Source organism: Colossoma macropomum, unplaced genomic scaffold (assembly GCF_904425465.1).
Source record: "Colossoma macropomum unplaced genomic scaffold, Colossoma_macropomum, whole genome shotgun sequence".
Classification (NCBI taxonomy): domain Eukaryota; kingdom Metazoa; phylum Chordata; class Actinopteri; order Characiformes; family Serrasalmidae; genus Colossoma; species Colossoma macropomum.
Genome location: NW_023494795.1, coordinates 7,658,400 through 7,780,295, shown reverse-complemented (window position 1 = coordinate 7,780,295; position 121,896 = coordinate 7,658,400). Strand labels below are relative to the sequence as shown.

The following is a 121,896-nucleotide window of genomic DNA, read 5'->3' as shown; positions in this document are numbered from 1 at the left end:
AGGAATATTAAGTAAAAATGTGAGAAAATAACTCATTATTTTGCCAGAAGTCAAAAGTTTGTGAAAACTTTCACAGATGATGTTTTTCTGGCAGGAATTAGTTTCCCTGCGGTTCTACTTTTTGTGGGAATTGTGTTTTTTGGCATTTTGTTATTGTCTGCTACTTATGCAGTGACTCTTATTCATAAACCCCGTAGTCTGTGGTAGCTCTTTCTGATTTACTGTTTATTGTATTACATTATTTTGCATTATTTGGATAATTAAGAGGCTGAAAAATATGGGTGTGATAAGTGACAGGACTACTAAGAAAAAGAAAATGGAATGTCATTGCCAGATTGATTGATTGATTGATTGGATGATTGATTGTTTTCTTAGTGCAGAATCTGACAAATTACAAAAACTGACACAGAGATCCAAAACTAGACTGTCCACATGGAGACTGGGCTGTCTGCGTGATCGTAGACTGAACACTTTTGGAAGCAATATTTGAGGGCTGAAAATAAACTAAACACAGACCAGGGAAAACACAAACCTAGTGCTCCCTCTTGAGATGCCACAGCTGATACTGAATCAACCATCACCTATTAAAAAGAGTCATGAATAGCATGCAGTACTGTTTTATTAAACATTTTATTATTGTTTTACTATTTGGTAGCCTTCTGTACATTTGCACAATTAAGGAAAACGTTAGGAAGATATCAAAACAGATCAGGGAAGTGAACTAATCAATGTTTCGGACTACAAAGCACTTGAAGGCACTTGAAGACCTGAAGTAGGAGGTAAACAGACCATCTGATAAGCACTTGAAAGCAGCTTCATGGGTGATATGAGGAACAGCCTGTGGATTATAGAGCGTCCCACTCTGGAGACAGCCTGCTCCTCCTCATGCCTCTACATGCCCAGCTCACGCCCCCACCTGCTCCAGGTGTGTGTGAGAGTGCATTCCGCAGGGGGTGGCCTAGACAGAGAGGGAGGGAGGAAAGAGAAGGAAGGAGAAAAGCTATGAATTATCATCCAGGCTTATAAGGGGTTTTAAAGTTCATGTCTGCGGGAGAACAACAAGGTAGGTGATACTGCACTAAAGGCCGAAAGGTCGGTTTCCAGTGCCTAGATTAAGCTGACACTCTTAAAAAGATGGTCTTCAAAGGTTCTATATAGAATTAGCATGCTTAAAGGGTCCTGTGCATGGTGAAGCTTCTTCAGATTGATAGAGAATGTTTTGTGTGTGGTTCTATATATAACCTTTTGGAAGATGGTTTCATACAGCACCAAAAAAAGGTTCTTCTATTGTTACAATGTCAAGCTTATAATGTCAAGGTGCTATATAGAAGCCTTCTCAAAAAAGTTCTATATAGAGCCATATACAACACTTTCTCAAACAGTCTAAAGAACCTCCACCATGCAAAGAACTTTAAGCATACAAATGGTTATTTGAGTGTTCCTGGTTCTATCTAGAACCCTTTCCTTTACTAAAGAACCATTGAAAAACCATCCTTTAAAGAGTGTATATAGAACCACTGCATGCTTAAATGGCTCTTTGCATGGTTGAAATGGTTCTACAGGTTGATTGAGAACGTGTTGTATTTGGTGCCATATAGAACCTTTATGGTGCTATATAGAACCATATACAAGAAGAAGGATTTAAAGAACAATTTCACTATACAAAGAACTCTTTAGGCATGCAGATGTTTGTTTTTTTTTGAGTGTTTGGTTCTATATAGAACTATAGCCTTTTCTAAAGAAGAAGAACCCTTGAAGAACCACCTTTTTAAAGAGTGTATTTAGAACCATTTCATGCTTATATGGTTCTTTGCATGGTTGAAATGGTTGATGAAAGTGTTGATCTTCAGGTTCATGGAGAATGTGTTGTGCTTGGTTCTATACGGTACCTTTTTAGTACAGTATAGAACCTTTTCCAATGTTCCAAGTAGAACTACTTACAACACATTCTCCAACAATCTGAAGAACTATTGAACTATACAAAAGAACCACTGTTTGTAAGAATGTAGTCTTGTACTAAACTGCATTGCAGGCTAAAAGTCCATCACTTTAAAGTGATTTAGTCTAGTTTTGGGCTCAGTCTGGGAAAGTGGTCTTATTGTCTTGTTCATCTGCACCTTGTTTAGACTGACTAGGCTCAGCTTTCAGCTTTTCAATGTGACAAGTGAAATTACTTGAAAATAAACACACCACATGATTGTACAGGTAATTTAAACTAATACGTCTCAACCTCAAACCCAAAAAATGGAATAATAAAAGAAGAATAAAATAGCCAGTAAAAATTGTATTAATAAATAAGCATGTTTTATTTATCCGCTTGCAAAAGCTTAACATATTAAAGACTAAAAGACTTAAAAACTATTCAGGTTTATTTAGAGAAAAACAATGTCACGTGAATATTTGTGATTTGGAATCACTTGTATATTTAATATACTAGACAATATTAAATATGTATTGATATTATACTAAACAAATACTGATATTATACTGATAAATAATAAATTAATTATTATTGTAAATGAATTCTGGGTGTGGTACAGCTTCCTTAGCTAACTTTTATCCTCCTCAGTCCCACAAAATGTCTAAACTCTTGGAAAATATTACATAAGCCGTGTTACATTGACTTATATATGATATTATACATATTACACATATTACATACATTTTATGGCCCGGTTTTGTAACAGAATTTTGAATGTTTCTGTGTTTCAGGTGTTTTACCAGCTGCCATGTTTGTTTTTTTGTTTACAACAAGATAGAAAAAGAAAACATTTTATTTAATGATCAGTCAATACAAAGAGTCCTGTAGAAACACATAGAAGTGATTGTGATGATGAACCTGCTTCTATTTAGCTACAATACCTGGGAAAAATATGTCCAGTATGCTGGACATTGGGAATGAGGAGGTTAAGGCTCTGTTTTTCCCCCATTTAACATTTCTTTAATTTAATTTGCAGCCTATAATTTGTTGGGGAAATGTGGGAATGTTGCATATTATGATGATATTAGAATCAGTGGTTAATACAACTGTCTGCAACACCATTGGTTTTTGCTGCTGAAAACACTGATTTCAAACTTTTGAATAGCCATTCGAAACAGTAGGAAACAGAAAAGGAAAAGTTTTCTTCACAGTAGTCTTTTGTAGGATGGCCCACAGTTTTTGGAGCTGGCCGATCACCTCTTTCGATTTCATAAGAATGCAATGTGTCTTCAAACTCTTGACTGGCAGTTTATGCACTTACAAGTTCGATTACAGTACCATGAAGTTCCACTAATAAAATACCACCATCTCCAAAAGGTTCATTTACAATAGTGAGCTTTGTAGTAAAATGCAAATCATACCATAAAACAGAAGATTTTTCAACATTTGTGCATAAATCATCGGTTGAGACGTAAACAATGTCATTCAGACTGTCACATATTCGGCTAGTCAGCCTATGAACTACACTTCCCAGAATCCTCCGCCTGCTCACGTGACTCTGGACTTCATGCCATCGAGTCCTTCGTCTACTCACGTGACTCCGGGAAGATCATCAGCGGCCTATCACCGCTCAAGTTCTCCTGAGTACTGATGATGTTCACCTGTATGTTTTTATCACATGACGTGTCTAGATAGTTTTAGCCCGGGCTATAGTCAGGTTCATTGCGAGGTATTGCTTTCCTAGTGAAACTACTGAGCATTATTTCTGGTGTGATCTCCCATGTTTTTTGACCTTGTGTTTTCCCCTGTTTCTCGTTTTTGCTGCTTTTTGGATTTGCCCTTTTGTTCTGTTGCCTGGTATTTCGAATATTTCGGTTTTGGACGCTCTGTATTTTGGAATCTGCTCTGCTTTTCCCTTGATAGTTATGATTGCCCTTTGTCTTTTGTTGTGTTCTTTGGAACTGACCCATGCCTGTTTATTGACAACGATTTATCTGCCTGAACCCCAAAGTAAAGCTTCTTTTATGTTTTATAACCATGAGTGTCTGCTTACTGGTCAAACATTACACAGACCGGTTTGATGTGAAATGTCTCAAGCAATGTCTCTTTCTGTGAAGGAGCTTTAAGAGGCATTAAACTCCTCAGAGCTGTTGAATCTAAAGATCATTTAAATATAACCTGTCGGTCATTGTGAAGCAGGCTAGAAGGTCTCAAAAAGCACCACATGATGCCACATTCTAAAAATGAGATTAAAATATAGATGCGAAATAATGTCCTTGAAATTTACCAGTCTGGAAAGGGTCATAAAGCCATTATTAGAGCTCTGGGACTCACAGTGGGAGTTATAATCCAAAAACAGAAAAAACTTGGAACAGTGGTGAACCTTCCAAGCAGTGACCAGCCAACCAAAATTTCACCAAGAGTACGACGACAACTTATCCAGGAGGTCACGAAAAAATGAAGACGAACATCTAAAGAACTGCAGGCCTCACTTGCCTCAGTTAAGGTCTGTATACGATTCCACAATACGACAGACAGTGGGCAAAAATGACATCCATGGGAGAGTTATGAGGCTCAAACCACTGCTGACCCAAAATAAAACCCACAAATGCTTGTCTTGCATTTGCCAAAAAAAACCCATCTAGATGGCCCCCAAGACTTTTGGGATAAAATTCTGTGGACTGATGAATCAACGGTGGATTTTTTGGAAGAGATGAGTCCTGTGACATCTGGCGTAAAGCTAACACCACATTCCACCATAACATCATACCAACAGTCAAACACGGTGGTGGTAGTGTGATGGTCTGGGGCTACTTTGCTTCTGCAGGACCTAGAGGACTCCTCATGGTCATATATTGTCATAATTGATGGAACCATGAATTCTGCTCTCTATCAGAAAGTCCTGAAAGAGAATGTCCAACCATCAGTTTGTGACCAAAGCTCAACATAGTTGGGTTATGCAGCAGGACAAAGATTTGAACAAGTCCAGCTCTGAATGGCTTGAAAGAAAAAAAAAGGTTTTGGAGTAGCCCAGTCAAAGTTCTGACTTGAATCCCATTGAGATGCTGTGGCAAGACCTTAAATGTGCAGTTCATGCTCAGAAAAACCTTCAATGTAGCCAAACCAAAAAAATTGTGAGTGGACCAAATTCCTCCACAGTGATACACTGAAATGTGACAAATTAGCAAAATTTGAAGAAATTGGGAAGGGAGCAAATACTCTTTCAGAGCGCTGTATATGTCTTCACCTTCAGGACTGAAGTTCTTTAAGATGCACAATGATCCTGCCTTTATTCCCCATTATGACATTAAGATCAAAATCACTCAGTGGTCAAACATAACTAATGGAAAAGGAGAATTCTGATTCTGTTTGTGGAGTTGAAGCCAAATAGAGTGTTCAGTAGCTCCAATAGAATTCTGGAACATCTTCAGTCATAAAGCTCCAGAGGCAAGATTTTTGAGAACACATGCCAGAGGTGTCCAGTTCTGGTCCTGGATGGAGTCCAGCACAGTTTAGAGATTTCCCTGTTGATCTGATTCAACTCATCATTGAAATACCAGATCTGGGAGGTTTGTTGGAAAGGAAAAAAAGCACCAAAATATGCTGGACATCCACCCTCCAGGACCTGAGTTGAGCTCTCCTTGCTGTAAGCTCTTCTCCAACCTGGCCCAATGGTAGCATTGGCTTAGCTAATTGCAGAACTCTTGATTAGATGGAAAAAAACACACTTTGCAACTTAATGTTCCTCAGTTACACCAAGGCTACATGCAAAACTCAGAGAGTAGGTGTGTACTCAGTCTCCCCTTGGGCACCTAGTCTCTGGAACGAACCTGATCTAAACTCATTATTCATGAAAGTTTTTCCAACCTCTCCTAAAAGGATTCCTCCCTCGTTCCAAATCTCCCTTTGGCAGGATGAAACAGGCTAAGCTGTGTGTTCTCTCTTGGCAGCACTCATACATCAGTTTTGACTATGTTGAAGGTCAAATAAAATGCAGGGGGATATGGGGCAAAATTCCCCCTTTCTGAAAAATGTCCATTTACGGTGAAGCTAAACTGTATCTATGTGTGAGTTTAGCATGTATAGAATGATGATGCTTAAACATATGTAAAAATTAGGGAAATAAACTGAAACAGTAGTTGATTTACTATTTTTAGCACAAAAAAAGGGACAATTACCCCAAAAGTAAGATGCCTCTCTTGGGTCAGTAGACAGACCTGGTGAATTTTGCATCAATTTGGCATGTGTTTGGTGTTACTGTGTTGTAAATATGTGAAAAAAAGTGAAAAAATGACAATATTTAAATTAATTTAAGGCCTCTTGCAATCTATGTCTTACTGATTCCACTTCATTTTAAATAAATGATAAGAAAAGACAAATAGCGGTGAAAAAGAAATGTTTGAAATATCAGTTTTGTTCATTTATAACCGCAGAATTATATTATCATATAATGGCATTCTTATCATGTTTCATTATTTTAGTAGCAGCAGTGCTGCATCCATAACTGCAATAACAATTAAAAGATCTTAAAGCAATAGAATTCAAAGCAACTAGCAACTAGTTAATGCTAATTATAGCCAGACACAGCCAGCAAAAGTCAGATTCCTGAAGGAACATCTTGACCGAAAGGCAATCTGAAAAGAAAAATTAGAGAGTTTTCTTCCTAAAACCCACCACGAAACCACAAACTACAACTTAATACAGGTGTCGGAAACATTTGGCTCTGGAGCTGATTGATGGTCACCATAGCAACACAGACAACAGTCTGGCCTAGCTAGTAGCAAACAAAAAGGCAAAGAGAGAAATTTAAGATGAACATCGATAATTTGGAGACGGCTGGACTTATTTGCTTTTATAATCACTCCAGCTGGTTTCCTGATATGTTTAATCTACAGCAAGAAACTGTCAAACACTGAAAAGTTGCAAAGCTGAAGTCAGTTTCTCATTTGTCAGCTTCTTGTTAGAATTTTCCCGTTCCACCTTAAATGGTGCAGCAGTTACATTCTGGTGCCTCGGGCACCATTTAAGGTGGAATGGGAAAATTCGAACAAGATGCCGCAAGTAGAGGATCTGACTTCAACCTTGTAAAAAGTCAAATGTTGAGAGACATTTTACAAGAAACTGAAAAGTTTTCGCTGAAAGTTTCCTGCTGGAGATGTGAGGAAGGTGGCTAGAGCTGAGCCAAAGCTTAAAGCTATACTAGTACACTAGCACATACTGACACATATTTACAGTAAAGATGGTAAAATGAACATGCATGGCCCCATAGTTTTCAGGACAGAAAATAATAAGGTGGTGGGGTGGGGGGTTTGGGGGTGCTTACCCCAGGGGGCTTCTTCCCAAAGCTACTTTTACATTTACATTTAGGACATGTAGCAGACATTCTTATCCAGACATAAAAAAGTGCTTTGTTGTCCACTCAGAGAATGTATTCTAGGTTAAGTTCAAACTCTCTGCTCAGACACAAGACCAGTGCTGATACCTAGAAAGAAGGATACAGAATTAAACATAGCATAAGAGCAATACAATGCATTTCAATAGGTACCTAGATTAGTGCTCACTAAAGTAAGTGCTTCACAAAGAGATGGGTCTTCAGTTTGTGTTTGAAGACTGTAAGAGAGTCTGTTGTTAGGACAGTCGTTCCACCATCTGGGTGCCAGAACAGAGAGGAGTCTTGATGCTTGTCCTCCATGTGTTTTGAAAGATGGTGGGTCAAGCCAAGTTTACTCAAAGCTCGAAGGGCTTGAGGTACAGATTGAATTTTGACTATTACCATAAGGCAGGGAGGGGCTGGTCCGTTTTTGTTTTTGTAGGCATCAGGGTTTTAAATCTGATGCGGGCAGCTACAGGAAGCCAGTGAATAGAATGCAGCGGTGGAATGAACATAAGGAATATTGAAGATAAGCCATGCTACTACATTCTGGATCAGTTCCAAGGGCCCACATAGGAAGATCAGCCAGGGGCGAGTTACAGCAGTCAAGCCTTGAGATGATGACAGACTGAACAAGCACCTGGATGGTTTATGCTGGGTGGCATAATTACCCTATTAATTGGGGTTTTGATTGATTAAACACCATTTACATATGGAAAGAATGACAAAGAGGAACTAAACCCTCCTTCATATGATAACCGATGGATTGACTGTCTGCATTTTCACATGTCTGAAACCCTGAAATACTGAATGCTAATGTTGGTTTTATGGCATGTTATAGACATTAAACCGTTCTGTATTGAAGTAGGCTTCTCAATGTTCAACAGACAGGAAAGAAACAATGGTCGTCTCCAAGAGAGTGTCTTACTGGACAGTGGCAGAAGTTTTTGACTGGGTGAGGGAACAGTACCCTTCTCAATCCAGAGCTCTACAGCAGGCAATAGCCAAACATGCCATCTCAGGTACTACTTAGATTGCATGCTTATGATGCTACATTTCATTTGCTTGTTTCTACAATACTTAAAATGCTAAACTGCAAGTCAAGTAACGTGGTGACACTGAATGGATCTCTCTCCAGGTCGAGTTCTCTTGAGAATGAAGAAGGATCAACTGAGCAGGTTGGGGATGGAGTCGAAGTTCCAGCAGGAGTTTCTAAGGGATGTTCTTCTCCTCAGGATTCAGGAGGAACTGGAGAACCTCAATAACATCTATTACTAGAGTAAACTCCAGATGAGCCCATTTGGATTTACACCTGGGTCCTTATCCATTAAGCTTCTCAGAGTAGAAGTGCTGGTCTAGGTTCATGCCAGTAGGACCATGCTGAATCAGCTCACCATGGTGGTTGATCTTCAGGACCAGGATTGGGCACCCCTGGGGGAAATCACACTAAACTGCTACCCTAAGAAGCTTGAAGAATATGAACCATAGCCTCAGTATCTCTAGGACATATAGAGAACCCAGGAGCATTGACAAAGGTTTTCTTTGGGTTCTCTGTAGGTTCTTCATGTCTTTTCCTAGAGATACTTTGTATATGTAAGGTCTTGTATGTGTTTTCTTCATTGAAGTTCTGAAGTGTCATTTATGAAACATTAGCTTTGTGTATAATTAAATTTCTTCCCCACTCTACCCTTAATTTTAACCATAATCTTCAATCCAAAAGACATTTACATGCATTTATAATCCAATAACTGCACAAAACTGCAGATTTTGTCAGTAATCCGATCAACACTTTTACATGCACTTGAGTAATCAGATAATGTGAAACTCCGGGTTTACGTGAGTCAGGCAGTAATCAGATTTCTGCTTTGCAACCAGCCGATAAACTCACAGAAGAAGACGTAAATGTAACGTAAAACTTAGACCTTCATGCCGCGGCTTTTTTTTAAACACCGTGCAACTTTACCTGAAAATATGAACATGCATCATCTAGAAGATAAAGAATATTTAAATCCTTTATTTCGTGTTTGGTTTCAGCGCTGCTCCAAATTGTTTTATTGCCATCTCGTGGCAACGCTGCTTGCTTATTTCTGGTACCGCTGTCTGTTCTTGCACATGCGCAGACTGAGAAATCTGAAAGAAATCAGAGTAAGAGTTTACATGCACTGAGAAATCTGATTACTGAGCTAAAATCCAGCTCTCTTTATCAGATTTCTAGATCGGAGTATGGTGTTTACATGACCATTTGAATATGATCGGATTATTGAGTGCAATCCTAGTTTTCCGTCCATTTTTGTAACATGAGAATGCGAGAATATTGTGCTAACTATAACTAATTAGGACCTACTAATTTTGCAAACGTCAGAGACCACTGTTTCAGTACTTTCAATGTCAGGAAAAAGGCAGGAAGCATGTATTCAACAGAAAATGATACTTCAACAACTAAATGTAGCATTTTTGTAGTATTTAGTTTGTCCACTCTTTACTTTTAGTACCCCTTCCATTCTTTCGAGGAAACAGCTTTTCAAACAAATCTGCAGGGATGTTTTTTTACGCCTTCAAAGTTCAGTCTTAGAAGCCGGTTGCACTTGCTGCTTCTAGTGATCTAAAAAATCTCAATTACAAATTTAGATGACCTCAGATATCCAGTTCAGGGTTCTTGTGAAAAGTTTCTTCTTTTTTTCAATTTCCTTTTCTTAGTGAGGACTTCTTGTCAGCTACACATCCTTTCAGACCCATAGTGTTGAGTTGTCTTCTCACAGTGGAACATCTGTGGATTTTTCATATATGAAGCAGCTTGATTTTCTCCTCTCTCTCTCAAAGATGAAAGCTTTAAGTGCTGTTTTGGTGTCTACTAGGTCTTGCAGGTGGTTGATAGGAGTCCAGGGAGGAGTCCTGCATCTAATTATTTTTTGAAGTCCAGTTTTGGAAACTCCGACTTTGGAAATCTCTGACTTTTACACAGTACTGTGGATATCGTGTATGTACACAATAGTGCATTTAATCTGACAGTGGTGTTTATTTTAACTGATGCCAAATGGAATAATATGAAAAATATGTCTGGCTGTATGAATGTGGGGTGTAAGGAAAGTGATAGCAGGATAGCAGTGCTAGACTCTGCCCAAGAAAGTATTGTTCACAGCCAGACAGTGAGAGAGACAATAGGGTGGGGTGGTTTGGGGGGAGAGGCAGACAGAGGGTGAGAGAGAATAGAAAAATAAAGAGATTCACGGCAAAATCCTATCATGCCGTGTGCAAACAAACAAGACGCTCCTCCCCAAAAGAGAACTGACACAGCCGGCACAGCGTCTCTCTGACATTTCATCTTACAACACACAAGAAATAAACAAAGCAATTTAAAGCAACCTGACCTAGACATGCTCTCTCTCTCTCTCTCTCTCTCTCTCGCTAAGTCTGAAGTGAAGACGCTCCGGGAGAGGCGAATGAATCACATGCATTAAGTTCAATACTGTTTGTTTTGGCTATTACTCTGCTCCAGGGCCAAATTGCTTTTGTGTGGAACTGAAAGGCGTGTGTCCTGGTGCCTCACGCAGAGTGTTTCTCCAACAGGCCACGGAGGAGCTGCTGCGCCAGTGGAGGGCTGAGAAAACATACACAAATGAGGAAAAATGAAAAAAAGAAACACTTGGCGAAGGAGACGTTGTCCTGGAGAGAGAGTAGATATTGATTCTGGCTCGTTCAAAGTCTCCAGCCAATCAGATGTCTGGCAGCGTTTAGTTGGGTAGACACTTTTAAAAATGTTTTTAACATACATTTCAATGTTTTTCTTTTTAAGAAATTTAAGTCTAGGCCGGTTTATTTGGATGAAAGCAATGATTAATTTACTTATATACTAATTTCTATAACAATATTTGCAACCATAGTACCTTGGGAATAATGCCAATTCTCATTTGTTTTAGAAAAGCAAAGTTATGTATGACTTTGCTGCTGTCACATCTACACTGACTGGCTACTTTGTTTAAAATAACTTACAGCTCCACCTTGCTGGTTAACAGTTAGACCATTTGTTGATGCAAAGTTTGTGTTAGCCATTCTCTAGCCCTTCATCAATTTGCAAGTTGCAAGTGCACATCTACATATAGCACCTATAATGCAGCTGGAGTTCAAAAAGTGAGTGGAAGCACAAAGTTTCTAATAAAGTGGCCAAAGAGTGGAAGCATAAGGTAGGCGTTTCTAAGAAAAGTGGACAGTTAGTTGAAGCACATGGTAGATGTTTCTAATAAAGTGACCAGTGAGTGGGAGCACAAAGTAGGTGTTTCTAATAAAGTGGACAGTGAGTGGAAGCACAAGGTAGATGTTTCTAATACAGTGGCCAGTGAGTGGAAGCATAAGGCATGTGTTTCTAATAAAGTGCCCAGTGAGGAGAAGCACAAGGTAGGTGTTTCCAATAAAGTGGCCAGTTATTGCAAGTAAAAGGTAGGTGTTTCTGATAAAGTGGCCAGTGAGGTACCTTATTTTATTTTGAATTTTAATACTTTATAACTCATTTAATGCTCACTGTTGCTTTAATTGTCTGTAATTATAAGTAGATTACATCTAATAATGCTTTACATCTGTACTACCTTCTGAATGTATTTGTACTGTACCTGTATTTCTGTATGTGTGTTTATGTGTATAAGCATTTGGATCATAACTTTAAAATCCAACATTGCATACTGACCAAATCAGCAAAATATAGAGTTCAGAGAAATTCCAAAGATTTTTTTCTATAGATAAATGAGAAATGAAAACAGCCTATCGGCCAAGCCACCACCAGCTGAGATAAATATGATTTCTTTTTCTTATCCCTCTGGCTTCAAACCGCCCCTCTGGAGGCAGCCGTATTATGGAAACCGCTGTTGCTGATAAGTTGGATTGTATGCTTTATCTGAGGAAGCTCCATTGCTTCAGAATGGCCACTACGGACTGGAATATTTCCTGACCATATTTGCATACGCAACAGTTTCTCAATCCAAACTTCACGTTAGCCGTTCAGATGGAACTAATCATTTGGCTTTAGCATCAGCCATGTTTTAATGCAGCATTTCACTTTTCTATAAACCATCCCATTGTCATGCAGCACTGTCCAGAAAAGCACGAGCTTGGAAAAGTAGTCATATTTTTCTGTCATATTCTTGGAACCTTGTTGTTTCTGTCAGAGGAAGAAGAAATTGTCCAAAGCAATAGAAAAATGATGACAGAACATGACAGAACAAGGCCTGCATGAAATAAAGAAAATGAAGTTGCTTTGTCTCAGATTACTTTAAGGATACATGTTTCATAAAAATACAGATTTAGACCAATTATAAAGAGCCTACAAGTAAAAACAACGATTTAATAGCAACTGCATGTATTTTCTGCAAAATGAGCATATACACAACTTTTACATGTTGCTTTGTGTTTTTTTCCACAGTTAAAGTGACATTTTGGTAAACTTCTTGAGATTAATACTTTTTAGAAGCATTTTATGTTGCTTTTGTCTTGGTGCTGAATAAAAGTGAAATGAAACTACTTTTAAAGCACCAGCGCTGCTCAAAACATTTCCATACAGCCATTTATTTTCTTTTTAAAATACTGCCCACTATTAGGTATTCCACACTAGAGTGTGTGATTAACACCTGTGAAATTTGCTTCATGATGGCAGAGAAAGAGAGTCGCAGAGCTTTCCAAAGGTTAGTAAATGTGCATGGTCACCTTAAGACATTTTTTAACCCCTTAAAATCCCAGGATTATTATATAGTAAAGCTCATTATTTAATAACTACAGGAACTTCAGTGCAAACTGGCTGAGCTATTAGATTATAGGAGAGTGTGATAAAACTTTGGGCCTGCTGGTGGGCCTTGGCCATGTAAGGGGTCAAACAATGCTCTTGGCTTTCTACGACTTGCACAGTACTATATATATTTCACATATAAATAAACAGGTGACAAAAGTAACAATGACTTAATAAGGTGTTGAGCCATCATGAGCCACCAGAAGAGCTTCAGTGCACCTTGGCATATATTCTGCAAATGTCTGGAACTGTTCTGGAGGTAGAGCTCAACTTGAGCTGAGAACTGGTTGCTGTGAAGGCCATAGTACATGATTTACTTCAGTTTTGTACTCATTAAAGCATTCACTGACCCCCCATGCCCTGTGGACTGGGGCATTTCATCCTGGACATCCACAGTTTCCAGCTCTACTTACAGATGTCTCACAGATGTTAATAGATCTAAATGCATGTCACATTAGTTTTCGTAATGTCATCTTGATCCAAAATTGAGGTCAGCCGGGCCTGGTTGGCACTGTTATACATGCAGCATAGCATGGTGGGATGTTAACTGGTTAATTGTATTATATCAACTGCCTTGCAGCATCTGCACTTGTTATGTTTCTCCATTCAGTTATTCAGGTTTTTTTTTATTTTGTTACCTGTCTATATATTAATATAAAACTACAGAATTATTCATAAAACCTAAAAAATGAATGCATTTCTATATTTAAAAAGTAATGAATAGTTTTCTTTTTTTCGTCTAAAAAGTAACTACTATGAATGTACAAGAATAGTAATATGTAAGGATCTGCATCACACACCTACATGCACTTACTGAAAAACTACTTGAAACACCTTTTTTTGCACACGGCCTCTAGAGGGCGCACCAGACCACTAAATATAACTCTGCTGCATCATCTGTGTATAGAATCTGTGAATGCTATACATGAAAAATAGTCTTATATTGCATATTTCTGAAAGTAATCTTTTTCTTGTTTCCGTTACGTATAATTTACATAACTTTATACAACACCTGTAGTGATAATGAGCATGATTATGCTGTACTGCATCCCTCAAGACCTAGAAAATGCAGTAACTGATTTGTGGTCCTGTCATCCTATGACAATGTATAATATACTGAAAATCTATTACAATATGTAGAATTTAAATTTTGGAATATGCTGACATCATATTGCAATATTCTGTTTCCTATGACTTTCTAGAATGCATTATGTGTAATGTATAATCGATGTATAATGCTTTTTACAATGAGTGCTATAATGACTAAGTCAAGGGCAACAGAGGTGAGGAAGAAGCCTTAAGAGGAACCAAGACTTAAGTCCCTAAGAGTAAGAGGAGGAGCCACTTCTTCCTCCTCTGGTGAACACCAGCCAGGCAAATAATAACACAAGACCAATGCGGATAAAGAATGCAGAATTCATAATGAATATGCAATAGCGAATATTGAATAAAGAAAAACATGAGCTTGTCATTGGACAAAATATTTACATTAACCAATTATAACTAGTGGCAGAAGTATTGAGATGAACCAGTGACAACCGATGACAAAAGCATTGAGTTTAAACAATGACAACCAGTGACAAAAGCACTGAGATTAACCAATGACAACCAATGACAAAAGTATCAGGATTAACCAATGACAACCAATGACAAAAGTATCAAGATTAACCAATGACAACCAATGACAAAAGCATTGAGATTAAACAATAGGATAGGCTTTATCTGGTTTGTGTTTCTATATGAGATGCATAGAGTACTAAAATAAAAGACATAGAAAATACAAAGTGACAACATCACAGTGACACAACTTTGTATTGCTATATCTTCGGCTGTGCGTTGAGAAAGAGTGGGAGCTGAACTGATCTTAACCCAGTTCCTCATCTTTGCTGGTGTGCACATCAGGGTGTGGTAGTCATGCTAAGAGAGTTACAGAGTTTCAGGCTGTTAGTTACATGGTAGACTGCAGTTTTGAAGACGGTTTTGCTGAAGTACAGCAGTGTTGTTGTATATGTGTAGCTGTCAGATTGTTCAGTAGGCTGTAGTTTTGAAGAGTGGATATAGGAACGGTTCTGTCTACAGCTGTGCTGCCACTGTATGTAGTCAGGGGGTGCAGGAACAAGAATGCAGGTCTGGTGTTATCTGCTGCTTGTGCTGCGTGTTGCTGAAGGTGAGTGTACCATTATATCTCTTATTATACAACAGTTAGTTACGGCCATGCAAGCTGATTGGTTGAGAAGCGTTCTAACTGTGCTGTCATTTCGCCATAACATTACGTTTTTTTCATTAACCCTGTATCACTCTGCTAAGACGCCATTGCTAAGCAACAACTTTGACAGCTGTAGGAGATGCTCAAGCCATTTGGACGTTTTTACTTCTTACTGATTTGGTCAGTCTCTGAAGATGAGACTACACTAAATTCCCAAACTGTCATCACCACTGAGCAGCTTTTCAGTCGGCAGCTGTGACAGAAGAACAGCTAAACAACCTAAACACCAGAAATAAACCGAATACCATTCGTCAAACAAAATAGGCTGTACGATGCTTTACAGACTGGCTGGAACAAAACAACATTAATATTGGTCTAGCAAAAATTGACAAAACTGAGCTAAACTTGATATTACGGCAGTTTTATGGCTCAGTCCGTACTTCAAAAGGCGAGGCTTACAGCAGACTGAGCAACGAGTGAGCAGAGTTTGTTACTCTGACGTAGCAACAAGCTGCTTGTTAAGAAACTATAATTTGGCAGAAGGAATTGCTAACATTAAAACATATTAACGAACATATTGACACGTTCACGGCCCAGTTAATTTATTTCTTACTTTATTAATTTAACTGTTGTATCAAAGCAATAGAACACTCGAGGTTGTGTGTTATCATAAATAACATGTTGTTATTTCGCGATAACCCACTCCCTCTCATGTGACGCCGGACGCTGCCCACAGGACCCTGTCGGATGGATAATTTTGGTTGGTGGACTATTCTAAGTCCAGCAGTGACACTGACTGAAATTTTATTTTGACTGAGTTTTGACATTTATTGTATAGCCTCACTCTAATAATCACAGTTCTCCACTGCCAAACTGGTTTGTTTCTGCAGGCTGCACCCTGGAAGACCACAGAGAGACAGAACAGATTACTGCATACACAGGAGGATCAGTGCTACTGCCTTGTCACTGCACTGACCTGCACACCACACCTGAGAGATTCATTTGGGAGAAATATAACACAACCAATCACACATGGGAAGAGATATCCAGTGAGAGTGACCGGTCCACAAACAGCAGAATTCAGCTGGTTAATGGTCACTCTCCAGGAAATCTCTCTCTACTCATATCACACCTGACCACAAAGGACGGAGGAATGTACAGGTGTAATCTTGAGATGAAAGAACACAGATTCGTCTTCCTCACTATAACAGGTAAAACACAATTTTGATTCATATCCGTAGTGCCATGATGACCTCATAACTTGGCATTAGGCATACAATACAAATCCATTACCATGATACAGGACAGAAGGCTAAAGGACACTAGAAACTACACTCTTCTGTAAAGAACATATCTGAAGACCAGCCAAGTCAAAGTATTGCTTAGTATACAGAATCAGCTGTTTAATAATATACTGAATTATCAAGCTACTGCAAAGTTATTGGTAGTCTAGCAAGGCTCTTGTAGTGAAAACATATATCTGGGGATACCTTGTTAAACTCTTGGTGCTAGATTCTGCCAAACTCCACCACTAAGAACGGTACACCCCCTACTTAAATGAATGTTTCGGAAAAACCATTGGCGTTTATGCTGAATGCACGAAATCCATTAAACTGCTCTAAATACTTTGTTCGAAGACAGTAACTCAGGTATCTGATTTCTTTGAAAGCTAAAGTCTAGTCTGGTTTAACAGAACTGTTTGTTCTATGAAAGAGACTAATGCGTTTACATGCACTTAATAATCTGATAACTGCAGACAATCAGATTTTGTCTGTAATCCGATCAACGTGTTTACATGCAATTAAGTAATCAGATAATGGGAAAACTCCAGGGTCTACACGAGTCAGGCAATAATTGAATTTCTGCTTTGCAACCAGGCAATAAACTCACAGAAGAAGATGTAAAACTCAAACTTCTTGACGCAGCTTTTTTTTAAAAACATTGCTCCACTTTACCTGACAAAATGAACATACATCATCTAGAAGACGAAGAATATTTAAATCCTTTATTTCATTGAGAACGTGGTTGGTTTCAGCGTCGCTCCACATGTTTTTTGCTGCTTGCTTATTTCTAGTAGAGCAGTCTGTTCTGCACATGCACAGACTGAGAAATCTGAAAGAAATCAGAGTAAGCGTTTACATGCACTGAGAAATCTGATTACTGAGCTAAAATCCAGCTGTCTTTATCAGATTTCTTAGTTGGATTTCTAGATTGGAGTATGGTGTTTACATGACCATTTGAATAATCGGATAGCTGCAGAAATCTGATTATGATTGGATTATTGAGTGCACGTAAACACACTCAATGTTTATTTCTATTATATGTGTTCTCTGTACACTCTGTCAGGAAAAAACTACACAAGTACATTTTGTTGCATCAAGATAAAATGTAAATGTACCATTAAAGATACAACAATTAGCAGCATATGTCACGTGAACAGTAACATTCGGATAGCCTGTTGTACTGTGTACCTTAAATGAGTTTTAGGTACACCACATTTTCTTTACCAAGAGAAAGGTGCATATTTGTTCCTTTTCATAATCTAACAATTTTAAATTAGACCTAGACTTAGTTCCTCCCATTCTATAGGGCAGCTAGCTGTCTCCAATTTGGAGCAAGGTCTTTTGATTCGTCCCAACTGACGCCAAGCATCTGCCTGTCCTGTTGTACTGAACTGTTGTAGAATAGGGTCAATTTGTTCTGTGATTGGATGATTTGCATGCCAGTCAAACAGTTCTTTCAGGTTCTCAAAATCCACTTAGTCTGGCTTATGAGCCTGTTTTGTTAACACTCTCAGGTTGCAGTAGAACTGGTTTTATCTTGTGTATTGTTTCCACACTAATAAAGTGTGTTTAGCAGAAAAACTGATTTCTGTTTTCTCCTCCTGCCTCGTCGCTGCCGTTTCAGGCACTATCCTCAATTGGTCAACAGCTGCCCACAGTGCCATACACACACACACACAACTGTGAAGACTTTTCCAGGCAATTGTGTGTACTGTTAGTTCCTGTGTTCTTGTTGCTGTTGTGAAGGGACGCTAAGTTTGGTCAAGACACTTTATTATTTGACCGCCTACCTTTGACCTCTGCTGCACTTACACCACATCCCATTTCTGCACATATCCTGCTGTGTAACTCAGCCTTAGTGAACCACATGATGCAAAGTTTGCTCTTCCTATAAACTGTGGGGTTGTTGAAAATGCAGTTGTTGATTTTTCTTCTCCTTGCAGCACCTCATGTTACTGAAGGCGAGTCCACTGCTTTTATTCCTCTTCTGTACTGTCCAGTTTGTTGTTAGCGGCTAACTGGTTTTTGTGTTATTATCGTTGCCCTGAGGAAACATGTCCACAATGTCCATGTGTTGATCATGATATTGTACAGCACTGCAGATAGACCAATCAGTGTTTTATAAGGTCAATACCAATTGCCAGTTGCCCTTTCTCATGAGTGGGCGATGCTGATTCCAGCTGGGGGTGGCAAGCAGGATGCTGCGACACTTAACTACCCAGGCAAAGACACCAAACATGGTTAAAATTGGTTTAACAACCAAAAATTTGCAGCAAACTCACATGAAATAGGTGCAGCTTCATGGCCAAATGCTATATGCAATGAAACATTTTCAGTTGTATTTTCAGACAAAATTGCAAATGATCAAACCACTGTTTCCAACCAACTTATAAAAAGGCAATAGTCATACAACAATCTTACAGACTCAAATTATTTTCAGGCAACAAAATTCTAGCAGCAAGGTATGTTATTTTAATGCAGAACAAAGTGCTATTGATACACAGCTGTGCAAATGACTCAGGGTTTTCCATTAATCACTATTTTTATCATAAGAGTACCATTTCATCTTTCTGGCCTGGCTATTTGTTCCTGTTGAAGATATTTGAAGCAGGGCTTAACAACCTTTGGCTGTCCATCCATGTGTGAGGTGCAGAGAGGTCAGCTCAAGTGACATTGGTAATGTAAGCAGAAAGGCCCTTATTGGACTCCCAGTAATTTAGTGATTCTGTGGAATGGATGCCACTGGTAGTTAATCACTTTCCCAATGCTCTGCATTGCTCAAGTATTACAACAAGTATTCAGTGGGCATCTTAACTGAGGAATCCACTCATCATCTGCACAGATTGGTAGATTACCACCAGTGGGCCCTGGCCATTTATGAGGTTAAAGACATATATCAGCCAAATGCCAGTCACCTATTTAGTCCAAAATTTGCCTGATTTCAATATAACAGATTGAAATTTCCATCCCTATACAACACTATATAAATCTTAAAATGAAGGATTCTGGTGTAGAGCTAAAGACATCATGCTGTGTTTGGTTTACCTGGGCCAGCAGGCAGGCACTGTATTTCTGTGCATAAAGTAGGCTTATATACAGTACACTCTTAAAAATAAAGCATTTTTTGGCTTTGGAAGTACAATTCTAGGAACAAAAAAATTAATTGATGTACAACCTTTACATTATGTGATTAGGTTCACTGTATTTCACTAGGTTCTTCAGTAATTCGTTAGAACGTTCATCAACAATTATTTAAACAATAATAAAAAAAAGTCCTTTAAAGAATCATTAATTAGAAATTTTTTATAGGGAACTAAAAGTGTTTCTTACAGAGGGTTAGGAGTCTTCCTCAGGGACATTTGTACTTATAGTACAGCTTGATGTGCTTCTCTGGGCAGAGAATCATCCAGTCTGCTGGGTAAAGGCAAAGGTTTTACCTACTATGCTCAACATGCTATAATCTACAGACCAAAAAGGTGATGTTACCATCACGTTTCATTGAGCACTATGTTTCAAAAAGTATTCAAAAAATGAATCCTTGTCTTCAACAGGGTTTGATTCTCTGCTCAGAAAAGAACTGAGTGAAGTCTGAAGACTGAAGACTCCAAATACTACATCAGTTACCTCTGTAACATGGTTAGACTCTAAGTCGTTGGATGAGAGTGTCTGCCAACTGCTGTAAATGTAATATAGGTTTCCTCTTCTAAAAAAATGTTTTATTGGCGACCTAACATTGGACGGATCAAACAAGTCGGTTATACAAACAATTTTTTCTATTTTACGGTTGTTAAATTTACATGCAAAGATTTTTGCCAATCCGATTGAATACATTCTGATTATAGATTAAGACTGAGGTGTTTATACGCTCACTAAACTCAACAATCTGATGGAAAATCTCAGTTAACATGCTCACTACAAGTAATCTGATCCAGAATTATGTGCATGTGTAGACGACGACTTAGTGTAAATGTTTGCCATGACAATGAGCATCACCTGAGCCCAGTCCTAGTGGCTTGGACCTTTGGACACGCACCTGTAAACCACATTGGATGGTCCAGGCCTGTGCTTACAGAGATTATCATGGCAAATATGATCCTGTGACTCCCCATTAATCATGCTATTAAAAGCTGTATGTGTGAATGATGTAAAGGCCTTGCATTACCAATAAAAGTATTCAAGTATTCAGAGGCAACATTCATTGTTTTTTTATGCATAACAAAAGGGTCAAAAATCATGACAAGAATTATTTCCTCAACAGCAGGAGGTTGCGTTCTGGAAAAGAGAAGTACATTACACAGTGTCACAGCACATACAGGACAGTCAGTACTGTTGCCCTGCTACTGCACTGACCTACACACCAAACCTGAGACATTCGGCTGGAAGAAGTACAACATGGACAGAAACACATGGGAAGAGATATCCAGTGAGAGTGGTCAGTACGGAAGCAGAGTTCAGCTGGTTAATGGTCACTCTCCAGGAAATCTCTCTCTACTCATATCACACCTGACTGAAGAGGATGGAGGACATTATCAGTGTAATGTTAAAGATGGTGGACACACATTCATTAGCCTGTCTCTTAAAGGTAAAAACTTTTTAAATCTTCATTAGTAGTGCAATTCAAAGTAGATAAGTGTATATAACTTGAAAGAGGCAACTAAATGAGGATTTATGCATGCTCCAAGGACAAGGGCATAGAGCTAGGCCTTCAATTTGGGCCATAAATGTCAAAACTCGGTCAAAACATGAGGAAAAAAACCCACCTCAATGCTAATGCTTATGTCCCTATAGGATTCTAGTAGATTGTTAGTGCTAAGCCAATGGTGATTCACATGAACACCTTCTGACGAGGCTGAAGTTAGCTACTTGTTCCCCTTTAACAGTGCAGCAGTTCTGCAGAACAACTAGACCATTTAAGGTTGGATGGAAAATTCAGAAAAGGCAGTTCTAAATTAAATACAGACATCTGAAGCTTCTAATAGCCATTCCATGTTTTACTTGAAGCCTGTGACAGACATATTAGCATATATTTTACCTCGTGGCAGTTTCACAGTGACTCTTTCAGTAATAAGCTCTGGCGTACAGCTGCCACCACTGTTTTCCGTTTCTAAGAACCCACTAATCAGACTGTAATATGTATTCTGTCAGTGACAAATCTAGAACTTCCAGAAAGAGAGGGTTTTTTTTTTCCTCACAAAAACTGCTCTCAGCCATTTGAAATCAAAACATGATTGGTTGAGTCCCCTGCCACTTCATAATTATGCTGATGGTTAATCTAACCAATAGAAGAGCTTGCTTAACTACATCTACCTAGATACCACTGAGAGAAATAATTTCTGATTGGCCAACTTTCAGCTTGGCCTTTCAAGAATTTAACCATTTTGTTTCCGTCCAAAATTTTACAATTAAAAAAAAGTACAATAATGCTTGCAGTGTTTAAATACAAGCCTGATTCTATTGAATAAAAATGTACTAAAAATTACAGAAATGTATTATTATTATTATTATTATTATTATTATTATTATTAGTTTCCAGAAATCATTGGGCCTTCTCTGAAGGCCTAGAAAGGCCTGAAGGCTCCTATCTCGTATACATAAATATTGTATATAATTATTCTGGTATTGTGGTAACTATTCTTTTTTAATTCATTTTTTTATCTGCAGGCTGCATTCTGGAAAACAGCCGAACAACACTGACTATATCAGCACATACAGGAGGCTCAGTACTACTGCCCTGCTACTGCACTGACCTACACACCACACCTGAGACATTCAGCTGGAAGAAACACAACACGACCAGAAACACATGGGAAGAGATATCCAGTGAGAGTGGTCAGTACAGAAACAGAGTTCAGCTGGTTAATGGTCACTCTCCAGGAAACCTCTCTCTACTCATATCACACCTGACTGAAGAGGATGGAGGAGAGTACCAGTGTAACGTTAAAGACAGTGGACACACATATTTTAGGCTCACTGTTACAGGTAAAGACCTTTTGAATCTTTATTATTATTATTTATGCATCTTTGTTGATTCTTTATTTATCTATCCAATGTTATATTCTTTTTCTTGGCTCATATTTTTTTGTCCACTAACTCATCACACAGTTTTTGAGATTCTGACTGTTCTAACTCCAGAAGGTTTGGTCTGATTGGGATTGATGTGCTAGGACACATGGTTTTGTACAATCATCGTTTTTTTCCTTAGGAATGAATGGCTTATATCATTTTTAATACAAGTCCATTTTTAACATGTGGGAATGGGAAGCATCCACCTGGGACACCATGGCAACCACTTATCAACACCTTAACAACCACCTAAAATACCATAGTAACCATTCAGCAACATCCAAGCATATGCTGACCATTTGGCAACACCCTAGCAACCACCTGGGAACTGTTTAAGCAGCACAACTCTGCATTTTCTTCAGGAAATGCACTGTTTTAATTAATATTCAGGCTTTGAATGTTGTCTAATATAACATTTGCAGTTAAGCTAATTGATATGCAGTTTTGCAATTGCAAAACAACTGAGGCCCAAAGTCCAAAACTTGATAGTGAAAGAAATCCTCTCAAAAAGGTATAACATACTTTAATATTTTGAATTACCATTAGCATATTACCATTTAAAGCATACATGAATGATGTACATTTTATTTTCTAACTAAAGAACCTTAAAGAGGTGATGTCAGATCTTAGTTTACTCAAAAGCTTTACAGCACCAAGATAATCTTAATTTTTAATGTTCAAATACCTTGCTCTACTGTCTAATATTGATCTTTGAGCTATGCAACTTTTAAGAAGCTCACCTGTGACCGATGTTGATTTCAGTCTCTCCACAGTCTCTGCCCTTTGTCCCCTTTGCCGTGGTGACTGTGATCTTTCTCCACATTATAGTAGCTGTGGTCTACTGCACCAAAAGAAACAAAGGTACAGACAACACAATCAAGTTGTCATATTCATACTACTTTTCCTGCATATGTATATTTTTATTATTTATTTTTTTAAGTCTCAGTATCAGATTCTGCATGAACTGTAGTTTACTTGTTTATTTTATCCATCTAAACTCCAGATCCTACCATGGTTCGCTACAGTAATGCTGAAGAAGATGGAGCAGTGAGTCTACAGTAGAGAAGAAACAGAAAAAAAAATTTGGTTTGTTTAATCGGGATGGTGTTCAGTACAAGATCTGAATATGTAGCAGCTTAAACTCAAATGTTTTGTTTTCCCTTTAAACCAGAAGCCCCCCAGAAATATGATTATGAGTATGGAAAAAACCTGCTGATAAATAATATTACATTGTACAACACGTAAACATTGTTCCTTATTTTTGTTCTGTTGATGCTAGTGTGACTTCCAAACATGAAAGATATTTTGGTGAAGGTCTATTTTTTCATGTTTTGGCTTTTTTGTTTACCTGATAAATAACACATACATTTAAAATAAAAAAAATTGGATATGATAACACTTAATTGTGTATTTTCTTTTGATTTATATAACACTTTGAGAATAAATCACAAATTAGCTCAAAAGAAAGACAAATGGACACTCTATTCTGAAGTCAAGATTTATAGTTAATGTGTATTTAAGGTGTAAAAGTGTGGTGGATACTTAAACATGGGGTCTGCATGAACTGTGCTTATTAATTTAGCATCTAGTCAATACCTGACCTGTTAAATTGAGTCTAATCAGATAGTCTAGTTGTATGTCTTCATATCAACAAATGATGAATGAAGCAAAAGATTATGATGTATAATACATATAGAAAAGTGCTTATTTAATTGTAGTTACTACTTAATAAAGTAGTAATGAGCAGCCAGTTAATTAGTAGCTACTGATTTGATGAGACTTAATTAGTGTGTTATAGGACATAATAAGTGTTCCCAAAATCATGCAATCTTTTGTTAGGGTTATATTTTTATACTACACATTGAAAACAACACATTGTTAAACAGAAAAAAGTAACACATAGAATATCTTAAAACAGGCAACACAAGCATGTTATTATTTAATACATCACAGTTTACAATGTATTGTTATCACTCAAAAACTCAATGCTAACATCTACATTTCTAAGCATGCTAAAGTTTTGACTGTGACGATCAATTGCCATATTCTGAATTATGCACATTGCAAGTCTGCTAATCCTGTTATTTATTCAGAATACAGTTAGAATTCATGCACCTCAATAAAACAAGGAGCTTTTCAAGATGCTGTTGGACTTCTATACAGTCGTTAAATACATCTGTCAAAGACAAAGTACGGATCATCTGCAAAACAACCAAAGTTGCAAAATTGGTTCATAATCACACTAAACCTCTTAGATATCTTGGAGAACATTCATGAAAGCTTTCTAAGTACATGAACAAACTGCTAGTAGTAAACTGGACCTTCTCAAATTTTTTCTGCCAAATTGACATATATAGCATAAACACCACATTTGTTTGTACACATGTGTGATAACTTCAGTGCTCTGCCTCATTAAACACACCTGATTCAACTCATCTGCTAATTGGCAATTGAATTCAGAGCATTTAATGAAAGCAAATGCTAATCTCTGCAGAGCTGTGGCCTGGAAGGAACCCATTTTGGTTTAATAGAATAACCCCTTAAAATCCCAGTCTTATTACACACTACTTGAACATTTTGTCCTTGGCTGAACTATTTTTGGTTATAGAAGCATGTAATAAAACTGCTAGCCCTGTAATAAAACTGCTAGCCCTGGCTATTTTAGAGGTTAATGAATACCAATTGTTTTCATTTGGGAGCACACATGAATTTAGAACCACTGACCAACTGTTCTTGCACAGGAATTAGACCTCTGCATTTAACCCATATGTGCAGTGACACACCAACATACATGCACACTAGTGAACCCACACACACTGAGCACATATGCCTGGAACGGTGGGCAGCCCTATTCACAGCATCCGGACAGCAGTTGGGGGTTAGGTGCCTTGCTCAAGAACATTTCAGTCATGTCCTGTCGGCTCAGGGGATCGAACTGGCAACCTTCCAGTCACAGGGCTGGTTCCCTAACCTCCAGCCCATGACTGCCCAAAATAGTGCTAATGCAGTCCCCCACAAATTATGCTGTAGAGATTCCAACATTTGGGGAATTCACAGAGGTCAGCACAGCCTAGAGTGCAATGGCCGAACCTCACCCTGGGTGAACCACATTCTTGATCATGGTGTCTCCCCAGTATACCTGTACCCCAGTATACCTGTACACTTCCAAACAATTAGCATATTATTACCATAATCACACCCCTGAATTACAAATGACTGCCACATAAGGAATCCATCAGACTATAGATTTTTGTTTCAGTTTTTCCAACTGTGATTGTTTGCAACTCGTAAACTTTCCCTGCTGGTCAACAAATTAACCCCTGTTGACCAAGAAACCTTTATCCATCACTAAGGAGTTTTCCAAGACTTGCAGCTGAGTCATTTTCCACGGTGTAGTGGCAGAGAGACCTTTCCCTGTATTTGAAAAAAATTCTGGGGCACACAGCTGGGAAGTTTTAACATCAATGCAGCTGAGGATTTTTTCTCGACTCACAGCTAGCAGTTTTCCCTGTAGTGTGACTGAGGAGTTTTCCCATTCTCAAAAACAAGGAATTTTCCCAGGCTTGTGTCTGAGAACTTTTCTTGGACTAGCCAGCAGAGAGATCTTTCTTCAAGGCTGAAGAGTATTCCCAGGCATACTGGCATGGATACCTCTCCCCATGGTATGGGAGATTTCCTGGGCACACTGGCAGAAAGACCTTTCCCCATGGTATGGGAAATTTCCTAGGCACACTGGCAGAAAGACCTTTCTGCTGCTGAGGACTTTTCTTGGATGCACCAGCAGAGGCACCTTTCTCTGTGGCTGTGGAGGTGTCCTGGACTAGCCATGTCAGCATAAATCCCTTTCACCCCTCGGTGGAGTAGGCGAACTGAGATGTTTTACCCCTGCTGTCTGGGAACTGTGGGTATGGTGTATTTTTTGTCTATGGTTGATTTGCACATTCTTATTGCTTTGTAAGTGCTACACAAATTAAACTCATTCTTATTCTTATTACTTGTATGCCTCTGACTACTGCTGTACTTGTGCAACATCTGTCTCTGTACTCTGTCATCACCACCCTTAGTAAACCATGTGATGCAAAGTTTGCTCATCCTATGAACTGTAGTGGTGTGATGTCTTCAGTTTGTTGTGGCTTAATGTGATCTTTAAAGCACAGTAGGGATGTTTAGACAGTGTGGCAGGAAGTTACTGTGCGTAGCTCTTATTAGTGTCTGATTTATGAGTGTATTTAAGTCTTCAGTAAGAATGCAGGTGTTGATTTGTCTTCTCCTTACAGTGCTTCATGTTACTGAAGGTAAGTCCTCTGCTTTCCCCTTTTACACAATGTTCAGGTAGTCATTAGCAGCATACATGTTTTATTGTCATTGAGCTGAGTAAAGATGGACATGTCATGGTACAAACAATGTAAGTGTACCATCAAAGTTACAATGACAGCCTTAAGGTTCAACGTAAATAGCTTTTTTTCCAGGAGAAAAGTTTGTATTTGTACCTTTTCATAACCTAAAGCTTTAAAATAGATCAATAAAATTAAAAAGACTGGAGACAAAAAAAGGTGTATTGAGTCAATACACCTAAAAATCAAGATTTAGGTTTATCTTTTTAGGCAGGTAGACACTATACTTTGGTATTTCTGCACATATTATATAGTAATATAGCAGAAATATGCATAAGTACCTACACTCTTGGAAATAAAAGCTCCTAAATTTTATTGGCTTGGATGTACAGTTCTAAGAAAGCCTTTAAACAGTGCAGAACCTTTATTTAGAAGATGTCTAAACAACTAAAGTTGTTAAGACTCATAAATCTTACTTAGAAAAACGGTTCTCTAATGAACCATCCAATGCTACTTTAGGGTGGTGGTTCTCAGACTGGTCCTCAGAGTCCCAGAGACAGTCCACCTTTTTTGTCTATCCCTATGTTGGGTTGAAGCAAAAATGTGGACTACTGGGGGGGAGGGGGTCCCTGAGAGCCAGTTTGAGAATCATTGTTCTTGGGGATTTAAATGATATCGCTCCAAAGAAAGAGTTGTAGCACTTTAATTTTGTGACAGTATGAATGAATCAGGCACAGTGGCATAAAAATCTATAACTGTAATGGAATATGTTTGCTCAGTTTATGAACAAACATATTCTATGAAGCGTTAACACAAATTGCAAATGGTAACAAATAGGCTACAGTCTTTAGCCACAGCAAGGTGGACCTATAAGGTAGAGGTTTCTAATAAAGTCTCTGATGAGTGTAGATGTGTACAAAAAGAGGGAGTTATTTTCCTGTAAGTGATCATTTGTGACTATATGATGTGGCAAATCCAAACAAGGAAGGAACGAGTGACAACACACAGTCCACTATTGCATCTCCTCTGCGTGTGGGAGAAAGAGTTCACGGTTGATTTAAACATGTTTGTCTTCTGTTTTGTGCACATTCTCGTGTAGTATAGTTGTGTAATGCATTGTGTTATGTCTGCTGTTCAGTGGGCTATACAGTTGAGCAGGTGTAGAAGGGGCTGCACCAGGGCTGGGAAACACTACATTTCCATCGACTTGCAAATTGCAAAATGCTTTAATAATTTTGTTGTTTTTACTGTCCAACAGCTTGTTCCCATTAAACTGACATTTAGCACTAAAATTCTTCAATGTACAAAAATGATTGTGTTTTAATGTAAAAAAAGTATGTAACCTGGTTGCCTTAAAATTTTGAGTTCATTCAACTTAAACAAGTAATTTGACAGACCAATAATCTGTGTAATAAAAAACTATGACAGATAACAGACAGGCCTTTAGGCTTAAAACCTGACATGACAAGGAATGTATAATGGAATTAAATGGAGAAGTTTTTTCCAAGTAATTTTAGACCATTTCTGCCAAGTAATTTTAGACGAATTCCCTTTTTCAAATAATGGCAAAATTAAAGACAGCAAAAATGGAGATACAAGGTTTTGTCCTGACAGCAATGATACATCTCACACTTTATTTTCTGAATCATGGTGGGTACAAATGTTTATTAAAGATAAGTGACCCTTATTAGTCCCACAATGGGGAAGTTTCACCTCCAAAATCTAACCCATCCGTGCAGTGAAACACCACATACACGCTAGTGAAGACACACACTAGGGGGCAGTGAGCACACTTGCCCGGAGTGGTGGGCAGCTATATCCACAATGCCCGAGTAGCAGTTGGGGGTTAGGTATTGTAATATCCGAGCTCCATGTGTTATCTGACTTTGTAGGTTTGGAATGTTTAAGTTAGGGGGCCCCTGGTCCAAAGGTCCAAGGGTCAAGGTCCCCTTCCTCTTTTAGTTCCAGATGAATGAGACTATTTTAAGAAGGACCATATGTTCTGCTCCCTTTGTCGAAAACAACCACCCTATATAAGCAGTAGGCTATACTGTTCTGAAGGGGACACTTCAGAATTGGCACAGATCCCCTCGCAGGTACTTTATGGTACTTGATATGATACTGTTTTACTTTGTAATAAACATCTTATACATGCAAGATGGTGTCAGCGGAGACTTCATCATCATCACATCATCGCTATTTAATAAACAACAGTATCATTCTCAAGGGCACCTCAGTCATGTACTGATGGCTCAGGGGATTGAATCGGCAACCTTCTGGTTGCAAGGCTGGTTCCCTAACCTCCAGCCCACGACTGCCCACAGTCATTGATTAATAACATACAAACAACAGGTGTTATGATTGAGTGAAAGGTGACAGTTTCCTGACATTACCAACTCACCAGGATGTCTGAATACACCATCAGTAGTGGTACTGGGGTATCAGGGGCTCTGAAGCAATATGTGTTACTCTCACAGGCACTGGACTTTTCTTTCATTTTAAGAAGCAAATAACTCAATGTGGTGAGCCGTGAGAATGGTCATCACAGCTGGTGGATGCAGAAGTGACAGACCATGAAGTTGGTGCTCTGGTCCAGGTGAAAGGGCTCATCTGCGACTTCTGTGCTCTATGCATACCAATGATGTCAAAAGTCTTTCAAAGAGAGGTAATTATGCTCATATGTGTTTCTGCAGGCTGCACTCTGGAAAACAGTGGAAGAGCAGTGTATGAGACAGCTTATACAGGAGGGTCAGTACTGCTGCCCTGCTATTGCACTGACCAACAGACCAAACCTGAGATATTCACCTGGAAGAAATACAACACAAGCACATGGGAAGAGATATCCAGTGACAGTGGTCAGTACAGAAACAGAGTTCAGCTGGTTAATGGTCACTCTCCAGGAAATCTCTCGCTACTCATATCACACCTGACTGAAGAGGATGAGGGAGGTTACAAGTGTGATGTTAAAGACATTGGACACACATACATTCACCTCACTGTAGAAGGTAACTGGTATTTCAATCTTTATTATATATGCAATTCAAATTAAATAACAATAGTAACGTATACAATTCTTGCGATTACCCTTTTTTTTTATCAAATAAGAGCACTTGATATTGATTAGCTTCACAAATAAACCACACTGGTCAGTGTTGTTTCACCCTGGGCTTTAAATTTCAGAGCAGCGTAACAACATCAAGAAAGGGAGGGTTTTTACTGATGTGTGTTTCTGCAGGCTGCACTCTGGAAAACAGCGGAAGAACAGTGTATGAGACAGTACATACAGGAGGGTCAGTACTGCTGCCCTGCTACTGCACTAACCTACAGACCAAACCTGAGATATTCACCTGGAAGAAATACAACACAAGCACATGGGAAGAGATATCCAGTGAGAGTGGTCAGTACAGAAACAGAGTTCAGCTGGTTAATGGTCACTCTCCAGGAAATCTCTCGCTACTCATATCACACCTGACTGAAGAGGATGAGGGAGATTACAAGTGTGATGTTAAAGACATTGGACACACATACATTCACCTCACTGTAGAAGGTAAACAGCATTTCAGTCTTTATTATATATGCAATTCAAATTAAATAACAATAGTAATGTACACAATTCTTGCAATTACCCTTTTTTATCAAATAAGAGCACTTGATATTGGTTAGCTTCACAAATAAACCACACTGGTCAGTTTTGTTTCACCCTGGGCTTTAAATTTCAGAGCAGTGTAACAACATCAAGAAAGAGAGGGTCTTTACTGATGTGTGTTTCTGCAGGCTGCACTCTGGAAAACAGCGGAAGAACAGTGTATGAGACAGTACATACAGGAGGGTCAGTACTGCTGCCCTGCTACTGCACTAACCTACAGACCAAACCTGAGATATTCACCTGGAAGAAATACAACACAAGCACATGGGAAGAGATATCCAGTGAGAGTGGTCAGTACAGAAACAGAGTTCAGCTGGTTAATGGTCACTCTCCAGGAAATCTCTCGCTACTCATATCACACCTGACTGAAGAGGATGAGGGAGATTACAAGTGTGATGTTAAAGACATTGGACACACATACATTCACCTCACTGTAGAAGGTAAACAGCATTTCAGTCTTTATTATATATGCAATTCAAATTAAATAACAATAGTAATGTACACAATTCTTGCAATTACCCTTTTTTATCAAATAAGAGCACTTGATATTGGTTAGCTTCACAAATAAACCACACTGGTCAGTTTTGTTTCACCCTGGGCTTTAAATTTCAGAGCAGTGTAACAACATCAAGAAAGAGAGGGTCTTTACTGATGTGTGTTTCTGCAGGCTGCACTCTGGAAAACAGTGAAACTTACCAGAGGATCACAGCTCATACAGGAGGGTCAGTACTGCTGCCCTGCTCCTGCATTAACCTACAGACCAAACCTGAGATATTCACCTGGAAGAAATACAACACAGACAGAAACACATGGGAAGAGATATTCAGTGAGAGTGGTCAGTACCGAAACAGAGTTCAGCTGGTTAATGGTCACTCTCCAGGAAATCTCTCTCTACTCATATCACACCTGACTGAAGAGGATGGAGGAGGTTACAGGTGTGAGCCTACAGGAAATGAGTACAAAAATATCAAACTTTTTGTAGAAGGTAAAGCATTATTTTTATGCTTCTATTCACATTCCCAGTGGTAGCAACAATCCCTTAAATGGCCAGGGTCTGAAAGTGGGCTCAAAGTTTTACTACACAATTCTATAACTTAAGAATAGCTTAAGAATAGCTCCACCCAGGTTTGGGTTAGATATAGAAGTAGGTGTACATTTAGTGCTGAAGTTAAAGTTACGTTTAGGAGTAGGTGTATGTTTAGTGTTGAAGTTATGATAAGGTTTAGGAGTAGGTGCAGGTTTAGTGTTGAAGTTAAGGTTAGTGTTAGGTTTAGGAATAGGTGTAGATTTAGTGTTAAAGTTAAGGATAGGGTTAGGTTTAAGAGTAGGTGTAAGTTTAGTGTTGAGGTTAAGGATAGGGTTAGGTTTAAGAGTAGGTGTAGGTTTAGTGTTGGAGTTAAGGTTAGGGTTAGGTTTAGGAGTAGGAGTAGGTTTAGTGTTGAAGTTAAGGTTTGGGTTAGGTTTAGGAGTAGGTGTAGGTTTAGTGTTGGAGTTAAGGATAGGGTTAGGTTTAAGAGTAGGTGTAGGTTTAGTCTTGAAGTTAAGGATAGGGTTAGGTTTAGGGGTAGGTGTAGGAAGCAGCTACAAAGTATCTTCAATGGACTATCAAAATAAAATGTTACTGTTAATTGTTTTCTATCTTGCAATTTTTTGCCAGGACATGTTGTTGTAGAGCCTCCACGGTCTCTGCCCTTCGTCCCCTTTGCCTTGGTGACTGTGATCTTTCTTCACATTATAGTGGCTGTGGTTTATCACACCAAAAGAAACAAAGGTACAAACTGCACAACTAACTCATTGTACTCTTGCTACTGTTCTTTCATGTGTAAATGTTCATGATTTGCATATAAATTTATAATTTCTTGTTCCTAACTACCTAAGTGCCTGTTGGTACCATGATTTACCACAGCAATGATGGTAATGATGGAGCAGTGAGTCTACAGCAAAGAAGAAATCAAACAGACGTAAACAGACCAACTACTGACAACACGTCCGTTGGTCAGTTACCAGTTGGCTGACCTTCAGAACAGGATTTGAACAAGTATCAAAGTGGAGTGCTGTTTTTCCAAAGACAATTCTGATTGTTCATGGTGGGCAGTTAAATATGGTATGAGACTAATTGTGTGAACCTTTTACATAGTAGATAATGATTGTGGAATAAATGTGTTATGACATAGTAATGTGAACATTTTATAAATATATATGTATACCAAAACCTCATATCTCCAAAATAATAAATTTACTTTCCTTTCAACTTTCAATTTAAGTCAGTGGAACCAGATTTTTTCCAAGTTATTTTGGGCCGTTTCTTTTGGTCCATTCATCAAGACTTTTGCACACAATGTAAAGGGCAACAGCCATTTTTAAAAATAAAGATATAAGGTTTTCTTCCAATAACAGCAATATGATAGTCATATGATGGTGTTCTGTAAATTAATTATTAACAATTTGACTGCTTGACAGATTAATTAATTGTTTATTCATTTAATCAAATTATATGTACAGGAAATAATAATCTGAATTCAAATAAATAACATCATATTGCAACACGTTCATAATATTATGTATGCAATTTTTGGAGTGTAAGTTCTCAGTGTTATTCTGACAAGGACTTTTGTGTATGACATGGCTGTGGCCAAGTACAGCCTTTAATAAAGCACAATGACTTGTCTAGTAAACTTTGCCTTGTAACTAGTGGTGAATATTTCAATATATTTATTTATCAAGCATATTTTTATATGATTGGCAGCTAAAAGTGCTTTACAGATAAGTGATAATACTGAACAATAATAGATGCAAATATGAGTATTAAATTTAAGTTATATAATGACACAGATCAAATTAAAAAGATAAATACAAAAAGAGATTTAGAATTTTAATTAATCCCTTAAATAGCCAGGGCCCATCAGCAGGCCTAAAGTTTTATTACACACCTCTATAGCCTATGTTTTTGTTTTAAAGTAAGATCTGACGTGTCAAGATTTTTCACAAATTTGTATTACAGAAGCAAATCTTATATTTCTTTAGGAATCTTCTCATATGTTATAGCATATTATTTCAAAATAGGAAATCTTAAGCTACTCAGTTGAAAATCGACAATCATCTGTCAAGCCCGTTACCAAGCAATCAACCACATGCACACAGCTGAAACGTAAACACGTATATCCCTGACCCAGGTACTTAAATAACAAGAGACAGCAGCATTACCTCTAGATCCAACTACTTTCAGATGTCTGACAATGGAGTCTCAGATTACTAAAACACAGTCCTGTGTCACTGTCTGAGGCACTGAGGCAGGTGAAACAATTCTAAAACTCCTGAGGGCTTCGAACCAGTTACTGGAGGTGAAATCAGGTGTAGGAAGTGGTGAAAACCTCCTCTTTCCCCAGCCACACTCGTGTTCCCAGGCCCGTTCTGGTGTGGGTGTAAAGTAAGGGAATCCTGTTGTTAGCCATGGAGGTAGCATTGGGTGTGGAAGAGTTGATTTGGCCATCAGACTCGGTGGGCCTCATTGACCTAAAACTGCCATGTACAAGGGCCCCCAGGCTGCGTCCAAGTGCTTCCAAATTTTTAAAGACTAAGAAAGCGAAATGTAACTAAAAGTGAATGAGCAAATACGTAAATGTGCAACCTGTTTCCCCATTTTAGGTTTCCCACTTCACAGCCTGTTCATCATATAAGTTGACTCCTATGTTTTATGGAATAATTTGTTACCTTTTTTTTTTGATGGACGGTGGGCACATGATGACTGAGGAAGCTTTAAAGGATGGCCACAAGTAGGGGTTTCTAATAAAAAGGCTGATTAGTGTAAATAAGTATGGACAAAGAGAGTTATTTTCCAGTAAGTTATCAACCGTGACTATATGATGTAACATACCATGTGCTGAAAGATAAGAAAGGGGAAGGAATGAGTGGCAACATACAGAACACCATTGCGTGTAGGGGAAAGAAAAAAACGCTCAGCACAGTTGATCTGATCACATTTCCTCTGTGCTGTGTGCAGTATTGGGTGTGGTATGGTTGAAAACAACATTCACTTATCAGTTCATATGGTCCATATATGAACATTAATCTAAAAGAATGGCTAGTTTTGAATTCTGTGGACATGTAAACCAAAACATTTACATACATGCACCAATTCAGCCTGAAGAAGTTTGGCTCCACCAATTCATGCTGAGGTTATTTGGAATGTTTCAACCCAGACTACTTTTTGAATGAGGCAGCAAATCAGATTAGAGATCCATCATTCAGAAAACAAATAGGAAAGAACAAGCACACCCCTCCTTCTTTTATAATTATTAAGAGGGTAATTAGCGGTCAGGTATAACTAATTAAATGTGCAAGATGCATATGAAGCTAATCATCAAGGAGTGTGCAAGAGCTTCTGTCAGTTTGGTGTTCTGGGGCATTGGAGCATTCAGGTGTGTGTCTACATCATGACAAGAAGAAAGGACATCAGCCAGGACCTCAGAGAAGTAATTGTTGCTGCTCATTAATCTGGAAACAGTTACAAGCCCATCTCCAAATGTACAAATGTAGAGGCTTTAAGACAGGTGTGCGTTTTCCCTACAGTGGACGTCCCAGGAAATTCAATCTAAGGTCAAACAGACATCAGAGAAAAACCCAAGAGCTACATCACATAACCCAAACATGGATTCTGTAAACATATTAAATGTTTGCATTCATAGAACGAATTAGAAAAAGAGAACAAGTATTGGTTTTCATGGAAGGATAGTTATGAAAAAGCCCCTTCTTCCTAAAAAGAATATGGCAGTATGGTTTAGGTTTGCTTTGATAACACACACAGTGTCATGTTTGGCAAAAACCAAACACAGTGTATCACCACAAACACATAATAGCGATATAGGCTTGTTTTGTACCCACAGGACCCAGAAAACTTTATACCAGATTATTCTTGAGACAATGTGAGGTCATCTGTCCAGCCTTAATCTGGGACCAAATTGAATCATGCAACAGGACAATGATCCTAAGCACACCAGCAAATCAACATCGGAATGTCTACAGATGAAAAAAAAACATCAAGGTGTTGGAATGGCCATGTCCAAGTCCAGACCTCACCCACGTTGAATGCGTGGCAGAATCTTAAGAGCTGTGCATAAACTAATGCTCTCAAATATCAATGAACTGAAGCAATGTTGTAAAGAAGAATGGGCCAAAATTTCTCCAAAACAATGTGAGAGACTGATAAACTCCTATAGAAAATGTTATTGTCACTAAATATGGTTCTACATGTTACTGAATTATATGGCACACTTAATTTTTCCCACCTGGTTTCTGGATGTTTGTTTACTTAATGAAAAAAGGTCTGCATATCAAAATGTGTTGTGTTTTTGTTGTTGCTTGGGTTTTTTGTTCTGCTTTAATCATTCTTTGTAGACTTGTAAACTGGTATTTAGGGTTGTTGTTTTTCTGCAGGACACCAGGTTTGCTTCACAGGTGGATACCCTAACATTCTCCTGTTCAAAGTCTTAATACAATCCAGAGTTCATAGCTCCACCAAATGATGGCAAGCTGTCGTGGACCAAAAGAACCTCAAACCATAATAACTGCCACCACCATGTTTCAAAGTTGGGATGAGGCTCTTATGCTGGAATGCATTGTTTGGTTTTGCTAAACACAACATCTTTAATTTAAGCCATAAAGATCTTTTTTTGCCTTATTCCATCCACACACCATTATTTCAGTAGTGTTTTGACTCATCTCAGTGGCCTTCAGAAAATAGTAAAAAGTAAGAAATGTTCTTCCTGTAGAGCAGTAGATTTTTCCATGCTATCATTCCAAACATACTATTCTTATTCTGTGTTTGCCTGATAGATTAATGAACACTGACACTGGCCCATGTAACGAATGCCTGCAGTTCCTTAGATGTTATCCTGGGATTGTTTGTGCTGTGTCTACACCTTTTAGTCATTTTAGAATCCTTTTTGTTGGATGATAATAACAATGGGAGTGAATTTTCTCCATTTGTACACTGTCTTCTGATAGAGAATCGTTGAAGTCCAAACTCATCAGATATAGTACTGGAACCTCTTCCAGCCTAATAAACACTTGTAAATTATTTTCTGAGGACCTTAGAAATCTCATTTGACTGAGATGTGGTGAGGACTAAAATATGTATGCAATAAAGGCCAGACCTATATAGATATAGATTAGGGTCAGTCACACCTGGTGCCATATTATAGAAAATTCTTAAGTCTGAGATCATATCTTATCTGCTTTGTTGTCATAGTAACTTCAGTTAAGACGGATGTTAGGACAGAAGCCATTACAGAACAACAGTTCTTAAGTCTATAAGTCTGTAAGAAAACAGTATTACAGAAACATCCTAAGTTGCCATATCCTAAATAATTTCTTAACTTTAACATAAACCCCAGAGCATCTTAACTTCTGGTTTAATCATCTGTTTCTATTGTTTTATGCAGTGATAGGCAGCAAAGTTCACTATAAGTAGCATAATGACACTATGTTTATCTACATTGAAGCTTTGACTTGTTAGTTTTCTTTTTTAAACAGCGTTTTTTAAAAACTCAGAAGTTACAGACACTAGCTATCTCCCCCATCCCCTCTTATTGCCTTCAGGTGTTAATGTTTGATACAAACTCGTTAGATACAATATTACAGTGATGGTGGTGAACAATGAAGAGACAGAGCTGAACGTGTGTCTGTTTATTAGGAGGAATAATGTTAGCATACTCAGCTAATGTGTTTGGAAATGAAACTGAAACTGTTGAGTGGTAACGTTCTGGTAAAAACAGCACAAAGCGCTGACACAATATTCTTAACTTTCAGTTTATCATGCTTTAGTTTTATTTGACCTTTTTTACATCAGTAATGGTAGTTGACGTTAGCTGTCTGGCTAACTACTTGATTTCAGCTGTGTGCGTATGGTTGGTTGCTAGGTTACAGACACGACAGTTGATTGTCGACTTCAATTGAGAAAGTTAAGATTTTCTAACTTGAGATAAGACAAGATGCTGTAAGATAAGATTCTTAAATTAATATAGGATTTGCTTTGAAAAATCTTATCTTGACCTGTCAGATCTTAAGTTAAGACAAAAAGATAGGAAGGTTCTGTAATATAGCCCCTGATTGTCATCCAGTTCATTGAACCTCCTGACCCTATTTATCACCTATACAAAACTGATAATTCTGGAGGTTCACATACCTTAGCCAACAAAAACATTTAATAATGGATCTCTTTGTTCAACAAGTGAATTTAAAAAAATACATAAATATTTGTGTCATTTGCTTAATTGAGTTCTCCTTATCTATTGCTATGACCTAAATGAAAATTTGGCCATATTTTAGATCATATTTATATTAAAAATATTTGTGAGAAAAGTGCTATACAAATTAAAGTCATTATTGTTAATCTAACTCATTATTGCTTATTTGCCTCTGACTACTCATGCACTTACGCAACATCCCCTTTCCGCACTTCTCCTGCTGTCTCCAATCAGCCTTAGTGAACCATGTGATGCAAAGGTTGCTCTTCCTGTTGTGGTGAAATGATGTGTGAATCAGCTGTATATGGCATAGTGTGGTCTTTAGAGCACTGCTGTTATATTTAGACACAGTGCAGCAGTAAGACACTGTGTGTAGCTTTAATTAGCTTTTCGATTTATGAGTGGATTCAAGTCAGAATGCAGGTGTTGATTTTTCTTCTCCTTACAGTGTTTACTGAAGGTGAGTCCTCTGCTTTTTCCTTCTCTACCTTAATGTCCAGTTCGTCATTAGCGGCTAATATGCTTTGGGTTATGTTACTGAGCTGGGTAAATATGGTCATGTCAAGGTGAAAACAATGTAAATGTTCCCTCAATGGTACAACAACTGTCTTAAGGTCCAATGGTGTACCTTAAATAAGTTTTTCCCCATGGAAAATTACATATTTGTACCTGTTCATAAGCTTCAGCTTTAAAACAGAGCAATAAAATAAAGAATCCTGGCATCAAGATAATGTGTACTGGGCCAACGCAACTTAAGAATTATAATTGTAACAGAATATGTTCACTAACTCTAAAGGTACTGAAGACATACCCTTGAGGGTACCACCTCAGTGACAAGGGGGCTACCACTTCATGGACAGATTAGTAACTGTTTTCCTGAGAGTGCATAAATCTCAAAATGACCAATTTTCGAATGGAGGCCTTAGGTTTTTGTGGTTTCCTTTAGCATGTAGGCAGACACTTTGTTTCTGTATTTATGAACATGAATGTATGTAAATACTTACATTTACATACTGTGTGCACACAAGTGAGTGAATTAGGCACAGGGCTTCAGTGATAGTTAACACAAATTGTATATGTTTGTGCTGAAAGAGAAGAAAGAGAGAGGAACGAGGAACCAGTACACTATTGCATCACTATATTCTCTGTGTGGGAGAAAGACAGGAAAGAGTTGTGGATGGTTGATCTGCATGCGTTTCCTGTCTGGTTTGTGCACATTCGGGTGTGGTCTGTTGTGTAATGCATTGCGTTGTGTTGTTGTGTTGTTGTGGTCGTGAGAGTGTTCAGTGGGCTGTAGTGAAGAGCAGGTATAGGAGGGGCTCTATCTGCAGTGCTGTTTCTGTATGTAGTGAGGAGGTTCTGGAATTCATTAAGAATGCAGATTTGTTTTTATCTGCTGCTTGTGCTCCACATTGCTGAAGGTGAGTGTACTACTGTAGAAGATATAATACAGGACAATTTATTTCGAATCATGCTGTAACCTTACTCATGATGTAAAAGTGGTTGAAAACCATTTCGAGCTAGACCACTAGTTTGGACCAATAATATGAAAAAAAAAATTATATTAATTAATGTTAGTACAGAGCATCACTTAATTATCTGTGAAACTGTTGCGTATATGTTAGGACAGTGTTTTCTGAACCTGGGCCTGGAGGCAACCTACTCACAGTTTATTGTTTTCCTTCTTCCCAAGGCACCTGATCCAACTAACCAGCTCATTAACAAGCCCTTACTGAGCTGAAGTGGTGTGTCAAAGCAAGGAAAGCACTTAAAGGTATAGGGCCTTCAGAGCCAGGCCTGAGAAACACTGTATCCATTGACAATAGATGAATTTTGTTTCTAGCAAACTGACTTTTACCAATTACAATCCTTTAAATAATGTTGCAAAAATATGGGATGGCTTTAGTGTTGGTTTAGAAACAAAAATGTATTTGACATGAGTATCTTTATGCACCTTACTTTATTTTATAATTCTTATTTTTTTATTATTAGTTTTCCTTCTTGACCTGCATGTGGGAGATCACACTCCTGTGCCATACAGAGCTGTTATTTTATACTGAGTACTTTTTATAAGAGGTGAAATTTATGTATAAATCCTTTTTCATCAGAGATGGACCCAAATTTGGCCCCCTTTTTTTTCTTCATGACATTTGTGCTGTTGATCATGTGAAGAACATCACTTTTTTAGCAGAGGAAGCAAATCATACTGCAAAAATATTAAGAACGAAGTACTGTTATTAATCTAAAAAGCACTAAGATGGTTACAGTCAAGACTGTATTTTAACTGTTATAAGTGCTTTACTTTCCACATATTTACACTTAAATCCTCCTCACATTTCACTTGATTGGCTGTTCAACATAAATGTCTTTCTTGTGCACATTTATGAGGATTAATCATAGCTTGGATATCTAAGCCTGGATTAACAGAGAAAGTTGTTAATTGCCTGAAAGTATATTGTAAAACAAAATATTTGCAGTTCCATTTGTTTGTTTGTGTAAACCCTGCTTAAGTTGAACTTGCTTTGTGAGACAGGCCCCAAGTCGAGTACATGTGACCATTTTCCATTATGTAACTGTTTGTGTGGTCACATTATTTCTCACACGAATCTAGCATTAACAGGAAATACAAATAATAGTAGCAACAATGGAGAAGCTTGAAGTTTTGATTGACACTTGACTCTGCAATTAGTTACAAACTAAACTACAAACAAAGTGATTTTGACTTGCTTGTGACACCACATGACTATTGCGCTTGGTACCCTGGCATGAAGGGTAGCCAAATTTAGTAGGGGTACAAAACAGCTCCCTCGTAAGTGGAAACGATGACAAAATGCTTGATCACTGATTTATGACTGCACTGTACCACACTGCTACTGTATCCTGTCTCGGCTCCCTGTCCATTACATTTGTTACGTTGGTCTTTTGCCTGTAAGTGCATGGCTCTAGTTTTTATGGTTCTGTATACAACCCTTAACTTCACTAAAGAACTCTTGAAGAACCATTTTTAAGGGTGTAGTGAGCTACAAATCTGAAAATTCTGATCCACTGTCACAAATTACATATAACAGCAGACAAAACATCACCAAAATTGTCAGTTCTACCATTACTAGGTCATAAAGGACTTGTACAGGTCTAGATCATGAAGTTATAGGCCCCTGGGGACTAATGTTTCAAGGGCCCCTACCTGTTTGATATCAGTGCAGGTTCTATGAGGGCTGTGATATATATATATGTATATATATATATATATATATATATATATATATATATATATATATATATATATATATATATATATCACACTTTTATGATATTTTCTGCATCATAGAGGGTAAAAATTATAACATCAAGTGTGCATGTAATGAATAGAAGTTTTGATGACACTTTGAGTACATCTTTTTACATGAAATAAACACACATCAACAATGTTGCAATGATGTAGCAGCAGTGAATACATTCAGTAGATTATCAAGAGACTTACTGTGCAAATAAAATTAGTTTTATAATCTACTGAATTCAGTTGTTTTTCACTTTATTTGGAGAGTTCAGATCTGTAGATGTTTAACCTGAGAGGAACTGAACATGTAACAGATTTAATACAGACCATCTCAACATCCTCAACAAGCTGTTATAGATACACTGACAGCACTGACTGGAAACTATCTGGATTAGGGCTTGATTAAAGTTAGAGTTAGGATTAGAGCCAGGGTGAGGGTTAGGATTAGGATTTGGGTTGAGGTTAAGGTTAGGGTCAGGATTAGGGCCAGGCTGAGGGTTAGGATTAGGTTTTTGGGTTGAGGTTAAGGTTAGAGTTACGATTAGGTCCAATGTGTTGATATGTTGTTGATGTGTTACTGATACTCTGTTAAGAATTTATTAATCATCTACAAAGGACCACTCAAAATAAAGTTACCAAATTTCACAGCCTATAATTTTTTTTTTTTTCTACTCAGATACAAACAACAGGTATTATGATTAGGTGACAGATGATGTGACAATTTTCTGACATTACACACTCACCAGGATGTCTGAAGGCACCATCAGTAGTGGTACTGGGGTATCTGGGGCTCTGAAACAATAAGTGTCACTCTCACAGGCACTAGACTTTTCTTTTACTTTAAGAAATAAACGTTAATAAAGTGAATGTAAAGAGCCATGAGAACTTTATATTTGCATATACGTATCTGTAAAAGCAATGAGAATGGCACTGGTGGTTGCATGAGCCATATGCTGTGCAGTGCATGCTCCTGTATGCACAAAGATGGCAAAAATCTTTCAAAGAGAGGTAATTATGCTCGTATGTGTTTCTGCAGGCTGCACTCTGGAAAACAGCAGAACAACATTGCCAATCACAGCTCATACAGGAGGATCAGTACTGCTGCCCTGCTACTGCACTGACCTACACACCAAACCTGAGACATTCACCTGGAACAAATACAACACAAGCACATGGGAAATCATATACAATAATAGTGGTCGGTACAAAGACAGAATTCAGCTGGTTAATGGTCACTCTCCAGGAAATCTCTCTCTACTCATATCACAACTGACCAAAGAGGATGGAGGAGACTACCAGTGTAACGTTAAAAACAGTGAATACATATATTTTAGGCTGATCACTGTTGAAGACAAGTCAAGACAAGGCAAGTTTATTTAAATAGCACCTTTCATACACTGTGGTCATTCAAAGTCCTTTACAAATAAGAAAATACAAAAATATTTCCAAGACCTGATTATAAAGGATAGATTCAGAATAGAAGAAATAAACCTTAAATTAGAGGAGTGTACAGGTGTGATATCGAATATATCGAAGATATCAAACTTACTGTTAAAGGTAAAACATTATTTTTATGCTATTCACATTCCTAGTGGTAGCAGGATACACAAGATTTAATCTGAGACACTTCTGTCTGATTTGCACTTTGTGGGTCTGGTTTTCAACACAGATTTATAGTGTCACATTTTACTCATTTGTCAATTTTACTCATTTGGCATCTACACATATGTCAAGCAGCTGATGTATTTGGTCAATAATATGCACTTTTATATATTGTATTTGTCCATTAATATATATTTTCATCTAAATTAAATGCATTAAAGCACCATTTGATCCTATGAGAAAATTCATTTGTCATATTTCAACAATTCTTATCACAAATATCATTTACCTATTTAACTATTCAAACTACTGCTAATGTAACATCTTTGGAAAACTTAACACACTTGTAGGAGAATAATAACTGCCCATTCTGTTATGCAGCTAACAGTTCTGAAAGTCACAGAAACAGCCCAAGTGTGAAAACACCCTAAGATATCACCCACCACTGATATGTATGATACTGAATATTTGTTAGTATGAGTTGGACATGGGTCCATACGACAAAACTCACACCAAACATTAATGCTTTATAAGTGCAGCTCATTTCAACCTTCCTTTGCTCGCAGGGTCCCCAACTAAAGCGACTGAAACTTCTACTCCAGTGGTCTACAGCAGAGCTGAACCTTCTACAATGATGCCTTTTCAAAATGGTCAGGATCCATTAACTTCACTAAAAGCATGCCATTACATGTGTACGCATATTTAACCTTCCTACACAGAGTTACATACATGTTTATACCCCTTTCTTCTTTCCTATACAGATCCACCCGACCCAGACACCCAAACAAATACATACTCTGATTTCTTTATTTATGGTGCTGTGGGGGGTTTGCTGCTTTTGATGCTAATCGGAGGGGTCATCTGCTGGAGACACAGAGGTACACACACACACACTCAGTTCTAGATATATGTATGAGTGGAGGTGCAGTGCAAAATGCCTCTGATTTAATAGGTTTCTTCTGCAGCTTATCACACAGACTGCTTGCAGACCCACCCACTAACTGCTTTCTAGTGAATTTTCATTATGTTTTGCACATATGGTCCCTAGAGTTAAACAGTTTTGACTATAAACATTCTGCGTATGTTGAAGGCTAGCTGCTCCATCTAGCCACTATGTCTGTTGCTACTGTTTCCAGTATTTTCTTTTTTTCCCTCTTGAGGTCCATTTACTAGATTTGTGATGTTTTATGTGCTAAAGTCATAATTCATTTTTACATAACCATTTTACAACCTTTCTTATCCTTAAGAATCGAACAGGCTGTTTTTGTTACACCTATAAGGACTTATGCAAATGATCACATGTAAATGCAAAAAAGTAAACTTCAACAATAGCCACATCTACATGCAGTCTAATTATTCAGTTAAAAATCTGACTAATAACTCAGTCGGAACAGAATACGTCCATGTATACATCTCATTCGGAATAGACTAGTCCGATTCAGGCCATTCAGAATACAATTTTTATCTGATTGAACAAGGTGGGTAATCCTGTAAATAATCCTTTAAATAGAAGAGTAATATCCATGTAAATGCCTGTACCTGATTACATTCCCATGTAAGTATGTTCTGCGCATGTGCATCACGTCATAGTGAAAGTTTATAACATTCAACATGGTGGAGCAGAAACTGGTCTGCAGAGTAGACGAAGTTAATGCTTTGATCTTTAAAAGATGGCGGTGGGACGGGTGTCCAGCTTATGTGTGTCAGAATGTGACGTCTTCCTCTTGGCCTGTAATAAGTACACGTGAAGTACATTTTCCTGAGTCTGACATCATTTTAAAGTAATTAAAAACACAAGCGCACCAAATGAAAACTTATCTCACTCTCACTGGATTCATGTGATGCTCGTTGTCATGGTAACGTCTACACTAAGTGATACTCTATGCATGTGTGTCATTTTGGATCGGATTACTTGTAGTGAGCATGTAAATGGAGATTTTCCATCAGATCGGATTGGCAAAAATCTTTGCATGTAAACACAGCCAGTAATGGGCAGGACTGACTGCTGTAGACTGAAGAAGTGGATATTTGTAAACGTGTTGGTTTTCATGATATCATAAAAATGATTCAAAATGCATCCTTTTTGCAGCTGGTTTGAAGGATACATTTTAAAACTGACTATGTTTAGATGCTACATCAGAGTCTTTTATTTAAAAAAAAATACAATTTAGATGATATTGGCTGTCATCAACACATCCTTTGGAACACTGTAATCAGCTGCATGTGTAATATCTCCACCTACTTTTTTCACAAGCCTCCCACAGTTTGCTCAGACCTCATACTTCATACATTAAACTGGGGCCAAATGCTTAGTATGTCAAGCCCTTATTGTTTAGAGCTCTATGCAGCTGCTATGTGTATGTGTTTTGATCCGGCAGCTAAGAGACGAGAGCAGATGGACAATCATGAGGGCAAAACAGAACAGAGGACAGATCAGGATACACAGGTGAGAAGCTCTGTTTCAGTAATGTAAGATGTTCTTCAGAGACAAAGCATGCATCATTTCATTTACCTGTGTTCATTCAGGATTGCTCTGAGGTGCTGTACTGCACTATACCATCAGAGCCTACTGATAAAGCAGATAAGAAACAGGTGAGTAGTACTGCATGTTCAATAAAGAGGAGTGGCGAGCAAAAAAGAGAAAAATCTTCTGACCTTTGAAATTTGTACTCTGTACAAGATATAAATGAACAAAGTTAAAATAATATGTAATATGTCTTTTTACTTTGGAGAAGTACTTAATTAAGAATACAAATGTTCAATTCCAGTAGTATTGGATTAAAGTTCAAATCTTCCAGAATATGTATAAGCATAATTTCACAAATAAATGTGGATGTGTTTTAATAGGCTAATAAAGTGCCTAATTTGGCAAATTTGTCTTTCATCAGAACGATTCAGAGGTGATGTACGCGAGTGTTAATCTGCAAAGCAAACGCAAAAAAGCTCAAGAAAAGGTGTGTCATTCAACCCTGTGTTTACTCTTACATGTACGTCTGTGATTAACAGCACTTAATATGTTTGATATATTATTTGTTATTCCTGCAGGATGATGTGACGTACTCTACTATAGACCACAGCAAAGCATCCACACCAGCACATAAACTGATGGACACTGGAGAAACTACTGAATATGCCAGCATCAAACTGAATTAGCATCAAACAAAATTAATAGCATCATTCACTGCATGGTCAAAATTATGTGGACACCTGAACATTGCTCTTCAGTTTTGACTATTTTGTTCTCTCCCATTCAAAGAGGTAGGATACTGGTTTCTATGACTGGAAATAACTACCCATCGGTGTTGCGAAGATGGCTGCAGAGTGAACAGACTTTCCTATAAGGGTTCTGGCTATTTCCACTTTATTTTTTGTAACTGTTAGCAATGGGTGTGGTTGAAATTTCATTTCAACTGCAATTAATGTCCACATACTTTTAGCCATGTAATGCATACACACACACACACACACACACACACATACACACACAGTGAAACACAAACACCCATACTAACAATCCTAGTTGCTAATCAGAAACATTTATTGTATGCTAACCAGCTAACTGCATTTTTGTTGTGCAGTCAGCCTACAGCTAAAATTCTGTCGACTATGTGCAAGCAGTATTTTGCTCTATGGTATAAATGTATAAATCTGTAAAGTAAATGTTGTTTGGAAGCTGAATGAAAAAAAAACAACTTATAACTAGTTATTTTTATGTACTTTTTTCAGTGCATTTTGCTGTTATTAAATTGACAGTGATTTTCAATGAACCATATGGGATTTCATGTCATGCTTTATTTTGGTGTTTATATGTTATGTCATTTTCTGAAGTGCCCTATTTCCACATAAAGGGGACAAATGCAGACGGGGACAGGAGAAGTGAGAGAAAGAGAGTTTTTGCACTGATGATGTATGTTTGAGGTTCATGATGTTTTAAACGTGAAAAAAGAGGAAATAACAAGTGAAAACATGCAGGACTCTACCGCTTAACTATATTTGGTGAAAATGTGAGACAGAGAAATCACAGTTCCTCTTTGCTGTCACACATTATGGTGTGGTAGAGTTCTGCTGAGGGAGGTACAGCATTACAGATCTTAGTCATGTGCTGATTATGTAAGGCAGACTGTGGTTTGTAGAAGTGTAGAAGTAGCTGTATCTGAGGTGCTGTCGCTCTATGTATTGAGGGGGTTCTGGAACTCAGGAACAATGCAGGTTGGGTTTTATCTGCTGCTTGTGGTCCATGTCACTGAAGGTGAGTGTGCCATTCCTACTGTTGATACTCCAATATATAATGTAGTAACAGTTAAGGCTCAAAACCATGCTGTAGTTGTATTGTTGGTGTGGAAATGAAGACAGCAGCTAAAATCATTTGGTAGTACACTGTCAGAAAAAGGGTGCTGTACCAGTGCATTTTTCCTTCATCATGGTAAACACAATGTAAATGTACCCTTAAAGGTACAACAGTGGTTTTAAGGTCCAACTGTGAAACTGGTGTAGCCTTTAACTGTATGGAGGAGCTAGGTAGAGCTACAAGCTACTGTGAACCTTATATAAGTTTTTCCCAGGTGAAGAGTGCAGCTTTGTACCTTTTCACAGCCTAATGTTTAGAGCATTAAAATAAAAAGTCTGAAGATGAGACGGGGTGTGTGGAGTTGATACAGCTTAGAAAATATGGTTTCAATGGATTATGGTACAGTTATGTTCACTGGCTAAAGGTACTGAGATGTATCATTTAAGGTACCATTCTGAGCGTGAGGGGCCTGACTGACTGAAAATGTTGTAGCTGATACTGCTGCCAATTTCAGAGGGCTACAAATTCTGATAACCAAATAATCAATAACATTTTATATATTTAAAATGAAATATTTATTTTTTAGATTTTAGTTCTATACTTTAGTAGTTTTAGGTTAACAGTGCAAAGATATGACTGTCAGCTGTCAATCGTCACTTTTCTATATTGAAATAAACAGGAGAAACTTGTGCTTATTACATCTTTTTGTTTCATATTTTGCATAAGTTCTCTTCACAAGGTGCTGTGAAAAAGTGTTTGCCCCTCACTTTTTATCATCGCACATACAGGACGGTCAGTACTGCTGGCCTGCTACTGCACTGTTACCTACACACCACACCTGAGAGATTCATCTTCCAGATTCTGATATCCAGTGAGAGTGGTCAGTACAGAAACAGAGTTCAGCTGGTTAATGGTCACTCTCAAGGAAATCTCTATCTGCTCGTATCACACTGGCAGCAGTGTGGTTGTTTTCTGAACTGGATTATTGACTGAACTTTCGCTGAACCTCCATAAGTCCTGCTGATTTCTGGCTGGTGTTTGGTTAGTCCTGGGTTTTCTCACTCTGGCTAGCCAGGCAAGGTCTGCTGAGTGTTCTGGTGTGTGAATCACGTCACAATTTTTAACCCTTTGTCTATAACATGAAGGCCAAAAGCAGAGATAAAATATAATAGTAGAGAGTGGATTTCGGGTGATTTTGGAGCTGGATTACTGGCTGATGGTTTGTCACAGGTGGATAAAATGTTTTTACACCTTGTAGCAACACGAAGGACGGATTACTCGCTGATGCTGATGTCACAGTTTGATGACGTCCTAACCTAATGTTTTGAAACAGAACAATAAAATAAAAAGCCTGTAGTCAAGACAAAGTGTATGGAATTGATGCATCTCATAAAATATATAAATGTAATGAAATACATTACCAAACTAAAGGTACTGAAGACATATGCTTGAAGGTACCGCCTCAGTAACAGTTCAGTAACTTTTTTTTTGTCTGAGAATGCATAAATGTCAAAATTAAAGATTTTTGTATAAAGCTAGAGGCTTTAGGTTTTATTTGGCAGGCAGGCACTACTGTTTGTAGGGGTCAAACTGTAAATGGCAAAAAAACGACAAACAAAAAAAAATCAATATGACTTTTACTTCAGAACATGGCAAACTGACTTAGTGAAAACTTGTTTGGCACTTTTTTGGTCTCTAGTTAGTGATGAATACAATTGGAACACATATAGAACAGAAGTAGTGGAGATTTACTGATCTCTTATTAACCTCTTAATTTCTTTATTAAAGCAATAAACTCTAGAAGTCACTTCATGTTACCTACAAGTTACAGTAATAAAATGTTGCCATTTCCACATTCATAAGATATGATTTTAAGTGAATTCATGATCGATACCTTGCATATCAAAGTCTGAACATGTCTGAATACTTTGTTAGCCCCCTTGTACCCTGCTCTTCAGTGGTCACGACCCCCAAGGACCCTCACAGAGCAGGTACTATTTGGGTGGTGGATCATTCTCAGCACTGCAGTAACACAGATGTGGTGGTGGTGTGTTAGTGTGTGTTGTGCTGGTCTGAGTGGATCAGACACTTCACTGCTGCTAACAAAGTATGCAGAGAAACAGATGGACTACAGTCTGTAACTGTAGAACTACAAAGTGCACCTATATAGTAAGTGGAGCTGATAAAATGGACAATGAGCCTAGAAACAAGGAGGTGGTCATAATGTTATGCCTGATCGGTGTATATGATATATCACTCATTGGTTGGAACATACTGCCACTGTTGCTCTCACTAGACATTGGTAAAAATTGGAAAATGTGATCACTCTATGCAAACTGTGTGATTTTCATGTTCAGGTTTGTGTAAACATTGAATTCACATTCATGTTCTAGCTTAGGAGCTGGGGTACATGTGTTTTGGACAGAACACTGAAGGGAAAAGTTGTATTTGGCTGTGTGTTTGTAAATGTCTGAACATTTTGATCAGAAAAAGTTTAGCACAAGGAGCTTGCGCTCAACAGTTGATAAAGACATATCAATATCAGTGGTAAACTCTGAAAAGTTCCATGTTACCTAAATTACCCAAGGATCAACAGCCAGTATATAATCCATGTAAATTTAGCAGACCAAGGTGGCATGCAATACAGTCTAGTGGTCATTATGATTAGGTCATAGGTGATATAACAATTTTTTGACTTTACAAACTACAAAGACATCTGAATACGTCATCAGTATTAGTATCATTTCTGAGGTACACTCAGAAGCAAGAAGTGTTGTTCTCTGGTTAATGAGGCTAATGTGTCACATCTGTGCATATGTCTCTTTCAAAGCCATGAGAATGGCACTGGTGGCTGTGGGAGTGACAGACCATGAAAGTGGTGGCTGCAGTCATATTCTATTGACTGACTGAGGCAGCAGTGGTGCAGTGCTCTATAAGACATCGAGAAAAACCACCAAGAAAAATTGTGTTTTGCTTTGTTGCATGCTGAAGTTAGGCTGTGTAATTAAGTGTAATTAAACACTCAGCCATTTACCTACAGTTTCCTCCAAGTGTGAGTCTTAACTTGGTGCACTGGTGTGGGTTAAATGGCTCATCTGCAACTTCTGGGCTCCTTAAAGGGACCAAAAATCATGATTAAAAAATGAATAAATCAATAAAAAATTACCTCAGCAGCGTAGGTTTCAAAGAGAGGTATTTCTGCTCATATATATTTCTGCAGGCTGCACACTGGAAAACAGTGGAACTTACCTGAGTATCACAGCACATACAGGAGGGTCAGTACTGCTGCCCTGCTACTGCACTGACCTACACACCACACCTGAGAGATTCACCTGGAAGAAACACAACATAAACACATACACATGGGAAGTGATATCCAATGAGAGTGGTCAGTACAGAAACAGAGTTCAGCTGGTTAATGGTCACTCTCCAGGAAATCTCTCGCTACTCATATCACACTTGACTGAAGAGGATAGAGGAGATTACACATGTGCTGTTGAAGGCAGTGGACACACACTCATCAGGCTCACTGTTAAGGGTAAAATTAAATATTTATTACTAGTGCTTTTCAAATTAAATAACATTAATAACAGGCATGTTCTTTTTCTATTAATTAAGAGTACTTGTTGTGTTGATTAGCTTTACAAATAAACCACATTGTTCAGTATTGTTGAGTTTTCACTTTGAACCATGAATTTCAAAGCAGTATAACAAGATCAAAAAAGAAATAGCCCTTACTGATACATGTTTCTGCAGGCTGCACTCTGGAAAACAGCAGAATATCATCATATGTCACAGCACATACGGGAGGGTCAGTACTGCTGCCCTGTTACTGCACTGACCTATATGCTAAACCTGAGACATTCACCTGGCAGAAGTACCACACAAACACAAACACATGGGAAGTGATATCCAGTGAGAGTGGTCAGTACAGAAACAAAGTTCAGCTGGTCAATGGTCACTCTCCAGGAAATCTCTCTCTACTCATATCACACCTGACTGAAGAGGATGGAGAATGGTATAGGTGTGACCTTAACGAAGATGAGTACAGAGGCATCAAACTCACTGTTGAAGGTAAACATTATTTTCAGTGTCACTATCCACATTCCAAGTTACTCTTTTAACAAGATTTAATCTAAAATACTTCCAATTGCCATGAACCTTGTGGGTCTGGTTTTAAACAAAGATTTATAATGTACATGTCCGTTAATATATTTTTAAAAATAAAAGCTGCATTTGACCCTTTCGAGATGGACACTAATGCTTTATTATATGCAGTTCATTCCAACATTTCTTTGCATGCAGGGGCCTCAACAAAAGCTACTAAAACTTCTACTCCAGTGGTCAAGGCCAGAAATGGTCAGGATCCATTAACTCTATCAAAAGCACTCAAGTGTATATACATACATCTCGCACCCACTTACACATTATTATATAAATGTTTATAACTCTTTCTTTTCATTTTACATACAAAGGTCCAACCAGCCCACCAAATAGGCATGATTTCTTGATTTATGGTGCTGTGGGGGGGTTGCTGATGTTGCTGGTACTCGGAGGGGTCATATACTGGAGATACCGAGGTACACGCACACACGCACACACACACACACACACACACACACACAATTCCAGAGGTATGTATGAGTGGAGGTGCAGTGCAAAATGTCCTTGAATTTAAAGCACTGCAGTTTATCAGGCAAACTGTGTATCATCTACTACCAAAGTAAACTGGCGTAGGCTGAATATGTGGATATATGCAAATGTGTTGGTTTTCATGACATCACAAAAACTTTAATATATGATCCATATCATAGATATGCAGACCTAGCCTGCCGCATTGTCTGTTTATCTCTATCTGAGGTCATACGTCTGCGCGTCCGCCATGTTGGAGCAGTCAGGATCCGCTTGTGAACAAATTTGCTTGTATTGAGAGACGAAGAGTCTCAGGATTAAATCGGCAGCAATTTTCTTAATACTCAACCGATTTTCACCAAATTTGTTTTGTCATAATCCTCAGGCATAGATTAATCTAAGTTGCTTTCAGTAGCTTTCATTTCTTTAATAACTGATCATGCTAATTAGCCATCCAGACCAGCAGAAAAATATTTACTCTAAAATAAAATACCCCCCCCCCAAAAAAAAAAATACAAAAAACACAGTGAGAAGCATGAAGCTAAAGTTGGCTTCCAATTCGCCAGCTTCTTGTTCAAATTTTCCCATTCCACCTTAAACAGTGCTGCAGTCACTTTCTGGTGCCTGAAGCTGCACCATTTAAGGTGGAATGGGAAAATTCGAACAAGAAGCTGGCTGATTCACCATTTAAGGTGAAACGTGAAAATTTGAAAAAGAACCTGGCAAATAAGAAGCTAACTTCAATCTATTATGAATATCTACACGGATTAAGGAATACTAGAGCTTACTGTAACCGAGCTACAAAGCTTTAACCATCACTTTAAATAACTACTACATCAAGTTAAGATCCCCTGCATAGACTATTAAATGAAATAAACTTAATATAAAACCAGAGAAAAACAATCACATCAACAGGTTCTCTGTGCTTCACTAACCACACAGCCATATATACACATAAACATCACACAAACAATAAACATCAAACAGACATGAGTGTGGATCGCTGTGTTCCCTCCGTTATATAATCCTATCCCACTTTCTGAGTGCAATATTCTTGAAATAGTGTAATTTGGACAGTATCTTTCTTAAATTGCCGCTATGTAATGGTACTGAATGCAGCCCATGTTGACTGCCCCAAAATGGTGGTGCCGTTGATGTGCCTAGCTGGACCCAACGTGGCATCTAGGTATGAATATCTATGATCCATATGCACTGGGGCATGAAGGGTATGTATTGAAACTTTAGCAGTGTTTCATAATACATCAAACTCTTTTATTTGAAAAAAGTAAGGAAAAATTAGTTTTACATGATATGGGCGCTTAAACGGACATCCTTCATCATCGTGTCCTTTGAGAGCCTAACACAACTGGTTTTACAAGGCAGAGCAGCAGCTGCAACAGTTGCTTTAACTTTAGTAAACTGAGTGGAATACTGCATGTTAGGTTCATGCATCTGTTTCATACTTAACATGAAACAGGCACAAAAGGCTTAGTATGTCAGGCTGTCAGTGTTTGGAGTTCTGTGTATTTGTTGTGTGTAAGCATCTGTGGTTTGGTTCTGCAGCTCAGAGACGAGAGCAGATGGACAGCTGTGAGAGCAAAGCAGGACAGAGGAGAGATCAGGAGACACAGGTAAGATCTGAAAAAAGCTCTGTTTCAGTACTAAAAGATGTTTTTTAGAGACAAAACGTGTCTCACTGCATTTACCTGTGTTTATTCAGGACTGCCCTGAGGTTCTGTACTGCACTGTACCATCAGAACCTGCTGATAAAGCAGAGCAGAAACAGGTGAGTGGTACTGCATGTTCACTCAGGGGGTGTGATTTGTCCATCAATATATGTAGGGTTGGGCTGTGATGAAGTACATGTCATGCCATTAATGTAATCAAGATACAGAAAAAGGCAAATGTGTTCCATTGCAGTTACAATAAAAATTATAGCAATCAGATTACAGGATAATCAGCTTTAATCAAAATTTACCATTTTGAATGATAAATATTTCACATTAACCATAGAACAGAATATATTAGAATACAATATAATAGAATAAAATAGGATGCCTTTATTGTCATTGTAAAATATACAATGAAAATAAGAGTACTACTCCAAATCAGTGCAATCTAAGAAAACAAACCAAGACAAACAAGTTAAGAAATACACTTAATATAGTTTAAGAGAACAGGATATTGCACTGAAATTTAATAATATCAAATATAAAAAGAATAAGAAGTGCTTTTACTAATAAGCTTAAGTCAGTAGGTGGCAGTAGTACTAATATCTGATAAGCTTATTCCAATGTTTACTACTCTTAGATCTTTGTGGAATTTAGAGTCCTGACAGCCCAGGGAAAGAAACTATATTTAAACCTGTTTGGCTTTCAATGCACCTGTACAATCCACTACACGGCAGGAGACTGAACAGTAGGTGACCAGGATGGGAGGGGTCCTTGGTTATTTTCCTGGCTGTGCTGAGGCGCTGGGAGCTTGCGAAATTTCCAGAGTGGGCAGTGGGCAACGGATGATTTTTTGAGCAGTATTAATGACCTTCTGTAGGGTACTTCAGTAAAAATACAAGTATTCAATTCCAATAGTAATTGAGAAATCCCACCGCCGATAAATGTGTATATGTATTGATGTGTTCATAAGCTGCCTAATTTGCCAAAACAGAATGATTCTGAGGTGATGAACGTAGGTGTAAATCTGCTAAGCAAACACAGAAAAGCTCAAGAAAAGATGTCATTCAAACCATGTGTTTCCTCTAACATGTAGGTCTGTGATTAATAATATTCTTTAATATCATTTGTTGTTTCTGCAGGATGATGTGACGTACTCTACTATAGACCACGGCAACGCATCAACACCAACACACAAACTGATGGACGCTGGAGATACTATAGAATACGCCAGCATCAAACTGAATTAACAGCATTGAACAAAATGAATAGCGTCTTTCGCTGCAGTGTCAAAAGTATGCAGACACCTGAACATCGCATCCACATGTACTTGTTGAACATGTAATTTTTCCCCCTAATTTCTGCATTATTCAATCATTGAGATGTAAACTCATTTAGAGTGGTTTGATGTGAAATGGTTCATTGTTAAGAAACTTACGTCCTTAGATTTCTGTGCAGTGATGGTGGTTGGAACTACAGGTCGCAATGTTTACAACACAAATACAGGCATTTTATTTACTATCCAAAATGATTAGAGAAGTTTCACATGTAATTTTGGTCATAGTAAAATAGTAGAGTTCAGTGATGGTGTGCTTTACCATCATTGCACCAGTTTAGCCATCACTTGGCACTGCATATACTAATTTTAGGCTTGTGTGCAAGGTCTTTTTCTGTGAGTTTGTGTGGCGTGACTTGCTGGGCAACCTATTATCTATTACAGTACTATGTTGAATGTTACTGAGCTCTTCAGCACAACCCATTCTACTGCTGGTAATTGTCAATGGAGATTACATAACTGTTTGACTTTTTTTTATTTTTTGGACCTGTTAGCAATGAGTGTGGCTAAAATAGATAAAGCCAATTACAAGTAAAAGTATTATTTTTAGCCATGTAATGTGTACACACACACACACACACACACACACACACACACACACACACACACCAATCAGAAACTTTTATTTTATGCCAACCAGCTAACTGCATGTCTGTTTGTGTGATCAGCCTAGAGCTAAAATTCTGTCTACTATGTACATATATTATTTTGTTCTGTAGTATAAATATATACATGCTGTTTCAGTGTGAAGGCAGATTGAAAAACATTATTTCTTGATGCCATATTTTGATTTCAATGCATTTCCTATTATTAAATTGAAAACGATTTTCAGTGAACCAAATCGATTTTGATGTCACTTTTTTTGGCTCCATATGTTACATTATCTATGTCCTAAATTACACCAGTTCCTTTTCCAGCAAAACACCCCCACAACATGATGTTGCCACCCCCTGCTTCACAGTTGGGATGGTGTTCTTTAGATTAAAAGCCTCACCCTTTCTCCTCCATGCATAGCTCCAATCATTATGGCCAAACCATTCAATTTAAGTTTCTGACCAGAGAACACTTCTTCAAAAAGCTAGATTTTTGTCCTAGTGACCACCTGAGTCTGGGTATTTGTGCCAGGAGTAGGGGCTTTTAATTTACACAGGGCAAAAAAGGCAATATAGGGCTCTTTTAATAATAGAAGTAGAACTCCTTCACCTGTTCTTTTGTTGTTGTCTTGGGGTTCAGCTGAACATTTTGGACCAAACTTTGGTCAGTCTCTCCTCAATGAAACTGTGTGGTTCCAAGATTTTTATATTTGCATATAATTACTTGCTAGATGTTCATGGTACCTTCAGTTGTTTGGATATTACTTTTAAGGAGCAATCAGACTCGTGGGCATCCACAGTTTTTTCTGAGGCCTTGACTGAGTTGCTCTCTGATGTTACCAAAGGAGATCCCTGTTAAATGTTTGAAGATGAAAGAGATGAAAAGACAGGATGCAAGTGTGAGCTGGCAGTTTTATTGTTATCCATGGTGAAGGTAGCAAATTAAAAAAAAGGAAACAAAAGAAAAGCAACACCAGGAAAGCACTAAAGAGACAAAAAGAACCACTAACAGAACAGAGAACAAAATTCATTGGAATGACAGGAGTATAAAGGTGTGTAACATACAAATCACAAATCAGCAACACTTTATGTCTGTTTCTGTGCTGTTTCATCAGTGGGTTTTAAAGTGACCAATGCTCATACTTTCAGTATTATTTGCCCTATTCAGTTCTCTGCTAGTTGTAGTGGTTGGGTAACTTAATGGATAACATTACCCTGCACAGGTTAGAAACACCACTGCTGTACATAGAGGAGTGCTTTGGCAAGATTTAACCAACTTCTTTTTTCTTTTGCATATTTCACTAGCTTTCACTAACGATAGCACCTGAAACTTCCTTAATATAGCACGAACACTGGGGATCTCTTCATTTCAGCTCTTTTTAACAACCGAGTGCTGATAAATATACGCTTATATGGAACACATACAGACATATTCAGTATTTTTGGCAACCAAAATAACTTGAAGAGAAACTTGAGGAGAAACTTGGCAGTGCACTGGATTTGGTCAGTAGCAGAGGATAACCAGGGCACCTGGGAGCCACAGACTCCTGGCCTGTAAGGCTCCATCCAGTGCTGACTCTATCTAATAAGCGACATAAGTAGCTGCTTAGGGCCCCGTGGCCACCAGGGGGCCCCCTTAACAATTTCTGGGTTATTACTATACCACTATGTTGCCTAGTATGCTTGAGTGAGGGGGAAAAGGAAACTAGTTAATCATGTTAATCAAAAAAAGAGAAAAAGCTTGAAGACATAGTTTTAAGTCAAAGAAGACATAGTTAAGGTCAAAGTCATGTTCAGTTTGGCTTGTAGTGCTTGTAAGTAGTGAATCTGTCTTGCATCTGTCTAAAGAAGCAGGTTCAATGTTCACATCAACTTTCCAAGTTCCAAGCTTCACAAAATCTAACAAATGGATGCTGTTAAGGGTGACATTTATGGCAAAAAGTCAATCACGTAAAACACAAAACATGAGGAAAAGTCACCATACAAGGAAAAAGAAATGTATAATGGTCATTTATAATGGTCTAAAAGCAAATCTGTCGCTTAAAGTTAGCTGGGTAAGCAAGAAATATTGTGTTGCGAGACAGCTCTCTGGATCGAAAATACTGAGAAGATCATCTGGAACTCAAATTGTAACTTATTAGACCCTTCATCAGCCTTCATCAACTTATTAAAACTCAATCATCAGCATTATACAAATTAGCCAGGTATTAATTTATATAATTATAACCCAGTGGATGATCTGGGCCTATTTTTTAGCCTCAAATTTTATAGTACATCAGGTAGCAAGGGCGCCCCAAAGCTTAGACCCGGCCCTGACTCCTTCACCTGGACGTCATTTGGAAGACTAAGGCCTGAGGAAAACAGCAGAGGAACATGACATAACCTTAGAGTATGTAAGGCTATCTCGGTAACACTTTCAAAGAATGTCACATTTGTATGCATCTATAAACACATTCATAACATGTTATAATGCATTTATAAGGCATCATAAACATGGCTATAAATATTTATAAAAATGCATTACACGTAATAGCCATGCTTATTATGCATTATGAATTGTTAACATAATGCATTATAAGTACTGATCATAACAAATTATAAGAGCTCATAAGTCATATTTGTCCACTCTAAGTGAAGCATACTGTACTAAAGCCTCCTCCAGTGTTAAGAGTGAGGCTACATGTTGAAGTATTTACTGAAGTATTTACTGAAACACTAAAACATACATAATAAAGCACATTACAGGCTTCAAATGTCAGATTTTAAACTAGTGCTGCCATCAGTGTTTTACTGAATGGGGGAAAGTCAATGTACACCACCATTAGCTTGGCATTAACTTAACACTGCTTATAATGCATTATAATAAAAATTCATAATGTATAATAAACATAGCTATAAAGTGTAACTCAGTGTAATTCATTTTAATAAATATTCATAACCATGTTTTTAATGCCTTATGAATGCATTATAACATGATATAAATGTGTTTATAGATACTTACAAAGGTGACATTCATTGAAAGTGTTACCACTATCTCTAATAACTGTTGCCTAGAGGTAGGTGAATGGTCAGTGTCGCAGTGCATGGTGTGGCCTTTAGAGTGTGAAGTATGAAACAGGTTCATAGAAGTCCAGAGTTGGTTGCCACCTACCAAAATGTACTCCAAGTATAAACATTACTGTGATAGTATGAGCATTTTAACTGACATCCTGTAATGTTTAGAATTAGAGATACTTTACATAATCACAAATTTCCTTAATGGAAATACTTCCATTAATAGATGGAGACAGAGAGCGAGACTTTTGCTGACTGTGTGATTATGTGTCGTGACATCATGTAGTGAAAGAGAACACAGGAAGTGACAAACGATAACTCACAGGACATGGACAAGACAGCTTCGCTATTTTTGGTGCCTATGTGTGTGTGCAGGACAAAGAGAGAGAGAAGTTGAGAGTCCAGTGAAATCTTGCTGAGAGTGTTCCAGAGTCGGTGGTATGTGCTGATTGTGTCAGGTGGACTGTAGATTTGAGGAGTTTGCAGCAGAAGTGGTGTAGTGCAGGAGTAGCTGTCGTTCTTTTCAGTGGACTGTAGTGTTGGGCAGGTAGGCAGGTGTAGAAGTGCTTGTGTCTGCAGCTGTGCTGTCACTGTTTGCAGTGAGAGGGTCCTGGAACTCAATAAGGATGCAAGCGTGCTTTTATCTGCTGCTTGTGCTCCATGTGGCTGAAGGTGAGTGTACCATTCTCTCTCTTACTGTAGGCACTCGAGTCTACAATGTACTACTATTTAAAGCTTATTTCAAAGTAAACTTACTGAAGACCAACTGGATGAAGTGGGTCGAACATGGAATAGCTACTGAAATCATTGTGATCACTGTCAAACCCAAGCATAAATTCTGGTAGCCGATTGTTTTTCTGCGAGTTTCACACTTAAATCTGCTTTACCACCTAAATGCACATTTAAAAAATGATGGTTCTTCAAGGGTTCTTTAGTAAAGAAAATGGCTCTATACAGAACCAAGAACACACAAAGAACACTTTTGCATGATTAAATAGTTTTTTGCATCTTTAAAGGGTTTTTCAGATTGATGGAGAATGTGCTGTTGTTGGTTATATATAGAACATTTTTGAACAGGGTTCTATATAGCACCAAAGGGTTCTTCTATTGTGATGATGTCAAGGCTGTTACAATACATATACAAACATACATACGTCTTCTAAACCGCTTATCCTTCTGGGTCGCAGTGGGGTGCTGGAGTCTATCCCAGCTGTCATCGGGCCCACCTATTGGAAATCAAAACATGATTGATTGATTCCTCTGTCACTTTATAATTATGCTGATAGTTAATCTAATGTGCCATGCTTTTTCTTCAACTCTTGAAGTCTTAACCAAAAGGAGAGCTCCTTTAGCTATATTTACCTAGATACCACTGAACTTCTGACTGGCCAATTTTCAGCTGGACAAGTGAAGAATTGACCCATTTTGTTTCCACCTAGAATGTAATAATGACTAAAGAGTAGTCCTGCAATATTTGCAGAACCTAAATACTGGCACGATGTTTAAATAGAAACAAACTCTGAAGGCCTGGTGGGCACTGAAAGTTCTCCTCTGCTACAAGCGTGAAGGTCATGTCAAAAATAAAACTCAACATCCTTTCCTCAACTATCGGTTTCACGGTGAAGTCTTTATGCTTATATATCTTTCTGCAGGCTGCAGTCTGGTAAACAGTGAAACAACACTTTATATCACCGTACACACTGGAGGGTCAGTACTGCTGCCCTGTTACTGCACTGACCTACACACCACACCTGAGAAGTTCATTTGGAGGAAATACAGCACAAACAGAAACACATGGAAAGTGATATCCAGTGAGAGGGGTCAGTACAGAAACAGAGTTCAGCTGTTTACTGGTCACTCTCCAGGAAATCTCTCTCTACTCATATCACACCTGACTGAAGAGGATGGAGGCCTGTACCGGTGTCATGTTACAGAGAGGGGCTACACAGATATCAGACTCACTTTTGAAGGTAAAACACTATTTGTATCATTTCTAGTACAGTACCATAAACTATTTTCAGAGCATAGATAAAATATGCTGCAAGGATATTAGGCTGTGTTTAGTCTCGGTTCCACCGACCACTTGGACATAAGACACTACGCCACATCAGATTTTTCTGAGTTTAATAGATTTTCTCCCAACTTAGTTGTAGGAAATTCCCACACACTTGCTAGATCTCCACTGATGTCATTAAGCTGGGAGGAAGAAGTCTAGATACTCTAGATACTTTGGCTTCATGGACTCTCATAAGTCTTTTCTAATAGAGTAGATATCTAGAAAATCCATGCTATTCCTGGGAATATAGTTTCAAAGCTGCACTGCTTTGCAAGGCACAGATGTTGCCCTCCCGGAGGGTCAGGACAAGGGCCATGGATGAATCTGAGCCTGAGTAAGAATCAGAGACTGGGTCAGAGCTGGACTGCAGGTCAGAGTCAGAGACGTGGACTGCCATAGGGGGCAATGCCTTATTATATGCAGTACTGTGCCCCCTCAATTTGCATTCCTATTTACATTATACATTATATACATTAGTTATCAATGAATATCATTATCATAGTTCTTTTTTTTTTTCTTTCATAAGAGTTTATTGCTCACTGCAGTCACTTCTGCAAGGCTTCATTATATGTAATAGGCCCAGATTTGCTGACTGGTAACATTACTCACCTACAGTAGTGCTTAAGTTTGTGAACCCTTTAGAAGTTTCTTTATTTCTGCACAAATCTGACCTAAAACGTCAACAGATTTTTCTGTTTCAGTCCTAATATTAGATAAAGAGAACCAAAATTAACAAATGACAGAAAAAACATTAGACTTGGTCTTTCAGTCATTGAGGAAAATGATACAATATATACATATCTGAGTGGATAAAGTATGTGAACCTTTGCTTTCAGTATATGGTGTGACCTCCTTGTGCAGCAATAACTGCAACTAAACATTTCTGGTAACTGTTGATTAGTACTGCACATCGGCTTGGTGGAATTTTAACCCTTTTCTCCTTTATTGGCTCCCTACCGAAACATCTGCATAAATAAGGCCATGCTTAAGGTATATGATATGTAAATGGAGTACTAATAGGCTGGTGCTTAATTTGATGCATTGAAGCTAATTCATTTGCAATCAAATCTTAGCATTTTTCAATGTCATACGAAAACTATGAATCAGACGTAGAGTAGTTTATACATCATTAAAGGGGTCAAACTTATAGTTGACTTTAATGAATAAGGCCCAGTGTGAGCTGTATTGTCTTCAGAAGAAGTTTACAGCCAGAGAAACTATAGCAGCAGCTACTTTGGTGCCTGGACCACAACATGATCATGTAAGAGAGAAGTCCTCTGTGACAAAGTCAGTGTGACAATATCAGACACAGATGGAATTACCTTACTGACATGTTTCTGCAGGTGGTGTTCTGTCAAACAGTGAAACAACATCGAGTATCACAGCACATACAGGGGAGTCAGTACTGCTGCCCTGCTACTGCACTGACCTACACACCACACCTGAGAGATTCACCTGGAGGAAATACAGAGACACATGGGAAAAGATATCCAGTGAGAGTGGTCAGTACAGAAACAGAGTTCAGCTGGCTAATGGTCACTCTCCAGGAAATCTCTCTCTACTCATATCACACCTGACTGAGGAGGATGAGGGACTGTACAGGTGTGATATCAGAGGGAGTGAATATAAAGACATCAGACTCACTGTCAAAGGTAAAACATTATTTTTAATGCTTCTATCCACATTATAATTGTAAACTCATATTTGGTGGTAAATTCCATAAACAGAGTTTCTAATGTTCAAATTCTCACTCTACTATCTTTCCATGACAGGTTTGCCAAACCCACCACTGACTGTTCATGCAGCACCCCCTGCACAGTCTCTGCCCTTCGTCCCCTTTGCCTTGGTGACTGTGATCATTCTCCACATTATAGTAGCTGTGGTTTATCACACCAAGAGAAACAAAGGTACAAACAACATAAATTCACTGTATTCTTTTATTTTTCCTGTATGTGTAAATGGATCATCCAGTTTACCAGCCACATTCGGCTTCAATTAAAGTTTTCTTGTTTATCTGACCCACCTACCTGCCAGGCCCTGACCAGATTCATTACAATGCTTATGAAGATGGAACAGTGACTCTCCACTAGAGCAAGAAGACATCAACAAACAAATAAAAGTATTTCACCATGATTAAAACTCTTATTTCTTTTACAAAACAAAATATTTTGCTAGACTATATTGTTTCTTGTGTTTGTTTGCCTTTTTATTATACATAAATGAGTGTAAAATGTAAAAAAAATAAATGTTATTTTTATGGTAACACTTCACTTGAAACCTTCTTCATGACACTGATTATGTCATGAATATAAAAATGCCCTAAATGTCATGGCAAATGCGTACACTCTCATGAGTTGTGAATAGAGATTACATGCAGCCATTGTGTCACCATTACTAGGAATTGTCAAGACAGATGACATAATGCTTTATGTCATTAAGGCTAATTACAGAGCACTTAACAACATAAGCTGGCACTGTCATACAATTACTGGCAGTGGTAACATGACACTGAACACAATATGTCACGATGACTCATATAATCTCTGCCATGATGTTTATGGTAATGTCAACATTATGTTACAGGGTTTAAGTAAAGTGCCTATATATATATATATTTATACATATTTATATGTATATGTTTAATATTCATGAGTATAAGTCACATTTTCAAGCATGCTAATATTTTAATAATTCTGAAATATTCTGTAATATTCTTTGTACATTCATTGTGTATGTTATGCAAAGTTAATCCAGTAATGAAATTACATTCAGAATTGGCGTATTGTAAAACAGGGAGCCTTGCAACTTTTCAGAATTATGTTGATTTTGCTGGAAAGTGGTCACATTTTCCAAAATTCTACATGATTAGTCTCTTTATGACAGCCCTAGATTTATAGTCAGGGAAGCCCTGTTTTTGTTTTTTTTTGTTTTTCTCAGAATGTTCTGTTCTGTTTTGTTCTGTCTTTGTTCTTCATCATATGTCCTTGACTGTATTCATACCTGGGAGAGCAGACTGTGGGAGGCAGTGCCTTATAATATATGCATTCTTTGTTCAGACCAAAGGAGAGTGGAAATGGTTGACCACTTGAAATGACTGACCTGTTGACATCTCTGTAACCAATAAGAATAAACCTTCTCATTCACACCAAGCCTCCTCCCAAGCGTCTACTGTTTGTCAGTTTATTTGAAACTTTGAAACTGCTGAAAAGCAGTCAGGCTGTCTGACCAGTGTCCACTGCTGTGCAATTTGATAACTAAACGATTACATGAGAACATGTTGTGCAAAAAATGTCAACATTTTCAAAGACTTTAGTCTTTGAGGGGTCATAGTTCACTGGTTCACTAAAAAGTTCTCTTAAATCTGCTTCACATCCAAAAAACTCTCTGACATCATGCATTGAACGAATGGTGATACTGTGTGCTTTGAAGCATTTTGAGTCCAACCAATCAGTATCATCATCCTTAGAGATTAGAATTGTGCTGGGTGTTGGTTCCTGCACAGGGGTCTCTCTATTGATTTTCATCACCACCACACACTCCTGTATTTTTAAAGTCTTCAGATGAGAATCTTTGTTCTGCTAGAAAGACTCAGGAGGCAAGAGTGAAGGACGACAATATCCTCAATGGAATTTTACAAGTTGAAAGATAACAATTCAGTAGACATTAAAAGGTCTTTGGCGTACGCCCCATCCTCGGTACAGGTCTTGGATTGTCAAGACCCTCGCTGATCCTGCTGGATAGAGATGGCAGGGGTGGAGCCTACCCTGCCAACAAACTGACAGGGACCCAACTGGTGGTGGTGGAGAGGAAGGAGGGGAACATCAAAACGTAGGCATCTGAAAGCAGCAGAATAGTTACGTAAGTCGAGTCATTTTAATGACAGGTGTAGGCCCGTGATTGGTCAGGACCAATGAATGAATGACATAGAGTCTTCCTGGCAGAACTTTTGCTAAAGCTTCCATTAGCCATGCTTACATGCAGCCTAATAGTCAGTTAATAATCAGACTAATGGCTCAATCGGAATAGAATACGTCCACGTAAACACTTCAATCCGAACAGTCTAGTCCGATTGAGGCAATTCGGAATACAATTTCTATCTGATTGAATGAGGTGGGTAATCCTGTAAATGATCCGTTAAATAGAAGAATAATAGCCATGTAAACGTCTGTATTGGATTACATTTCCAATCGGAATGTGTAGGTGCGTTTTGCGCATGTGCGTCGCGTCATATCAAAAGCACAGAACTCATAAACCGGCTCTGGCAAAAGTTTATAACGTTCAACATGGCGGAGCAGAAACTGGTCTGCAGAGGAGACGAAGTTTATGCTCTGAGCTTTAAAAGACGGCGGTGGGACGGATGTCCAGCGTATGTGTCTCAGAGCACGACGTCTTCCTCTCAGCCTTCTTTAATAAGGACATGTGAAGGACGTTTTCCTGAGTCTGACATCATTTTAAACTAATTAAAAACTCCAGCGCGCCAACTGGAAACTCATCTCACTCAGACTGGACCTCACGTGATGCTCGCTGTCATGGTAACGTTTACTCTAAGTGGTTCTCCACACACGCGCGCCATTTTGGATCGGATTACTTGTAGTGCGCATGTAAACGAAGACTTGTTGAATAGAGTGAGCATATAAACACCTCAGTCTGAATCTGTGATTGGAATGTATTCATTCGGATTGGCAAAAATCTTTGCATGTAAACACAGCCATTGTTAAACAAGCAGTGCAACTGTCAAGAACAAAATACATGTTCTTGAAGTAATTCTTAGCATCAGAGAATCCATGAGCCTCAGTGGATCCTGTGTTGAATCTGTGTGGGGGTGGTCACTGTGTCTTATTGAAGCTAATTCATTTGCACCCCAATCTTAGCATTTTTTAATGTCATACGAAAACTATGAATCAGACGTAGAGCAGTTTATACATCATTAAAGGGGGTCAAACTTATAGTTGACTTTAATGAATAAGGCCCAGTGTGAGCTGTATTGTCTTCAGAAGAAGTTTACAGCCAGAGAAACTATAGCAGCAGCTACTTTGGTGCCTGGACCACAACATGATCATGTAAGAGAGAAGTCCTCTGTGACAAAGTCAGTGTGAGAAATCTCTCTCTACTCATATCACACCTGACTGAGGAGGATGAGGGCACTGTACAGGTGTGATATCAGAGGGAGTGAATATAAAGACATCAGACTCACTGTCAAAGGTAAAACATTTTTTTTAATGCTTCTATCCACATTATAATTGTAAACTCATATTTGGTGGTAAATTCCATAAACAGAGTTTCTAATGTTCAAATTCACACTCTACTATCTTTCCATGACAGGTTTGCCAAACCCACCACTGACTGTTCATGCAGCACCCCCTGCACAGTCTCTGCCCTTCGTCCCCTTTGCCTTGGTGACTGTGATCATTCTCCACATTATAGTAGCTGTGGTTTATCACACCAAGAGAAACAAAGGTACAAACAACATAAAGTCACTGTATTCTTTTATTTTTCCTGTATGTGTAAATGGATCATCCAGTTTACCAGCCACATTTGGCTTCAATTATAGTTTTCTTGTTTATCTGACCCACCTACCTGCCAGGCCCTGACCAGATTCATTACAATGCTTATGAAGATGGAACAGTGACTCTCCACTAGAGCAAGAAGACATCAACAAACAAATAAAAGTATTTGACCATGATTAAAACTCTTTTATTTCTTATATAGAACAAAATATTTAGACTATATTGTTTCTTGTGTTTGTTTGCCTTCTTATTATACATAAATGAGTGTAAAATGAAAAAAAAAAATGTTAATAAGGTTTTTATGGTAATACTTCACTTGAAACCTTCTTCATGACACTGATTATGTCATGAATATAAAAATGCCCTAAATGTCATGGCAAATGCGTACACTCTCATGAGTTGTGAATAGAGATTACATGCAGCCATTGTGTCACCATTACTAGGAATTGTCAAGACAGATGACATAATGCTTTATGTCATTAAGGCTAATTACAGAGCACTTAGCAACATAAGCTGGCACTGCCATACAATTACTGGCAGTGGTAACATGACACTGAACAAAATGTGTTATGATGACTCATATGATATCTGCCATGATGTTTATGGTTATGTCAATATTGTGTTACAGGAGTCAAGTAAAGTGTTTTTTTTTCTATATATATTTATATATGTTTAATATTCATGAGTATCACTCACATATTCAAGCATGTTAATATTTTAATAATTCTGAAATATTCTGTAATATTCATTGTACATTCATTGTGTATGTTATGCAAAGTTAATACAGTGATGAAATTACATTCAGAATTGGTGTACTGTAAAACAGGGAGCCTCGCTACATTTCAGAATTATGTTATTTTCCAAAATTCTACATGATTAGTCTCTTTATGACAGCCCTAGATTTATAGTCAGGGAAGCCCTGTTTTTTTTTCTCAGAATGTTCTGTTCTGTTGTGTTCTTTCTTTGTTCTTCATCATATGTCCTTGACTAGATTCATACCTGGGAGATCAGACTGTAGGAGGCAATGCCTTATAATATATATGTTCTTTGTTCAGACCAAAGGTGGAAATGGCTGACCTCTTGAAATGACTGACCTGTTAACGTCTCTGTAACCAATAAAAATAAATCTTCATTCACACAAAGACTCCTCCCAAGTGCAGTGTTTGTCAGTTTATTTGAAACTTCACTCCACATACAGTACAATATCTATCAATAAGCTACACCTGTATCTGATGCAAAGGCACCTCCCTGAAAAGCAGTCAGGCTGTCTGACCAGTGAAATGGAAAATGGAAAATCAATCCCATTTTTTAGCACCTACTGGATGGCCACTGGACCTACAGGGTGGATGGCTACCCTAGCACCTGGTGTGTCTGTTATGACCATGAAAAACCAAGGCCAAGACAATAGTGACTATGTGGTGCATCAATTACTGAAATAGTATATAGGAAATAGCTTGTCATGACTCATAGGACATCGCATGTATATATTTAGCATGTGTGAGAAAGACAGAGAAAGAGTCCACCTGAATGCATTTCCTGTTTGTTGTGTGAACATTATGGTGTGATAGAGTCCAGTGAAATCAGCCTTTCAGAAGACTGTAGTGTTGAAGAGCATAGGAGTGTAGGAGTGTATTACTACAGTACAGGTATCCAGTGAGGATGTTTTGGGATTTAATAAGAATGCAGGTTTATTGTTACCTGCTGCTTGGGCTCCATGTCGCTGAAGGTTAGTGTGCCATTTTCTCTGCTACTGATACTCCAGTAAATAAAGTGTCCGCTGTGCTAATATGACAGTGATGTGTTTTCATGCAACTTTGCTCAAGATAGAACTAGAGTATATCACACCGCTATGCCTGCATCTGGATCTGTGGGGGTTCCATTCCATATATCAAAACACAATATATGGAATCAGAAAGTATTCAGACCCTGATCTTTTGCACACTTTATTGTTTTGTGGATTTGATTTTGAATGGATATAACTTTTACCCATCAAACTGAATTAAATCACCTATAAACTCTTATTCACAAACGTATTCGCACCCTTTGTAGATGCTCTTTTGGCAACAATTACAGCTGCAATTGTTTGTACAGGGAGATTCACTCGAAAGAGGCCTCGAATATTCTGTTGTGTAACTCCTGTTAGGATGAAGCAATCTGAACCAAACAAATACGCTACATGTCTTGGCATATGTGTAATCAATTGCATTAAATGCAATGCTGGAAGTGATCTCTGGGTTCTTCCAGACACATGAGGGGGTACGGGGGTATGCACCCGGAAGCTGCAAACGGAGGTAAAACGTCGTGGCTGCTGTCCGGTGCCTACCTCATCGCTCCGACACAGGGGCATCCCGGTTTATTCGAAGCTCCATGTACTGAGGAGTACATTGCACATTGTTTCATTCAGATTGAGAGTTATTACAGAATATTCGGGGCCTTTTTCGAGTGAATCTCTCTGTATATGTCTCTATAAGCTTTGCTCACCTGGATTTTGGCAGTTTCATGGCAAATCCTTTGAAGCTGTAACAGATTGGATAGTGAGCGTCTGTGAACTGCCATTTTCAGGTCTCTCCACAGATGTTTGATAGAGTTTAAGTCTGGGCTTTAGCTGGGCCACTCAAGGACATTCAGAGACTCGCCCTGAAGCCAACATAGGGTTATTTTGGCTATATGCTTCAAGTAACTCTTGTGTTGAAAGGTGAACTCTCACTCCAGTCTGAGTGTCCATGCATTGTGGAGGAGATTTTCTTCAAGGATGTTCCTGTATTTGCATTTATTTATTGCTCAATCCTTACCAGTCTCCCCATCCCTGCCGCTGAGAAGCACCCCCATAGCATGATACTGCCACCGTCATATTCCCAACAGGAATGGTTTAGCCAGGTGTGTACAGTTCCTGTTTTTTTGCCAGACATAGGGCTTGCTGTTCAGTCCAAAAAGTTACATTTTCATTTCATCAGACCAGAGAATCTTTTTAATCATTTTGCCAGAGTCCTTTACATGCTCTTTAGCAAACTGTAAGTGGACCATCATATGCCTATTACTCAGCAGTGGATTCCATCTTGCCACTCAGCCATAAAGGCTTGATATACAGAGTGCTGCAGATATAGTTATCCATCCAACAGGTTTGCTATGTCCGCTCACGAATTTTGGAGGTATTTTAGCGTGACTGCTGTGTTCTTCCTTAAGTCCATGACCAAGGTCCTTCTTGCACAGATGCCCAATTTGGCCAGATGGCCAAATCTAGGAAAGTTCGAGGCTGCGCTTCTTCTATTTCAAAATTATTGAGGCCACAGTGGTCCTGGGAACACTCAAAGCCTTAGATAAAGTTTTATATCCTTGTCCTGATCTATGCCACAATTCAGTCAATGATATCCACAGACAGTTCTCTAAACTTCATGGCTTGGTTTTTGTCTTGACAATGCTGTGTAAATTGTGGGCCCTTTTAGACTCAGTTTTGTGCCTTTCCAAACTATGTCCAATATTAGTTTTTGATGTTTAACTAATTTTCAAAAACCTTGTTTTCACTTTGTCATTATAGGTGATTAGGTGTAAATTGATTGGTAAAAATGGCATTTATGTCCATTCTAACTCAAATCAACAACACAATAATGTGACTCATATTCCACTCTCTGTTCCTACAGCTACAATGAAGCCTAGTCGTCCCAAGGTGGCACTGGTTGATATGTCTCTGACTATAAGCGCTAGAGTCAGAAGTCTTGCTCTGAATCCTTGTATTCCCTCAAATGTGGTGGTACAATTGGTTTCCTACCAATTCCTACCACATACAATTTTCAATACCATTTTAAATTTCTCCAAAAAATATTTTTGACATCTTCTCTGAGGCCATTTGCCAAATTCACACTCAATATGGAACCATGAGATACTAATAAGGTTGATCAAAGATTTTTGCTGAGATGAACCATTCATATGCCAGAAGACGATGGAATTTTAGGGTGTCACCATTACAGACTTACTCCCGCATGATCAGATGTGATCTTGTAACAAGAATATCTGTCGACAATCATGATAAATTATGGGCTAAATTTGGGTGTATACAAACTGAGTGCGAAATTTAGAAACCAATCTGATAGTAGCGGGCAATATTGTGCACATCAACATCGTCTGATGTGCATCTTTAATACAGAGACAGTAACACAGCATCACACAGAAAGCTCCAATTCTACATAGCAGTATACTTTATTGTGGCCATGCACACACTGTACCCATTTTCTAAGCAGATTTAAAGAAGTTAAAGGGCCAAAGTCTCAGAAAGTATCAGCAAAAAAAAGGTCATTTCGATAAGGTTAATGCTGCCTAGAGGGAGCGGGTTATAATAGACTAGTAAAAGGCCGCTTCTCGAAGACGTTTTATTTCTGGCTGGTAATTTAACAGCTCTTGTATCTATTGTGTCTTTAATGTGTGAAGTTTGGAAAATCAAATTATTTTTGGCACCTACCGGATGGATACTGGACCTACAGTGTGGATGGCTACCCTTGCACCTGGCTTTGTCCATTATGACCATGCAAATCAAGGCCAAGACAATAAACGAATGTACTACAGTCTCTAACGGCACACTAGCACGGTGGAGCTACAAGGCAGGGGTTTCTAATTAAGTGGATAGTGTGAAAAGGTATAGAGAGGGCAAGAGCGAGTGACTTTTGCATCAGTTACACGTACCTATGTGATATATCGAGTACTGAAACAGTATATTGGAAATAGCTTGTCATGACTCATAAGACATCGCATGTATATATTTAGTATGTATGAGAAAGAGACAGAAAGACTTCCCCTGAATGCATTTCCTGTTTCTGTGTGGACATTATGGTATGGTAGAGTCCAGTGAAGTTAGCCTTTTAAAAGACTTTAGTGTTGAAGAGTGTAAGAGTGTAGTACTACAGTACAGGTATCCAGTGAGGGGGTTTTGGAACTCAATATAAATGCAGGTTTATTTGTACCTGCTGCTTGTGCTCTGTGTCACTGAAGATGAGTATGACATTTTCTGTCCATCTTGCCACTTGGCCATCCACTGTATATTGTGATTTAATCCATTCAGAATCAAATCTGCAACACAAAAAAAGTGTTTGAAAAGTCAAGGGGTCCGAATACTTTCTGAATCTGTATATTGTATATTGTTTTTGGGAAAGGGACCACCACAGATCCAGATACAGGCACAGTGGTATGATATACTCTAGTTATCTTGAGCAAAGTTACACCAAAACACATCGCTATTATATTAGCACAGACAGAAATGGTGTGGTGTACAGACACCAAACTTGGTAGGAAAGACCCAAATTCCACCCACTATTGATAAAACTGCAATGACACTTAATCATCTCTAGGTGGTATCGGTTAACCTCTCCACAGCTATATATTGGCCAGAGACAAGTCTTGTTCTGAATCCTTGCATTCTCTTCTGTTATAGTGGTACAATTGGTTTCATTTCCCGTCTTCTTTGGCTATGTTCATACAGCAGGTAAAAGTGGCCCAAATCTGATTTTCTCATCAAATCCAATTTTTTGGCTTGGCTGTTCACACTATCTTTAAAAAGTGATTCCTATGCGACATCAGTTTGAACAGATCAGCTCCTAAACTGACCCACATGTACAAAATGCTTCACGTTGCTTCATGTGGCTTTCAGACTTTTAACTGTTCTTTGACGCTGCAGCATCGTTTTCCTGAGGCCTGTTCAGACTGAGTCGCATTGCCACAGATGGGATACGTATCGGATTTCAGTACCACGTATGAAAGCGCCTCAAATCGGAATTATAAATGTCAGATTCAGTGCATTTTTTGCTGTTCACACTTACACATCTGTGTCACGTATGAAGAAAAATCGGATTTAGGCCACTTTTATCTGCTGTGTAATAGCCTTTGAGATCATTTGTCCAGTTTACACTAAATATGGGATGACACTTAATGTTTACAGATATTTGATGAGATGAACCATTTAGCTGCTAGAATGCAACATTTTCAGTTCAGTGTCACCATTAGAGACTTAGTCTCTTGGGGAAGAGAAATTCTGGGCTAGAAGTGGTTGAGAACATAGACTTATTAGGGTGGGAACACTTTACTGTATGGCAGTGTTCATAGAGTTACATGACAGCTACATTAGCCCTTCATGACAGTTGGCAGAAACCTATGTAAACATTTATAAAAACTTATTCCAATAGGCATCATTAATTATGAATGTTATGTCTGGTGTTATGACAGATGATGCCTATCAGAATAATAAGTTCATGATAACCTTATGTGGACCATTCAACTTAATTAATTAATTAAAAAAAATATTTAGACCTTTCTATTTACAAGGATTATGTTATAATCTATTTAAACCTAAGGCAATAATTGAGATAGTAATAAGTGAAATATGCATAAATCATTCATGTTTTCCCATTGGGAGGTGACTGTCTCAAACCCCAACCACTAAATATAAACTTAAATAAATAACATTTACATTGTACCTTTTTTTTTTTAATTTTTTGAATATTTTTTTTAAAAGTAAGGTTCATATAAATGTATCATGAGTTTAATTTTTAAATGGGAAAATAAAAAAAAAATAAAATAAATAAAAAAAAACCGTCCCACTTTTTCTTGTCATTACCAAAATACAAAGAGTTTTAGTCCATGGGCGGAGCCTTATTTTAGCCACACCCCTGCCTCTTAGAGCAGGAAGTGAGGCCGCATCCCTGCCCCTCATGGCCACAAGGTGAACAGTCAGATCCCATTGTTTTGAAGTAAATGTGTCCCAAAGTCTGAAAATCAGTGTGGAACATTAAGAATGAAGTTTTTTGCAATCATGTAAAATTTTTTATGTTTTAATGAAAAATATTATGATTTTATATATACAGAACTGTTAAAAGATGTGTTTTTGTATTATACTCAAAATGAGCTAAAATTGTCACTACCGAAACAGTCACTACTGAAACATTTGGTAAATTTTCTGAGGAGTTATTTTTGTATTGATAGTGAAAAATAAAATAAACGTAATAGGGTCACACAAAGCTAAAGGATTTTAATCTAAAGTCCAAGGCAGTTAAAAGTCCTGAATGTGTTTTGGACTCTGACTTCGAACCGGTTTGGTAGAATGATCCATATGCATAGGTATCATGTAGCATTTTAAAACACTACCCTACAGGAAAGTGTTCCCCTATTCTTTTCCTCACAGTTCAATTAAGCAAAATTATAATACTTTTGGAAAACTGGGCCTAAACTCATCAAGAATGTACTTTCAAAATATTTTTAAAGCTAAATCTTGTGTCTGGTTAAATATTATACAAGTGATGACCACATGGTGTTTCAAAATAAATAAATAATGCTGAAGTATAAAGCATTTTCAATATTCAAGGGTTTGACAGTAAAAGTCATTAACTGGAGTGTTTTTGCAGGCTGCACAGTGAAAGACAATGGACAGATGACAAACATTTCTGCATACACAGGAGAGTCAGTACTGCTGCCCTGCTACTGCACTGACCTACACACCACACCTAAGACATTCACCTGGAAGAAAGACAACATGACTGGAATGCAATGGGAAGAGATATCGAGTGAGAGTGGTCAGTACAGAGACAGAGTTCAGCTGGTTAATGGTCACTCTCCAGGAAATCTCTCTCTACTCATATCACACCTGACTGAAGAGGATACAGGAGATTACCTGTGTGATGTTAAAGACAGTGGACACATCTTCACCAGACTCACTATTAAAGGTAAAACACTGTCTTGATCCACATACAGAGTGTAACTAGATACCTGGAAGAATCAACTGTAATTTTATAATTTACATTATAAATGCATTTGGCCTTGCAATGGTATTTGAATTTCTAAACAACACAACATTTCTGGAATTTTCTGTTCTTGTTGAAACAGTTGTGTTATGTTGCTTATTAACATAAAATGAGACTCCATGAGAGGTCAAAGGAAATATATAAGTTATTGCTACACTTTTGGTAGTACACCGTCATCAGTGTAGAGAAATGCTAGTAGCAGTCCTCTGGTATATGTATATGAAATACCTCTTTGAATATGAATATGAATATGAATTTGATATGAATATCTCTTCATGATCATTTGCCCATAGGTGCACCACAAAATGTTCCTAAATACAGCTTATTCAAAATCCTAGGTGATGAAACCTGGTTGGTCTGTCATTCTTTCTGACAAGCTACTTAAAAGGCATAATTCATATATGCACCACAGAGGTGGCCAAATTTACCTAATTTTACTTTTACATGATGAAGTTAAAATGAATTAAATGAGTTGAATTTATATGCACTGTAAAATGATTTGGGGCCAAATTACTAAAAGAAATGATAATTACCTACACTTTTTGTCTAATTTAACGGCTTTTCTATAATAACCTTCAAGCAAATCAAAATATAATAACCGCACACTGGATTTATGTGCTTTTTGTATGGAAGCCTGTTTCTGCCAGGTACTACAGCACTAAGTAGTGTGTAAAAAATGTTAGTAAATCTGCCACTTAGTGTCTTAAATTTAAAAAGTAACCAAAGTAAAAGACTAAATTGAACTTCTAATAGTAAATAAACAGAAAAATATTCTTACTTTTACATTCTATTAACTTATTATTTGAAGTACAGTGAACTCAATGAAGTTACTTTTTAACACACCAAATGTCTTTTATTGTGTGGAGGTCTAAGGGCATATGGAGTTTTCTCATTGTTTACTTTGGGGGTCTTAGGTGTAACAGTGTGCTATAACTAACTCCACTGGATGGAGGCATTACTTTTGCCTCTAAACAGCTGTTAAAGTTCACAGATGACATTGCTGTAGGAATATGAGAAGGAAACTTACAGCATGTATTACTTAAACATGTGTAACTACAGGAAAAATCCTTTTGACATTTTACCTCACATTAAACTGTGACAAAGTTCTCATAGTTCTCACACCTTTAATCACAAATTTAATGATGGTGTGGTATTTTTTGAAGATTAAGAAAAACATATTTTGAATTTGGAACTTTTTTTTTTGGAATTTAACTTTTTATACTTACACTTTTCTATGCTTACACTGAGACCAGAGTCAAAAGCCAAATCAAGCTCATGTACACAATATCCATGATTACCAGCTTAGTCAGAGACATTATCACATTGCAAAGACTGAGCTTTTTGAACTCAAGACTGAGGACTGAGCTTAAGCAGCCAGCAAGCAGCCTTATAAGTAGGCCAGACACAAGCTGGGGGGTTGCAGTTGCCACTTATTACTGTGACTCCTTCTGGTGGTGGGTCAAGGCAGTCAGCCACTAACACATGGTCATCCAAACAATAATGAAGTAATTACAATATGAAACAAAACTACAAAACAAATAACTTTTTACTGTTTCATAGGTCATATGAAAGGACTTCATTCTACATTCTACAGAACTTTATGTTAATATTTTGAGAAAAATATCTTATTTTGGGATGTTCCTGCTGTGTTGTGGTTGCTGTAGAGCACAGAGAAAAACTGCATGTTTCTGCAGATGGGTGTGTATAGAGTTTTGGAAAACGTGAACATACTGAAAAATGCTTCTTAGCCATCATACAAACTGTGGTAGATAGATTTAACCAGAATCAGTTCTTGAGTTTGGTTAGGTAAAGACTATAAAAAATGGTCTCTGCCTGTAGTGCTAGTGGGACTAATTCAATTGAGCAACGCATAATAGTCAAAGCAAAACACTTAAAATAAAACACAATCTTCAAATTGATATTTAAAATAATAATTAACATCACTTGTTCACCTGCAAAAGTTTTACTATGACATGCCTATGCTCATTTGGGTTTATGCAGGCTGCATTCTGGTAAACAGTGGAACAACCATAGCAGCACATACAGGAAGGTCAGTACTCCTGCCCTGCTACTGCACTGACCCACACACCAAACCTAAAGAATTCAACTGGCTGAAATACAACCAATCCACTTCAAACTGGGACAGGATTCCACTTGAGACTGAGCAGTACAGAGACAGAGTTCAGCTGGTTAATGGTCACTCTCCAGGAAATCTCTCTCTACTCATATCACACCTGACTGAAGAGGATGGAGGAGATTACATGTGTGATGCTATGAAAAGTGGATTCATATACATCAGACTCACTGTTGAAGGTAAAACACTGATCTGTATTCAAAGCACAACGCATGTATGATGTTTTGTTAGCTCTACATTACAAATGCATGAATGTTCTTCAATGACTTAAAAGTTTGATTATATATATAAATTTTAGATTAATGGCATCTTCTTTCATTATATTCACCTATTTCTTGTTAATCTAATAGTCATAGTTTGTACAAATGGCTATGAATTTATTAGTTGTTTGGTGAAGTCATGTTTTCATGTTTGTATTATCTTTCAATTCTGAGACATTCCAAGTTGCGTTGGGCCGTTTTAACCCTTTCTGAACATTCCCTAACCTGCTGCATGGCATATGGATTGTGCCTACATCCATCTCATGTCCCTTATGAATGGACACATTCATGAACAGCTTTGGATGGTTCAGCACTGTTCATGACAAAACTGTAGCTCAGAGCATTAAGTAACCGTTAAGTAAGTTCCCAGTTATTTGATACATTAGCCAGAATTAACAGGCTTGTGCCTGAGAAATTTCTTCTGATTCCACTACTTTAGATCTGACTGTCTTGGAGATTTCTAGAGGTTTGGGGAGATTCTTATTTCTGCTCATCATGGACGCTGCTTAGGTCTTCTTTTCTTTACAGTGGCCCCAACTTCAAAACTGAGTCCAATGCTTTTAAAACAAAAGGCTTGCATTATAGAAGTGTGAGTTACTTCTATCTGGCCTCAGATTCCTCAAAAGCATCGTAGCGTTGAATTAATTTTATTCAGATTCTTACTCTACAATCTTTAAATGATCTACGTGCTGCTACACTAGGTAACTTATCATTCACTGATGCTGTTGCAGAACCTCTACAGTCTCTGCCCTTCGTCCCCTTTGCCTTGGTGACTGTGATCATTCTCCACATTATAGTAGCTGTGGTTTATCACACCAAGAGGAACAAAGGTACAACCTATATAATTAAGCCATTCTGATTCTGATTATGCTACTGTTCTTAAGTGAATGTGAATATATCATTTATTTTACCTGCTTTAGCATCTGATCCTTTTTGAATTTATAATTTCTTGGTCATTTCATCCACTTAAGGGCCAGATCCTGCCACAGTTTACTACTGCACTGCTGATGGAGAAGGATCATTGACTCTGCAATAGACAAGTAAAACAACAGACTGGCTACTAACACCACCCACTGACCTTCACACCTGATCAACAGACCAGTTCTTGCCCAAAACCATTGACGAACCAGCTAATGACCTACAAACCTGATCAACAGAACATCTACTGACCAACACATCTGATCAAAAGACAAGCTACTGAAATGCAAATAATCATAAGCAGAAATGCTACTGACCAAGACATCCAGTCCATAGATCACTTACTGGACTACTTACACAACTGAACAGCAGACCAGCTACTGGTCCACAGACTTGATCAACAGACCATTTTTTGACATACAGACCTGATTAACAGACCAGCTACTGACCAACACACTTCACAAACAGACAACCTGATGACATACATATGGCATACAGACCTAATCAAACGATCAGCTGCTGAACTATAAACATAACAAGCACAGCTGATAAACAGTCCAGCTAGTGACCTACACACTTGATCAACAGACCCCTACTGGCCTACAGTCCTGATCAACAGACCAGTTACTGACTTTCACAGACCTGCTTTCAACATACAAATCAGTCATTGACCTAGAAACCACTTTAAGGGGCAGAGTAGAGTTTTGCTTGTGTTTCAGTGCAGCTAACTTTCAATACAGGACTTGAACATGTGGCAGCTCAAACTTAAATGTGATTTCCTCTATAGATACATATAGCATTACTTTTCACTGTATTTTATTTACTGATCTGTGATACCTAATAATCTTTTATATCACATGTAGTACAGATAGATATTTGTATTACACATGTGACATAGAATATAATAACATATGATACTGCACACATATGGTACTAAATATTTGGACTGTTATGTATGTTTGGGCCTGTGACTTTTTACCTGACACCCTAAACGTGAAATAAAAAAAATAATAATAAATATTATTTTGTCCATTATAATAAATAAAATTTTGTCCACAATACACTAATGTGATGTACTTTGAATGAGTATCATCTAAATTCACTGTCTATGTGATTGCTAGGGGTTCGGGGAGATGTTTATACTCATCATGGACAATATTTAAGTCCTCTATTTTTCACAGTGGCACTAACTTTAAAACTAAGTCCAGTGCTTTATCAAAATGAATCTAAGAAATACAACCAGTCCTTTCATCACAGATCTCACATTTCTGCAATAACCATCAACTTGTTGTTTATTATATTGCCATATAATAAATTTAAACCATGTGACTTGGATCTTAGAAGTGTCAGTTGTATATGTAAAAGGCCTCAGATTGCTCAAAAGCATTATAGTGTGATCTTTCTATGAACTACAAATGTAATAAGCAGATTGAATAACAATGTTTTAACAAAGTGCTTATTGTGCTTTATTGAACCTGATAATGCAATATTAGTAATAATCACATAAAAGACTTCCAATTATGTACTAATACAGGTCATAAAGAATAAAGCTTAGTGCATAATGTCTAGTTCAGGCTTTATTGAACAACAAAAAAAAACATAATACATCTTTAAAATGTCTTTCTTAAATAAAATCTCAATACATATTTTCATTACATTTTTTTTTATATATTCGTATGATTTGGTTCTTTGTTGTCCATGAATTAGAGTGGTCATTTCTGAATGTGTGAGTTCTGTTGATACATTACTCACATTAAGTAGTTGGATTGTTGATATGTCACATGAAGTAGACTTAATATGTTATTTCCATTAAGCAAAACATATCCTTACCCAATGTAACCCTAACCCTAACCCAAATCCTAACCCTCACCCTGGCCCTAATCTTAACCCTAACCTTAACCTGAACACAAAACCTAATCCTAACCCTCACCCTGGCACAAATCCTAATCCTAACCTTAACCAAAATCTAATCCAATTAAATTATATGATGGTGTCAGTGTGTCTATAACAGCTTGTTGAGGATGTTGAGATGGTCTGTATTAAACCTGTTGCATGTTCAGTTCCTCTCAGGTTAAACATCTACAGATATGAATCTGAACACTTCAAATAAAGTGATTATAAACAATTGTCATTTACACAGTTAATTAAAAGTCTTTTGATAATCTACTGCATGTACTCACTGCTGCTACATCATTGATATGAGAGTCTATTGAGTGTTTATTTCATCTAAAAAGGACCACCCAAAATAAAGTGCCACCCAATGAATATGTGCATTGTGAGTTGTAAAAGAAGACTGAGGAAGTGCCAAGGAACAGCTCACAGGATGTTGCCACATCACCACATTTGGGGTCAGTGAGTGGCAGAGACAAAAAGCTGACCTCATCGTAAAACATTTCCTATGTGTCCACTTTAGGTTCCAGTGACGTCCTGTTGAGAGAGATATAGGATTTGAATGTGTGCTGATTGTGTCTGGAACATTGTGTAGTGTATGTGTAGTTGACAGATCGGTCAGTAGAGCAGGTGTAGGAGTGGTTGTATCGCCAGTTGTGCTGTCTCTGTATGTAGTGAGGATGTTCTGGAACTCAGGAACAATGGAGGTTTGTTTTTATCTGCTGCTTGTGCTCCATGTTGCTGAAGGTGAGTGTATCATTCTTGTACTGTAGATACCATACTGTAATCTTAGTGTTGATATGGAAATGTAAGTGTATGCACTGGGCCCTAACTGAAGTCATTTGACTTGACTGGTTGCCTTCAAATCCTCTTTAAACCCACTTATGCCAAGTAAGTAGAACTGTTAGAAGATTTGGTAACACTTTCTATGATTGTCACCTTTGTAAGCATCTATAAACACATTCATAACATGTTATAATGCATTCATAAGACATTATAAACATAGCTATAAATATTTATAAAAATGCATTATACATTATAGCCATGTTTATTATGCATTATGAAGTGTTAACATAATACATTATAAGTACTGATCATAACAATTTATAAGAGCTAATAAGTTGTATTTGTCCGCTCTAAGTAAAGTGAAGCGTACTGTACTAAAGCCTCCTCCAGTGTTAAGAGTGAGGCTTCAAGTTGAAGTATTTACTGAAGGATTTACTGAAACACTAAAACATACACAATAAAGCACATTACAGGCTTCAAATGTCAGAGTTTAAACTAGTGCTGCATCAGTGTTTTACCCAATGTGGGAAAGGTAATGTACTTTGCACTCTCCAAGCTGGGACTGACTTCTTTGGCACTGACATTATAACAAGTTATTAACACTATTTATAATGCATTATATTAACAATTCATGATGTATAATAAACATGGCTATAAAGTGTAATTCAGTGTAATTCTTTTTTATAAATATTTATAACCATGTTTATAATGCCTTATGAATACATTATAACATGTTATAAATGTGTTTATAGATGCGTACAAAGGTGACATTCATAGAAAGTGTTACCGAAGATTCATTTAAACTTAATAAGTAAGTAAGTAAGTAAGTAAGTAAGTTTCTCAACAGTATAATAACAAAACGGTCATTGTGAGTGTCACTACTCTAGTAGTTACAGTAAGTAACATTAGAATGCTTTTAAAGAACTGGGCTTAGGCTAGTCAATACATCCTTTTTTTACCAATGCCTTTAAAACAAAATCATGTTTCTGCTTTAGCATGTTATGCAAGTGACAGTGAAGTTCATTAACTGGTGTGTTTCTATAGGCTGCAAACTGAAAGACTATGGGCAAACAAGATATATTACTGGATATTCAGGACAGTCAGTACTGCTGCCCTGCTACTGCACTGACCTACACACCACACCTGAGAAAGTCACCTGGGAAAAACACAACAAAAATGGAAATACGTGGGAAGTCATATCCAGTGTGAGTGGTCAGTACAGAAACAGAGTTCAGCTGGTTAATGGTCACTCTCCAGGAAATCTCTCTCTACTCATATCACACCTGACTGAAGAGGAAGAAGGAGATTACAGGTGTACAGTTAAAGGTGGTGGATACAGAGACATCGTCCTCACTGTTGAAGGTAAAACACCTAGTTGATCCGCATGCTTAGTGCAGTGATAATCTCATGACTAGATACCTTATAGAATCATTAAGAAATGCTAATGAAAACAGAAAGCAGTGATCAATAAATTCTGTTTGACCACAATATTTTATGTTGCACACATTTTCGAGCAGTTTAGCACCTGCACTCTCTGATTATGCAGCCATAACACAAGCAGAAAGTAGCTTGGTGTTGTCATTTTGAAATAAACATGATCTCTGAAAAAGACATTATCTAAAAGGCATCATATGCTGATCCAAAATGTGTTCAGCGTTATAGCTAATAATAGTACCATGACAAACACTGGCTTTTGAACTTTATGTTTTCACTGTGCATCAGTCTATTTCATATGAGCTCAAGCCCAGAGAAGTCGGCAGTGTTTCTGTAAGTTGTTGAGATATGGCTTCCGCTGTTCATAGTACAGTCTTAACTTTTTTGGCATTTGTGGATGCATGAATGAACAGTGTTTATTGACAATAGTCAAAGTATCCCCAAGCCCATGTGGTGATATTCATCACATAATTATATCAGTTTTTCATGGAGTTATATGTGAAGGGTCAAAGGTCATGGGCATTTATTGTGGTTTTTGGCCTTGCTCTTTATGGGCAGAGATTTCTCCAGATTCCCTCAATCTTGTGCTGATATTATGCACTGTAGGGGGTGAAATACATAAAATCCTTGCAATAACTTGCTGTGGAATGTTATTTTTAAACTGTTGCATTTTTGGCAAAGTTTCAAGCCTTGACCCATCCTTGCTCAAAAAGGACTGGACCTTTATGGGATTCATCTTATACTTCCAAGAATGATCCCAGACAATGTTTAAAATGTTTTTTGAACATTTCTAAATGTTGCTGGTCTTAAATTGCTCTTGTCCCAACTTTTTTGGAATGTGTTGCAGGCATCAGTTTCAGAGTGCATATTTATGGGAAACAATGAGGTTCTTTGGATAAATCAGTACATAGACTTTATTTATACCAATTTCATGTAAATAAAGTTTAAAATAGATTTATATAATAGATTATTGCTTTCTGTTTTTATTTACATGTCCTAACTTTCTTGGAATTGGGTTTGTACCTTTAGGTGTTTCTGCAGGCTGTGCCTTGGTAAACAGTACAGAAACATTTTATACCACAGCATGCACCAGAGAGTCAGTACTGCTGCCCTGCTCCTGTGCTGACCTACAAACCAAACCTAAGACATTCACCTGGAAGAAATACAACACAGACAAAAACACATGGGAAGTAATATCCAGTGAGAGTAGTCAGTACAGAAACAGAGTTCAGCTGGTTAATGGTCACTCTCCAGCAAATCTCTCTCTACTTATATCAAACCTGACTGAAGAGGATGGAGGAGATTACTGGTGTGATGCTGCAAACAATGGATTCATATACTTCAGACTCATTGTTGAAGGTAACACAGTGATCTATATTCCCAGCACAATGCATGTATTGTGTCAATTGCATGAAGTTATGTAATTACAAATGTTCCAACAAGGTGGTCATTGTAGTTTCTGTGGGGAAGATGCGTGTACAGTAGTTTTGTGTAATATGCATAATGTCTCGTAACATTTAGATAATTTCATTGTCACACAAGCCCTGCACGCAAATTCTATTTAACCCCTTAAATGGCCAGTGCCCCCCAGCAAGCCCAAAGTTTTATTACTTCTATAACCCAAGAATAGCTCATCCAGTTTTCATTGAAGTCCCTGTGCACTGTAAAAAAAAATGTTGAATCAACCAAGTTGTAAAGATGCAGCATGTTAAGTTTATGCAAGTTAACTAGGTTTTGTTCACACAACAATTTGTTAATTTAGTTAAGTGTTTATTTCATGCATTGTGGGTTTAAGAATTGGGTTTAGACAACTTTAAAAATAATTGGTAGAACTTCAATTTTGACAACCATCCAGTAGGTTTCTTTGACATGAAGGTTCAAGTGACAGTGAAGTTCATTAACTGGTGTGTTTCTATAGGCTGCAAACTGAAAGACTATGGGCAAACAAAATATATTACTGCATATAAAGGACTGTCAGTACTGCTGCCCTGCTACTGCACTGACCTACACACCACACCTGAGAAAGTCACCTGGGAAAAACACAACACAAATGGAAACACATGGGAAGTGATATCCAGTGAGAGTGGTCAGTACAGAAACAGAGTTCAGCTGGTTAATGGTCACTCTCCAGGAAATCTCTCTCTACTCATGTCACACTTGACTGAAGAGGATGGAGGAAAATACAGATGTACAATTAATGGTGTTGGATACAGAGACATCGTCCTCACTGTTGAAGGTAAAACACCTAGTTGATCCGCATGTAGTGATAATTTCATAACTAGATACCTGACAGAATCATTAAGAAATGCTAATGAAAACAGACAGCAGTGATCAGTAAATTCTGTTTGATCACAGTATTTCATGTTGGATCTTATGAACGCCCTTATGTCCACAGCTGGGCCACTGGACAGGGCCTTCATTGTTATATTTTGAGCTTAATATTGCACGTTTCAGGAGTTTATTAGCTAATAATAGTACCAAGACAAACTTTGGCTTTTGAACTTTTTGTTTGCACTGTGCATCAATCTATTTCAGATAAGCTCAAGCCCAGAGAACTTGGCAGTGTTTCTGAATGTTGTTTTGTGTTGTGGGTTTAAGAATTGGGTTTAGACAACTTTGAACATTATTGGTAGAACTTATATTTTTTCAGTTTTGACAACCATGCAGTTGGTCCATTTGACATGATACGGCTCGTTTTCTCATTTATGCAATTTACTATTTTTTCAGGTCTTGATCTAATCAATTAAATGTAGTTCACATCAACCTAATAAGAAATTATTCTGATTTTTTTGGTAATTTTGAGTTTGGTATGACATTTTTTTATTAACAATCCACACTACTTCCTTCATTCAAATCTATAATGTGGCAAGCTCAGAGGACTACTGTCGAACACACAGCAGTGCCCTTGACAACGACTCTACACAAAGATATGAATAAGGTTTCCAGATTAAATTACTCACCTTAAACCGTAATCCACCCTTACGCAGTACAACTACACTTCCTGTTGATTCACAGTGTGAGGTCAAGAACGTCATCACACCACACACCATATAGCTTTTGAGCTCACATTAACTGGCTGAAACATATAAAGTGTGAAAACACAGAATAGTGATATGATCCCCATCTACAAAACAGAAAAAAGAAAATTTGAACATAATTTTGAAAGTCAAGAACTTTGGCCATTGCATCAATGTGACCAGCTCTCCAAGGTATTAATAACATTGTGTTAATGGGAACTGAAGAGCAATTGCCAAAGAACAGGAAAACACCTTAAGTTCAGTTACTTTTTATGATAAATATGTTGATTTATCCTTTAAAATTGATACAAATACAGTTTGTTGTGGCTACAAAACTGAAAAATCCTCAAACATACAACAGCAGTCTTTAACCGTTTAAAAATTCAGTTTCAGAACCAGATAATTTCAAGCTTGTCAGGTTGATAAAAACAAAACAAAACAAAACAAAACCACAAAAACCCTCTTACACAATTGAAGTTTTGTGTCATGGACATTTCTCAGTGTCTCAAAATAAGCGTTCTTAAATTCACATAACATCACCAGGCTAATGAAAAAACCCCAAAAATAATAACCAAATATTTTATTTATGTGCACAGACATTTATGCACAAAAGAAGAAAGTCACATTATCACATTATTTCACATTATGAAGAATTTAGTATTTAGGAAACTTTGCTGGATGGGGAATTACTGTAGGACTTACTGTGAGGGCCCAGTCTGCGCTGACGGCCACCAGCAGAGGGCGACGGCAGTGAGGTGCCACAAGTTCAGGGAACTCCAATTTCCAGAAGCCCTTGGGCTCATTAGCCCCAACCTGGCACACTTGTGGACTCCTCTACTTAAGGCTGTGGCAAACAGCAGGGAAATTGCTCCAAAACTACTTCAAAGCCAAAAAGAAGGCTTGAACAAGAAACGACTCCAAGCCATACAAAAAGTGTTTGTTCCCCAGCGAGCAAACAGGTGAAACATAAAGCTTACCTTCCTCTCATAATCACAGAGGAAGTGTTTTGTTTTCTCATTATCTTTTATTTCACTTTTCTATCTCAGCCTTGGTTTGCCTTTTGCTTCCCGGTGGCACCAAATTCACACTCCATCACCTCAATAAATTAATTTGAGACCCTTTTTCATGGGTTTTCATCTCTGCCCTTGGGTCCGCCTCCCTGCCATCCTGTAACATTTACAGAACATGAAAGTCACATAGGATGTGGGAGAGTGTGGAAACTTATGATGTGGGTGAGCATGGTTACTGTAGGACGTGGGGGAGCGTGGTCACTGTAGGACGTGGGGGAGCGTGGTTACCGTAGGACGCGGGGGAGCGTGGTTACCGTAGGGCGCGGGGGAGCGTGGTTACCGTAGTACGTGGGGGAGCGTGGTTACCGTAGGACGCGGGGGAGCGTGGTTACCGTAGGACGCGGGGGAGCGTGGTTACCGTAGGGCGTGGGGGAGCGTGGTTACCGTAGGGCGTGGGGGAGCGTGGTTACCGTAGTACGTGGGGGAGCGTTGTTACCGTAGGACGCGGGGGAGCACGGTTACTGTAGCATGTGGGGGAGCGTGGTTACTGTAGGACATGGGGGAGCATGGTTATTGTAGGACGTGGGGGAGCATGGTTACTGTAGGATGCAGCAAAGCATGGTTATCATCTGATGCGGGAAAGCATAGTGACTGTAGGACTCGGGGAGCATGGTTACCGTAGGACATGGGGGAGCATGGTTACCGTAGGACGTGGGGCAGCGTGGTTACCGTAGGACGTGGGGGAGCGTGGTTACCGTAGGACGTGGGGGAGCATGGTTACCGTAGGATGTAGGGGAGCATGGTTACCGTAGGACGCGGGGGAGCATGGTTACCGTAGGACGTGGGGGAGCGTTGTTACTATAGTACATGGGGGAGCGTGGTTACCGTAGGACGTGGGGGAGCATGGTTACCGTAGGACGTGGGGGAGCATGGTTACTGTAGGATGGTGCGGGAGAACACGGTTACCATCAGATGTGGGAGATCATAGTGACCGTAGGACTGTAGGAGGACGTGGGAGAGCATGGTTACCATCAAATGTGGAAGAGCATTGTTGCTGTAGATTGCAGGAGAGCATGGTTACTGTAGGACAGAAGAGGTCAGTTACTGTATGATGAGAGAGGATGGTTACTGTAGGATGGGAGTGGAGAGGCATTAAGGTAGGATGGGAGATGCATGCACAGATCATTTTAGATTGATTTCAGTGATCAAGAATTGAGTATTTAGAAATCTTTCATTGCAAATTTACTTTCTAGACTACAGTACTAAGAATAAATACACCATATTTTACCAAAACAGTTGGAAGGCAAGAAGACTGATTTGGAAGTCTTGAAAAACCTTTTTACATAATGAACCACAAAAAAAAATTAAAACAGATTTAGAGGTTAACGCTTTAGAGAACTGCCCATTATTCCAGCAAAACCTTTCTCTTTAACTCACTAACTTATTCTTGAGCATGTAGACTTTTGCAGTGCAGAAATCTACCCCAATGCATCACACTGAGATGACAAAACATCATAACTTTCAGCTGCTAAACTATAACTTTGAATAAAACATAACGAATGTCATTAGCTAGCTATCTATCTAACTTCATGTTGCCCATCTGGCTTGCACGCCCAAGTATTTAACAATTAATTTCCATTGCTTTTAACTAAGCACTTTTGTTAGCCAGCTAGCTAGCTAGCACAAAAAGTCAGAGCTCAATAAAGCAAACGTTTAAGTTATTTACTTCAGCACTGTAGATGATCTTACACATAGTGGATGACCTTCACAAAATTAAACAATTTGAAGTGGTATTTACAGTGTTTAGCAGTTGATTGCTGGGCATCCCTGTTTTCCAAAATGGCTGCTCTTTGTCTTTTCTCTTTGGCTGATGTCAGAGCCTCAGCACATGTGGTGTATACACAAAGTTGAATGGAAACCCTTTCTTCATTGATAAAACTAGTCATTTTAAGTTTTAATGTTGAAGTTTTTGAAATTCATTTTATTTAATTGTAATGGGTGGTCAGTTCACTCAACATCACAATACTAGTTCAACTGGGCAAACTCACTTTTTACAGTGTAGTTAGGGGTTAATAATAGCTCCACCTCAACAACAATGTTCACATGGTTCTTGATAGCCATGTTTGTTAGCTTGGGTTTCCATCTTTGCTTTGCCATGTCATTGTTGCCATGTTCACCTGTTTCTTGTTAATCAGATCATTTCATTATTTGTTTGTACAAACGGCCCATGGTTTATTAGTTGTTTTGGTGAAATCATGTTTGCCTACTTTTTTCTTGCAAGTCTGAGACATTCCATGTTGTTCAGTCCTGATTTCTGTTCTGTTATCTCTATTTTTTGTTACAGAGCTCATTGTTCTGTGTTCTAGGTTGTTGTGCTGTGTTAGGCCTTTCTGCATAATTTCTCACCTACTGTGTTAAAAGTGATTCGTATTTTCTGGAAATGCCACTCCACTGTTCATAAAATATGTATCTCAGAGCACTACATGATGTCATCAATTATTTGATACATTAACAAGAAATGCCTGATACAGCAGGGACGGTAAGCAATAACAATGAGGATGAACATCAACTAAAGCAGTATGTTCAGTTTTTAAAAAGCAATCAATCTATTCAGCACTCACTCACAAATGTTATTTTCCAAATAAACCTCCTTGGACTTGGGTGTGATTTGAGTCAGTTCTCAGTTGCCTCTAAAGCATTATAGTGTTAATATTATCTTAATTTTTAATGTTTAGATAATTGTTCTGCTGTTTTTAATGTGCTTTGTGTTATCACACTTTTAGGAAATTCAACTGATGCCAGTGTTGCAGAATCTCCACAGTCTCTGCCCTTTGTCCCCTTTGCCTTGGTGACCGTGATCTTCCTCCACATTATACTAGCTGTGGTTTATCACACCAAGAGAAACAAAGGTACAAACTACACAATCAAGCCTCTGTAGTCTTGCCTCTGTTATTGTATGTGTGAATGTATTGGTGGTTTTATGTGTCTCTGTATCAGAATGTACATGAACTGAAGTTTTCTTGTTCATCTTAACCATCTAGGTGCCAGATGCTGCCATGATGTATTACAGCTATGATACTGAAGATGGAGCAGTGAGTCTGCAGAAGAGAAGAAAACCAACAGACATTAACAGCACAGCTACTGACAACACACCTGATGTTTGGACCAGCTACTGGCCGACCAAAAAAACAGACCAGATTCTGGACTACAAACATAGTATACAGAATAACTTAACTGAAAAGCACATAGCTGACCAACCAGCTACTGACTTTCACACCAGATCAAGACCAGTCTCTGACTTTTACAGTTGAGACAGATTAAGGTAAACTTATAATTAACCATATTTTTAATTATTATGACAATGAAAAAAAAAAAGTGTGTATATATATATATATATATATATTAATCGATTTCTTTCCTAGCTATGATGTATATTCTCTCATCATATTTTCCAAAACTTTCAAATGTATTTTTTGACCATTATATATGTATTTGCCTGGCTTTTATACCTGATATTGTAAACTTATGTTTAACATAAACTTGTTTTAGTAATATTTATTACATCCTTCATAATTATTTTTTAATAAATATGAAAAGTGTTATTCTTCAACTTTTATTAATGAATATATTTCTAGTGTTCATTTTATTTATAATATTGCACTTTTACAATCACTACAAAAATCTACACTTTTAATATCTCGTAATACTTCATGTGAGAACAAACAACTAGACTACTTATATTCAACCCAATAAATACTTTGGATGGACAAATACAAAGCAAAATAAATAGTTTAGATCAACGAAAGCAACTTTTTGCTTAAACTGAAACCTCCAAAAACACTTCCAATCTGCCCTGTTCCACTTTTCACAGCACATGTTATTATACTGATTACTGCAAGATATTGTCGAATTCTGAGTCAAAATGTGTGTACACTGAATAAAATGAGGGATTTTCCAACTTTTCAAAATGCTTTTGGACTTCTTTACAGTTACACTGGCAAATCCACAAACAAGGTCCATGTAATATCAGCAGATTGTTTTATCGTGCTTGTGAAATTGTACAAAAACAGTTTAAAACTTAGGCGTGAAAGAGCCTCTAGAGAATTAATTCAAGTATGGGCGTTCATAGCTATCTGGGAAGATATATCTATGCAGGGTTTTCTTATTAAATAGGTTGGCATCGGAACTATGATTGTATAAACGTGGCCCTCAGGCAGCACTGCATTAAACACAGACATGATTCTGTAGTGGAAATCACTGCATGGGCTCAGAAACACTTCAGAAAACCACTGTCTGTGAAAACCGTTCAGCGCTGCATCCACAAATGCTTATTAAAACTCTTATATAATACTATACTTATATAATACTATACTATAAAAACTGCATATATAAACCGGATCCAGGAATGCTGCCACCTTCTCTGGGCCCGAGCTCATTTAAAATGGACTGAGGTGAAGTGAAAAAGTGTCCTGTGATTTGACGAATCAACATTTGAAATTCTTTTTGGAAATCATGGACACTGTGTTCTCCAGGCTAAAAACCACTCAGCTTGTTATCAGTGCACAGTTCAAAAGCCAGTATTCATGATGGTGAATGATGACACACCAGCATTCCCTGGATGCACATCCAGAGGTAAAGTAACCAATGTGAGCGAACTTGGTGGTTGAAGTGACCCTTACACCTCCAGTGCTTCTGCCTGAGGTAAGGTGTTATGAAGGTACGGGGAGTTGGCCAGCTTTTTCAGCAACCTGAGATAGTTGCGGCAATGGCAGTCAGAGGGGGCCAGGTGAAATCAGTGCAGTTAGCCTTGGTGCTGAAAGGGCCAGCCTTGCAGGTACTATTAGTACTCCCTGTGACTTGGCACCACATCACAGCGAGCATGGGGATGCTGTTTGGTGAGCATGTGAGGCCCATACATCTTGAAATGAATCAGAGTGGGGCACCAGCATGGAGACATTCTCTAATTTTAAAGGGTGGGGCTAAGTTCTGCTGTGTGTTGTGGTAACTGACTGGGCCTAGCAAGCTAAGTAAGAGCCATGAATTAGGAGGAACTTCAAGTTATCTGAGTTCTTCCTGAGAATCCACCTTGTTACAGTATTACCAATGAGATGCTCACTTGGATAAAGATAATAATCTCCTTTAAAATAGTTTAATCAAGGACTTCTTTCTGTAGTTCTATTAGGTTTGTCTGTTTACTCTTGAATCTATTTTGACTTCTCTGTGTAGATTTAGTAAAATAAATACATTTATTATCATCGCTGGATGGCTACTGGATCTAAGGAGTGGGTGGCTATCCTAGCACCTGGCCTCGTCTGTTATAATCATGCAAAATCAAGAGAAAGACAACAGAGGTACTGCAGTCTCTAACTGTACACTAGTAAGATGGAGCTACACGGTAGGGGTATAGAGAGAGGATCACATGGGACTATGTGGTGCATCAAGTACTGGAAGAGAAGGTATAAGAAGTAGCTTGACTCATATGACTCATAGAAAACAACATTTATATATTTAGCATGTGTGAGAAAGAAAGAGGATGATTTCACCAGATGATTTCCTGTTTACTGTGTGAACATTATGGTGTGATAGAGTCCAGTGACATCAGTCTTTCAGAAGACTGTAGTGTTGAAGAGCATAAGAGTGTAGGAGTGTATTACTACAGTAGAGGTACCAAGTGAGGGTGCTTTGGGACTTAATAACAATGCAGGTTTGCTTTTATCTGCTGCTTGTGCTCCATGTTGCAAAAGGTGAGTGTGCCGTTCTCTCTACTACTGATAACATGCAACGCGTTGGCTTTGTTAAGGTGATAACAATGTGTTTTGATGTAATCTTTGAAAAAGATACATGGAGAATATCATACTGCTGTTCCTATATCTGCATCTGTGTCTATTCCTTTTCATATATACAATCACAGTTCTTGTGCTGATGTTGCTTCCAGAAGCAGTTTGAAACTCTGTAGTGAGTGACCGGGTGATTTTTATGTGCTATGTGCTTCAATACTCACTGTTTGCATGGTCTCCCACTTCATGGCTGAGCTGTTGTTGCTCCTAGACACATTCAGTTCAGAAAAACAGCATAAAAAATAAAAATAAATAAATAAAAAGTTGACCAGGGCAGATCTAGCAGGACAAAAGGGCACAAACTAACTTCCAGCAAAGGCTGCATTCTTCAGTATGGCCCATTCTATTGTCAGTGTTTGTCTATGCATGTTGGTGCGCTTAATTTAATACACCTGTTAGCAATGCATATATATGATGCATCCAAGGCACCAGACTGTCTACTGGACTGGTTGTAGATACCTGTAAAGAGCTCTCATTTCTGTATCCTGGTGTCCTGAAAACATTAACGTTATATCACTCAGCCCTAGTGGCCAATGAATGTAGCTGTCGAGGAGAAAGAAAAATGTGGTGTGGACTTTATGTGACACAATCCATCACGTGATCGAGAGAATAAAGAAGAATTAGCAAGTGGCGACTTACAGAATGATACTGCATGACTTTATTTGGTGTGAGTAAGTAACAGAGACAGACAGAGGAAGATGAGCTCATCTGAACATGGTTTGCTAATGCACATTAGGGTGTGAGAGTCCAGCGAAGTCCTGCAGGGACAGTAACCGAGTTACAGGCGTTACAGTTGTGTGCTCTTCGTGTCAGGCGGACTGTAGTTTTGTGATTATGTTGCAGAAGTAGTGCAGTATTGTATTTTTTGTAGCTATCAGTCTTTAGTAAGGTGTAGTGTAGACTGGTTGTATCTGCGGCAGGGGGCATAGTGAAAGGGTGTTGAAACTCAGTAAGAATGCAGGTTTGTTTTTATCTCCTGCTTGTGCTCCATGTTGCTGAAGGTGAGTGAACCATTCTCTCTCATACTGTAGATACTCCAGTAAATACCACAGTATCATTTAAAGCTTATTTCAAAATTTGCTGTAACCTTGCTGATCATATAAGGTTAAACAGTGGACAGCAACTAGAAGTATTTGGGTGACTTCCTTGGTTACCTTCAAATCAGGGATGACTCATCCATTAAGCATGGTGTAAAAAATACAATGGAAAAAAAAACAAAACAAAAAAAAACCTCAATATAATCTTTTCATAAATGTAAAACTCATAATATTTTGCTGTCTTTCTCTGTATTTGATGAAGGCTGGCAAGAGTGCTGAAAATCCCTACTTAAAAAAAGGATGTTACTGTAGTGATTATACATTGGACTAAAAGTAATAATGTTGTAATGTGTTATAGAAAGGCTTTGTTGGCTTTATGTCAGATGTAATGGGACCCGCGTCTTCCAAACAATTCCACCTTTGACTCATTATTCCTCAGAATGTTATCCCAAAAGTCTTGGGGGTCATCTAGAAGTTTTTTGGCAAATGCAAGATGAGCTTTGTTAATTTTTTTTTTTTATTTTGGTCAGCAGTGCTTTGTGCCTAGCAGCTCTCCCATGGATGCCATTTTTGTCCAGTGTATTTCTTATTGTGGAATCATGTACATTGACCTTAATTAAAGCAAGTGAGGCCTGTAGTTCATTTGGTTTTTTTTGTGACCTCCTGGATGAGACGTTGATGCACTCTTGGTTAAATTCTGGTAGCCTGGTCACTCCTGGGAAGGTTCACCACTGTTCCAAGTTTTTTCCATTTGTGGATAATGACTGTCACGGTGGTTCACTGGTGTCCCAGAGCCCTAGCAATGGCTTTCCAGACTGGCGGATTTCTTCACTTGATTTGACTTTGTTTCGCATCTGTATTTGAATCTCTTCAAAATGTGCCATCGTGTGCTGCTGTTTGAGACCTTCCAGCCTGCTTTATATTGGCAGACAGGTTCTATTTAAGTGATGATCAGATTCAACAGGTCTGGCAGTAATCATGCCTGGGTGTGGCTGATGACACAATAAGCAATTGAATTTGGTTAACTTTTTCGCATAGGGCCAGCTAGGGCTGTAGAGCATTTTTCCTTCAATAAATGAAATCATCATTTAGAAACAGCACTTTGTGTTTACTTGGGCTATCTTTGTTGAAGATTAAAAGTAGTTTGATGGTCTGAAATATTATAGTGTGACAAATATGCAAAAATAAAAGGAATTGGGAAGGGGCAAATACTTTTTTACATACCTTGTCTTCTTGGCTATATTTTTTGTTTCATGGTGCACCAAATGTTTACTACTGGTGAAAGATCTAGACTGCAGGCCAGTTCAGCACCCGGACTCTTCTTCTGTGAAGCCATGCTGTTGTGATGGATGCAGTATGTGGTTTAGCATTGTCTTGCTGAAATATTCAAGGCCTTTCTTGAATGGGAGTATATATTGTTCTAAAACCTCTATTAACTGTTCAGCATTGATAGTGCCTTTCCAGACATGTAAGATGCCCATGCCATAGGCAACCCCAGACCATCAGAGATGCAGGCTTTTGAACTGTGCACTGATAACAAGCTGGATGGTCCCTCTCCTCATGAGTCCACATGACACGGCGTCCATGGTTTCCAAAAAAAAGTGCATAAAAGTTTTCCATTTTGCCTCAGTCCATTTTAAATGAGCCCAGAGAAGCGAAAAAACTTTTTTACAGCACTGTATATAGCTGTCATGTAGCTTTATGAACATTGTTGTACAGTAAAGTGTTACCCAGTTCTTTCCCTAGCAGTACAAGTAGGTAAAGTAATGATGCATTTTGGAAACTGGGCCTAGCCTGGTCAAACATGTGTCCCTGTTGTGTAATTTGCCCTGCGATGGACTGGCGACCTGTCCACGGTGTTTCCTGCCTTACGCCCATTGAGCACTGGGATAGGCTCCAGCTCCCCCCGCGACCCATAAGCGGTTTAGAAAGTGTGTGTGTGTGTGTGTGTGTTGTGTAATTTTACATGTATGATGACAACATAATATGAGAAAACGAAAGCTGGATTCTAAAACACTTCCACATATTCATGGGCTTTGACAGTGAAAGACTTTAACTGGTATGGTTTTGCAGGCTGCACGCTGAAAGACAACGAACAGAGGGTATACATTACTGCACACATAGGAGGGTCAGCCCTGCTGCCCTGCTCCTGCACTGACCTACACACCGCGCCCGAGAGTTTCACCTGGAATAAAGCCAACATAAACGTAAATAAATGGGAAGTGATATCCAGTAAGAGTGGTCAGTACAGAAACAGAGTTCAGCTGGTTAATGGTCACTCTCCAGGAAATCTCTCTCTACTCATATCACACCTGACTGAAGAGGATGGAGGAGATTACATGTGTGAGGCTAAACAGAAAGATGGACACATCTTTGTCAGGCTCACTGTTAAAGGTAAGGAATGGTACTTTTCTTGAAATTTTAATTTCAGTAGGTCAAAATAATATGGAATGGAATATCTATGGAAGAAGTTAGTACTCTTTGAGAAAGTGTGAAATATTTTAACAAAATACACCATTATTTTGAGAAAATACAACACTATTTTGACATAACAATAATTAGAAAATAAGCAATTATTTTATATTGATTTGACTGTGTTTTGAAACATGTTCATTTGCTGGTTTGAGATGAACTGAGTTCTGTGCTAAGTGCATTTAGAATCTGATGCTGTATTATGTGATGTCATAAAATTTTTTAAATTTTAATTAAACTGAGAGGCTGCTGATGTACAAACCTAAATTCTGAAATTCTGAAAAAGTTGAGCTGCTGTGTAAAATGTAAATAAATATAAATGAAAACAGAATGCAGTGCTTTGCAAATTACATAAACCCATATTTCATTTACAATAGAACACAAAACACATATCAGATGTAGAAAGTGACACGTTTTACCATTTCATGAAAAATATTAACTCATTTAGAACTTGATAGCAGCAATGCATCTCAGAAAAGTTGGGACAGGGCCACGTCTACCATTGTGTAGCATCCCCTCTTCTTTTAACAACACTCTGTAAATGTTTGGGAACCGAGGAGACCAATTGCTGGAGTTTTGGGAGAGGAATGTTGTCCCACTCTTGTCTGATGTAGGATTCTAGCTGCTCAACAGTCCTGGGTCTTCTTTGCTGGATTTTTCATTTCATGATGCGGCAGATATTTTCTATAGTTGAAAGGTCTGGACTGCAGGCAGGCCAGTTCAGCACCCGGACTCTTCTTCTGTGAAGCCATGCTGTTGTGATGGATGCAGTATGTGGTTTAGCATTGTCTTGCTGAAATATGCGAGGCCTTCCCTGAAAGAGACACTGTCTGGATGGGAGCATGTGTTGTTCTAAAACCTTTATGTACTGTTCAGCATTGATAGTGCCTTTCCAGATGTGTAAGCTGCCCACACCATAGGCACTAATGCAACTCCATACCATCAGAGATGCAGGCTTTTGAGCTCTGTGCTGATAGCAAGCTGGATGGTCCTTCTCCTCTTGAGTCCGCAGGACACAGCATCTGTGGTTTCCAAAAATAATTTCAAATTTTGATTCATCTGACCATAAAACAGTTTTCCATTTTGCCTCAGTCCATTTTAAATGAGCTTTGGCCCAGAGAAAATGGCGACGTTTCTGGATTGTGTTGACATATGGCTTCTGCTTTGCATGATACAGCTTTAACTTGCATTTATGGATTGCATAGACAATGATTTCTGGAAGTGTTCCTGAGCCCAAGCAGTGATTTCCAGTCATGTGAGTTAGTTGCAAATTGCTCCTCCAGCTGTGTTTTATTAGTACCACTTACTTTTCCAGCCTTTTGTTGCCTCTGACCCAACTTTTTTTAAGATGTGTTGCTGCCATCAAGTTCTAAATCAGTTACTGTTTTTCATGAAATGGTAAAATGTCTCACTTGTAACATCTGATATTTGTTCTATGTTCTATTGTGAATAAAATATGGCTATATGTGATTTGCAAATCATTGCATTCTGTTTCTATTTACATTTATTTACTTACTTATTTTACACAGTATCCAACTTTTTTGGAATTGGGGTTGTAGAAGGAAACCTAAAGCAAGTGGTACTTGAATGTTTTAACTACAAAAATTCTTGTTACATTGGACCCATGGGGAAGTATTATAAACATGGATCAAAACTGTCCTCGAAATATGTTTAATAAGAAGAGTAATTGAATGCTAATTTCTCACTGTCATCTGTGACTGTCTACATGAGTGAACTACAGACCAACAAACCACTACATACTAACCTACACACCTGATTACCAGACCATTTACTGACCCACACACTTGATCTACAGGCCTGCCAATGACTTACAAATCTGATCAGTAGACCAGCTGTTTACTGCACATCTGATCAACAGAACAGATTTTAGCCTACCCACTTGATCAACACACAAGCTTTTGACCAACACACCTGATCAATGAAGCAGCTTTTGACCTACATACTTGATCAACAAACCAGCTACACACCTATACATCTGATCAATAGGCCAGTCACTAACCTACGAACCTGCAGGTAATATTATGGTAAACCATGGACAGCAGCTGAAATCATTTGGTTGAGTTGATTGGTTGTCTTTAAACCCACTTCAAATCTTACCTAAGAAATGATTCCGGTAGCTGGTTGATGTTATCAAGTAGCCTTACCATCCAAAATGATGTGCTTCCCAAAAGTACTGTAGCAATTTTTAACAATTTTAGAAAGCATTAGACCAAGTGTCATTTTGAAATCTTTCTTTTTAAAACTTAAGCATTTACTGTAAAATGACAATGTTTTGCAGAAACATGCCTTAGATTGGTCAAACATATCATATTTTAAAGGATGCCTAATTATTTCTCAGTCTTGTTTTCCGCTAAGCAAATGTTAAACAAGTGATAAAATGGTATGAGGAAATCAAAGCTGATATGTAAAGCAATTCTACATATTCATACATATATGAATACATAGTTTTGATAGTGATTGTCATCAACTGGTGTGTTTCTGCAGGCTGCGTGCTGCAAGATGATGGCCAGACCAATCAAATTACTGCATATACAGGAGAGTCAGTGCTGCTGCCCTGCTACTGCGCTGAGCTGTACACAACATCTGTGCGATTCAGCTGGTTAAAACCGAACACAAACAGAGACGTGTGGGAAGAGATATCCAGTGAGAGTGGTCAGTACAGAAACAGTACAGTTCAGCTGGTTAATGGTCACTTTCCAGGAAATCTCTCTCTACTTATGTCACACCTGACTGAGGAGGATGGAGGAAGTTACCAGTGTAAATGTTGAAGGACGTGACTTCATCTACATAATACTTACTATTGAAGGTAAAGCACTTAGTTGATCCACATCCGTTGTGCAGTGATAATCTTATTGCAGTTATTTTTACACACATTTTCAGTACTTAATTCTCTTTTTCAACACTCTTCACACAGTTAGTACAGTTACACTCTGTTTGGACCAAACCATGAACAGTTGGCCCATGCTTGAATGCAGAATGCATTCAGAACACAGAAATTTCAATTTTTTTTGAAATATTTTCTCACATCATTTTTTGAAATAATTTCTCACATCATTTCACTTAGCCTTTAGCAAAAATCACAAATATTATATCGGACATCAGTCTTAGCACAAATAATGATAATGGTTACACAGAAAACCTGCTATTAAAAGTATGTAAATAGGCCAGGCATAGTTGATTTTGAACTAGGCATAGTTGGTTTGGGTCACTTCTAGAGTTATTTTGTTCACAGTGGATGTAGTATTAGGAGCCCAGCACATACTAAGCAAGAGCTAATCTAAGCAGATATAAGCAAGAGAGGATATTAGATTTGATTTGAATGAGAACATGCTGGCTAAATGTTGCAAACCAGATAGGTTAAACTTCACTGGCCATGAGCTGGGACACATTTTACTGCAGTGGTAGAGTTTGACTGGGCCATGAACCAGTTCACCTTTTACCACAGTAGTAGACTGAGCCATGAGCCGAGACACTTTTTACTGCAGTAGTAGTTTGACTGGGCCATGAGCGGGGATGCTTTTTACCGCAGTGGTAGACTTTGACTGGTCCATGAGCCAGGGCACTTTTTACCACGGTAGTGGAGTTTGACTGGGTTGTGAGCTGAGACATTTTTCACTTAAGAACTGAAGTTAGACTGGGACGTGATCAGGCACAATTTTTACCATGGATGCAGAGTCTTTCTGGGTAGTGAGCCAGGAGACTCTTTGACACAAACACCAGAGTTTTGATAGGCTGCAAATTCAAAACTAGCACAGCAAAGTTTGACTAGTCCATGAACCGGGGATTTTGCAGTGTGACAACGAAGTTTGACTAGAATTTTTTCTTCCTATCAACTGGGAAACTGGGCCTGTGTGTTACTGAAAGAGTGTGTATGTTTTGTTTGCTTTTATTTGTAATGTAACTGGTCCTTGGTTTTGTAATGAAATACAAATAAAACATTGCTATTTTGGTAACATTGCCATCACTGTTATTTTGACTTTACAGACCACAATCTTCAAAATCAAAATGAATTTAAAATAAAAATGAACATCACCTGCATGTTTTTTTTCAGGCTGCAGTCTGGAAGACAGTAGAACAACAATAGCAGCACATACAGGAGGGTCAGTACTGCTGCCTTGCTACTGTACTCACCTATGTGCCAAACCTGAGACTTTCACCTGGAAGAAATACAACCAATCTTCTTCAAACTGGGACAGGATACCTTTTGAGAGTGACAGAGTTCAGCCAGGAAATCTCTCTTTACTTGTATCACACCTGACTGAAGAGGATGGGGGAGATTACTGGTGTGATGCTAACAAAAGTGGATTAATGTACATCAGACTCACTGTTGAAGGTAAAACATTGATCTGTATTCCTGACAAGTTCCAACAAGTTCTTTAATGAGGGTTTTGCATTTAGTAGGTGTGTGTGTGTGTGTATATATATATACATATATATATATATATATATAAATATATATATATATATACATACACACACACACACACACACACACACAGACCGATCAGGCATAATATTATGACCACCTCCTTGTTTCTACACTCATTGTCCATTTTATCAGCTCCACTTACTATATAGGTGCACTTTGTAGTTCTACAATTACAGACTGTAGTCCATCTGTTTCTCTGCATACTTTTTTAGCCCCCTTTTACCGTTCTTCAGTGGTCAGGACCCCCATGGACCCTCACAGAGCAGGTACTATTTGGGTGGTGGATCATTCTTAGCACTGCAGTGACACTGATGTGGTGGTGGTGGGTTAGTGTGTGTTGTGCTGGTCTGAGTGGATCAGACACAGCAGTGCTGCTGGAGTTTTTAAACACTGTGTCCCCTCACTGTCCATTCTATTAGACACTCCTACCTTGTCAGTCCACCTTGTGGATGTAAAAGCAGAGACAGTAGCTCATCTGCTGCTGCACAGTTTGTGTTGGTCATCCTCTAGTCCTTCATCAGTGGTCACAGGATGCTGCCCACAGGATGCTGTTGGCTGGATATTTTTGGTTGGTGGACTATTCTCAGTCCAGCAGTGACACTGAGGTGTTTAAAAACTCCAGCAGTACTGCTGTGTCTGATCCACTCATGATTGTGTTCGCCTGCTTCTTGTTAGTTCTTTAGCCATGTTTGTACAAATGGCCCATAGTTTATAAAATGTTTAGTGAAGTAACAAAAAAACAAACAGAATAACTGACTTGTGTCTGAGAAATTATTATTCCTTATTATTCCTATGCTTTAGTGCTGGCAGTCTAGGAGATTGATAGGGGGGTTGGTGAGATGCTCGTTTATAACAGCAAATTTTTTTTTTCCTTTCCATTGTCCTCAATTTTGACCTAGTCCAACACTTGATAGCAAAATAAAAAATATAGCTAGACTTTTCACCACAGGTCTCATATTTCTGTAATTATCATTAGCTTTGTTTTTGTTTTGTTTATTATTTTCCCAATTTATTTTACAATTTAAAGGGAATGGCCTTCATATTATGACTGAGATACTGTATATGGGTCAATGGTCTATATGCTACCATACTATGTAACTAACCATTCACTGATGCTATTGCAGGACCTGTGCAGTCTCTGCCCTTCGTCCCTTTTGCCTTGGTGACTGTGATCTTCCTCCACATTATAGTAGCTGTGGTTTATCACACCAAGAGAAACAAAGATACAAACAACACAATCAAGCTATTCTGATCTGGCTTCTGTTCTTGAGTGGGTGTAAATGCATCATTTATTCTACCTGTTTCAGTGTCTGATTCTGTTTGAATTTGGATTTTATTGTTTATTTCACTACTTAAGCACCAGATCCTGCCACAGTTTACTACAGCACTGCCACTGAAGATTGAGTCTACAGTGGAAAAGAACAACAGACCAGCTATTGAAAACACATCTGGTCAATAGGCCAGTGCCTCCACACCTGATAGCAGATATGCTACTGACCAACACACCCAATCAACAGACCACTTACTGGGCTACCCATACAACTGATCAACAGACCAGCAACCTGTCTACAAACCTGATCAATACACCACCTTTTTACATACACACCTGGCAAACAGACAACCTGATGACCTACACACCAGATCGACTGACCAGCTACTGACCTTTACAGCCCAGCTATGGACTTTATTGCTATAAGTATGGAAGAGTGAAGTTTTTGCTTGTGTTTTTCAATACAGCTAACCTTCAACACAGGATTTTGAACATGTGGCAGCTATTTTTTTTTTTCCTCTGTAGATATGTATAGCCTTACTTAATGTTTCTTCATTATATCATATTCAATCTGAATCCTTTTGCAAAGTATGTTGACTATTATATATGTTTGGTTTATACCTGACATAATAAACTTGAAATAATTTATTTAATGTTAATGACTTACTAAACTTTTTATAAACTCTAATAAAACACGCTCCTGAAGTAAACTGATGCTATCTAGAACCTATAGGAATGAAAATATTGCCTATTATGCACAAATAATGTTAATTTAAATTAGTACTTCATGTTCAATATTATCAATAGCAATGTCTTAAAGTGTTTATTCTGCTTTATTAAAACTAATAATTAAATATTAGTGATTTTCACATAGTAGACTTCCAATGATGTAGTAATACAGCTCATAATGAATAAACCTTCATGCATAGTTAATAAAGCATTAGAAGTGTCTAATTCAGGCTTTATTAAACAAAGAACTAGACCTTCATAAACTCTGGCCATCCGTTATTACCTCATTCAGTCTTTCAGTCCTTTGGAAGTGTGCAGTTTTCCATAGTATATTTTGAATTTTAAGCTCCAGATAAGGTGAAGAAATGTGCCTGGGAGACCCGTGAAAGCAAGATGAAATACACTGACAGGTTTTTTAACCCATTTCCAAAGCCAAACACAAATAAATTAGCTTGTGTTTAGAAATGTCGTTGTGTCTGTGCCACCATTGCTATTGCCAGTAGATTTTTTAAGTCTCCAAAGTGTGATATGCATGGTCTATAAACATTGCTCATGCTTCTGTAGCAGTATGCTGTAGTTAGGATGCTCAACCCTATGCTATACCACTAAGAGTCCTTAGGCAAGACTCCTAACACTACTTTTGCCTGCTTCTGTAAGCCGATCAATTTGTAAGCTGTTCTGGACGAGTGCTTGCTAAATGCCATACATATGTAATTTTGCAGTGATGGTTGGGTTTATGTGAAGTCCATATTCTCTTTGATGTGAAACAGTCTTGTTATTTTATTGTAGCTTTGGCTTAGGAAGGATGACGACTGCATTGCTTAAATCTTAATAGTGTGATGTCAAGACACTTCAGGACATTGTGCATTTGGAAATATATAAAATAAATCCCTCTTCTAATAGAATGTATATATTCTTTCGAAATGTACACTATATTGCCAAAAGTATTCACTCACCCATCCAAATCATGGAATTCAGGTGTTCCAATCACTTCTATGGCCACAGATGTATAAAACTAAGCACCTAGGCATGCAGACTTCTACAAACATTTGTGAAAGAATGGGTCACTCTCAGGAGCTCAGTGAATTCCAGCGTGGTACCATGATAGGATGCCACCTGTGCAACAAGTCCAATTTCCTCACTACTAAATATTCCACAATCAAATGTCAGTGGTATTATAACAAAGTGGAAGTGATTGGGACTGACAGCAACTTAACCACGAAGTGGTAGGTCACGTAAAATGACAGAGCGGGGTCAGCAGATCCTGAGATGCCTTCAGATTAGCTCAAGAACAGCTTCAGCAGATCAAGAGATTTTGGACAATTTCATGCTCCCAACTTTGTGGGAACAGTTTGGGGACGGCCCCTTCCTGTTCCAACATGACCGCGCACCAGTGCACAAAGCAAGGTCCATGAAGACATGGATGAGCAAGTTTGGTGTGGAAGAACTTAACTGCCCTGCACAGAGTCCTGACCTCAACCCGACAGAACACCTTTGGGATGAATTAGAGCAGAGACTGCAAGCCAGGCTTTCTCATCCAACATCAGTGTCTGACCTCACAAATGCGCTTCTGGAAGAATGGTCAAAAATTCCCATAGAGACACTCCTAAATTTGTGGAAAGCCTTCCCAGAAGAGTTGAAGCTGTTATAGCGGCAAAGGGTGGGCCGACATCATATTAAACCCTATGGATTAAGAATGGGATCTCACTCAAGTTCATATGCATGCGAAGGCAGACGAGCGAATACTTTTGGCAATATAGTGTACATTCTATCAGTAGTTTAAGTCTGTGTTTTTAGCAGGTTTCTTGGACACTCATGACAGCAAGTGAACTATTATAGTTATATCTTTTATAAAGAATGCTTAGCTTTGTCACAGTGTATGAGTATATCAGGCACAGCAGTGTTGTACATTTTAACATTTCAGAGTCACTGAGAGTGGCTGTCCATCTAAAATCCTACCAAAAGTGGTTCTGTGGTCAGAAACCGAAGGCCTAGTGGATGGACTGTTGGCCTACAGTCTCTAACCCTTTTAACATTCCAGTCTTATTACATACTAAGGCTTACCCATGGCCTGTTAAGGGGCTAACTTTACACCATCAAGACAAAGCTACAAGGGAGTGACCAGAGGAAGTGAGGGCCAGATGTATGAACAAGTATAGGCTCAGTGCAAAAAAAAAAGATCCTTCATATAAGTACCATATAAAGCCTACTTCTGTAAGGGCTGGCTCCAGGGCTGCCAGAGGGAGGCGACACTCACCTCCCAGGTCCAATTAAGCTCAACGTCCTACACCTGGACAGAGGGCTTTATAACTGCAGAGAAGAAGACACACATTGCTGTGTCTTTTGGAGTTTTCTCCAGCCTCCTCTCAAGACTTCCTTCTCTGCTCTCACAACTTTCTGTTCTGTTTTTGGTCCTGTTTCTGTTGGGAAAGTCATTTGTCCTTTTTCAGTTACTTCATTTTCCCTCAACTTCTGAGAAAGCCACTTTTCCCCTGGCGTCCTTTGTTCTTTTTCCCGCCTGACAAAAATGGGTGGGTTTACAAATTTTGGACAGCTTTTCCCATATAAGGGCAATCCCATATAAGGGAGCTCCTTTCAGCGGCCTTCACCACGGATGTGGTGGTGGAGCAGTAGAGTGCTCGCGCAGCACCAATAGGGACTCATCAAATTCTGAAGTCCTTTAGTTCAGCTTATCCATCTGCTGTACAGAAGCTTGGCACTTGGGTCCTGTGTCCCCAGAACCTGTGCTGGTCTGGTGAACCATCCAACATTACAACTTCATGTAATATATCAAAAATACATCTACTTAATGTAAGTAATGCATCATCAGTACATCTTCAAGATATTTACCTCAATGTATTCAGATGTTGCACTACTGCTACTTTACTAATATGTTGATGTGTTACTGATACTGTTAAGAGTTAATCATCTACAAAGTACCACTCAAAATAAAATGTTAACCAAATTAATAATTTGTAATAACAGTACATGTATTTTTTTACTGCCCAGAAATCATTAGGCCTTCTCAGAAGGCCCAGGAGGCTCTAAATTTCTGCTCTGCTACAAGCGTGAAGGTCACGCCAAAAATAGGTAACATCATTTCCTCAACTACCTGTTTCACAATGAAGTCTTTATACTTATGTGTATATCTGTAGGCTGGGCTCTATGTTAACGTACATACGGAGAGTACTGCTGCCCTGCTCCTGCACTGTCCTACACACTGAACCTGATAAGTTCACTTGGATGTAATACAGCAGAAACAGAAACACATGAAGTGATGTCCAGTGAGAGCAGTCAATGCAGAAACAGAGTTCAGCTGGCTAATGGTCACTCTCCAGGAAATCTCTCTCTACTCATATCTCACCTTACTGAAGAGGATGAGAGACTGTACAGGTGTGATATCAGAGGGAGTGAATGTACAGACATCACTGACCTGATTCATCACAAAACTTATAAAGATGACATTGACATAAAAGTATTTGACCACGCCTAAAACTCTTATACAAAACAAAATATTTTGCTGGACTACATTGTTTTTTGTGTCTGCTTGTCTTTTTACTATACAGAAACAAGTGTGAAATGTAAAAATTAAATATTCTTAAAGGTTTTTTTTGGTAACGCCACTCAAAACCTACTTCATGACACTGAATGTCAAATATAACAATGCCCTAAAATATCATACACTCTCATGAGTTGACATTACAGATTACGTGCTACCATTGTGTCACCATTACCATTAATCGTCATGACAGATGACGTAATAGTATTCTGATTATGCTGAAATATTATTCTACAATATTCATTATAAATTGTTATGCAAAGTTAATCCAGTGATGGAATTACATTCAGAATTTATGCATCCCGAGATGCTTAACCCCACACACACACACACACACACACACACACACACACACACACACACACACACACCCCAACATACACATTCAGAAATTACAGAAAAAATAGTAAGTTTAGTCACTTAATGGGACGTTTGGGCCTGCAGTTCATAGCTAGCACTTTGAAACCGCAAATCTTTATCCTTTTGCTGAAAAGGTGCTTCAAGTTCAACACTCACTGAATCTTTTAGTTCAGTCAAGAACCTTCAGTAGTTCAGAATTGCTGCAGTCACAAACTGCTGTGTGATATAAGGTGGTTTTGGAGGGAACGTATCGTTCTTTAAATTGTTAACATCAGCTGGTTTAATATTTTGTTTTTTGCAACTGTGAGCAATAAGCAGTTCCCCCTTTTGTTATTAATTGTCTGATGCTTCAGAGGTTCTATATAGCACCAATCTTGCAACTTCTTTGGAACCCTGTCGGGACCCATAGAGGGGTCACGACCCCCAGGTTAAGCACCCCCCGTATTAAACAGTTGACTTATGTTAGGTTTGGGTAAATGCTCTGACCTAGACCTGTTGTGTGAAAATTGGTTTGTATCATTGACAAATACTTGGACTTCTTCAGGTGTGACAGAAAACATCACAGTTCCCAGCAGGAGTGTAACTTTTTCAGACTGATGCCAAATGGGTATTTGTGTTGTTCAGTTGGCACAGTTCTCTGTCAATGGCGCAGAAGACAACATGGAAAGCACTGCATATGCAGGCAAATGCTGTTTATTAAACAGGCACTTGAACAACAAGTCTTTACAAAGAGGGTGGTCAAGGTACAGACTCTCAAAACCCAGCCTCCTCTGAAAAAATTCAATAAGCAACACAACTACGCCACAAATAACCATTAACAATAACACCAAATGTCCTTTTCAAACCGGTAGTATGGTGTGCACTGAGAGCCACTTTGCATGGCCACACCCTCTATACTCCCTATAGCAGCGTGACCTGTGGTAGACATCATATGTATAGAACATCATCCAACAAAGCGAGAATTATAGACATGTAGCTTGGTTTGTAATTTGCTTTTCCAGAAACAACCTATATACACTATACTGCCAAAAGTATTCACTCACCCGTCCAAATCATTGAATTCAGGTGTTCCAATCACTTCCATGGCCACAGGTGTATAAAGCCAAGCACCTAGGCATGCAGACTGCTTCTACAAACATTGGGTCGCTCTCAGGAGCTCAGTGAATTTCAGCGTGGTACTGTGATAGGATGCCACCTGTGCAACAAGTCCAGTCGTGAAATTTCCTCTCTACTAAATATTCCACAGTCAAGTGTCAGTGGTGTTATAACAAAGTGGAAGAGATTGGGAACGACAGCAACTTATGGGCCACATAAAATGACAGAGCGGGGTCAGCGGATGCTGAGGCGCATAGTGCACAGAGGTCACCAACTTTCTGCAGAGTCAATCGCTACAGACCTCCAAACTTCATGTGGCCTTCAGATTTGCTCAAGAACAGCATAGAGAGCTTTATGGAATTGGTTTCCATGGCTGAGAAGCTGCCTCCAAGCCTTACATCACCAAGCGCAATGCAAAGCGTTGAATGCAGTGGTGTTAAGCGCCGCCACTGGACTCTAGAGCAGTGGAGACGTGTTCTCTGGAGTGACGAATCACGCTTCTCCGTCTGGCAATCCGATGGACGAGTCTGGGTTTGGCGGTTGCCAGGAGAACGGTACTTGTCTGACTGCATTGTGCCAAGTATAAAGTTTAGTGGAGGGGGGATTATGGTGTGGGGTTGTTTTTCAGGAGTTGGGCTCGGCCCCTTAGTTCCAGTGAAAGGAACTCTTAATGCTTCAGCACCAAGAGATTTTGGACAATTTCATGCTCCCAACTTTGTGGGAACAGTTTGGGGACGGCCCCTTCCTGTTCCAGCATGACTGTGCACCAGTGCACAAAGCAAGGTCCATAAAGACATGGATGAGCGAGTTTGGTGTGGAAGAACTTGACTGGCCTGCACAGAGTCCTGACCTCAACCCGATAGAACACCTTTGGGATGAATTAGAGTGGAGACTGTGAGCCAGGCCTTCTCGTCTCGTGTCTGACCTCACAAATGCGCTTCTGGAAGAAGCTCCTAAACCTTGTGGAAAGCCTTCCCAGAAGAGTTGAAGCTGTTATAGCTGCAAAGGGTGGGCCGACATCATATTAAACCCTATGGATTAAGAATGGGATCTCACTCAAGTTCATATGCATGTGAAGGCAGACGAGCGAATACTTTTGGCAATATAAGTGTAGCAATAAAAGTCACACATCAGTTGCGTTTCATTGTGACCATCCAGAATTGCATTCTGAATGAGCTTGTGTGCTTTCTAAGATGTGTCATGTGTCTTTTATACACTGATAGGAACACAGTAGCTCACAGAAACCTCCCATTCTAGGCAAAGTAGGCAATCTACTTTATTGTGGTCAGTGTCAACATGCACACACTGTAACTCTTCTGGAAGCAGATTTAAACAAGCTAAAGGGCCAAAGTCTCAGAATGTATCACAAAGGAGAAGGTCACCTATATATAGTTTATACCAACTAGAAGGAGCAGTTAATAATAGACCTGTAAAGGGACATTTCCTTTCCTGAAGTTGTTTTATGTTTGCCTGTTTATCCAAAAGCTCTTGTATCTGTTGTGTCTTCACTGTGTTGATTATGGAAAACAGATACATTATTGAAAACTACTGGATGACTGCAGGGCGGTTGACTATCCTAGCATTGTCCCTTTTATTTTATGACCATGCAAAGCCAAAGGCATAACAATGATGCACTGATGCACTGCAGTCTCTAACTGTACACTAGTAAGGAGGAACTACAAAGTAGGGGCTTCTAATAATGGTGTGTCTACATGGGTATAGAGAGAGGGTGAGACAGTGAGAGCAAGTGAATATTGGTGACTTTGTGGTGCATCGAGTACTGAGAGAGAATATATAGGAAGTAGCTAATCATGACTCATATTTATATATTTAGCATGTGTGAGACGGAAAGAGAGAGAGAATGATTTCACCTGAATGCATTTCCTGTTTTCTGTGTGACCCTAATGCTGTGTTAACATCCAGTGAAGGCAGACTTTCAGAATGCTTTAGTGTTGAAGAGCAGGTGTAGGAACTTTTACTGCAGTAGAGGTACACAGTGAGGGTGTTTTTGGGACGCAATAAGAATGCAGGTTTATTTTTATCTGCTTGCGCTCTATGTTGCTGAAGGTGAGTGTACTATTCTCTCTCTCCTACTGATATAGTGTGCTAATGTGATAGTGTTGTGTTTTGACACACTTAAAAGATTGATTGGCTTAGATCTGTGCTCATTATTACAATGCTCGTCCAAACACGTTCTTTTTTTGCATCGACAGGAGCTCAAGGGCCTGAAACTTTTTTCCACACTATATATACACTGTATGAGCCTAATGAGATTATTTTGTCTGCTATAAAAATGTCTGGTTGGCAGAAATGGTAAGGTGCAGAGACACCAAACTTGGTAGGCAGTTACCAAATTCTACTTACTATTTACACAACTGCAATGAAACCTAGTCGTCCAAAGGAGGTACTATAATAAGTGAATTTGAGTATTGGTTGATATCTGTGCAGCTATATGGGCTAGAGTCAAAAGTTGTTCTCAAACCTTGCACTACTTCAAATGTTGTACAGTTTGTTTCACTTTCCACCCTATGTGACTTTATGCCATTTTAGATTTCTCAAACTATTTTTGACATTTCATCTGAGACTATTTGTCAAATTTAGACAAAATGAGATGTTGCATCATGAGATACTGAGTTGTTCAAAGATTTTTTTCTCCAATGGACAGTTCAGCTGCTAGAGGCCAGTGAAATTTTAGTGTGAAACCATCATAGGCTTAGGGCCAATCCCATTTCTTATCTTTATCCCTACCCATTGTTTTCGAATGTCACCTTGCTCCTTGGAACTGAGTTACAAGGGTTAGTGGTTGAAATATTTGCCTATGAAATGGGACCCTCAAATAAAAAATAACATTACTTCATTATCAGGCTACTAGCGGTGCTCTGTAGGTGACCCTGCCAGTCTGCCATGATAGCAGAGGAGGCTGAAGTTCAGAGACCTCACTGCTGGGCTTTAGTTACATTTACAGACTGATATGCCTTCAAAGAGGGGGGATGCGACAATTATTTATTATTGCCCACCCCTAATTCTTTGATATGATGCTGAAGTCAGTTATTCACAAGCTTCTTGTTGTGTTGTCGTGTTGTTCCACCTTAAATGCAGCAGCAGTTACATTCTGGCACTTCAGGCACCAGTACTGCTGGACTATTTAAGGTGGAATGGGTAATGTAGCTACTGAGCTGTTGAGATATCAGCATACTATAGTGAATTTTTATGTTTGTTATGAAGAAAAGGACCATAATACATTGAAATGACATTAAACTAAGACAATATATTGGTTATCATACTTTTTAATGGAGAAAATACTTTTCTTTGTGGGTTTCTTTGGTCTCGTGTGCAGCCATCTTGCAGGTGTTTGTTTTCTCATAACGCTCCAATTGGTATGTGCTTCTGAAAAACCTTCGTTTGGAGGCCCATGTAGCCCTAACACTTCACCCTACCCCTCTATCTCAACAACATTCATAACACCCTACCCCTAGACGTGAACGTGCAAAATGGAGGGCTAAGTGGTATGGGCGAGGGGTGAAATGGGATTGGGCCTTAGTCTCATGATCTTGTAATAACAACGTCTGGGGACAACTATAAGAAATTTTGGGTGAGTTGTGGGTGAGATCTTAAACTTATTAAGCTGAGAGCAAACTGAGTGTGAAATGTATAAACCAATCCAAAGCCTCATAAATGCAGAGCTCAAAGTAGGATAATGTTGTTGGACAACAAGCCTTGTCAAAATCAACTCCAGATAAGCATGTAGATGTGTGTGGGAACACATTAAATGGGGTAAAATTAAGGATTAACTCCTGCAAGGGAAAAACGACAGCTAACAATAGCGTTTTGCTGGCTAGCATGTTTTGCTTGAGTTATTCATTACTCTGGAAGTAAATGGAGAGAAAATTTGGTCAGGTTTTAGTGGAGATGCACTGTTGTTTTCCCCAGTCATGTATTCTTGTATATTCCTCTAGTTATGTATCCCTAATTTACAAAATTCCATTTTGATTTAAAGCTCTTCGATTTTTCCAAATCTGCTCGGTTGCCAGGAGAACGGTACTTGTCTGACTGCATTGTGCCATGTGTACTTGACTGGCCTGACCTCAACCCGATAGAACACCTTTGGGATGAATTAGAGTGGAGACTGCGAGCCAGGCCTTCTCGTCCAACATCAGTGTCTGACCTCACAAATGCACTTCTGGAAGAATGGTCAAAAATTCCCATAAACACTCTCCTAAACCTTGTGGAAAGCCTTCCCAGAAGAGTTGAAGCTGTTATAGCTGCAAAGGGTGGGCCAACATCATATTAAACCCTATGGCTTAAGAATGTGATGCCACTCAAGTTCATATGTGTGTGAAGGCAGATGAGCGAATACTTTTGGCAATATAGTGTAAATGTGAATGTACAGGATGATTATTATGCGTGAGTGAGTGAGAGAGAGAGAGAGACAAAGGAAGACGAGCTCATCTGAAAACAGTTCCTGTTTGCAGCATGCAGATTAGGCTGTGGTAAAGCCCAGTGAAGTCCTGTAGAGAGCTATCAGTGTAGAGTGTAGGTTAAAGGAGTGGTTGTATCTGCAGTACTGCTGTCTGTATGTAGTGAGGAGGTTCGGGAACTCAGGAAGAGTGAAAAATGCATGTTAAACAAGTTTTTCATAAATGTAACACTCATAATATTTTGCAGCCTCTGCTTACCTTTTGACAGGCCTAATCAATATGGTTTTCTCAAAACAGTGCTTCATACTGTTCATAAAAAATAACTGCATTTAACACACTAGTGTTGTGATTAACTTCTTAAAATCCCAGGCTTATTACATACTAAGGCTTGTTTTTCAGTAACTACAGGGACAAACTGGTTGAGCTATTCTTAGGTTATAGAAGTGTATAATAAATCTTAGGGTCCGCTGGCAGGCTATGGCCTTTTAAAGGGTTAAATGGAGGAGATGGGTCAAGCCAGCTGTGTACTACACTTCTAATAATACATTTGAAGACTTTATAGGAAAGTTCATTTTTGAGTTTTGCTAAAATTCTCACTGCCAGAACTATTTGGTAACATTTCGGAGATGTTATTTTTGTATTGGCAGTGAAAAATGTTTAGTCACTTATTTTATTAAAATAAACACAATTAATTCATAGGAAAATGATTTTAGTAAGAGTAATATAAAATTCTGACTTTGAACCAGTTCAGCAGAATGATTCATATGCATAAAGGTCATGTGCGCTTACTAACACTGTGGCTCATATTGACTAAATGACCAATATTACAATATCCAATATTTCCAAAAACTGTATATGTAGAGAATAGAAGGCCAAATCCTCAGTTTTTGAAAATCATATACCAGGGGATAGCATAAAAAAGTGTATCAAGGTGGCTGTACGGTGTTGCTAGGTGGTTGCTATGGTATCCAGATGGTTGCTACAATGTTGCTAGGTGGTTGCTATGGTATCCCAAATGGTTGCTACAATGTTGTTAGGCGGTTGCTATGGTATTGCTAGGTGGTTGCTCTGGTATCCCAGCTGGTTATTAAAGTGTTGCTAAGTGGTTACTATGGTATCTGAAGGGGTTGCCAAGTTGTTGCTAGGCAGTTGCTATGGTACCTAGGTGGTTGCTGAGGTGTTGGTAGGCACTTGATATGGTATTCAAGGTCATAGCTAAGGTGTTGCTAGGTAGTTGTTATGGTATCCAGTTAGTTGCTAAAGTGTTGCTAGATGGTTGCTATTGTGCCCATGTGCCTGCTAAGATGTTGTTAAGCACTTACTATGATGTCCCAGAAGAGTGTGTGCTGTGTAGAATGTGTGATGTGTGTTCTTTAGAGTGTGTGCTGTATAATATGTGGTGTGATGAGTGTGCATGGACTGTGTGTAGTGTGGTATGTGGAGTGTATGGTGTGTAGAATGTGTGCGGTGAATGATCATGTGACAGCATAGTCCAAAAACTTTAAGCTACAGAGTGTATACTAATAATGATCATGTGGTTGTAGTGTTTTACCGTGATGTAAAAACAGTATCCTAAAACTTTTATCTACATCATGTTTACTGACTGTGGAGGAATAAAAGTTAGAGTGATTCGGCTCATACTGTGTATATGTAGTGTGGAAAAAGTGTCAGCCCCTTGAGCTCTTGTGTATGGAAAAAAGAACACATTCGGACAAATGCTGTATACAGTGTACGTCAGATCAGTTGTAAAGCACAAGCGTACATTTCAGGTATAGATTTTAAGATCTTGCTAAGTTTGGTAGTTCTAGGTCAAAAACTACAGAAGGAGAAGTTTTGACAATTTTTCTGCACAGAATAATAATAAGAAAAAATGAAGAAGAGTAAGTTGGCTTTCTCAAGCTGGATTGAAAAGCACTCACATATTCAGGTGGTCTGATAGTATAAGTCGTTAACTGGTATGCTTTTGCAGGCTGCACAGTGAAAGACAACAGGCAGGTAATGAAGATTGCTGCACACACAGGACAGTCAATATTGCTGCCCTGCCACTGCACTGACCTACAAACCAAACCAGAGACATTCACCTGGAGGAAATATAACAAAAATGGAACAACATGGGATGAGATGTCGAGTGAGCATGGTCAGTACAGAAACAGAGTTCAGCTGGTTAATGGTCACTCTCCAGGAAATCTCTCTCTACTCATATCACACCTGACTGAAGAGGACGGAGGAGATTACACATGTGATGTTAAAGAGAGTGGACACATCTTCATCAGACTCACTGTTAAAGGTAAAATACTGTCTTGATCCACATGCATATTCAGTTAACTAGATACTTGATAGAATCAGCTGTAAAGTTTTGTTAGGTGTTCACTATAGACACATTTGGCCTTGTGATGGTACTTTTCTCAATTTTATTTAGTAGGTCAAAATGATAACAAATAACTAAAGAGTAAGTTATTACTTTGAGGATAAACATTTGTTTGGTGATTTGAGCTGTTGTTTTTGTAAAGCCCCTGTTTAATTTCAATGAGAGCTTCCTGCTCAATTGAGAACTGTATGATTTGAACTCATGGTGGATGTGTCCTCTTAACTCTGTGCAGCACATCAAACCATGACTGTGACATTTCTGCAACAGAAGCCACAGTGCGCCAAAACAGGTAGCTTTAGTCATGCAGGAACTGCAGAGCCACAATACAAAAACATTTACAATGAAAAATGTTACTTTGGGTGTGGAGTACACACTTGATCAGTTGATCAGCCACTGACCTAAACACTTGATCAACAGAGCAGCTTTTGACCTACACACCTCATCAACAGACAGGCTTTTGACCAACACACTTGATCAACAGACAGTCTTTTGACCTACACACTTGATCAACAGACAGGCTTTTGACATACACAACTGGTCACACTGTCTGGAGCATGCCTTAGGCTGGTCAAGCATGTCTTTTTATTAAGATGCCTAATTATTTATTAATCTTGTTTTTGGCTACCCAACTGATACAAAAGTGATAAAATGGTATGAGGAAATCAAAGCTGATTTTTAAAGTACTTCTGCATGTTCAGAAGGGGTTCATGGTGACGACTATTAACTGGTGTATTTCTGCAGGCTGCGTACTGCAAGACGAATGGCAGACAAAAGACATTACTGCATATACAGGAGAGTCAGTGCTGCTGCCCTGCTACTGTGCTGAGCTGTACACCACACCTGTGAGATTCAGCTGGTCAAAAGGCAACATAAACACACAGGAAGAGATATCCAGTGAGAGTGGTCAGTACAGAAACAGAGTTCAGCTGGTTAATGGTCACTCTCCAGCAAATCTCTCTCTACTCATATCAAACCTGACTGAAGAGGATGGAGGAAGTTACCAGTGTAATGCTGAAGAACATGAATATGTCTACATCATACTCACAGTTAAAGGTAAAACTTATTTGATCCAAATCCACAGTTCGGTAATAAGGTCATTAGAGTTTTAACAGTTGCTAACAAGCATTTTCAGTAGTGTTAAAGTCCTCACTTAGCAATTACACTGCAGAAACTTACCAGGTGAATTGACCATTTTGAACAGAAAATTCAAAGTAGTGAACTTCATTCACTGTCATTTTGCTGTCTTTCCTGTAAGTTTTGATGAGTTCGGTCATTCTGGTTTTTTGTTGTCTAAATTCATTTAAAACTAGTGGTTGTTTTTAGTTTGTTGAGCTACTTTTAGTGCTTAGCTAGTTTTGATTTGAATCCTGTGCTCCTAATGGTCCTGAAAATCATAAATTATCTTCAAATATATATTTATTAAGTTTAATAGTGCTTAAGAGTACTTTAATCTGTTTTAATGTGTAGTGCACTACTGTTTGTGTATACCATTATGTCTGTCCTGATTATCCATGTAACCAAATAAAATACAAAATCCATGGAAGGGTAGAGAAAAACCTTAACATATAGCCTTACACTACTAACATGTTGTTATTAAAAGGCTACATGACAGTTACCATTGTTTGTGGTAGTCAGTGTTGAAATGGCTTTAAATTAGCTGAAGAATGCAGACTGATTTGTATAGGCCTCAAAGATTAGGACTTGGGACTTGACTTAAGACTCACATTTATTGACTTGGGACTTGACTTGAGACTTGCCTGTACTAACTCGAGACTTAAATTGAGACTTCACTGAGTTGACTTGGGATTTGAGTGTCAATAGTTCCCACCTCTGACAGCAAGGTTTGTCACCTAAAAATAATGTGATAACATGCAATGTAACTAAATTAAATAAATACTTTCAATAAAATGATGCAAAGCAAAACAGCATTTTAGATGAACAATTAAAAAAAAAACACTTAATCAACTTCTGCTATGTAACAATTTTACACAGTTGTTTTAAATGAACAGTCAAAGGAAAATAAACTAATTACAATATGACATCTCTTTACACAGACATGTTTGCGATTTATGTCTGGTGTAAGAATGCTGTGCACATTTTTGTTGGCACTTTACATTTAGATTTTTTTTTTTTTGTGGTTTGTGGTATATTTGTGATTTGTTTTTTAACTTTCCTTGCTGAGAACTGGATGAGAGACTGTGGTAGGGGTAGCGAGCCAGGAGAGTATTCCCTGCAGTAGCGGAGTTTAAATGGCACATTTGCCAGCCCAGACACATTTTACCACAGTAGTAGAGTTTGACTGGGCCATGAACTGGGACACTTTTAACGGCATTATAGAGTTTGACTGGGTCAAGAGCTGAGACTCTTTTATGGCAGTGGTACAGTTTGACAGGGTCACAAGCTGGGTCACATTTTACCTAAATAGTAGATTTTGACTGGGCCATGAGCTAGGACACATTTTGCACCAGTAGTAGAGTTTGACTGGGCCACGAGCCAGGACACTTTTACAGCTTTACAGCAGTTGAAGAGTTTGTCTGGGCTATGAGCAAGAACACTTTTACCATGGTACCTGTGTTTGACTGGGTCGTGAGCTGGCATGTTTTTCCAATGTGGAACTAAGTTTGATTGGGTTGTGAACTCTCAAGCCACGATCCAGGCATTCTGCACTGTGACACCACAGTTTGACTTGGCTGCAAACTGTTGACAGTGCAGTTTGACTAGTTCATGAACTGGGGACTTTGCTGTGTGACGGCACAGTTTGACTGGAATTTTTCTCCTTGTGAACTAGGGAACTGTGTCTGTATGTGTTTTGAATGTGTATATGTTTTGTTTGCTGTTCTTAATATACCTCTATTTATTGCAAAGCTAATGCTAAGATTTTGGTAGCACAAAATCAGTGCAGTCATATGATGATAATAGCTGTAGTTAGTCATATGGAAAAAAAAACAAAAACTTTTGTTTTCACACAATTTCATTAAAAAAGCTCCTGGGTTTCTGGATGACTTTGTAAGGAAGCCTCTCCAGATGGATTGGAATCCATGAAACCCGTTTACTCAAAACACACAAAAACCAGAATCAGAGCCAGAAACAGTCCAAAAGTAAAAAAAGAAAGTTCACAAAACAGCAAAAGTACCAAGGGGAGATCAAAAAGCAGAGTCCAAGAGTTCAGAAAGGGGTCTAGGTAATCCAAAATATCCAACAGTCAAGAAGAAACAAGGCTTGATATGCAGAATAACTGGGAATACCTCTCAGAGAGCCAGTGTTATTGAAGGTCCTTATATAGGGAGGTAAATGAGCTGCAGCTGAGAGGTCAGGGTGTAACTAGGAAGTAAGTCAGTACTCAGGTGAGGCTGACCTCTGGTGGTGAAGGCAGGTATTACACCTGACAGACTTATTGCAAACCACAATTTTTAAAATCATGTTTAAAATCAGGATCAGTCACTTGTTCACCTGCTCACTTTGAAGTGTTTGTGTTCATATGGGTTTCTGCAGGCTGCACTCTGGAAAACAGTGGGACAACAATTGCAGCACATATAGGAGATTCAGTACTGCTGCCCTGCTACTGCATTTACCTACGTGCCAAACCTGAGAGATTCACCTGGCTGAAATATAACCAGTCCACTACAAACTGGGACAGGATAACCTTTGAGAGTAGTCAGTACAGAAACAGAGTCCAGCTGGTTAATGGTCACTCTCCAGGAAATCTCTCTCTACTCATATCACACCTGACTGAAGAGGATGGAGGAGATTACAAGTGCAATGCTATGAAAAGTGGATTGATAAACATCAGAGTCACTGTTAAAGGTAAAACAGTGGTATGTTTTCCTAGTGGGATGCATGTAGTTAGGCAATTGTAATAAATTTTTATCACAAATGATCCAAGAAGGTATTCAACAAGCATTCTGTAGTTAGGGTGTGTATACAGTAGTTTTGTGGGTATAATTACTATGAAACAATTTCATTGTCACACAAACCCAGCTCTGGAATCATTTTGGGAACTTTCCAGCACAACTTCTCCTCCTTATTACTGTTCACATGTGTCTTTCTAGCCCTATTTGTTAGCTTGTGTCTCTATGCTTGCTGTCCCCTACTGTTAGTCCTGTGTCTGTACAAATATCCTTTAGTTTATTAGATGTTCGGTTAGGTAATAAACGGAAAATGTGTATTTCTTCTCATTCCTCTGCTTTAACTGACTGTCTAGGAGATTGTCGGGGGGCTTGGGGAGTATTATTTTCTTTACAGTGGTCCCAACTTCAAAACCTACTCCAACTCTTGTTAGCAAATTTAATCTACAAACATAGCAGGACCTTTCACCACAGATCTCACATTTCTGTAATTGCCTTTAGCTTTTTTGTGTTATTGTATTGATATATTGTCATTAAAAGTAAATGGCTTGCATCTTATCAGTGTGAGTTATTGTATGTGTGTCAGGTCTCAGATTCCTTAAAAGCATTATAGTGTTATAATCTTTATTTTTAATGTTTAGATACTTACTCTATTGTCTTGCAGTGGTCTATATGCTACTACATTAGGCAACTTACCATACACCGATGCTATTGCAGAACCTGGACAGTCTGGACAGCCCTTTGTCCCCTTTGCCTTGGTGACTGTGATCTTTCTCCACATTATAGTAGCTGTGGTCTATCTCACCAAGAGAACCAAAGGTACAAACTATACAATTAAGCCATTCTGATTTTGCTCCTGTTCTTGAGTGAATGTGAATGCATCATGCATTTTACCTGCTTCAGTATCTGATCCTGTTTGATTTTCTTGTTCATGTCAGCTACTTCAGTGCCAGATCCTGCTACAGCTTACTACAGCACCGCTGATGGAGATGGATCAGTGAGTCTGCAGTGGAGAAGAAGAACAATAGAGCAGCTACTGACAACACATATGATCAATAGACCGCCCACTGACCTCTACATCTGATCAACAGACCAGCTTCTGCCCAACACAACTGATCAACAGACCAGCTCTGACTGACACACCTGATTGAAAGACAAGCTGCTAAGCTACAAACCTTATTAGAAGATGAGCTACTGACCAACATACCCAATTAACAGACCACCTATTTACTTGACATACAAACCTGATCAATAGACCAGCTACTCCCCTAAATACCTTGGAGTCATTATAGACCCTGATCTGTCCTTCGACGCACATATAACTAATGTTACTAGAACAGCCTTCCTGCATCTCCGCAATATTGCTGAATTGAGAAATGCATTCTCTCTACAGGATGCAGAAAAGTTAGTTCATGCATTTATTACTTCAAGGCTAGATTACTGTAATGCACTGCTGTCTGGATGGTCCAGCAAAAGCCTTAACAAGCTTCAGCTGGTCCAGAACGCTGCATCCAGAGTTCTTACTAGAACCATAAAGTTTGACCATATCAGCCCAGTTTTATCAACCTTACACTGGTTGCCAGTTGAATTTTGCATTGAAATAATAAAAATTAATCATTTAAACTACTCAAATTAATCAACAGAACTGACTCTCTGTTTGTTCTTCCTTTCTTTTTTTTGCCGAGTTGAACAGCTGCCCATCCTGTGCGTTCTGATTTGCTCCACCTGTTTTCCCTGTTTTTGTACTATAATACTAACAATGTTTTACTATCCGGTGTCGACCAGAGGAGGATGGGTTCCCCTTCTGAGTCTTGGTTCCTCTCAAGGTTTCTTCCTGTTTCTCTTAGGGAGTTTTTCCTTGCCACTGTCGCCTCTGGCTTGCTCATGGGGGCTTGGACCCGGATTTCTTTCTATAATGCTGACTTCCTTGTAAAGCTGCTTTGTGACAACACCTGTTGTAAAAAGCGCTATATAAATAAACTTTGCTTACTTGCTTACATACGTGATCAACAGACCAGCTACTGAACAACACATGCAATCAACAGATCACTTACCGACCTACACAACAAATCAGCAGATCAGCTACTGTTGATAACACAGTTGATAAACAGACCAGCTACTGACCTACACACCTGGTCAACAGACCAGCCAAGTTCAAGAGGGGCAGAGTACTGGTGCAGAGTACAGCCAGTCTTAAATACAAGATTTGAACATGGCTGGCATAACTCAAACTTTTCCTCTGTAGATATGTAGAGGCTTATTTTGATTCATTTTTTATTTGTGTTGTTTTACTACTCAGTGATGCCTTATACTGTTTTTTTTTTATTATTATTATTATATATTACTGCTGATTTTGTGAAATTTGTTGACAATTATGTATATTTTGGCCTGTGATTTTTACCTGACACCTTAAACTTGAGATAAAACTAAACTAAATAAAAAATAATATTATGCAGTGATTTCTTGCTTTCATTTAGCCTCATTGTGCTCAGAGAAGACGTCAAGCTCACATCAACACGTTTTGTATTACTTGATAGTGACCTTATCAAACTCTTATTAACTCTAATAAAATAAGCTCCAGAAGTCAGCTGAAGCTATCTAGAACCTGAAAGACTGGAAATCTTGTCCAATAAACACTAATAGGATGTGAATTTTGATTTATTTCATGCTCTGTAATCTGTTAGGATGATGATTAACGTGCTTATTGTGCTTTGTTGAACCTGATAATGCAATATGAGCAATTTTCACACAATACACTTTCAATGATGTGCTAATACAGGTCATAAAGAATAAAGCTTAGTGTATAGTTTATAGTTAAGGCTTTATTAAACAAACTACAAGACCATAATACATTTTCAAAATGTGTTCCTTAAAATAGAATCTTACTAGTTTGAAGCTCTGGATAGGGTCAAAAATGTCCCTGGGAGACCTGAGAAAGGAAAACTTGATACCCTGACAGAGTAGTGTGTGCGTGTGTGTATGTGTGCGTGTGTGTGTGTGTGTGTGTGTGTGTTTAACACAAATTAACATTATATTTGTGTTTGGCTTTGGAAATGGGTAAAAAACAAGTTGCTATGTCATGAAGTAGACTTAATGTGTTACTTCCATTAAGCAAAACCTAACCTTAACCAACCTTATCCAAAACTTAACCCTCGCCCTGGCCCTAAACTTAACCCGAATCTTAACCAAAACCTAATCCAGTTAAGCTCCAGGTACAGAATGGTGTCAGTGTGTCTATAAGAGCTTGTTAAGGATGTTGAGATGGTCTGTATTAAACCTGTTACATGTTCAGTTCCTCTCAGGTTGAACATCTACAGGTATGAACTTGGACTCTCCAAATAAAGTGAAAAATAACTGCATTCAGCAAATTATAAACAGGTTTCTGATAACAGGATTGTATCAGGTTTGTCATAACAAATGCTAATGAAGACAGAAAGCAGCGATCAGTAAATTCTGTTTGACCTGCATTTAACATGAAAATGATTCAAAACCACAATATTTTATGTTGTACAATATAAACGCCTTTACGTCTACAGCTGTGCAACTGTACAGGGCCTTCATTGTTGTATTTTGAGCTTAATAATACAGCACACATTTTCAATAGAAGACAGGCAGTTTGGCACCAGCACTCTCTGATTATTCAGCTATGCTGTTGTAACACATGCAGCATGTAGCTTGGTGTTGTAATTTTGAAATAAGCATGGTCTCTGAAAAAGACACTATCTAAAAGGCATCATATGATGATCGAAAATGTGTTCAGTGTTATGCTAAAAATAGTACCATGACAAACACTGGCTTTTGAACTGCTGAACTTTGTTTTCACTGTGTATCAGTCTATTTCACATGAGCTCAAGCCCAGAGAAGTCAGCAGTGTTTCTGAATGTTGTTGAGGTATGGCTTCCACTGTGCAAAGTACAGTCTTAACTTTTTTTGGCATTTGTGGATGCATGAATGAACAGTGTTTATTGACAATAGTTTATCAAAGTATACCCAAGCCCATGTGGTGATATCCATCAGATAATTCTATTAGTTTTTCATATATATCATATATCAGACATTCATTGTGGTTCTTGGCCTTGCCTTTATGCACAGAGATTTCTCCACATTCCCTGAATCTTTTGATGATATTATGCACGGTAGGGGGTGAAACACCTAAAATCCTTGCAAAATCTTGCTCATGAATGTTATTTTTAAACCATTGGATTTTTTGCTAAAGCATTTTTGTCAAAGTGGTTGATCCATTCTTGCTCAAAAAGGACTGGACCTTTCCTGGATTCACCTTAAATATCCAAAAATGATTGCATCACCTGTTTATTTGAACATTTCTCAATGTTTCGAGTCTAAAATTGCTCCTGTCCCAACATTTTTATTGAAGTTCTTTAGGTAAAACATTACATATACTGTCTTTGTACTGATTCATTCATTTAAATAAAGGATAAAATAGATTTATAAATTGCTGCTTTCTGTTTTTATTTGCATTTTGTTTACAGACCCAATTTGTTGGAATTGGATTTGTACCTATAAATGTTTATAAAGGCTGTGCTTTGATAAACAGTACAGAAATATTTTATATCACAGCACACACTAGAGGGTCACTACTGCTGCCCTGCTCCTGTGCTGACCTACAAACCAAACCTAAGACATTCACCTGGAAGAAACACAATACAAACAGAGACACACGGGAAGATATATCCAGTGAGAGTGGTCAGTACAGAAGCAGATTTTTGATGATCATCACTAATGCTGTGGACATAATGTCCAGATGAAGGCCCTCTTGTAAGACCCACCCCTCATGACTATTTGCCAAAGGTCAGAAGCTGAAGAAAGATTTTAGAAGCAAAAAGTGTTTCAAGAGGCAAAAAAAAAATGGTCAGCAAAATTAGTCAAAAGAAAAAGGCGAAAGCAAAAAAATTGGCAAAATGAGTGAATCATTTATACAAGAACAAGTAAAAATGAGTAGTGATCTTTTTGAAAAATTAATTCTGATAGGGCAATTACAGTAGGTGTTGAAATTAATCCCTCCCAATGTCGTGACCCAATGCTGCTACCAGCCCCAAATGTGACTCGACAAATACAGGAGGTGAAGTCACCCCTACAACTCCAGGGCTTCTGCCTGAGGTAAGGTGTTATGATGGTACGGGGGGTTGGACATGTCAACTGCAGCAACTTGAGATGGCTGCGGCAACGGCGAGCAGGGGTGGCCAGATGAAGTCAGCGCAGTTAGCCTCAGTGCTAAAAGGGCCAGCCTTGCAGGTACTATCAGAACTCCCTGTAACTCAGCACCACTTCACAGCCCATTCATGTTAAAAAGAATAAGAGGGAGCACCAGCATGCTCTAATTTTGAAGGCCGAGGCTAGGTTCTTCTTTGTGTTGTG

General features: G+C 38.4%; 7 protein-coding genes and 1 pseudogene across 10 annotated transcripts; 7 read left to right on the top strand and 1 right to left on the bottom strand.

Moving 5' to 3' along the window:
- The first annotated feature begins 977 nt into the window (after positions 1 to 977).
- LOC118815317 (sterile alpha motif domain-containing protein 10-like) lies at positions 978 to 9,075 on the top strand. The gene is made up of 3 exons (XM_036581353.1): positions 978 to 1,063; positions 8,180 to 8,314; positions 8,431 to 9,075. Exons 1-3 carry the CDS (start codon positions 1,042 to 1,044, stop codon positions 8,568 to 8,570), a joined length of 297 nt encoding a protein of 98 aa, XP_036437246.1. The 5' UTR covers positions 978 to 1,041; the 3' UTR covers positions 8,571 to 9,075.
- A 5,886-nt stretch (positions 9,076 to 14,961) lies between these two features.
- Positions 14,962 to 23,686, top strand: LOC118816076 (polymeric immunoglobulin receptor-like). Its single transcript, XM_036582585.1, has 6 exons — positions 14,962 to 15,229; positions 16,159 to 16,479; positions 20,813 to 21,133; positions 22,213 to 22,530; positions 23,377 to 23,475; positions 23,618 to 23,686. The coding sequence occupies exons 1-6, from the start codon at positions 15,184 to 15,186 to the stop codon at positions 23,674 to 23,676; spliced, it is 1,164 nt and encodes a 387-aa protein (XP_036438478.1). The 5' UTR covers positions 14,962 to 15,183; the 3' UTR covers positions 23,677 to 23,686.
- A 1,920-nt stretch (positions 23,687 to 25,606) lies between these two features.
- LOC118816354 lies at positions 25,607 to 25,751 on the bottom strand (annotated as a pseudogene).
- A 991-nt stretch (positions 25,752 to 26,742) lies between these two features.
- Positions 26,743 to 32,742, top strand: LOC118815307 (polymeric immunoglobulin receptor-like). Its single transcript, XM_036581337.1, has 6 exons — positions 26,743 to 26,909; positions 29,642 to 29,953; positions 30,184 to 30,495; positions 30,723 to 31,034; positions 31,262 to 31,584; positions 32,269 to 32,742. Exons 1-6 carry the CDS (start codon positions 26,834 to 26,836, stop codon positions 32,428 to 32,430), a joined length of 1,497 nt encoding a protein of 498 aa, XP_036437230.1. The 5' UTR covers positions 26,743 to 26,833; the 3' UTR covers positions 32,431 to 32,742.
- Positions 32,743 to 38,121: 5,379 nt separating this feature from the next.
- LOC118815313 lies at positions 38,122 to 46,378 on the top strand. 3 transcript variants are annotated; one of them, XM_036581347.1, is made up of 8 exons: positions 38,122 to 38,298; positions 42,152 to 42,481; positions 43,284 to 43,367; positions 43,479 to 43,595; positions 45,096 to 45,163; positions 45,244 to 45,309; positions 45,606 to 45,671; positions 45,763 to 46,376. In XM_036581347.1, exons 1-8 carry the CDS (start codon positions 38,256 to 38,258, stop codon positions 45,868 to 45,870), a joined length of 882 nt encoding a protein of 293 aa, XP_036437240.1. In that variant the 5' UTR covers positions 38,122 to 38,255; the 3' UTR covers positions 45,871 to 46,376. The 3 variants fall into 3 exon arrangements, with proteins under 3 accessions (XP_036437240.1, XP_036437239.1, XP_036437241.1); XM_036581346.1 differs by lacking the exon at positions 38,122 to 38,298 and adding an exon at positions 38,949 to 39,259 and having other exon boundaries at positions 45,763 to 46,377; XM_036581348.1 differs by lacking the exons at positions 38,122 to 38,298; positions 45,244 to 45,309 and adding an exon at positions 38,949 to 39,259 and having other exon boundaries at positions 45,763 to 46,378.
- Positions 46,379 to 46,693: 315 nt separating this feature from the next.
- LOC118815316 lies at positions 46,694 to 55,159 on the top strand. Of its 2 annotated transcripts, XM_036581351.1 has the most exons (7): positions 46,694 to 46,966; positions 50,762 to 51,079; positions 51,311 to 51,364; positions 51,481 to 51,585; positions 53,201 to 53,268; positions 53,358 to 53,423; positions 54,450 to 55,159. In XM_036581351.1, exons 1-7 carry the CDS (start codon positions 46,921 to 46,923, stop codon positions 54,555 to 54,557), a joined length of 765 nt encoding a protein of 254 aa, XP_036437244.1. In that variant the 5' UTR covers positions 46,694 to 46,920; the 3' UTR covers positions 54,558 to 55,159. The 2 variants fall into 2 exon arrangements, with proteins under 2 accessions (XP_036437244.1, XP_036437245.1); XM_036581352.1 differs by lacking the exon at positions 51,311 to 51,364 and having other exon boundaries at positions 46,697 to 46,966.
- Positions 55,160 to 73,261: 18,102 nt separating this feature from the next.
- Positions 73,262 to 88,088, top strand: LOC118816075 (V-set and immunoglobulin domain-containing protein 1-like). The gene is made up of 5 exons (XM_036582584.1): positions 73,262 to 73,553; positions 75,633 to 75,944; positions 76,727 to 76,855; positions 87,864 to 87,989; positions 88,078 to 88,088. Exons 1-5 carry the CDS (start codon positions 73,262 to 73,264, stop codon positions 88,086 to 88,088), a joined length of 870 nt encoding a protein of 289 aa, XP_036438477.1.
- A 1,871-nt stretch (positions 88,089 to 89,959) lies between these two features.
- LOC118816074 (cell surface A33 antigen-like) lies at positions 89,960 to 117,604 on the top strand. Its single transcript, XM_036582583.1, has 5 exons — positions 89,960 to 89,975; positions 96,932 to 97,099; positions 113,417 to 113,728; positions 116,168 to 116,479; positions 117,459 to 117,604. Exons 1-5 carry the CDS (start codon positions 89,960 to 89,962, stop codon positions 117,602 to 117,604), a joined length of 954 nt encoding a protein of 317 aa, XP_036438476.1.
- Positions 117,605 to 121,896: the final 4,292 nt, after the last annotated feature.

Excerpts from the sequence above, each read along its gene's own strand:
- LOC118815317 (XM_036581353.1), top strand. The coding sequence starts at position 1,042 with ATGTCTGCGGGAGAACAACAAG. Across the intron at positions 1,064-8,179 it reads GTCTGCGGGAGAACAACAAG|ACAGGAAAGAAACAATGGTC; the intron begins GTAGGTGATACT and ends AATGTTCAACAG. Across the intron at positions 8,315-8,430 it reads AGCCAAACATGCCATCTCAG|GTCGAGTTCTCTTGAGAATG; the intron begins GTACTACTTAGA and ends ATCTCTCTCCAG.
- LOC118816076 (XM_036582585.1), top strand. The coding sequence starts at position 15,184 with ATGCAGGTCTGGTGTTATCTGCTGCTTGTGCTGCGTGTTGCTGAAG. Across the intron at positions 15,230-16,158 it reads TGTGCTGCGTGTTGCTGAAG|GCTGCACCCTGGAAGACCAC; the intron begins GTGAGTGTACCA and ends TTGTTTCTGCAG. Across the intron at positions 21,134-22,212 it reads CATTAGCCTGTCTCTTAAAG|GCTGCATTCTGGAAAACAGC; the intron begins GTAAAAACTTTT and ends TTTTATCTGCAG.
- LOC118815307 (XM_036581337.1), top strand. The coding sequence starts at position 26,834 with ATGAGTGTATTTAAGTCTTCAGTAAGAATGCAGGTGTTGATTTGTCTT. Across the intron at positions 29,954-30,183 it reads CATTCACCTCACTGTAGAAG|GCTGCACTCTGGAAAACAGC; the intron begins GTAACTGGTATT and ends GTGTTTCTGCAG. Across the intron at positions 31,035-31,261 it reads CATTCACCTCACTGTAGAAG|GCTGCACTCTGGAAAACAGT; the intron begins GTAAACAGCATT and ends GTGTTTCTGCAG.
- LOC118815313 (XM_036581346.1), top strand. The coding sequence starts at position 39,214 with ATGCAGATTTGTTTTTATCTGCTGCTTGTGCTCCACATTGCTGAAG. Across the intron at positions 43,368-43,478 it reads AATGATGCCTTTTCAAAATG|ATCCACCCGACCCAGACACC; the intron begins GTCAGGATCCAT and ends TTTCCTATACAG. Across the intron at positions 45,164-45,243 it reads GGACAGATCAGGATACACAG|GATTGCTCTGAGGTGCTGTA; the intron begins GTGAGAAGCTCT and ends GTGTTCATTCAG.
- LOC118815316 (XM_036581351.1), top strand. The coding sequence starts at position 46,921 with ATGCAGGTTGGGTTTTATCTGCTGCTTGTGGTCCATGTCACTGAAG. Across the intron at positions 51,080-51,310 it reads CATCAAACTCACTGTTGAAG|GGGCCTCAACAAAAGCTACT; the intron begins GTAAACATTATT and ends CTTTGCATGCAG. Across the intron at positions 53,269-53,357 it reads GGAGAGATCAGGAGACACAG|GACTGCCCTGAGGTTCTGTA; the intron begins GTAAGATCTGAA and ends GTGTTTATTCAG.
- LOC118816075 (XM_036582584.1), top strand. The coding sequence starts at position 73,262 with ATGACAAACATTTCTGCATACACAGGAGAGTCAGTACTGCTGCCCTGC. Across the intron at positions 75,945-76,726 it reads CATCAGACTCACTGTTGAAG|GTAACTTATCATTCACTGAT; the intron begins GTAAAACACTGA and ends CTGCTACACTAG. Across the intron at positions 76,856-87,863 it reads TCACACCAAGAGGAACAAAG|GAAATTCAACTGATGCCAGT; the intron begins GTACAACCTATA and ends TCACACTTTTAG.
- LOC118816074 (XM_036582583.1), top strand. Across the intron at positions 97,100-113,416 it reads AGAGATATCCAGTGAGAGTG|GCTGCGTACTGCAAGACGAA; the intron begins GTCAGTACAGAA and ends GTATTTCTGCAG. Across the intron at positions 116,480-117,458 it reads CATCAGAGTCACTGTTAAAG|CTACTTCAGTGCCAGATCCT; the intron begins GTAAAACAGTGG and ends TGTTCATGTCAG.